This window comes from Asterias rubens, chromosome 13 (genome assembly GCF_902459465.1).
Source record: "Asterias rubens chromosome 13, eAstRub1.3, whole genome shotgun sequence".
Lineage (NCBI taxonomy): Eukaryota > Metazoa > Echinodermata > Asteroidea > Forcipulatida > Asteriidae > Asterias > Asterias rubens.
The window spans coordinates 13,744,998-13,887,043 of NC_047074.1; the positions used below are offsets into that span (position 1 = coordinate 13,744,998).

Here is a 142,046-nt window from a genome sequence, read left to right on the forward strand (position 1 = left end):
GGTGAGAAGAAACAGAAAGTCTGGTTTCACGATCGAACACCCTAATAGGAGGAACTAGGGCAGACACATTGGTGGCACAGCACGTACTATAGCAGCATCGTGAATTAAGCGTACTTTTTTCTAGTAGGGTTTGAATAACAACAAACGAGGAATAATAAGACAACTGAAGTGTCGACAAGTTACTCAAACGGAAATCAAACAGACAAACAAACACAAAATGGCAAATAAAATATGGAAATCCCTACCTTGAGTTGTCCGTGTTTTTAAATATTTATTTTTTTTTTCAGATGAGGAGGAATGCGATAATGTCGTTGGTATAGACCTACTACTGGCGAAGCACTAGCTCATCTACTGACTAAGCACTAGACATTCTTGTATATGTTCTACTGGCGAATAACACCGATGAAGATAAGTCCTGAAGAAGAAACAGGTTGTAGGTACTATACTGTCGGAGCCCCTATTTGCCAATGTTGAATCTACTATGGCAAAACACATAGCCAATGTTTTAGGTGCTACTGCAAAGCACCTATGCAATGTTCCAGGTGCTACTGGCGAAACACATAACCAACGTTTCAGATGCTATAAGGCAAAGCACCAACCAGTATTAGTTGGTGCTACTGGCGAAGCATCTAGCCAATGTTTCAGGTGCTAACTGACCAAGGCGCCTATCGCCACTGCTTAAGCTGGCGTAGCACCTAGCCAATGTCAGGTGCTAGCGATTTAGATGAAAGGATCACAGATTCCAGTGATGAAACACCTAGCCAGTCTCGTAGGTTGGAGGTTTAAATCTCAGAGCTCGAGATCATTTGTGCTCGCAAAATAGCACCAAGTTATAAACACACCCTAAAACGAACCCTCAATCACGACATCTGATCAAACACCAAGTATGATAACTGGCTTGATCTAAAATATTTGACGTATTTTTTATCGGCTTTAGCCTTTCAAATCAACATATACATGACTAAGTAAATAACAAACATGTAGCTTATTCGAATCATACCAAGGTTGCGCTTGATAAGCCCAAAGTTGTACAACATTTTAAACAATACTTTTTGTAATCCCTTGCTAAATTTACTGCACCGATAAAAACATAATTCGCGGGTATAATTATATTTCGAGAGGCTGTTATCATCACTCCGGATTATTTATTTCTTTTCAATCGACGATTATTGAAGTGACAGTGGCGTTTATTATTTTTTGCTGAGTGGTTTCTACTTCAAACCTCTTGGACTTCGTACCTCGTTCAATCGACAATCCCTTGTGTATCTTAACAACGAATACAACGGTGGATTGTCGCAGTGTGACGCCACTGTCCCCGCATAAAGGTTTGGCCGCAATGTTTAAACATTTGAGGATACCAAGTGCCGTATTTATGATTGGGGTTAAAGGCACTTGACACTTTTGGTAATGGTCAAAGACCAGTATTCTCACTTGGTATAGCCCAACGCATGAAATACCAAATCTGTACAAGTTTGGACACATTGGTAATCGAAGTTGCAAGAGAATAGTGAAAGAAGAAAACACCCTTGTTGCACAAATTAATGTGCTTTCAGATGCCTAAAAAGGGCTTTAGGACTGAATTATTATAACATTTGAATGGGAAACTTACCCCTTCTTAAAAAAATACAAGGGAGCCGTTTCTCACAATGTTTTATCCCACCAACAGCTCTCCATTGCTCGTTACCAAGTTTTCTTGCTAACAATTATTTTGAGTAATATTATCAATAGTGTCCAGTGCCTTTAAGGTGTCCGCCATGTTCAAATACTGGACGATACCAAACCGTATTATATGATTGGGGTTAAAGGTCATCGAATTTTAAGACTAAACAATCAATATAGCAGGGATTGGTTATTTAATTGATTTAGTGCTGATTTATATCAGAGCAAAATACTCATATACGTCTTCGAAAAAAGTGTTTTCCAAATGAGGAAACCTTTACACTCTTTGGTATGAAGGGCTTTATTTGGTGTATCGTTATTATTCCAATGCGGGTAGTTAGCATGGTTGGGAGCAAACTCCGGTAAGCAAATTACAGACACTAAAGAGACTTCAAATTATGGGTGGAGCTTCGAATTGACAATATTATATTGCAATCTAATAAGCATCATACAACAGTACAAACACAGAACACACACATGGAATTGCAGCCCACCCTCTTGGACAGCAGCACTGCTTGTATAGGAGAGTCCACATATAGCGAAATGCAATTGTTAGGTTAAATGTAATATATGTATATCTTCATCCAGAAGAAAATGGCTATTAAGGGTACGTACCCTGATCAGGGTTTTTAAATCCTCATATGGGATAAGAGTATTCAAATCGGGATACAATAAACTCCGATCGGGCCAGTTTAACCAATGAAAATTGCAACCCCCTCCTCTCTAGGACAACATGCCAGCAATGCTTCAAGGAGAGTACAATATTCTTCATCAAGAAAAGCGGGTAGATACCCTGATCTGGGTAGTTAAATGTATCCTCATTGGGAGAAGAGGATTCTTATCAGGGTATACTATACTCCAATTTGGCTGAAAGTTGTATGGATAGGTGTGTAGAAGATCCCTTTTATTTTTGAGCATTCTGGCCCCACCAATCATTTGCTTATCGTCTTGTTTTCATCGCTCATAACAAAATGCACGATTCATCTTCCCCAAAACATAACGACTTATGCCATCTGCCAGAGCATTAAAGGCAGTGGACACTATTGGTAATTACTCAAAATAATTATTAGCATAAAACCTTACTTGGTAACGAGTAAATGGGGAGAGGTTGATAGTATAAAACATTGTGAGAAACGGATCCCTCTGAAGTAATGTAGTTTTCGAGAAAGAAGTAATTTTCCACGAATTTGATTTCGAAACCTCAGATTTAGAATTTGAGGTATCGAAATCAAGCACCTAAAAGCACACACACCTTGAAGGTTGTTCATTGACAACTACCAATAGTGTCCAGTGACTTTAACACACCAAACAAAAAAAACAGAATATTTCATCACGAAATCATACCACGACTGAGTGCGGTTAACATTAACTGTGCTTTTTGTAGCCGGAGCTCAATATTGAATTTACGTCGAGTCAATTAGAGTTAAAGGTAAGGTCATAGAGTGGTTGCAATGCTGATGCATTGGCACAATTATTAAGAAAGACACAATCAAAAGTCACATGTGAAAGTGTCAGCTGAGTACAGTGTTTGTAATTATTCTTGCAGGAAAAAATACTGAGCGCTTTGACACGCGTCTATATGGCCTAGGTTGTGATAAAGCTCTATTATGTCAGCGTATTATTTATATTATTTATTTAATTTAGCATTCGAGAAAGACTCTGCTAGAGTCTAAACGTCAGGCCATTAAGTGGTTGGTTGGCAAGTTGGTAAGTTGTTTGCAACAGCTAATTTTATTTCTCGGTCATTTTTTATTGATTAGAAATTAGTGGGGAGGGGAGAACCTGCCAGTTTCACGGAAGGGAGGTGGGGGGGGGGGGGGGGATCTGCCAGTTTCACGGTAGGGAGTGGGGGGGGGGGATCTGCCAGTTTCACGGTACACAAAGATGTCGAATTCATCCAGAGGTGACAGCGGGTACCAACCACATCTCCGGGCCGCAGCATTCGCGAACGGAGACCAACCCCGAGAAATCTGAGAGACGATTCATGCTTGAATCATTATTTTCTCGAATTCAAAAAAATGCTTTTGATGGGTGAACAAGTATCCAAACCATATTACTTTGAAGGGAATACTTTCTCGACAACGTTTTTTTGTCTCTCCAAAATTGTTATGCGCGTTATAGTTTTAGAAGTATTTACCAATCTAGTCACCTTACCTTTAACAGTGCAAATATTATATGAAGCTCAATATTGAATTTGGGTGAAGTCAATAAGTTGAACTAACAGCAGTAGGGAATGTGAATCCTTGATGCAAACTCTAATTTATTATTCAAAGGGTTTGGCTTGTTTCAAATTCAGTGAAACTAATTGCCGGTTTAAATTTTGTCAATGAATCCAATTTGTTCTTGTTTTGTTTGTCCTTGTATAATGCCTCGGCTTCTAGAAGATGCCTCAATACTTTCTGCTATCTTTCACACTTTCTACAAATTTGTTATTATTTATGTCAAAATCCCACATTTGAATTGTTCAAGATTCTTTTTCTTAAAAAAAGAAATTATAAAGGGAAATAAAATATGATTTTGAGTTCACAGGATTGAACTTAAAGGGATTGTATGCATTTGGTTGGAAACCACAGTTTATTTTGATCCTATACGTTGTTGATATATTCCTTAAAACTAACCTTTGAACCTATTATTGTCAATTTCCCGCAACAATTAACTTTCCCTAGCCAGACAAAAAAGAAAAAGAAAAAAAACTTTTTCATGAGATAACCTGGGCCAAGTTTTATAGAGCTGCTTAAGCACAAAAACTTGCTTAGCACAACCAACATTTTTTTACCAGAATAAGTTTACCAACCAAACTACCATTTCACATTAGCAATTTTTGACTTACATCCTGCTAATTTCTTGTTAGCAGACACTTTTTTAGCAACATATTCTATGAAATTGAGCCCTTGATGATTATTAATCAAGTAATTAGTCAATCATCAGATTATCAAATCAATCAATGGAAACATATTTCTTTATATCATCTTACATCAATGTTTATTTTGCACGTTAGTCTGACGTAATATATAACATGACACTAATAACATTAAAATACTAAACAAGTATGACTTATGGCAATATAGCATAAAAGGCCTAGGTCAAAGGTGAAGCTAAACTTTGTGTACCCATTAAGATTGGTTGAACAAAGAAACGATTGTTAAAGCGGGACGTCTTGAACCTCTGACCTCTGGATTAACGTGCCAGTGTATCATACCAACTTTAGCTAAAGCTCGCCCTGTGGCATTTCTATTTTTGTCAACATCTTTGTTCGAGGTGCCAGTCAGAAGCCATTCAACCAACCTGTAACTGGCGTAAAGCCAGGGATCACACCCAAGTTTATGGTACTACATGAAAATGCTTAAAAGCGCATAACACGTTTCAGTATGCACACATTAACCAAAACAGTGCCCGGTTGCGCCATTTTGTATTCCATTCCAACGTGGGCCTAAATTCGGTCACCTGTGACGGATACAATCACTATGAAAAAGAAAATGGCCGCATGTTTCCAAAAACTTGAAGGGCGTAAAACAAATGGTATAAATGTAGCCATATAAAGCTTTAAAGTGGTGTATAATGTTAACCGTTTTATGAGAAGTAAATCAATCGTTTTATAATAAACAACTTGGGCGTTTGATGCAAAATTTCAAACAAAGGGTCGAATTTAGAGGCTTTAAGGCGACGCTAACGCGGATAGTCCGGCATTTTGAGAGTAAAATTATTTCAGTCAAATATGGTGGGGGGGGGGGGGGCAGACAGTGGGCTGGTTGTGCGTAAGTACAAGGCGTCAAATGGGCCTGTTCTTCCCTGAAATAACGCCTTATTAGAACATTTTCCTCACAAGATAGATTCTGTATAAATAATTTCAAAATATAGGTCTACTTTTTCAAAAGCAAGTTCAGTATTTTCACCGTTTAGGTTTAATGGAACTCATATGACGTCATCCATATTCTGTTCACCTTCTTCCCCGATCAGCTGCCATCTTCTGACGGCCTCGATCTCAGAGAAGTCTCCATCTTGGGTCGACGATGGATGCAAGTGTTGACTGATGAGACTGGTATCCGCCTCCTCCTTGTTCTCATTGCTTAAACTTATACTGTTCCGCTTCAACTGTCGTAGATGTTTTCGTTGGTACTCTTTTCGTTTAAGACGTTTTCGGTCTTCAGCTGGGATGGCCGGAAGTGACGTATTCTCAGCTGGAGTTTGGGTCACGGAGGGGTCACTGTTCTTAAGGAGGATCTGTTCGTTTGAAAGATCATTGTGTTCATCGATGAATCCAGTGTCGAGATTAGGTAAACTACACTGACTGCAAGTCATCACTTCCCCGGTCTTCAGCTCCTCGGTGATGCTCACTGGACTCGTCGTGGGGGGAATGTAACAATCAGACGGTACAACTTGGTCCGGAGAAGCCTGGTGATACCCGTGGGCGTTGCGAGCCTTGGCCCTGGTAGAGGCATCCGGGACGGAACTGGTAGAGGGATAGTTACGTGAAGTGGATCTGGAGTTTTTAACTGTGGTTGTGTGAACGGTTACCGAGGGAAGAGATGTCACCATGGTGATATGAGTTGGGTCAAGAGGCGGTAGTTTAATTGACATGGACGTGGTGTCTTGGTACCCTCTGGGCTCATCACGTGATGTCTTTGCCATGTGACTTCCTCGTAGACTTCCCCCAGTAATATCATCACTCGATACAAGTGTATTGCTAGATTGTTGATAATCCACAAGCGGTACATCAGAACACTGTTTGTTGTCGTGATGACTTTCTGTTGCCAAGGTAACGGTCGATGGAGGCATCTTGGGCGTGGTCTTCTTACGTCTGGCATCCCGCCTCTTCTCAGCCTCCGCCCTGACAACCAACTCCTCAAAGCAGAAAGTCGGATACTGAGGAGAGGGCGTCTTCCTCTTCCTCCTCCTCCTCCTTGGTTGGATGACGTCATAGCACCTTCCTCTCCCATCGTCTGATATAGAGTGTCCTTGGTGGGGATTTAACGAGGGGAGCCTAGTGGGCAGCGATTTGGTCGTCAAAGGGTGCGATTTAGTGGGTTGGTCCCTCGGTAGGTTCTCCCCAACCAGCGGCCGTACCGTGTGCTTCCCGGCTAGAACAAAATCCCTGACACGGTTGGAGGCTTGGTCGAGGTACCTCTGCTCCTCAGAGATGAGTCGATGCCGTAGATCCTGCACTCTCTCCCGGCACCTTAATTGGTTGTTGAAGGCCAGCAGGTACCTCGCGTACCATGACGGGTACATGTTCAGACTGTGTTGTTGTTGGGCGGACATGATGTTGTACGTTGCCGCTACCTGATGTTGTTCTACACCTCGCAGTGCCATTCTTGTTCATATTATACACTAGGAGTTCTCACGTTTCAAGTGCTATTAAAACCGGGGTGTTGACGACAATCGGTGCCTTTTGTTCGCTCCACACGGTGTGTAATGTTTAACATTGTCTTAATGGGGTCGTGTTGCTTGAAGTGGTAAACGTACGCTGTGTTGTGGGCTGCCATGGTTATACCGCGTACATACCCGAATACCACTTTATTTTGGCATGGGGTCAAATCGTAGACGTTACCACCAGTCGTTAGAAGATTATCACCACAACACTGCGTGTGTAACACAGGTTAAAGAACTCTCGAAAAGAGAGGGTTCGCCCCGGTGTTCTTGTTGATCGGCTGCATATTGCGACACAGCCCCCTTTTAAAACCATTTTGGTGCTATGTAAAATGTAGGTCTCATATTTCAAATAGTCCCACACGCCGTGCGGAAAATACTGAACGTTAAAGCGCCTTGATGAGTGCTATAAGAAGCCACTATTATGATTATTATCTCACCAAAGTTACACATTGACTAAAATTCAACGGCTGGTAGTTGAGACTATACTTCTATATTCAAATTGTACGAGTACGAGCAAGCATGATTTGGGGCATGTCGGGTCCAAAGTTCGCTGTAAGTCGCATGTAACATAAACCAATCCAGAGAAAGGTTATCAGTTAATGAAACAATGTGTATTCATTGTCCCTATTGGATACTGTGTCATACGATTCGTTATAGTTGCCGGGGGGGGGGGTGTATAATGGTGAATTATTTACACAGTTTCATCAGAGCTGTGGGCATGATCCAGTTTCAACCTCGTTCACCAAAAACGCAGCTACGGGAAGAGAACTTCATCTGCAACACCTTTCAGAAATTTATGTATTTTATCGGATATTAATTTGAAAGTATTATAGAAGTCATGAAAAGTACAGCTGACAACAAACTGTTCGTGTTTTGTGCGATCAACCATACATAAAATAACGAACCGTGTGACAATTTGGACTTTAAGGCACTGGACACTATTGGTAATTGTCAAAAGCCAGTCTTCTCACTTGGTGTATCTCAACATATGCATAAATAATATGCATAAATAACCCCTTATTTATGTAGGTTTTCAGTTTACAGTTTACTTTAATATGACTTCAGAAAATGGTTCGTATAAACTTCAAAATCAAGACCAGTTTTAGACAAAAAAAATATTTTTTTAAATCAAAATCATACCATATAATTAAAAGACGCTCAATATTTCATTCAAGTTTCAGCAAAGTAGAAAAAAAGTAAAAATCACAGAGCAATGTTTTCATGAGAGAGTCGCGTAAAAAATACGTTAGGCCTGTACATGCTAACATTATTTTCGTGACATAGTTTTACTCATATCTCAAAAACTACAATACCTCAGCAAGTACTATTTTAAGGGAAGCTTTCTACCATCATTATCTTCAAAAAGTTGATTGAAAATCTGTTGACACTGTGTTTTGTATCGAACAAAAACTACCTAGCTGATTTATTTGAGTAGCGTTTTTTCTATCATCCCAAAATATATTGAACCTTATGCTACACAGATATCACTAGATATTTGCTGCATTGTAAGTAGCACTTTCCCTTTTTGTTACTATGGTGACGCAGTTGTTGAAACTCCATTATCATCATAATGGTCAACAAAGTAATTAACTCGGCAGTGAGGTAGCCTGGGGCGCGGTCCAATTGCGCAAACAGATTATATCAACAGATAATTATTGAGAGTTGTTTGCGTCACTGCACGTTTATCCAACGAAATCATTGTATTCAATGACATCATTGAGCAAGATCAGTAGTAGTGTCCCTGGGGGGGGGGGCGGGAGATTGACCGAGTATGCCGAAACGATTCGTCAGAACTCGTGCCCAAAGCTCGTTCCCAAAGTTGGGGGTCGCCTCTTATGCCATTGACCCTGGTTCGATTAATAGCTGGGTCATTTTTCCTCCTACACCATGAGTTTTGTTTCTCCGTGTTGTTCGGTTTGCTTCCCTCCAGGGGCCAATTTCATAGAGCTGCTTAGCACAAAAATTTGTTTAGCATGAAATTTCTACCTCGATAAAAACAGGATTACCAACCAAGTTTCAACATGATTTTCAGGATGAGCAAACAACAGCTGAATACCAGTAACAAGCAATATGCAACAAATGGAAATTTGGTTGGTAATCCTGTTTTTATAAAGGAAGAAATGTCATGCTAAGCATGTTTTTGTGCTTAGCAGGTTGATGAAATTTGGCCCAGGAACAAACACTCAAAGCTCAGGGCCCAATTTCATAGCGCTGCTTAGCGGCCGATTTTGTGCTTACTGTGCAATTTCTATTTCATAGCACTGCTAACCGTAAGCACACGAAAAAGGATGCTAACCTTCCGGTGCTTACCGCACGAAAATAAATGACGTCACAATGCAAATCCGCGGTAAACACGCAATATGGCCGTCCAATTTTTCTGCTAACCTGTGAAATACGCTAAGGCTTAAGCAAATTGTTCTGCTACAGTAAGCACGCAAATTTGCTTACCGTTAAGCAGCGCTATGAAATTGGGCCCTGGTTGTGCTTCGTGGTCAAGCACGGGTCGCTGTAGCCAGGGAGAGCTGCTGATAGTATACAACATTGTGAGAAACGGCTTCCTCTGAAGTAACCATATATTTTTTTTAGAAAGAGGTATTTTCTCACTCAAATATTGAAAGACTTCAGCTGAAGCCTCTTGTATAATTTGCAAGGGATCTGAAAGCACACAAATTTGGTTGTTTTTCCTTTCATTATTCTCTTGCAACTTCGATGACAATTCAGTCAAAATTTTTCACATAGTGGTATGCATAGTGTTGGGATACACCAAGTAAGAATACTGGTCTTTGACAACTATTAAAGGTGTTCAGTGCCTTTAATCAGCAGACTCTGTACGATCGTGTGTGCGTGTGTATGGACAACCTCCATTTACGCGTGACTTGCGCATAGAGAAACGACCAACATAACACAGCCAGACACAGAAGATGTGAGGACGAACTACGTGTGATATATCATAGAGAATTGAAGGAGATATCATGCTTTCCACAAACAGCAATCTGCTAATGAGCGTGGGTCATGTCTACTTGTAGCCCTTGCTCTTCGTTGTAGGTGAGTGTTATTTGATATTTTATGAATTATTTAAGTGGTGTTTTGGGATGTTACTTTGATTTCATCGTTTTGAATCTCTTCTCTCCAAAGTATTGATTTCTGAGAGATGTTATTCGTTTCACAAAGACCTGTTGTGATGAGTAGGCCCCTACATCATTAAGAAACCCATCAAGACTTAGTATAATACGGGTTATTTGTATGAAGAGTTTTGTAAATTTTGTACTTTTTACTCTATTGCCCTTTAGCACGTGGTTGTTTATATTGTATACATATATTCAGTGTAACAATAGTTAAGTGACCCTTTCAGCTACTGCTGCTGGTCATTTTATGTTTGTGTTTATTATATCCAATAAATACAAATAAATTATAAATATTATTTTCTCTGTTTCAAAAAGCAGTTTAAATTACACGGCTGGTCGGTATAAACCTTACTACTAAAGGTAAGGCTGCTCTATTGTGGTTTTTTTTTTTTGCAACATTTTTGTTTTGTTTAAACCATGAGGCATATGCTGTGTTAATACAAATTTGTGTATGAATAATTTACTCAAAACACGGCCGTGTGAACAAACAATACGAAGACCGTGCTTAAAAACGTGCGCGTGATCCGTGAAAATTCAGGGTGAGTTAAAAAACAGTTGTCGGTGCTAAATCCAGCCGTTAAGGTCGTTAAAATAAATCAAATGTTTACAATGCTGAAAATAATTGTGCAACATGTTTTTTTACCCACAATTTTTCTACTGACTTACACAACAGAATAAGCAAAAATTTGTAGGCCTCCAGGTTTTTGTTATTATCATAGGCTTAATCTGGTTGATCACACAATGTTGTTATGATAGAAAAAAAAACTGTCATCGTTTCTTTTTATTTAAAGACAGTGGACACTATTGGTAATTGTCAAAGACTAGCCTTCACAGTTGATGTATCTCAACATATGCATAAAATAACAAACCTGTGAAAATTTGAGCTCAATCGGTCATCGAAGTTGCGAGATAATAATGAAAGAAAAAAACACCATTGTCTTACGAAGTTGTGTGCTTTCAGATGGTTGATTTCGACACCTAAAGTTCTAAATCTGAGGTCTCGAAATCAAATTCGTGGAAAATTACTTCTTTCTCGAAAACTATGGCACTTCAGAGGAAGCCGTTTCTCACAATGTTTTATACCATCAACCTCTCCCCATTACTCGTCGCCAAGAAAGGTTTTATGCCAATATTTTTTACCAATAGCGTCCACTGCCTTTAAACAAAGATTGCGACTATTTTGTCAGCTCTTCCAATTGAATATAATACCTATAAATATACTGTTTTTGAATATTACAAGCAGATAATATGTACAAAACCAAAAAGGTTTGTTGTTATGATAGAGAAAAAAAACTGCCTACGTTTTTTGATATTGTTTTATTATAAAGATTGATTGATTTTGTTCAATCTTGCTCTTTTCATTCGATGCTTTTATCTGCTCGTCTTGTGAGCTCCTAGATTACATTAGAGCGTACAACCACTATCCATCATGATTAGGATATGACAATGGAGTACGTGCGGGCAGAGATTGCTAGCCAAAGCCGATGGCTTAAAGGAACACGTTGCCTTGGATCGGTCGAGTTGGTCTTTGAAAAGCGTTCTGTAACCGTTTGTTATAAAATGCATATGGTTAGAAAGATGTTTTAAAAGTAGAATACAATGATCCACACACATTTGCCTCAAAATTGCGTGGTTTTCCTTTTACTTTGCTAACTAACACGGTCGGCCATTAATGGGAGTCAAACATTTGACTCCCATAATGGCCGACCGTGTTTGTCGAAAAGGTAAAAGGAAAACCACGCAATTTTGAGTGATACTTGTGTGGATCATTATGTTCTAGTTTCAAAATATCTTTCTAATCATATGTATTTTATAACAAAAGCTTTTCAAAGACCAACTCGACTGATCCAAGGCAACGTGTTCCTTTAATTAACGGCTATGGATACGGCTAGGGGTTATTGAGCTCACAGCTAAGGCGTAATACCAGCCATCGATCAACGCAACGTGCTTTATATGATAGATGTTAAATTTGCACCGGGGATAAAGAATATTAATTTTGGTTTTTTACCCATACACCGATGTGTATATTATACTCGGTAGGTCTACTTTCCTGAGTCTTGTGGAAAAAAAAATCACAGGGATATTACTCGGGTGGGATTCGAACCCACAACCCTTGCTGTATCTGGGAATCAGCACAACATGTTTATCGGATGGAGTTTTCGTTTCTCTCAGTGTGTGCCACTTCAAGGTAGAGGTTTTTGTCAACGTAGTGCCGATTTATTTGCAAATTATAATACAAGTCCCATGTGAAAGTTTCAGCTAAATACAGTGTCCACTTGCTGAGAAGCAAGTGAGTAAATGGGTATATGGGGAACAGGGTATATTCATTTTGGTTTGTACCCATACACTGATGTGTGTTAGCACTGTATACTCAGTACTTCCCCCGAGTCAATATATCACAGGCATTACTCGGGTTGGATTCGAACCCACGACCCTTGCAATTCTAGAGCAGTGTCTTACCAACTAGACTACCGAGATTGCCCGGTATAGCTAGAGGCAGTTCGAATCCTATGTTTTGGCAGCGGGTACCGCAACGATATATAATAGATGTCAAATTTGCATCGGGGATAAAGAATATTAATTTTGGTTTTTACCCGAGCACCGACAGGATAATTTCACACGAAGGACATTCATCTGCGCTTTGCGACAGTTGATGGAACCGACCGCATCTGTGACCGCCTTTATAAATCGGAGAAAGGTCTCAGATTTAAATGGTCAGACTGCACGACTTGCAAGCACAAGGTTGTGGGTTGGAATCCTACCAAGCTAACCGTGGTCCAGTGGTTAGACTCTAGACTTGCAATCACAAGGTTGTGGGTTGGAATCCTACCGAGTTAACCGTGGTCTAGTGGTCAGACTGCAGGACTTGCAATCACAAAGTTGTGTGTTCAAATCCTAACAAACCACGTGCTGATTAATACAATCTGCCGAATGTTATTTAACCATCCAATTAGTTGCCATCTGCGGAAAGCCAGTATCAATGACGATTTTGCTGACATGACATTTGCAGAGTTTGATAGATTTTGAACAATCTAGCCGGATATTGGATTCTGCACTCATGTTGCCCTTGTAAAAAGCGCGGGCTAAATCATTAAGCGAACATCAGATGTAGCCGCAATTTTGAGCCGACTCGTGTATAACGTTTCAATAAGATCAGACACTTTCCCAGATGCTATCGGCTTCGGTGACTTGACTTTCATCTTCTTCTTCGAGTGGTGTCAGCTGTCAATGGTGACGTCAGAGTGGTCTCCAGATCTCCTAATCCATTTAACATGTAGATATTTCTCCCGGGCTCGATTTCACAAAGCCTTGATATTTACCGTATACGATGAGTGTCATTATAGTATTACCATAGTGATTTGTACATCAGATTTTTTAGAATATTACAGTTCCGATCAATCTGTGGGCTCTTTGTAAAATCAGCCACTGATGTCACAAGCTTAATATAGCTTCCCTGGGTCGACCCCGGTGTGTGGCGGTTTTTTCCCAGGACGAACGTTCGTCCTGGAAAAATAAAGTGACACTCACCGGGGTCGACCCGGGGAAGCTAAACGAACGCACACATAGTGTCCCTTCTTGTGTCTGGGTTGGGTGACTTTTCTTTGGTTCATCTTGACTCATCTTTGACTTGGTTTGGTTTATAGGCTCGAAGGCCTCTAGGTACCGGGCAACCTCGGTAGTCTAGTTGGTAAGACACATACTCTAGAATTGCAAGGGTCGTGGGTTTGAATCCCACCCGAGTAACATGCCTGTGATATTTTTTTTTACAAGACTCGGGAAAGTACTGAGTATACAGTGCAAACACACATCGGTGTATGATGGGTAAAACCCAAACTTAATAAGGCTCGAACGTGTTGGACACTTTCATTTTACCATCTCATAACTCTGACTGTGAAACTATAGGATTCTAAACGTATTATAGCTAAGAACCCCACGGAGAGAAGACACGGAAAACCCACGCATTCAGGTACGTAGGGACTGACAACCCAATCCACATAGTGCCCCCACCCTAGCGGGATTCGAACCGGGCCCGAGCGGATGGCAAGGAGAAAGATACAACTTCTTCTATTTCGAGTGGTGTCCTCTGTCAATGATATTACTGCTGAGGTTTCTCCAGGTCTTCCTGTCCCCCATGCATGTGGACACTTCCCCAGCTGTCACAAACCCAGTGCCCTTTTTCAGCAGATCGACATAGGTCAGATGGCCTCGACCTCTTTGGGCTTGACCTTGCTTGGGTTCCCAGAGCACAAGCTTGCTGGCTGGAAGCTCAGGGTGGCGATAGCAGTGCCCTGCAAACCCCACTCTTCTAGCGCAGATTTCCTCCCACTTCTAAATTTCTTCATTGTCTTCTCATCTTGTCTACAATTATCATAGATGTAGTTGTAGATCACTTAAATCTGATAATATTTTATATCAGTCGGCAAAACATCCCATATGAGAGGAAATTTAACTTTAACCACGTAACCTTATCGGTTTGTGGGTAACTGCTTGTTCTATTACCTTTAGGGTCGCGATTGTTCCATTGTATAAAAGACCTCACAAGGGCACCACTACAATATGCGCACACAATATTGCTCCCTTGTAGTGGCAACTAGTTCAGCACCCCAGGATTATGCAAAATGGCTAAAAATATTCATGCGATGGCCTGTTCAAGTCAATCGCTGAATAATCCTGTTTCTTCTACTCGACCAAATTACACCCCCACAATCAGTATGTTGGCTCTGCGTCCTAGCCTGGGATCACTTCAGTTTCATTGCGTCTATTGAGCACTAGCATTGAAACACCCTCATTACCCAGGCTAGACAATCACATCCCTTTTTCGAAAGCAAGTATTACTTTATCATTGCAATAAATTAGTCAGTTGTGTTTTGCATGTGGCAAAGAGTGTTTGGCATAATTGTGTTTGTTGTGATATATCCATCTCTTTTAATTGGTGATCACCTTAGCAACGGGTGCACGGGGGATCTTTCTCACCACTTTGGTGGAATAATGAGGAAATCTCAGTCTATTATTAGACTCACATTACAATAGCTTCATCTTGAAACCTCGCATGATGCAAATTAAAATCTTGAGTTTTTCTATTATTAGCTCTTTAAGCCCTTCACAACCCCACAAGAGTATTTCCATATGTATAGTACCATACCATGGAGAATCTAGCTATAAATAAACACAAACTTCTGATCGTTTATATGCACTCAGTGTTACTTTGTTTGATCAGCTAGGCTGTCATTGATTGTTTGTGTTTTTTTGTTGGTTGCTTAAACTTGCTCGTGTTTTGAATAATAACACTCTAATAATTCCCGGGCAGAATTGACTCGGAACTGACCAATTTGTGGGTTAAATTGACCAAGAAATTGCTTAACAGAGATTCTGCGTCAATATGGCTTCTTTCTGGGCATATTTGACATTAATTCCAGGTCGTACTGAGTCAGGCCCCACGGGGCACGGGATAAGTCTGAAACATTGTGAAATATTGTTTCCTCAATATTCTGTCCTATCTTGCAGCAGCTTCTTGGGGCAGTTCAAAACCTTTAAGAACTCTTTATAGCTTGATGTAAGAACCATGGGCTACGGATCAAGCAGGACTCGAACCCACACTTTATGCTGATCAGAAACACCAGAACTTGAGTCCGGTTTCGAACAACTCCAGTCAAAACTCTTTCATGTAGAACCAAGAACCAGGAACTCTTTCTAAAATTTTGTGGTATATTTTCTCCTTTTTCGATAGTCTTTTGCAGCTTCTTGAGGCAGTTCACAACCTTCAAGAACTCTGTCTAGCTTGATGTAAGAGCCATGGGCTGCGGATCCAGCAGAGTCGAGAACTCCAGGTTCTGCCAGACGTACGGGGAACCGAGTGAATTCGACACGTGCTCTTCGGTGGTGTCGACGGCACGGGACAATAGAGGTGAACCAGACGGCAGGGAAGTCGTCAACTCGCCCGGTCAGTTGTTACTTTCAATTAGTTCGGTCCAGTGGCGTGACCAGTCATTTTCATCTGGGGGAGTGGGCAAAGACATCAAATGGAGAGGGGGTATTTAAATAAAACCAAGTTCATCTTACAACATTTTGTTTCCAATCTTTTTAGTAATTGGGGTGAGGGTATGGGCAAGGGTTGTTGGCGGGGGGGGGAGGCTCCCTACCCCCTCTGGTTATGCCACTGGCTCCTTCAAATGTAAAAAAATTATTTAAACCATCTCTTACATCACAAGTACCCATTTACCACTGGATGAAGAGAACCATTTAAAGACAAGTGTATCGTTCAAGAACACAAGTGTCAAGAACCGGATTTGAACCCACACCGACTCAGCCACGTGTCCTAAACCATTCGGCAACAACACGTCAAGTTTGGACTACAAAATGCCTAAGTAAACTAACAATTTATTGTGTTGTTTCCTCTACAGTTCCAAAGGAAGTTCTAAACGACTACAGTAATCGCATCTCAAACTTCGCTCCCAAGGATAGATCGGGTTCCTTCTCAAGTCGTAGATCAGCTCCTCGAACCGCAGGCTCAACGCTTAAAATGTTAAAGCCAAACTCACGAGTCAAATCGGACTTTAACGAACTCACCGAGCCCGTGCAAGATGAAGACGCCGGGTCCAACGTAAGATCACGCGGCCCGGGGAGTCGTACGGGACGCGCTGAATCGCCTGTTGGCGAGACGGGGGATTTTCTGACTGCGAGATAGCTGCGTGTGGAGGAACCACAGCTCTGTGTGGAACCAAGCGGCAGCGACCTCTCAAGAAAAGCCTGGCTCAACCTCAACCGTATCAGAACTAGAGTTGGCCGTACACAATATTTCCTGCATAACAATTTGAGTTGATCTATCGCCAAACTGTGCCTGTGTAAAAATGCAAACTACATGTATGTGTCTACCATCGATGCTTGCCCTATCTACAAATCCACTCACGTTGCTTCAGGACATGTTGAGTTCAATGATGAGACAATCAGTTTGATTAACGAGGATCTTCCTGTTTAATACACATGTAGATGATGTAGGCGTGTTCCCTTAATATTCTGAATACGAACGAACGGGCCGTTTTTTTCTCATTTTTAGGGACTAAAAATTCTCCAGTGACGGAAAACTGAGCTACCTGCTTTATGAATAGCAGAGAACAATCTCAGCCGTATTTGTAAGAAACAATGTAAATAAACAATATTTCACTTAAACGAAGCCGCACCACCAATTTTGGAGTATTTAATTTTAACAATTTGGGGCAAATGTGAATAAAGGCACACAAATGTAAAACAAATAAATAGTATTTTGTTATTTGTTCACGAAAAAATATATATGTAACAATTTGTAAACGTGCTATGTCTGTATTAAAGTATATTTTTATTATTTATCTACCAGTTTGAAATCATATTACTGAGGATATTTTAAATTAAAAAAAATATAATTTTAGTTCTTTGTGAACGAGTAATTTTTTTTTTAAAGGAAATTCATACTATAGAGAATTTGGAATCCAGTGAGTTTGCTTTTCACCCAATTAAAATTTTAATTTTTTTATTTCGTGGGTCAAAGGTATCATACATCAGGAATGGTAAGGATACAAAACATCATTGTTAATTTAAGTCTGAAAGCTTACTGATAATGAAGTTCATACTAGAACCAATTTTGACTGTGAAATATTTCCCTCGGAATTGAAGTTGCATTCAAGAACGCTGTAACTGAACACCCAATACAGATGCAACAACTGATTACGGTCAGGGTACAGAAAAAAAGAAAACATATAAGACGAAAACAACTCAGGTATTCCTCTAAAATGTATTGTACAGGATAAAAACCAACTCATATAAGTGACAATTCCAGCAAAACAGAAGCTAAATTATTATTATTATTATTATTATTATTATTATTATTTTTTTTTATTTTTTATAATTGAGTGTTTTAAAGGCAGTGGATACTATTGGTAATTACTAAAAAATAATTATCAGCATAAAACCTTACATGGTAAAGAGTAATCAGGAGATGTTGATAGTATAAAACATTGTGAGAAACGGCTCCCTCTGAAAATACATAGTTTTCGAGAAAGAAGTAAATTTCCACGAATTTGATTTCGAGACCTCAGATTTAGAATTTTGAGGTCTCGATATCAAGCATCTGAAAGCGCTCAACTCCGTGTGGCAAGGGTGTGTTTTCTTTCATAGTTATCTCGCAACTTCGACGACCAATTGAGCTCAAATGTTCACAGGTTTGTTATTTTATGCATTTGTTGAGAAAGTGGGAAGACTGGTCTTTGACAATTACCATTAGTGTCCAGTGTCTTTAAGTGAAGCCATACTGACAGGTACATTTCCTAATGAGTGTTTATCATGCATTATGACGAGTAACTGCCTCAGGATATTACCTTGGTAATGGGCCACTGAAAGAAAGTGGTTGCCATGTGAATAAAGATGTATGTAACGTATTCCTTGAATATGACTTCATTTCAGAGGGAAACATTTCACAGAAAAAAATGCTTCTAGAAGGTACACGTTTGGTAGTTACTCAAAACAAATATTAACTTAAAAACTGACTTGGTAACGAGCATTGGAGAGCTGATGATAGTATAAAACATTGTGTGAAACAACTCCCTCTGAAGCAACGTAGTTTTTGAGAAAGAGTTAATTTCTCACTAAAATAATAAAAGACTTCCAGCTAGAAGTCTTTTATTCCTATCTGAAACACAAAATTCGTCCAACAAGGGTGTTTTTTCTTTCATCATTTTCTCGCAACTTCGATGACCGATTGAGCCCAAATTTTCACAGGCATGTTATTTTATGCTTATGATGGGATACACCAAGTGAGAAGACTGGTTTTTGACAATTACCAAACGTGTACCTTCCCTTTAACTTCATACTTGAAAGCTTTCCGGCTAATATTAATAAAACAATGTTTTATATTTTTACCAATCCTGTTAAATACCTTCAATCAAAGAAACTTTTATTACACAATGAGTAGACGCTGAAGCTTTCATTTAGCATGTTTTAAAGATCTGAAGCTAGTTAATTATAAACGATAGTTTTCTTTATTATCGTGCATCATCACCATGGCAACAGAGTACCTCGCGATGATGGAAATACAATCTGTTCTTCTAATTAAACTCATCCATCGTTGGTTATTTCCAAATTAATTCGATTTTTTTTTATACACAATGCATTTCATGAAACCTGATGGAAACTGATTGTTCGATATCACATCGCAGGCTGGTGTAGTTTATCTACACTTCAAAATTAGTGAATAATATTGTTATTAGTATTTATTCGGCAGATTAACAGTCAGACAATAGGAGGGTTGGCCGGCCGTTTGTAGATGCATTCACCGCATGCAGGCTGGCACAGTTTAATATTATATTTTAAGAGTACTGGATGATATTAAATGGTCAGACAGTGGGAGGGTTGACCGTCTACTGTATAGATGTATTTACCACATGATATCATACTGCAGCCTGGAATAGTCGATCTATCATTCAAAACACAGCGGATTGTATTGGAAGGTCAGACAGTGGTAGGATTGACTGTGTTCTGTGTGGCGCATCTACCACATGACAAACTGCAAGCTGGTGTAGTTAATCAGTGGATATTGTTAAACGGTCAGTCAGTAGGAGGGTTAACTGTGTACTGTGTAGATGCGTTCACCACATGATATCATATTACAGGCTAGCATAGTTTATCTATCATTCAAAACCATAGTGGATAACAGTGAAGTCAGACAGTATGAGGGTAAGGCTTACAGTTCCAGGGAACATTATTCAACTAGATGATGTCATGATGACGTCATCAGTCGTTATCTTCCATCTCAACCTCAATGTCGAGACTTGAGGAGGTGTCATCCTTTGTCATCATCATCTCTTCTTTAGGAGCAGTTGGTGTGACCAGTTCAGACATGTCAATACTGCCTCCTGCAAGAGAAACAAAGCGTCTTACTTCAAGATGTGATGCATGCATCTTGGATTAGGGAAGGGTGCATTTATTTCAACCCACTAAGGGACCTTGTCAGAACGGTAGGAACAATCTTAGGGACCTTGTCAAAATTAGTCCAGGACGCCCAGCAGGACAAGGTTTTTACCCGTCATAAATTAACCTTTAAAAGTGGGTGTTGGAGAATACTTGGCCTACATTACAAACCGCAGAGACTACTGGAAAACAGGAGTCTCTACATGACACTAAAAAAAAAACTACACATACTTACCATCACTTGGTGATGTTTCTAAGATGTATTGTTCAATAGCTCTGGCCAGCATTGTTTCTGAGAAGACGTACCGTCTACCGACGCCCAAAGCCTGCACAGAAACAAAGTGATTTCGAAATTTAAAAAGAGGGTCAGAATTTTAAAATGAATAATTTTGTTTTACATATTTTGAAGTATTCTTTCAGACATCTGCACTGAGATGGTAACATAAAAATTATTTCAAGAATAAAATTTAAAACAAGAAAACAAATTGTTTGCTAATTTCGTTTTTTACCCAAACACAGATGTACGTTAGCACTGTATACTTAGTACTTGCCCGAGTTCTGCGAAGAAAAAAATCACGAGCATATTACTCGGGTGGGATTCTTTATCGCCAATGCAAATTTAACATCTATTATATCGTTGCGGTACCCCCTGCCAAAACAAAGGATCCGAACTGCCTCTAGCTACCAGGCAATCTCGTTAGTCTAGATGGTAAGACACTGCTCTAGAATTGCAAGGGTCGTGGGTTCGAATCCCACCCAAGTAATAATGCCTGTGATATTTTTTCACAGGACTTGGGAAAGTACTGAGTATACAGTGCTAACACACATCGGTGTATGGGTAAAAACCAAAATTAATATTCTTCATCCCCGATGCAAACTTAACATCTGTTAAATTATTTGTTGGTGTTGTAAACACACGTTTGTGATGTGTGTGCGAAACAGCCTTGTGACGTCAAAATTAGCTTTGATTTGATTCGCAGGAAGTATACACTAGGCTTTACTGTTCTTATTTAGGGTTCATTCATCTGTCCTTACCTTGTGGAAGTAATCAATGGCCGTACTAAAGTCTCCCATTAGAGTATGAACATAACCAATAGCAGAGAATGACGATGGACTGTGAGGGCAGAGAACCAAAGCCTGCCGATGGTAATCCAACGATTGATCGTACTTTCTGTTATCAAATCAAATCAAATTCAATCAAATATAATCAATAAGAACCTAATAAAATCAAGTGTATTGAAATAAATGATCTACAAAACTAGACTAATCATAACAAAGTAGCTCTAAATATAATTTAATTTAATTTAAATTAATCAAATCCCAGTAAAATTTATAAAAGAAATAATTTGTTTTAAATGTAATCCCTCCAAGAATCAGAATTAGGTACTTCAGTTATATTAAATACTTCAGGAAGATCATGAGTTCCCATAGTCTGAACGATACTCAAAGCTTTCATGAAATACTCAAAAGTTTCAAATCCTACTAAACTCAGACAGACTGAACTTACTTGAGTTTCCTGCTGACGTGTCCGAGGTTATTGAGTAAAGGTTCCCACTTCTCAGGAAGATCATGAGTTCCCATAGTCTGAACGATACTCAAAGCTTTCATGAAGTACTTCTCCGCTTCATCCCAACTGCAAAGGAAAAAAAAAAAAATAATCCTTAGGTTCACAGAACTTTCAAATTCCTTTTAAAGGATTTGGGTACACAAAACGCAATGTCCACAGATTTACATTAAACTTATACCATTTGAAGATAATGATAGAAGAAAGCGTACCTTAAAATATTAGTTGCTGAGGAGCTGTAGTTTTTGAGAAATGAGTTCAACGATGTCATGAAAATAAGTTTTTACATGCTAAAATAATTTTCGTCTCATGATAACTGAGACGAAAATTATTTTCATGACATGGTTTTACTCATTTCTCAAAAACTACAGCCCCTCAGCAAGTAATATTTTTCAGGGAAGCTTTCTACTATCATTTCCTTCAAACTGTGTAAGTTTAGTGTAAATCTGTGGACAGTGTTTTTTGTCCTACAAAAAGAACCTAGACCCTTTAAATGTTTTCACACTCACACACAATGGGCAACCTACACAATAACTCTGGCCCTCTAACCACGGTTCTACTTTCAGAGGAACCAGTCAGAGCAGTGCTAACTCAACACTGAAATCTCTGAATCTTTATCAAATAGACCCAGCATCTAAATACTCTTCGGTCTCCTGATTCTTGATGATGACTAGAGCAGGCTAGTCGAAACATTGAGAGCAATAAAGAACTCGCTCTGCAGCAGTACAGTTAACAATGGGAAGACCCCTCGATCCAATAAAGCAAAAGTAGTAGTCCCAGCTATCTTCCACAAAATAGAGACACCGCCAATATAGGGCAAGATAGCTCAGTTGGTAGAGCGCCGGCACGTTAATCCGGAGGTCGTTGGTTCGAATCCCACTCTAGTCAATTCTTTGTTCAACCCCAAAAATCATTTACAAATTTACCCAGTCAGTTTCCCTTGTGGTTTATATTGATATCTTCCACTTCAACAGACTTTCCCTAGGAAAACTTGAAAACCTACGTCTTATGTTTGTTTCGTTATAATTGATGAACTTACTCTCCGTTGTGGAATTCAACAACCCCCATCTCATGAAGGACAAACGGATCGCTTGGAGCAATCGCCAACGCCTGATCAAAAAACTTCTCCGCCAGTTTGAAGTTTTTGGTCAGTCCGTACTCCAGACCCACAAACAGGAGCGGAAGATGACATCTGAGTTTCAAGCAGAGGAAAAACAAAATCAATGATAAGAAGCAAACATGAAGTTTTAGAAAGCTTGAATGTAGAAGAAACAACCACAAGACCACAGCACCACAAACCTGTCTAATCCCCAGGGAGCTGAGAAAGATTAAAGAATCGTTATTGGCCCAATGACCAGGATAATTAAAGCGCATTGAGACGTTATTGTGAAATGCGGTATATAAGAACCAGCTACTATTATTAAAATTAGGAGATTTTTTGCAACCGCAACTTACCCTTTCATGAGCTGTGATGCAGTGAAGTAAGCTGCCATAGCCTGGTCATGCTCTCCCTCTGCGGCAAATGAGTGACCAAAGGCTAGCCAGGCGGGGCCATACAACCTGTCTAGTGTTGTTGCTTTACTACAGAGAAAGACACGGTTCAAGAAATGTTAAATTTGCATCGGGGATAACGAATATTCATTTTTGGTTTACCCATTTACATCGATGTGTGTTAACACTGTATACTCAGTACTTTCCTGAGCTCTGAGAAAAATATGCCTGTGATTTTTTTCACAGAACTCGAAACCAAAATGAATAAACACAGTTTAGTTTAACAAACAACCTGTAGTTGTGAACTTTCAGAAGTAAAACGTTCCACATTTTGTTCTTGACACACAGGTCTGAAGAACCATATGTAGAAAAAGAAAGTCATAAAAACAACGAGCGTGAGTGAACTAGGCTGCTTGGCCTCGATATGCCACACCATAAGAAAAGAAAAAAGAAAAAAACATTTAAAAAATATTTGTAAAAATATGCATGCAAAGAAAATAACTTCCAAACACTAAAATGATAGAATATAAAATATAAAACAATAAAAAATCAATAAAAATTACTATCTATTAAATAATAATAATGGTTACCTGAAGAATCTTCGTGCTGAGTCATTCTTGCCGACTAAGTAATAATAACAGCCGACGGCAAACCATGAGATTGGCTTACTTGGGTATAAATCAACCAATTTGTGGGCCAGATAAAATAAATCTATCAAGAAAAGGGAGACATAAAGGGGGAAAATATTTACAAAAATTCACAGAGCATAATGGTTTAGGAATAATCTTATTAATTGCTTCTTATATAGCGCTTAAAGGAACACGTTGCCTTGGATCTGTCGAGTTGGTCTATAAAAAGCGTTTGTAACAGTTTGTTATAAAATGCATATGGTTAGAAAGATGTTAAAGTAGAACACAATGATCCACACAAACATGCCTCGAAATTTACCTCGTCGACTAGCACAGTCGGCCATTTATGGGAGTCAAATTTTTTACTCCCATAAATGGCCGACCGTGTTAGTTCGCAAAGTAAAAGGAAAGTAAAACCATGCAATTTTCGAGGCAAATTTGTGTAGATCATTGCATTCTTCTTTTAAAACATCTTTCTAACCATTTTATAACAAACGGTTACAAACGCTTTTTATAGACCAACTCGTCCGATCCAAGGCAACGTGTTCCTTTAAATCAGTCACTCAAACACACTCATTGCGCTTCAGCATTCAGTATTATCCGACAAGGTATGCCGCCCTACGTTTTGAAGTATAAGACCTAATCCTTTACAAGGTGCTGTTGCACAATTTGCAGCCAATCAAACCACTTCTCTTAACAATAAGTGCACTGTTTTATTTAACGTGCATTAAACAACATATGGGACAATGGCTTTATCTCCCATTATGAGGAACGCAGCAATAGTAGTCAAGTGTCATGACTGGGACTCAAAACCCACACTCTGCTGATCAGAAACACCAGAGCTTGAGTCCAGTGCTCTTATCCGCAAGGCCACCGATCGGACTGTTCAGTTGGACCGCCCGTATAGGCGTAAGTTTGGGTTTCATTATGTTTTGTTTATTCTTCATTTTCTATTGTATAATGTTTTCATTTTGTGTAGGCGCCTTGATCGGTTTTCTGAAAAAGTGCGCATTATAAATCCATATTATTATTATTATTATTATTAAGTGCCATTGGAACTTTCAAATTACTAAATACTTTACGCACAAACCACCCGTGCTAACTTACCGTTAGATTTCCGGAGCTCTACTAGTGTAGCGATGTGCAGGGGTAGACACGACCCATGATAGGGGTCTTTACTTAAAACTCTGCAAGAAAGAAAACAAACAATATCATTACGAGAATGTTCCATTTAAGAAAGAAGCTAAAAAGACACATCCTTTTCATCTAACAACTCACACCTGTTATCTTCATGTAATTCCTTTTCCAAATAGTGGACTTAACAGGATCATGCACAAACCAGTAGGGCTACTGACTGTCCTTGTAGACAGGTTTCCTCAGGCTTGTGAGCTACTGTTATTAAAGACACTGGACACCTTTGGCAATTGTCCAAGACCAGTCTTCTCACTTGGCGTATCTCAACATATGCACAAAATAGCAAACCTGTGAAAATTTGAGCTCAATCAGTCGTTGAAGTTGCGAGATAATAATGGAAGAAAAAATACCCTTGTCACACGAAGTTGTGTGCTTTCAGATGCTTGATTTTGAGTCCTCAAAATCAAATTCTGAGGTCTCAAAATCAAATTCAAATATATTAGTGGAAAATTACTTCTTTCTCGAAAACTACATTACTTCAGAGGGAGCCGCTTCTCACAATGTTTAATACTATCAACAGCTCTCCATTCATCGTAACAAGTACGTTTTTATGCTAACAGTGATTACCGCCAGTGTCCAGTGCCTTTAAGTTTACTAACGAGGCATCCTTGGTTCCATTACCAGTTATATGTAATAATTAATAAAAGATAGGTAGCTAGCACTCATTGCAGTTAAACTCCTGCCTCGGCCAATTAGGCACCACTGAAAACCTTTTAAAATAAATTAGCAACATTTTTAAAACTAACTGAGCTCTTACTCTGATGTGATCTTGTGTGACGTCCTAAAGTCACAATTGTAGTAATGCCTCTCTGCTAGCGCTGTAACTACCTCCATGTTGTCCTTTAAAGGCTCAAGACAAACGGGTAACGTGGACTCTGATGGCTTGTCATACTGAGTAGAAAAAAACCAAGTTGACATAGATGAAGAGTAGAAGCTATTAGTATTTTTATAAACGATTGATCACACTATGAACATGAACTCTGTTGGTGACTATTTTGTCAGCTCTACCAATACTGTGTAATACATAAAACTCCACAAACCTTCTTCAGGATAGTCTCATATACACTTTTCACCACCTCCATTTCCGCAAGTCGGCAATTCTTGGTCAGCGGAAGTGAATCTAACAAAGATCTTTCTGTAATGACAAAAAGAAAAAAAAGAAATAATTTGCAGCCAATCTTGAACTAAATGAGTCCCTTAAAAGGCCCATTATTCTACAGATGACCTCAATGAAACAATATCCTCCTCTTTTATAATAATAGTAAATAATAATAAGCGATTTTTACAAAGCACTTTATCACAGCCCGAAGATTCTTCAAAAGGCTTCCAACATTACTACCTCTGGTCACTGGGCCCTAATTCATTCCTTTCTCAGCTCCCTGGGGAACATACAGTCAGTATTGCGAGTTACCGCGCTCCAAGCTAATCAATCATATAAACCATCTCTGCCCTCAAAGGTACCCATTTTACCCCTGGGTGGAGAGAAGCAATGGTTAAGTGTCTTTCTGCAAGACATAAGTGTCACGACCGGGATTCGAACCCACATCCAAGACACCAGGCCTCAAAATAACCCACGGCACCCCAAGCAATTGCAATTGAAATTGTTTGGCCAGGACATGCCCAGTCTCTGAAAGGCCCCTTGAGGCATAGAAAAGATTAGTCTTGGTTTCAAGACACTCCAGTGACGTAGTCATGAAAACCTAACCGCTATCTAAACCACTTGTCACTAGAGGGCGCTATCATGCCTGTAATTGCTATCATGCCACGAACCGCTAACCCAAGACGCTCCTGTGCTGATAGCGGTTACAGGAATGATAGCTCCCTGTAGTGGCAAGTGGCTCATTGGGTGATAGTGGTTTAGATAACGGGTAGGTTCTCGAGACGACATCACTGGAGCGTCTTTGAAACAAGACTAAGAAAAGATATTTGCACTGACCTTCACTAGCCGTCAACATCTGATGTTTGACCAACAACTCAAACGCTTCGAAGCAGTACGGGTCTTTCTGTAACGCCCTACGGTAGTTTTCAGCAGCCAGGACTCTGTTCTCCATGGCTTCGTAAATCTGACCTCGTAGTAAACAGATTGAGCTCTCGACCTATGAAATGAAAACAATGATTTGAGACCAACCAAAAATGTTAACTCCTTTGCAACAAAATTGCCTGGACACAAACAACCGCTGTTGACTGCATTGTTTGATCACCCAAGTTTGAAGCACACATTCTTACACAACAGGAAGTTTTCATTCAAAGGCCAACTTTACCAACTAGCATATCGGGACGCTATGAAAGAATTGCGTGCTGATAACGTGTCAATTTCAGCCAATAAAACAAACTTCTTCTTTTTTTCTTTTTGTAGAATTTCACAAAAATCATCGAAAGAAAACCATACTTTGAAGCTGTATTACATTTTGGAGTGGGATTCCTTCCGTGTCGCTGCTATCTGTGAATATGTCCTCATCTTTGTTTTTCCCTGGCGTCTTGACTGAGCTGTCAGACATCTCCAAGATGTTCAAAGCATCTTCCCATTCCTTGACGGCTGCCTACGAAGATAAAAGAAACAACCTCTTGAATCTTTCTCTTTCCTGATGTCTCTGACATAGTAATAAGTGTTTGGGTGTCTTTTTTTTATCAAAAAATGTTCATGCACCACCCATGCAGCTCAGATCATCTGACACCAAACTTCTTAACAATACACGGACACGTCACTCATGGGGAACCCTGGCCTTCTTACACTCTGGCCATCACTATGGAATGAACTTCCTCCCAATCTCAGACAAGTCACTATATACCAGCTTCAAAACTCTTTTGAAAACATATTTTGGTGCATGAAATTTTCATCTATGTAACTTATTGCACTGTAGGTCCACTTACTTCTGCATCTCTCCTGCACCAGAAGTGTCCTTTAGACGACACGGTGCATTAAAAATGAACACTATTGTTATTATTGAATCACTAAAAAAAACTGCAATTTAAACTTACATGACATTTTGCCGTCAGGAACTGACACGCCTTGCTGGCCTGCAAAATATTAAGAACAAAATTGCAAACACTTTGTTATTAAGTCAGCTATAGAGTGAACAATCTCTTAGAGATATTTGCCTGATAAGTACCAAAGAATTCACAAGGAAACCAGGGGCCGATTTCACAAAGATCTAAGATTGGTTCTAATCAATCGTAGTTGCTAAGTTAAACATGATATATTACAATACAAATCACTATGGTAATTGCCATTTTTGCTCCTGGTCATTGCCTTGGTGCCCCTAGAACTATTCCAATAGAAACGTTACAATTTCCTCACAGACGTAAGTTTTACTTAGGAGAAAGTGCATTGGTGCCTCTGCCCTCTCAAGCCCTAAGCATCAGGCCTGGTCTTGGTCTCAACCAGTAAATTTTGTAACTAAACATTTTTTAACCTTTCTCTCTAAAACAACTTTCCTTAAAAGGAAGCATTTATCAAATTGTTTTACACTGTCAACAGCTGCAGTGCCTCTTACCATGTATGTTTTATGGTCATTAATTTTATGGAATGATTACCAAAAGGTACATATAAGCTCCCTTCAAGTTCAGTATCAAGACCAGAGCTTGAGTCAAGTGCACTTGAACGCTCAGCCATGACACCGAAATGCTGAAAATTACTGTTCTTCATATACATATATTGCCAAATATTGATTTAGAAGCTGCTTTAATCTCAATTCTTAAAAAAGCTACTGAACAAGATTTCACTAACCTTGTCTAGTTTCTTACTCTGAAGTAGATGAGCTGCCCGATGATATTGTCCCGTCAGATAAAGAGTCTGCGCTAACCAATAAACATCAACTACGTCCGCTACGAGTCCATGAGTGGAAATAGAAATTCATACAATTGTATTGGGTTGAAACAAACAAAAAACATGCTGTCAACAGCCACTTTTTCACTTAAATATAAACAATAAAATAACTATTTGAGTAATTTTTTTATATAAAAAACCGAGCCTGTTGTCCAAATTTTAGCAGTTCAAATACAAAGTAAAAAAAATAGTTATTGTCCTGACGCTTTGAAGCTAGCAGTAGAGTCTTTCTTTTTAGCCATCAAGAAAAATTCTGCTGGGGTCGAAACGTCACACAATTTAATAATTTTTTATTAAATGTAATCCTTTTGGTTGGTTTACAAGCAGATTGAAAAATCAGATTCTGTTTTCTAAAATAAAAGTTAAAAAGGTAAGGGCACCAAATGCATTTTGTTCTTCTATATTTCAAGGGACAAGAGGGCACCAAGGCAAGTGCATGGGGCAATGTAGGCAATTGTATCTGTTGCCTCAGACTTTGTTGGAAAAAGAAATGTTTAACTTTTAACTTATATGAAGTAAACACCTACCGTCTGATAACGACACAAGTTTGTCCGCCCAGAAATGTGCACTTTCATATTGATGCTGAAGAAAGGGATTTTAAAAATGACAAATATAATTCAGTTTAATTATTTCATTTACTTTCTTTATCTTTTTTGTTGTTTTATTAAATTTCATTTTAAAAAGTATGTTTTGGATAACTTTCCGTATGGCGGCACCACTTTTTCACTCATTACAGAAAGGGATATCTCATTGATTGAGGTATACTACTACTATATTAATATTATTTCATATCGAATGAAAAAGTGGTGGCGCCATACATACGGAAATTTTTCCGTTAAATTAGTATAACAAGATTTTCACAGTGTCACAACTATTTTTTTTTTTTTGTCTTAAAAAAATACACCACTTTGCGACTCCCCCCCCCCCCCCCCCCCCCAATATTAAACAAATTGTTGCATTCTGGAAAAAAAAAGACTGGTGCCACCAAGTGGGTTTACTTATTAATGGCACTGCCGTGCACGAAAGTGGGAACCATACTCTACAGAAAACTGCGATCAAAAAAGTAACTCACGATCGACTTTGGTGTTAGATTACTCAACTATTCAAGCAACTTTATGAACCAATATTCTCCAGATATTATCAGTATATTCTTAATATTAATTTATACTTACTTTATCGATGTAGGACTTGACTAAAGTCCGTAACTTGCAAACATCAAGTCCTTCCGTACCTTTTCTGTCATTCATTTTGATTATTCTTGCCCGCCATTGCAATATGAACTATGACCTTTATAACAGCCAATCAGAATACACGTATTATATATGTGGGTAGGGTAGTTTGTTACAAGTATTTTCAGTGGCTGTTCATCTAGAGGCCAATATTTTTCTGACATGCGCAAAGTTGTCAACAGCAACCATCAACAATATTCAGTGCATGCACATGCAGTGCGAGCGAGATGAAATTTTGACCGGTAAGTTTTCTTTATTAATTTTCGTGATAGAATTAAATCTGTAATGATGCTTTATATGGTATCGACGATAAGAGCTCTACGAACTAATGATATAACAATTTAACGAAGCATAAATGAGAAAAAACAAGGGATTAAAAACACGAGCATGAGGCCGGAATTTGTTTTGGACTGTGTGTCAGCTGACTGTTGTTGTGATGAGCCGTGAGGACGGGGAGGACTCATTGTTGACTCATTGACTCATTGTTCTCATTGTTGAATAACTCAGAATGTACTGTCGGATAACTTTCCGTATAGCGCCACCACTTTTTCATTCGATATGAAATATAAATAGTATTTTAATGTAGGCATCTAGTTCTACTTCTAATTTAAATTTACCTCAATGAGATATCCCTTTTTGTAAAAACGATTGAAAAAGTAGTGGCGCCATTATTTAATGTCTTTCGGTTCAGTGCTTTGCCTTTAAATGTTTAATAAAGTTGAGGATTAAGTCGCTAGCCTTTGCATTTACACTAAATTAGTGCAAATGCAGATGCTAGCGTGCCATGTGTAGTATCAAAACCTTATAGACCTTACGCATTGACGTCATCCAGCCACCATCTTTGAGGTCAAATGGTGACGAAACAATTGAAACGCACATAGATTGGCCAATGAACAACCTCCTTTTGACCTCAAGGCGAGGGCGCCGTACTGAAATGACGTCATGTGCATAAGGTCTATTATAATTATAAATTTTACAAGAACATGCAAAGTCAGCTCTACTCTATACACTACAGTCATGACACTGACACTGACAGTCAGACAGAAAAACAAAGTCAAATTACTTTCTCAAAAAATTATGTTACTTCGGAGGGAGTCGTTTCTCACAACGTTTTGTAATATCAGCTCTCCACCAAGTTTGTTATGCTAACACAATTATTTTGAGTAATAATACCAATAGTGTCCAGTGCCTTTAATTAAATGTGAATTCTAATGTTAATTTTGTTTTTTGGGGGTTTGACAGTGACCAGAGTCCAGACAGCAGAGGCAACATGTCGGGCGTTGAAGAATTAGAACAACAAGCTCATCATCTTGTTGACCGTGTCATTGACAACTCCATCAAGAGAGTTATATCAGAGTTGCACAGCGGGGATGAGTCGGACTTAGGACGTCCAGTGTCTGCTGTTAGAGACTACGATAGTTTATTATTTAGAGAGACGGAGGATCATGATATTCAAGACATTCATTGGATGACGATTGATCAATTTACGATCGAGAAAGGAGAGGCTAAGATTAATGAGTTTGTCAAGGTGAGTTGGTTATTATTGGAATAAATAATGTGTAATTTTAGAAGATTTGTAATAATTACCATGACTTTTTACCTTCAGCAAAGTAAAACTAAATAGGTTACCAACCAGAATACCATAGTTACCATTGCTACGTCTGGTACCCGGTCATTTCTTGCATAGGCAAGAAAATTGCCAAGCAAAATTGTCTGCTAAACAGCTTTAATGAAATCGGCCCTTATATTAAACCTACACTCCGCTGCTGGTTAACTAGACTGCTATGCCATGACACGCCACAAATTTTACTGATATACTATCATCCAGGCCTAATACTTCACGAAGGCAACTTCGTCTCGGTGCCCTTGAAATGCTCAAATAGAAATTTACAATTTCCTCAGGAGAAAATGCTTTGGTGCCCTTGCTCTTTCAAATAGAAGCATAAAGACCTCATCATCTGATAACTTTTTCTTTCTTCCAACAGACGTGGGAATACCAAAACAGCTGGCTTTACTGCATCGATTTCCTAAGAGAAGAAGACGATAAATACAGCAAGAAGTATCGATATCAAGTGCGATGGAGTTTACCAACTAGAAGGAAACCCATTCCTAGAGCTGCTGCCTGTGTCTATTTTACCATTGAGGTCTCCAAGATTAAACCAGGGGTGAGAGAAATAATTTCAATAGCCACGATATTTTTCCTACTTTAGTCTGATTTCTGATTTATCTGGAAAAATTGTGATTAGATAGCCTGAAACATAAGGTTGTGTCTGAAACGACGACTTCGGTAACAGCTAGATCAGCATGTCTACCAATGTTAAAACTAAAGCTGAAGTTGCCTGGAGGCAGAGGTCGCCCTCAGCTGTGCTGGATAGACAATGTCACAAAGTGGATTGTTAGGATAGTTGAGAAGAGCAGCGATTGAAATAGAACAGGGCCCAATTTCATGGCTCTGCTTACCGTAAGCACAGAATTGGCGCTTACGGAAGCAGGGAATTTTGTGCTTACGGCAAGCGTGTTTCACGGGTTAGCGCAAATTTTGACTTCTGCGCGTGCGTACTCCATGTTACTAGGCATTCTACGCTTACAAGCCTAGCGCAGAAATTCGGCGCTTGCACGCAATTGGGGAATCGTGATCGTAAGCGCAGAATTCGGCGGTACGCAGAGCCATGAAATTGGGCCCAGGTGATTGCAGTGACTCCAGTGACTCCAATACAATCAGGATGAGACGGCCATGGACGCGTGTCTTTACGAATGATAATGATATCCAGTTCAACTTAAACTAATGAAATGTTTTATTTTGTTTACTTTTTAGCACTATCCGATCGAAGTTTACTACGTGTTTGAGACCAATCAGTTGGTCCACAAGCCAGGTCTGTCTCGCTTCAGAGAGCGTTGGCTCAAAGATGTCATCGAGAGCAAGATCATGATGATGGAAACCGTGGACTTCTGAGATGTTTTGAAAATGAGACAGATAGCCTAGACCCTTTGTATACACCGCTGATTCTGCAGAAAGTTCCCTGAAAATGATCCAGTCTTTCCAAGTTTTGATAAACAATTTGAAAAATCTCCATGTGGTCGATTTCACTAAGATAGTCTTAACTTAGGACTAGTCCTAAGACTTATTAAAAACTTAAGGCTAGTCCTAACTCAAGATAAGGCTAGTCTTAACTCTTTGTGAAATCCACCTCCAAGCTCGATTAGTAATTTTTATTGTAACGTCACACTTTACTTAGCATCTAAGAGTGATTTGCACTTAAGATCAACCTTAGCTCTTGCAAAATGGAGCCCCAGTTATGGAAACTTTGTCCCTATTTTGTTGAATGTTTCTCAACTCTAATTGTATGAATCTATACCAACATTCAGAAGCATTTGTCTTTTTAAAGTTAGGGTCGGTAATAACTCCAAACATTTATGACCATAAAAACACCCAGCTATTTTCCTTCGTCCCAACCAGGTAGTACTTAATAAGCAGGCCGCTGCTTTTCAAAACTAAGTAGTCTACCGGATTCTGAAAAATTATTTTGCAGCAGTAGAATAAGTAGAAAGACAAGTTCTCAAAGACCAACTCTACACAGCAAAGTAGGTATATTCATGCAAAGTAGATAGTTTTCAGTAAGTCACTGATAACTAAATACATCAATGTCTCACCCCGGTCTCACCATGCAATGCCTCAAATCCCACAACACATATAAAAGTGTACTCTGTTAAAAGGCACAGTCGTTTTCTCAGCAAGTAGACACTGTTCAGCTGAAAATGCATTATGTTGACAACAAATCTTTGAGCCTACATTTAATGCCATTTGTTGAAAATAATGACAAACGGTAACACCACTATTCTTTGTTTGTCTGTTATTAAATTAACCTCTGGCGGCTCCAATAGACTTTAAATTCATTTTTACTAGATTTATGGTAGACTTTTAGACAATAAATCTTTTTGAAGGAATTTTGTATAATTTATTGAATACAAAGTTGTTAGAATTGTACATTTGTAAATATTACAATGCAATATTGGATTTTATCAATAAAAAAGGTTGCAAGAAAAAATAAATTTCAATTTGTCCAATAATTGACTTGACTCGGGAGGGTGTTTTTGTGATTAAATTCGAAGAACTGACAATAAAACAGTTTTTGATCAAAATAATGTTATCACATAATATTATCCCAAAATACAATTTGAACTATATTGAAGATTTAAAGTGAAAGATGCCAATGAGAGACACACAATTATTTTAATGATAAAGGGAAGAACTCTGTTTAAAAATGACTAATGCAATTAAAACATTGCATTGATTAGCAACTATTGATTAGTTATATTATTTTATTGAATAAATTGGCAGTGATAGATTAATAAGTACAAAATAGTTATAAACATTCTTTAAAAGTGCTTCTTTGGCATCGTTATCAATCCACTTTTACAAAGAAAATGGCCTTTGGTTAAATTATTGAATTTCGCTAACACTTTTGTTTCACACGTCAAAAAAATAAACCACAAAGGAAACCGACTGGGTAAATGTTTAAATAGTTTTGGGCTCAACAAAGACAAATTTACCAATGCAGGACTTGAACCTGGTACCTCCGGATTAAGCGCTCTACCAATTGAGCTATCTAGAAGTGTGTTGGTGGTCTCCCTATTTTGTCAATATCTTGAAAGCCATTGGACACTTTCGGTAAACAGTATTGTCCAAGGCCCACACTTCGTGTATCACAACTTCTATATAAATAAACCTGTGAAAATTTAGGCTCAATTGGTCATCCGAGTCTGGAGAAAATAACGGGAAAAACCACCCTTGTTTCAGCACGTTTCGCCGTGTCATGACATGTGTTTAAAATAAATCTGTAATTCTCGATATCGAGAATTGATATTGTTTTAATGTTTCCTCAAAAAGTAAAGCATTTCATGGAATAATAGTTCAAGGGAAGTCTTTCACCATTACCTTCTGTAAACCCTGTAAGTTATTTGTAAATCTGTGAATAAAAAAAAAAGTATGGCTTTCAGCAGATCGAGCCACGCGGCCCTTCCATAAAAAACAGCCTGCCTAACTCAAAAAATTACAGCTTTAGAAATCAGGTAGAGAAATATGCTGTTTTGGCATAATTGGGACGAAAGTATAAAAAGAGGCAGAGACAGGACATGTTATATTAAAAAAAGCATACATAGTAAGCCTTTGAAACTTATAAAGTGCCCTCAACTTACCCTGAAATTATCTAATACAAAAAACTTTCAAGTGTGCTGTTTCGGGCCCATATGAACCAAGTAGTTTGTTAAAAACCACACAGACAACTTATTCGCGTATCTCTTTCCATACTTTGCATTAGATTATATATACAAGTTTTATCTTGAAGTATTCTTTAATATTCACAAGAATTATTTTACGATGTTTAATGTTAAGATTAATATTTGCTTACAAATCCAAGTCATACTCTGGGTAAAATAGTCCAAGTTAGTTTAAAAAGCATGTTAGACATGGCTATATTTGTAGAATATTAATAAGTTAATAAATATATATTTTCTTGGGTGTTCAGTTACAAATATTGCAAAATTACAATATAAAAGTTAGAATTTTCTATACTAAAAAAGGTTAAAATGTCCATGCTAAGGTTTCTGTGAAAATATTTTACAGGTTTTTTTAAAAGTGTCTAAAACACCCCAGTCTCACTTAATTCTGATCAAGACATATCTTAGACTTGTGCACAAGCCGTTATATTGTTGCCGCAGTAATTACTCAAAAGTGACTGCTCTTGCAAGACTGCTGGGTCCCGACAGTATAATCCCACAAGAGATGGTACGCCATCACCTTGACATACGTTTAACGACTTCTCAACACGTCTACTCATATCTAGAAATTCATCAAAATATTGTTTCCTTGTTATTTTGTCCAGTTAAAGAACAGTTTAGGTGTTTGTCAGATAAGTTATAAGCGTCACCAAGAAACATATCGCCAAATTTGTATTTCATGGTTTTTGCATAAACACTGGGTACTCAAAAACCTTTTTTTTAGCACAAGGGCTTGACCTAAATGTTATTAATCACAGTTTTTCAGATTTTGTTTCAAAGGTAAAAAAACAACTGGAAATCAGCCTTAAGTAGGAAGAACATCATGCCTGTGAAAATCTTTTCACGGCACAACCCTATTTGGGTCCAGTTTGTGTTTGTGTCTTGCTTTGCCTCGTCATAGTTTGTTGTAATTTCTTGAGGTTTTCTTTAGCATTGTGAGACTTTGGATCCAGCTCTAAGGCTGCTTGGTAATGCTGCTGTGCTTTGCTGTATTTCCCCCATCTATGATACAACACTCCAAGGTTGCCATGGTAATTCGCCAATCTAGGATTCAGTTGAATGGCCTTCAGAAACATGGCCTCTGCTTCCTGAATTTGAAAAAAAAAAAAAAAAAATTAACTTTAAACTACACACAGAAACAAAACAACTGCCAAAATTACAAACTAAAAAAAATGAACCACCATTATAGGGTTCGATAGTAAAGTTGATAAATCTTAAAAAAAAAAAATGTCAACCACAATTTAATTACAATTTGTATTGTCAGTTTCCCTTGTGTTTTAATACTAGATGTTTCTTTGTTCAATCCAATATCATATGTACAAATCTTCTTAACCAAAGAAATTCTGACTTTCCTAACATATCCTCGAAAAATAAACCCTTTTGTATTTTTTTTTAACTTTAACTATAAAGTAAACATACATTGCAAAATATTTTCTTAAATAAAACTGTTCGTCTTTATTTACTGGTTAATTAATTTTTCCACTAAAGTTTTTTAGTTGCATTTGGACTCCTAATTAGACTTCTAATTATATTTTCTAAAAAAAATTTCAACCAAAATAACCTCATAGCGTCCTTCCTTGCCGAGTACGTTTCCCAGTCCGTAATAGATTGATGGTTCGTCAGGTACATGTTTCATTGCCTCCTTAGCAACCAAGATGGCGGTCTCATGCTGGCCTACATACGACGACATCAAAACAAAACATTTAAACACAATGAACCAACTGCAGACACAAATTCACTACAACTTCAAAGGCTTCAATTCTATGACATCCAAAACAACCAAAAAAAACAAGACCATAATGAAAAGATTGTTAAGTACAGGGTCATAGAATGGTTTTAGCCACAATTTGGCAATAAAAATATAGTTTAAAGGCACTGGGGTCGATTTCACAACGACTTAGGACTAGTCCTACCTAGGAGATAATTAAAACGCATGGCTAGTCCTAAGTTAGGACAAGTAACTCTTCCTAACGCGAGATAAGACTAGCCTTAACTCTCTGTGAAATCCACCCCAGGACACCTTTGGTAATTGTGAAAGACCAGTATTCTCACTTGGTGTATCCCAACACTTGCATAAAATATCAAACCTGTGGAAATTACTTGGAGCAATTATTTTGAGTAACTACCAATAGTGTCCAGCGCCTTTCATATTTCTGGTTTGATTCTTCACAAAACTGAGCTCAAGATTGGTGGAGAGGAAAGTGTGATTATTTAGCCCAGGAACCTTTCTAAGATGACTGGAATAAAGGGTAGGTAACCATGATTGCTCGTTTGTTAGCGTGTGGCTCTGAACAGAGGGGCTTAAATTTGTTTTGCTTCTTGATTTCAATAAATTGGAAAAGTAACTTTTCAAAACTTCAAACTGCAAAACAAAACCACCAGTCACAAAATGGTTTTAAAAGAAAAATGTGTGGTTAAAAGAGTTGCAACAGTGAGTGCAGAAGGAAATAGCTTTGTGGTGGAAGGGAGCTTTGGAATATGAAACTTTTCACAGGATAATTGCCTTTTTCCACCGGACATTTTTAATATAGTCAGGTTCACAGTGTTAAGATTTTAAATTTAGTTTTCAGAATCTGTTTAAAATACTAAAATCACAAAATCAATATTTCCATTTTCCATAAGGTTTGCATGGCAGCCACTTTGATTTTTTCAAAGTAGCCACAAAAATTTAAATATTTGGAAATATCATAGCATACAGATGACAATAGGATCCTGATTTCAATCACAAAATCTACATTTTCTGCGGGCAATTAAAAACCTTCTTGTAACAGTAAAATTTACCCAAATAATGGCCATCTTGGATTTTTGCAAAATGGAGCCCAAAATTTGAACCCAATGGTAAAAGTCACAACTGTCCAAACATACACTATTCAAACAAACTTCACTTCAAAGGAGTTTGGGACTTAAAGCAGATTACTTTTCGTCAAAAACTTGCTCTTTAGTGTTATTGCAGTCAAGACATTTGATAGAGAAAGAAGCACCATGATAAAATTTTAATATAGACCATCATCACAGAGCAGCCATCTTGCCTGACCTCCACCCAGGTCCCATTTTCATTTTAGCAGAAAATCCTACAAGTGATCTGGCGTCCCTCTCGAAACGAGGGAGTGGGTTCCGCACAGAGCACCCGACCACAATAACAAAGTTCTTCACTTGGCAAAAAACTGAGTAAAGCAACAGTCACAGAAACTTATACTTTATGGCATTTTGACTGCAAACAAGTGTCTGCTTAGTATGATTTTACTTTGCTTAGCAAGTTTTTGAGCATACAAGCTTTACTATGAAAGTGAGCTCAGGTCAGAGTAGCCAAACTGAGGCTCGAGGAAGAATCAGTCGGGCACCTATGGGATATATAAATGTAATTGCCATAGTGGACACAGGGAACCAAACAAAGGTGGCTGCAGTTTGATGAAAGGTCTATGGCTGTGTCTGAATTCAAGACTTCGGCTGTGGCTAATGGCTGAATCACTGAGGCCTTTGTGCTGCAACAATGGTCAAGTTCGCACAAGGACTGTTTGTTGACATTGGTTCGACTAAGTTTGCCCAAACTCTGTCTAGTCGACTAATTGGAACCAACCTACTGGGCATGGTTGTATTGTTGTTATCAAGAGGCGCTTTCATAGCACAGTGCAGAGTGGACCATCAGAAAATGATAGCGTACATTGAGCCGTCAGTCAAATTAGAGGATCAGATTTAGACTATTGAGTCACACTAATTGCAAAAGTTTGTTTTATTGCTGATTAATGTTTATTGGGTGGTTATTGATGACATATCCAAAATCGGACAAGAGTTTCAAGCTAGAAGTGCCCTAATTTGCATATTTAAATTAGGTGGTAATTAGCAATCTTTAAAGTCAATTATCTTTAAAACTACTCATTTTTTTGGACAAGGTTTGTGTTAGAGGTGAATAGAAACCTGACCCTGGGAATCTAAAAAACATATTTGCATACTCGATCGATTGACCCTTTCCAAATAACTAGGTCAAAGGTCAAAGGGTTAAACACGCATTTAATTGGTTTTCTCCACTCAAATGCATTGTACATGGTACCATGACAGTGTAATAAATAATTAATGAATTCTTTGGGTTGAATGATTCCACCCTGTCCCATATGACCTATATAGTCATCATCTAAATCAAAGGTCAAAGGTACCACTGTAAAAAGACCACTTACTTGCGATATGCCTAAACACCACAGCTTGTTTCAACGCGGTTTAGCATCCGCATGTGCAGACTGGAGTGTATCAGAAAATTTGCCAAAGTACTTGCATTTTATGTTTGGTTTGTCATGGAATTCAGCAAGTTGTAAGAGAAAAGTCTTTGTCTGCCCTATAATGAAGCTCAGCTACTTATGGATGTCAAGCAAACACCGGGGCGATAGTTATCTAATAACCTCCAAGGTAGTTTCTAAGTATAGCAAAATAACCATTGACGGCAGAGAGGACCTATGCTGGTAAATACGGCCACCTATCATGCTCAGTGGGAAAGTGTATGGTGGATGGTGCTCTACATGATACAATTCTTGTGAAGAAGATGGCCACACAACATCAGTATAGTTAACAGTGCTCTAAGGAAGTTAAATGAGACATCAAAAAGGGAGGCACAAGTTGGGAGGAATGGGGGGGGGGCAACACCTAAAAAGGTACCAGCTGGAGAGGCAACAATGAGGAGGCAACATAAGTGCCGGCAACAACAACATGGAGGCAACAACAGGCGGGCACAGGTTGGGAGGTAACAACGGAAGGCAACAGAGGGGGAGGCAACACCTGAGGAGGTATCTACTGGGAAGGCAACATGGGGGAGGACAGGTCGGAAGGCAACATCAGGGGAGGCAACAACAAGGGGGCAAAGCAGGGGAGGCAAAAATAGGGGAGGCATCAACAGGGTGTTAGGCAACGGGAAGCAACAACAGGGGAGACAATTAGAGGAGGCAACAACAGGGGAAACAATTAGAGGAGGCAAAAATAGGGGAGGCAACAACAGGGGAGACAATTAGGGGAGGCAACATCAGGGGAGTCAACAACTGGGGAGGCACTAGGTGAAAGGCAAACATTGGGGAGGCAACAACTTAGGACCAAACAACTTGGGAGGCAACAACCGGGTAGGCAACACCGAGTTATTTGGAAAGGGTCAATCGAGTATACAAATATGTTTTTCAGATTGTCAAGGTCAGGTTTCTATTCACCTCTAACACAAACCTTGTCCATAAAATGAATAGTTTGAGAGATAATTTACCTTAAAGATTGCTAATTACCACCTAATTTAAATATGCAAATTAGGGCACTTCTGGCTTGAAACTCTTATCCGATTTTGGATATGTCATCAATAACCACCCAATAAACAAGAATCAACAATAAAACAAACTTTTGCAATTTGTGTGACTCAACATGAAAAAAATGTCTAAATCTGGTCCTCTAAATTGACAAGACATGACTGGAGTTTGCACAATAACTTCTGTGCGCATGCCCAACATACATCAATACACAAACACTATAGTTTATAACCATTGGACCTTCCGCGAACTAAGCGATAGCCGCTGCTGCCAACAGCTATAGCCAGAACCAAAGTTGCTTGTTTATTGAGGCCCTGTCCGAAACGACGACTTTGGCTACAGCTACGGCTAGATTTCGCGCATCTGCCTATTCTTCAACACTGGCAGACGGGCTCTAGCCGTAGATGAAGCCGAAGTTGCCGTTTTGGATACACGGCCTAAGGTTAGTTCTTACCAGCGCGGTCATGTAATGTGGCAATGTTTGCCCAGGAGCTGGTGTGATCTGGCTGCAGTGCAGTGGCGTTATACCAAGCCACGAGGGCGTCATCGTGGCGACCCAATTCAACATACTGCACAGCAAGTACAAAGTATGCGTTTGTTTGCAAGGTTGTGTGCAATGGTGGCCAAATAAAGTGAATATTGTTAGAGTTATTACACGGTTAATAAAAGGTTTTGTTATCACGGTTAGTTAGGAGAAAAATCACCATTTCGAGAACAAAACAAAACTGTAAATGTATGAGGTACAAGTTGAAGAGATTTTAATCAATATGCAGGTGTAGTTTTTTAGTAAAACAGTTTAGTAAGAGATGATTTTATAATGGATGAATGAAAAATGTCTTATAATAGAGCCTACTACATATTGATTGTAGTTTGCCTTTTTAGCTTTTGTTATGAGATGATTTGGGAAGATTTGTAATCAGTACAAAATATATTATGCACAGCACTCCTTGAAACACACTCATTTTAGGATTTTTCTTTTTTGACAGGGAAAAGTAGAAACTGATGTCATGAAGATATGAAACCATATTGCTATGGAAACTCTGTTTGGATGATTTGAACTAAATGAGACCATTGCGCCATTGCTGTGGTTTAAAAGGTAGTACACCATGGCTCAAAGTTGTATGTCACAAACTCATAAGCATATTTTGACTGTGTTGGCCTCAGCAATAAAGACTGATCTGTGAGAATGTTGACCCTAAAACGCTTTTTATTATTAATTAAGCAAAATTAAACTTTGTTTTCTATGCTATCATTTCATGCACAGTAGCTCTGCTTTCTAAGCTAGTATTTTCTAAAATTTAATTGATGATCTAAAACATAGACATGCCAATTAGTCTACTTATCTAAATAAAAATGGACTCCTTGGGCTTTTTCAGCTTAGGCTTTGTCTCCAGGCTCCATTTGATGTTAGAAACGTGGTGAAATGTTCACTGCTCAATGTTCAATGTCAATGTTCACAAGGCCATGGGTAACAGAGGCAAAGACCTCCATGGTGAAAGCACAGGCAAAGCACTAGTACTGCGTTCAATAAGTTTCTATGACTCTCGAGTATAATTGAACTTTGACCTTCGGCATGACCTATCACACTTTGACCTTTGATCTTTGACATGACCTATCCCCAATGAGTGTGTTTTTAAATTTCCGACACACCAAAGTCTCACCCAATGATTCTAAGTGGACCACGGCATTACTCCAGGCCCTAGCATGGTCACTTTGGAATGATGTTGCATTCAGCCATGCCCTTAAAGCCTCGCTATCACGCTGGAGATCCAAGTACTACCAGGGCGCCATCATGCGTACGGCGAAGAGGAAGGAATATGAGAGAAAAATGAATATGACAGACAAGGACCAAAACACAGACGATGAAAACTTGGCCACTCTGTTATCAATTTCTGTGTCGAGTGTCACATAATAAAGATCATTCAATAGCTACACTGTGGTTTTGAATGAGAGATGCACTGTGGGGCATGCAACCATGTTGTGATTGCATCTACACTATACACTGACAACCCTCCTACTGCTTGCCCATTCAATATTATCCACTGTGGTTTTGAATAACGGGTAAACTCTCCCAGTCTGCAATAGATCTTAAGAATGCACCTATACACAACAGTACACACATGTTAGTTCTGCACACAGTTGCTGCACCATACAAAACCCTTGCAGTTGAATGGTTGCGTATGGTCAACTCACAGGAAAATTGAACCAAAAGAGTAGGGCAGCTGAACCATAGTCAAACAGAGTTCCCAAATTTCCATGTACACAAAACAAGCACGCACTCACGCAAACAAAACAAACAAACAAACAAACAAACAAACAAACAACAACAAAATCAGTCAACAAAATGGAACAAACCTAACATCTTTTTTCATGCACTTCATTTCAATTGATCTCAAACAAAAGTTTTTTGTTTCTTCTGGAATTTCATCTTTGAGAAGGCATGGCCATTTGAAAATCTCAAAAGTGTATGGGAAGCTTTTTGAAGGGGCACCAGGTCAAAGACCAGGGCAACCATCGTCTTTGTGTAATTCTAGAGTTTGCCAACAAATATCTCATGAAAGAAAAATTGTAAAAATCATTCTTTAAAGCAGGATTGTCAAATCAATTTTCTTTGGCTTAAAATTTAAAGGCATTGGGCAAAAGACTGTTTTTTGCTCTGCATCCCAAAAGTCTCCGTCCTGCTTGAAATGAATCAAAGGATTTTTCCCCAAATGTGTTTATATCTCAAATTTTGATGGAAAAAAACATCAATTGAGGGTAAGAAATAAAAAAAGTGCTACCAGTGAAGTATTTGAAGCATGCTAGCAAAACTAAAAACTCATGCAAACTGTATCATGCTACACTATAGTACGGCCATGCTACTTTTAATCTTTATACTAAGAGGGAACTTGATTGGCTGTGTGTGCATTATGACATCAGTTTTAAAGAGTTTCAACCAATAACAAGACTCGAAATATAATGGTGAAAATGATGAGTGGAACACAGAAGGTGAAGTCTCTTAAAAACAAAATGGCGGAAAAAGAAGATTAGAATGAAAACACAAATTATCAATTCAAAATTATCACAAGTGTTAACCAATTCACGTTGGATTTCTGAGAAATTGTTTGTGCCCAAAGACAATTTCTTAACTTTTTGTAGCTTCTTTAAAAATTGTTTTCCTTTCAGAATATCATTGCCATAATGAACACTGACTTGACAAAAGCAAGACAACAAAGGTTATCAAATTTAGCTAAGCACGGTCATTACAATCACGCTACACAAGGTAAATTCTGGCTGCCCTTTTGCTGTCCCTTGTGCCTGTTTTCTGCTCGTTTTTGCTGCAGCAAAAAGTTGTGGGCGCTCTGAAGTTGCTCAAGTCGTGACAAAACCGTCTGCCGTAATAAGTCAGTCCAGAACAATTTAGCTCTTATACACGTCATCCAACGTGAAGTGATTAAGAAGCATTGAGATTAACCGGTTCCACATTGAGTTCAAACAAATAGGAAAATTAAACTTGATAATTGAATATATGAATGATAATTTTTCAGTCACTGAAGTGGTTAAAAACGTTGAGACTTACTTGTTTCACATTGAGGCAAAATTAAACTTGAAAGATGGGTCTAAACGGATAGTTTTCCCCGAGAACCGTTTTAATAAAATAAAAGTAGTAAATCAACTAAAGTCAATATTCTGCCAATGCATCTTTCGAGGTTCCCAAATACAACTGTGGAGCCTCCCCTTTTCCTTTATACTAGGCCACTCCCACATTATTTGTCCCTCATTCCATGATTTCTCATTAACCCGGAGGTCATTGGTTCAAATACCGCTCCTGTCAACTTGTCTTTGTTCAACACCAAATCACTTATATTTCAATCAACTCCTTTCTGCATTTGTCCTGTCTGTTCTTATTTTTCACTGTCATCAAATGGACACCACTGAGTTTCCGTCTCGACAATTATTCAAACAGAACTGATATTTTGGCCACTTACCATGTTACCCAAATTAAAGTAACAATCTGCGTATCTATGGCGATGGTATAGCGCCGTCTGATAACTCTGCTCAGCTTGGGAGAACTTCTTGGTGGCCGCTTGAACGATGCCAAGATTCATCCACGCCGCAGCAAACTGGGGCCTGATTGAGAAATCATTACAAACGCTAAACAACCCTCCTACTGTCTGAACATTGAATATCATCTACTGTGGTTTTGAATTATTGATAAATAGACCGAACTATAAGCCTGCAACATGATATCAAGTGGTTAATAAATCTATACATAATACAGTCAACCCTGACCAAACAATATCATCCACTGTGGGGGTTAAAACTTAAATAAAATGTGCAAATGGATTTTCATTAAATACCCCTCCTTTTCAGTTTTATTCTCTCACATTTCTTGGTGTTTCTACTTTCCAAACTTTGGAACCAACAGTGGAATCAACAACATGGTTTTTATTAGTATTACAGCATAGATTATGCTATTTAAAAATGTATAAAAGAATAAACAACATTTATGGGTCAAAAAACAGCTCATTTTGCTTGACCACATCACAAATGTTACGATCAATCTATTGATTGATTGAATGATTAATCATTTAATTGATTGACTGATTGATTGATCGATATCATGTGGTGACTGCATCTACACAGCGCATAAATCTTTGTGTTTCTGACCTGATTCTCACAGCATGTTGTAGCAATTCCTCTGCCTCCTCGAGATGTCCTTGATCCTTCAGTAAATTGGCAAGATTATTCATGGATTGGTCGTACACTGGATTCAAACTGGATTCAAAACACAATCAACGTTCAAAAAAATTTACTCACAGCTACTAAATTAACAAAGGCCTGGAGTTTCATCTTTGAAAGGGCAAGGCCATTTTTACTTTGTAAAGGGCACTTCCATTGGGAAAATCTTGAAGTAAATGGGAAACTTTTGAAGGGGGCACCAAGGCCAATACCAGGGCAATGGAGCCAATGGTCTTCGTGTAATTGCAGGCCTGCAAAGGGTTGTTGTACTGTTTGTTTGTTTGATTGTAGGATGGAGGGAAACATGCACCAGGCAAGGAGTTCCAAAGAGATGCAGTACGTGGAATAAAGCTATTGGAATGGCTCCTTGTTCTCTACATATCAGCAAACCAAGTGATAACCAATTCAACACATTCAGATAGAAAAATAAGAAATTCAAAGTTGTTTTATCCAAAAGGGTTTTCGATTTTGCTAGATATTAAGAGAGTAATAGGAACTACCTTAGGGCTTGTCTGTAGTATGTTATTGCCTCGTCTATGCTGCCTCTGTCTGCTGCGTTCTTTCCAATGTTATAATGGACCTGAGAAGAATGACAAATCACAAACACGTGTTTATTATATTGGACCTACATACACGTGTTTATTATATTGGACCTACATTTTACATATCTTACACACTTGTGTGATGTTTGGTTCAAAAGTTAGGACCTTTTGAAAAATGGATTTTGTCATAATCTGAAAAATAACCCATACTGGGGAAACAGCCCGTTTAATAAAAACATCAACTATTGATGTCTAAGGGATGAACAAATAGAAAATGTTTTATTCAACTTTATTTAAGAAAATGTGAAAATAAATAATAATAATACTAATAAGACATTTGTAAAGCGCCTAATGCAAAAGCCTCTAAGCGCATTAAAGAAACAATAAAATAAACAATTAGAGAAAAATACAAGATACAAATAGGCAAATTACAAAAAAGAAGCTTTAAACAAATGAGTTTAAAGACCCTCGCATGCATAAAACCACTTAAACAAAATATTTAAAATCGTTTTTTTTACCCTCCCATCACTCAACAGCCCTGTACTGGAAAGTGGGTTGTGCGACAAGCGACTCATTTTTGTTGAGCCTGTCACATTTTACAACAGACCAGAACATACTGACCAGTCTATTCAATGAGTTTAATGACCAACCTACCTTAGCATTTAGTGGGCAGACGTCTAACCCAGCCTTGTAGAGTCTTTCCTCTGTACTCCAGTCTTTGTTACGGCCAATACATCGACTCGCATAGTACACCAGAACACCAACCACGACACACTTCATAACCTTGCAGAAGAAGCAAAAACAAAAACAGAATAACTGGAGAGAAAATATCCGGCCTGAGCAATGACTACTGCAACAGAACGGTGAAACAACTAATTTGCCAGGGTCGCCATTTTTTGTTGTTCATTCGGGGGAGCCCCAAGAAAAAGCTAAATAATCACCACATTTAATCCTTGCATTCAAAATCATCCTTGCATTCAAAATTGAAAATGCTAACAAGGTAGCTTTGTTGGGGTGAAAATGTGTGTCACACTTACTAAGTGTCTTGCTGAATAACTAAAAAATGGCAGCCACAGGGAAAGTTCTCTGTCATAAACCAGAGTCAGACGCAAGTAAACCCGCTCCAAAAAAAAGTTAAGCCTGCTTTATACTTCCTGCAAATACAAATGCAGTACAAATTTTGGCGTTACATGGCTGTTTTCGCAGCATAAGTCAACTGTTGTGAATTATTCGTTGCAAATTTTTGTTGTCAAAATTCCTATCACATTCACAAGTATGAATGGGGCTTTACCCGGGTGAGCAACGACAATGCCATCATCGCTACCTGAGCGCACTGCGGTCACCTGAGCGCACTGCGGTCACCTGAGCGCACTGCGGTCACCTGAGCGCACCGCGGTCACCTGAGCGCACAGCGGTCACCTGAGCGCACTGCGGTCACCTGAGCGCACTGCGGTCACCTGTGCGCACTGCGGTCACCTGAGCGCACTGCGGTCACCTGAGCGCACTGCGGTCACCTGAGCGCACTGCGGTCACCTGAGCGCACTGCGGTCACCTGAGCGCACTGCGGTCACCTGAGCGCACTGCGGTCACCTGAGCGCACTGCGGTCTCGTCTCGATCCAGAGAGGCTAGTTGGCAACATACAGAAATTTGAAATTCAACCACTGGCGACAACAACAAATACGCAAACATATTTACCGTTCTACCACCAGGCAGATGAGATGATAGTCTGTTGACCATTAGAGTCAGTAACATACAGAAGCCTAGACTAGGTAGGTACAAGACTCGTTCAGCGATGACAAAACCAACTCTGAAGAAGAGATTAGAGGCTGGCAAGAAAGGAATTATCAGTAGAGCCACGGCCATTGTCAAAACCCTGGAGAATGAGAGCGGGAAAAACAGAGGATGTCAAACAAATTTTTTGAAGATTTAGAGGGAACCAGACACAAGCAACTGACCTTACATTGCACCATGTACTAGGATTGGTAGTGCACCTTAAACACAGAACACCGATCATGAAAGAGTCGTGGTTAACCCCAGTGTTTCTGGTTCACATAGCAGTACCCTTGTTAACAGATTTCCTCCACGCTTGCGAGCTACAGTGAAAGAGTAGGGGTTAACCCTTGTGTTTCTGGTTCACATAGCAGTACCCTTGTTAACAGGTTTCCTCAGGCTTGCGAGCTACAGTGATTGAGCTCACTTATGAGGCATCCTTGGTTTTATTACAAAAAGTAATAACAACAGTAAACTAGAGTGTCTGACTAAAAACTAACTTTTTTGCAAAGCAATCGCAAGCAAAATAATGTCAGAAATTGAAAATATTAGTTGTCTTTGCTGTGTTGGATTTTTGGAGGTGCTTGACTGCAAATTGAATTTTTTTAAATAAAGTATGGTCATGCTCAGAATTATATAAAATAATATTATTGTCTGACAAAGGGCATGATGCCTAAGATTTACTGTTTGAAGGTAATGTGCCAGAGAGTCAAATTGTCAGTAAGAAAACATACCTCCTCCTCTGGCTTGGCGGATCCATAAAGCACTTGAAGATCAGACAACCCAAGAATACCCACAATGCAGTAGGGACCAATACTCTCACATCATTGGTGGATTCTATCAAAGACACACAGCCCATTGACCAATCAAAACAGAGCCAGTGAGGCACCATCAGGAGCCAGACATTGATGGAATAAATGAAGTTGTAGTTCACCATCTGTGATTAAGAATACACAATATGTAGGAAACTAAATTAAATAAATGACAATAAACACAAGTATAATTATTTTCAATCAACAATTTTTGGTTACAGATTAGTTCATTCCTTCCAATCATTAAGTTTCCAAGAATCATTTACTATTAGAAATATTGATAAAATATTAAGAACTAATTTGTGCAAAGAATCAATCTTCTTTATCAAAATCTTTTTGTTTGCAATGTAAAACTTTGAAATGCAAAAGGTAATAGTAAATTGGCAGGTACAACCCTGTGTAAAATCTCCTTGTATGTGGGACTGTGGTTCTGAAAGAGCTGGATTGGTTTTAACGTTTCAAAGAGTATACAATTAACTCACCCTTGTTATAGCTCCTTCTGCAAACGAAGCTGGGTTGTCAAAATGCTGAAACGGTGGAGGACCACCCCCCATAATAAACAACCTTCCGATAAGAAGCCCAACTCCACAAAACGCCATTATACACAGTCTGGTTAATAAGGAAGGCAGCCATCTTGGATCTACAGAATAGTCTTCTTTGGTCTGGTTTCTATGACGACTAAGATAGTACTGGAAGATTTGGAGGATGTCTAATTTACAGTTGCTGATGACATCGTAAATTATACAGACACCCTTTACAAGAAGACAGGAAACATAAAATCCGAAAAGAATATTAGACGTAAATTAATTATGTGATTTTAATACATCTTAATTATTATTATTTTAAATAAGTATACCATATTGCCGCCTGGTAAATCAAAACCACAGTGGCATGTCATGGCCGAGCATGTCATGGTCTAGTTCCCTGGATCAAAGCTCTGGTGTTGTCAGCAGAAGAGTGTGGGTTTGAATCCAGTTCATGCCTCTTGAGCCTTTGATCAAGGCACTAAACCTTTCCCTCTCACGTGTCATGGCTGAGTGGTCTAGTTCACCGGATCAAAGCTCTGGTGTTGTCAGCAGAAGAGTGTGGGTTTGAATCCAGTTCATGCCTCTTGAGCCTTTGATCAAGGCACTAAACCTTTCCCTCTCACGTGTCGTGGCTGAGTGGTCTAGTTCACCGGATCAAAGCTCTGGTGTTGTCAGCAGCAGAGTGTGGGTTTGAATCCAGTTCATGCCTCTTGAGCCTTTGATCAAGGCACTAAACCTTTCCCTCTCACGTGTCGTGGCTGAGTGGTCTAGTTCACCGGATCAAAGCTCTGGTGTTGTCAGCAGCAGAGTGTGGGTTTGAATCCAGTTCATGCCTCTTGAGCCTTTGATCAAGGCACTAAACCTTTCCCTCTCACGTGTCGTGGCTGAGTGGTCTAGTTCACCGGATCAAAGCTCTGGTGTTGTCAGCAGCAGAGTGTGGGTTTGAATCCAGTTCATGCCTCTTGAGCCTTTGATCAAGGCACTAAACCTTTCCCTCTCACGTGTCGTGGCTGAGTGGTCTAGTTCACCGGATCAAAGCTCTGGTGTTGTCAGCAGCAGAGTGTGGGTTTGAATCCAGTTCATGCCTCTTGAGCCTTTGATCAAGGCACTAAACCTTTCCCTCTCACGTGTCGTGGCTGAGTGGTCTAGTTCCCAGATCAAAGCTCTGGTGTTGTCAGCAGCAGAGTGTGGGTTTGAATCCAGTTCATGCCTCTTGAGCCTTTGATCAAGGCACTAAACCTTTCCCTCTCACGTGTCGTGGCTGAGTGGTCTAGTTCCCAGATCAAAGCTCTGGTGTTGTCAGCAGAAGAGTGTGGGTTTGAATCCCTGTCATGACACTACTTATCGACCGCCCTTTACAAGGCTCTTGTAATTTCTCTACCTGCCTGTCTCATAGTGGATGATACCCATGCCATGCCTACATGTACATCCTTACGCCTTATGGACTGTGAAGGGGGTAACCCTGTTTCAGCCCCAGGAGTAGGAGGCAAAGTGCCCCTGGTGACAGTTTCACATGTGATACTTATTGTAGCTTTCTCGAAAATTGTGACTATAAATCTGCATTTTGTTGACATAAACAATCTTTGACCCCAACATTGGTCAAAAGGTTGCAAAAGCTAAATCTTTTAATTTTTTTATTTATTACTTACAATAACAGTGATTCCTTGTTCTTTACAAAGCATTGAGGCCATACAGCACAGTAAACAATAAAACAATCTCAGCAAAGAATGGCCACATCCTCCTGAAATCCAAATTACAAAAGGGACGTCAGCGGATACATTCAGCAATTGTCAAAACATAATATAATAATAACAATAATTTATTGATTTCTATTGCGCCTTTTCCATTCAATTTTCAAGCGCAAAACAATAAGGATTGCTACAAACATTGGTAAATTAAAAATTAATCTGTGAAAAACTTCAAAGTTAAACAATAAATGATTGCTTTATGCCATGTACATGTATCTCTTTTGAACTCGTTGCCTGGTGCTTTTTTCCCCTCATCTTACAATCGAGACGAAAGAGGAATATCCATTCTCCAGCTCTTATCTAAAGTGTTTACTTCTAAGACCTTTATACCAAGACTGGCTTTTAGCCTTGTCTTGGGCTAACTTGCATAACTTTTTTTCATAATTAAAAACGACACAAACAGTCAGATCACAATCAGAAGACAATTTAATCGGTAAAAGGCGTCTTGAAAAGCATCCCTCACAGCACAGTTAAGCCCGGTTCATAATTTCAGCGAATGTTAATGTGAAACAAATTGTTGACGGACGACACAGGGCTGTTTTACAGCGCATGTTTTGCAGGAGTTGAGCACAAGTCAACTGAAGCGAACTATTTGTAGCAAATTTGTGGCGTAAAAATTTGTATCACATTCGCAGGAAGTATGAACCGGGCTTCATATCCAGAGAATACTTATATTGAACTTACCTTTTGCCAAAGCAGAAACGTAAAAATAAAAAGACTGGAAAAAGAATAATGCACATAAAAGATCAGCTCTTCCAACAACACCTGCCACCTATTGAGAAATAAATGAAAAACACAATTGTCATTATTGTATCTCTCTTAGAATGAAAACCAAGGGACCCTAAAAAGCGTCTAGCGCTGTGACTCCTAGGCCTGAAGATACCTGTGGTGAGGATGATGAAAAAATGTTGCGTTTTTCAATGTGGGAGGAAAACCACAACTAGGAGAAAACCCACGCAGACAGGTAGGGACTGAAAACCCAATCCACCATGTCCTAAAGCAAGGCTTCGGTCCAGTTCACAACCGTAGTCCATAAAGGAAAGGCTGCAATTTTTCTGTATCAGTGAAATCAAGTTCATATTCAACCTTAAATTCCATGGCAGACCTAATACTTCAAGGAGGCAATGAAGGCAATTGGTTTCATGCTCCTGTTCATTGCCTTGGTGCCCTTGAAAAGATCCAGTGGAAACTTACAATTCCTCATAGGGTGCCCTTTGCCAAGGAGAAAATGCCTTGGTGCCCTTAAGTGCCCTTTCAAAAACAAAGTATACGTATGCCTGCCAAGGCCTGCATTTTGTAGGTTCCATTTTGTAAGTTCTTAGACAAATAGTTTTGAATTCCAACTACCTGCCTCAAAATACTTCGTTCTAAGGAAGGCAAATCAGTTTAAAGAAAGTGCGCCTTACAAATGCTGTGTTTTATTATTATTATTAAAGGTCACTTACACTCTCAGTGTGAATGGGGTGAGCTGTGAAGAACAGAGCACACAGGAGACTAGCTCTAGGAGAGGAGAACCCAAGCTGCCATCGGACATCATCCTCATCGTCAATGTCATCTTGAGACGGCTGATCAGCAAAGAGGATGGAGAAGATGACTAAGGACAAGACACTAATGACGGAGTGTAGGATGATGTTTGTCAAATGGAAACCGAGCGGATGAAAACCACCACTGAGGAAATAGTTGAACCTGTATCGGAAAGAAGAAATTGTTCTTTTAACCTGTTATTTGTTACTTTTACAGACTAACATTTTGTAGATCAGCTGACGAAGGCTGCAACACAACAAGAAAAAGCTGAGCTTAGGACGCTGATGCTGGACCGGGACGATGGAAGACGACCATCAGAATTTTCCCGAGAAGGCGTCGACTTTAAGACAACCTCTCAAACAACTACTACTTTACAAGAGAAATATAAACTAATAAACCATGAGTGGAAACTGACTGGGTAAATTTCAAATAATGTTGGGTTGAACCAAATTTTTTTAAATAATAACCCAGTCAGTCTGTTTCCCTTTTGGGTTAGTACTTGAAATTAAAAAAATACCGTGCGAAAATACTGCATTGCAACCTTCCTCTGCTTAGCAAATAATGAGTTGCAAAGCAGTAGCAACAATGTAAACACGATGAAATTTAAGCAGAGAACCTGTTTCAGTTACCCAAGATTTTTTAGTGCTTGCAAATATCAATGCTGAAATACAGGCTTCATGAAAATTGGGCCCAGTTTTGAAAAGAACAATTTTACGCTTAGCAGCAAAAGTGAAAATTATAGTTCAAGTAAAGCCTTCCTACAAAAATTGGACAAAGAAAATAAAAGAATTACCTAAAGGTGAGAACGGTGATAGGTCTGTAAGATTTATGACTATGATTCTTAGTTAGTCTCTCTCCCCAGAAGTCGTCGTAAAACAGTTCCGCAATCGGCGTTTCCGGTTTCACGTCTTTGTTGCTAAGCACCGCTTCCATATCATCAAAGACAAAGTCACCATAGAGACTGTTGCCATAGCAAAGTAGAGACAAGATGGCTACCACACACGCCGCTTGTCTCAGCGATAGCTTAGGAACAGGAATGTTCAGGTCCCAGTCATCTAAACTTGCTTCTTGAGACTTCTTCAAGATGTTATTCTGAGAGTCCACTCTTTCCGGAGGGTTGTGCCGGTGGACGCCATTTTTCCGAGATCTCAACCCTTGGGGACTTGGCTTTGACCGGTTGTGGTTCGTGGGTCTTTGATGAGAAGTGGCTGGGTTTGGCATGGCTCCGGGGATGCTCCGTGACTTCAGCCGTGGAGTTTGGTCAGGGTGCTGGCATAAACGCATCATCCTTAATGATTACACCATTGTGCTCTGTCATCCTGTAGGAAAAAAACCACAATTATGAATCTTGTGAATTTACGGAGCTAAACAAGATATTTAAAAAAACAAAAGATTCTTAGTCTCTGGTTATGAAACCAATGATGCCTCATAAGTGACCTTCGTACAATGCAAGTAGCTCCCAGCCTGAGGAAACCTGTAAATAAGGATGCTTGCTAATGCTATGTGAACCAGAAACACCGGGGTTAACTCCTACTTTTCCATGATGAGTGATCAGGGCCCAATTTCATAGCGCTGCTTAACAGTAAGCAAATTTGCATGCTTACTGTAGCAGAAAAAATTTGCTTCAGCCATAGCGTATTTCACAGGTTAGCAGAAAAATTGGGCGGCCATATTGCGTTTACCGTGGATTTGCATTGTGACGTCATTTTTTTGGGTGCGGTAAGCACCGGAAGGTTAGCATGTCTTTTCGTGTGCTTACAGTTAGCAGCGCTATGAAATAAAAATCGCACAGTAAGCAAAAAATCGGCTGCTAAGCAGTGCTATGAATTGGGCCCAGGACTCAAAGCCAGACTGTGCTGATCAAAAACACCAAAGCCTGAGTGCGATGCTCTTAACCGCTCTGCAACGACACGCCAACTCAAAACTTCCAACTCTACAAAATCCATTTAGATCTTTCACCAAAATTGTCTTGCAAGGTTTAAAAAGAATTTACAGCATTTTAGGAAGTTCTATTTACATACCAAAGTGTCCTTCACCACAAAACAGATTATCATCAGCCAACCACAAATTCTTATCAGATAGTTTTTTTAGACAGTAGCCAAGATCAATCCACAAGCACCTATCTCTGCCAAGTTCTTTGTAATCAACAGTCAACAGCAAAATGATCTGGGACTCTCAACTGGTGTAAGCTTAAGTACCGTTTACCTGCCCACTGCTTCAAGGTTGTACGAACAATAGGACAGCCACCATTTAAAGAACTACCGGTAAAGAAAACAACTTGAAATGCCCGTCTGCTTTGCTTAGGTAAACATAGACAGCGTCAGCAGGGCGGATATTTTCTCCTCCGACAGCTATCACACACAACTCCTTGTCTTTGTGGTAAACCACATATCCAATATGAGGTCCTCAAAAAAATAGAAAATGGGTCTAAAGGTGGTGGTAAACAACATCAAAGTGTTTGACACGTAGCGTAGCGTACAACTGGTTTACATTGAAGGGGGGGGGCTTGTCAATTAGCCTCAGCATAACAGGGGTTCTTTGCTTTAGTGCTGAGCACGATTTTGAAAGACATAATAATGGCTGTTTGTTAGAGTGTACTTTGTGTAGCCTTGGACAGTGTTAAACAGATCTGCTGACTTATACAAAGGGATATGAATGCATCTCACTGCGGGGGGGGGGGGGGGGGGGGGGGGGGGTCGGGTTATCAACATCTCTCAGTAGACTCTCCTTTCATTCAAGATTAAAGGGGTGGTATTACTCTGACCGAAACCTGAGATTCTATTCTTCAATCTTAGTGTGAAGCTATAGTCCAGATTCCTTCAAAGTTCTACATCTTATCCAACCATGGGGATTACCTCCATGATCCAACTGCTAGTGCCAGAGTAATGGGTTCGTAAGGGTTAGCGCCAGTACTCATAGCAGACAATAAAATTGCTCATCATATATGTCACATATAAATATGTTAAGTCCAAACAATTTGGTAGTAGTGATTTAGGAGATGTGGGAAATGTAGGGTTACGGCCACACTCGATGCAAACTGTCAAGTTTGTAAGGATTAATAAAAAATTAGTTTCAATTGATTGACTGATATAGACCTAACCATTTTATGATTTTTATGGGTACATTTTTTGTTAAGTTTAAACTGGTACAAATGTTGTTTTTGGTTTGATTGGACAAAGAAAAGTTTTCTAAAGCAGCATTTGAACCAATAGGCCTAACCTCCAAATAAACAGCAATTCAAATTTGTCAACATCCATTTCTTGATTCTATCTTCAGAAGAAATAATTTAAAAGGATGTTTATTACTAACCTTACCTTTTTTGTTAAAAAGTAAACTTTCTGATAAAAACTACAGAATTTATTTTTGGGGTCATTTCCAAAGTACCTTTAAGGGACTCCTTAAACAACCTGACAGTTTAAGCGCGTGCTGTGATCAACAAAAACCTTAACCACAGGAACTCTGCAAATAATAATACACAATACAAACATTTTGTGGTGCTTTTTCTGTGGTTGTTATTGTGGCGGGGTTTGTTTATTCTTCAGCACTCTACATTGATTGGATTTCTAATTGAATGGCTATTGAATAATTTTTTAAGACCAAATGAAAGGTTATTTTCCTTACAGCTGCAGGCCCAACTTCATCATAGCTGCTTAAGCACAAAATACAGCTAAGCACAACAAAATTATGCTTACCAGAGTAAGGTTATAAGCTAAAGTACCAATTGAAAGGTAATTTTCCAAACAGCAGGCCCAATTTCATAGCTGTTTGAGCACAAAATGCAGCTAAGCACAATAAAATTATGCTAACCGGAATAAGGTTGGTTACCAGCCAAAATACCATGTCACTTTACTAAAGTGTTCTAGACAACATGATCGGCCATTTTCTGGAGTAAAAAATACAATAGCTCGTGCCGTGGGAACGACTTAATAAAAGGAAAACCGGACCGGAAAACCATGCAATTTCAAGACATATTTGAAAGAACCATCTTTCTAACCAATATATGTTTATGAATTTTATAATAAACGGTTTGAATAACTCTCCATATGGTGCCACCACCTTCATCAGTTCATAACCTTGTCACTCATTTTTACAAAAAGGGATTTATCTCATTGAGGTAAATTAGAGACTATATTATTTCATATCGAATGAAAAGGTGGTGGCGCTATACGAAAACTTTTCCTCCAATTATATAAGCCTAGACGGTTTTTTTCCAACCAACATGCCAAAACCCCCTGTTCCAACCCCTTCCCCTGTCTGTAACCAAAATGGCCCACCATTCTTTGTTGTCTAGCGAGCTCACTGGAAATTCAGCTCACTCTCTGCTGTGCACAATTCTTACCTCATCATCCACCACACATTTCAAACACCAAACAAATGTCTCCCTTTCACTTTCAGCATTGGTTTTTTTTCCGCCAGGTATCCACGTCTAAAAACGTACCTTGACGAAAGATTATCAAGTACCAAGGTCGGTGGAGCAATGAACCGATCAAGAAATACCAAAAGCAAGAGATTGTTCAGGCTCACTAACTGCACAAGAGCAAACAAAAAACTGCTTTCAAAATGAATGCTTTGATGGTGTGTATGTACTGTAGCGCTTGCAAAGCACATGGAGCCCTTTCTGTGTGCGTTTGTGTAATACATTGTTTACATTCCGATATTGCTGTGCGCACCGCGATATCAGTGTGTATGGTGGCCATGAAATGACATTAAGAAATTCATAATGTCTGCGCTCGAAAATACGGAAGGCACTAAATACTAAACTCCACAGCGGTTCGGCCCATCGGAGAATACCCGAGCGATAATGACCTTATGACGTCATTTTGCATATGCTTGCATCTTTTAGACATGAAAATATTAACAACCAGGTCCTAGTGGTCAGTCCACTCTTATGTAACAACTCCCCAAGCCTGCTGCTACAAATGTACTTGAATAAAGAGGTCTGAAGCAGTGCTTGCATCTTTTAAACATGAAAATATAAACAACCAGGTCCCAATGGTTAGTCCACTCTTATGTAACAACTCCCCAAACCTGCTGCTACAAATGTACTTTAATATAGAGGTCTGAAGCAGTACTGATCTTTTAGACATGAAAATATTAACAACCAGGTCCTAGTGGTTAGTCCACTCTTATGTAACAGATCCCCAAGCCTGCTGCTACAAATGTACTTGAATAAAGAGGTCTGAAGCAGTGCTTGCATCTTTTAAACAAAAATATAAACAACCAGGTCCCAGTGGTTAGTCCACTCTTATGTAACAACTCCCCAAACCTGCTGCTACAAATGTACTTGAATAAAGAGGTCTGAAGCAGTACTTGAATCTTTTAGACATTAAATCATTAACAACCAGGTCCTAGTGGTTAGTACACTCTTATGTAACAACTCCCCAAACCTGCTGCGTGGGGGATCGTCGCGAACCGTGCCGGAATGTTCCGAGAGCACACGAAAAGTTCCGAACCGCTGTAGAGGTTAGTTTTTAGTGCCTTCCTCGAAATACATGGGCCTGCATGCATGGCGCGCATGTACACGGACGGGTAGCTAACTTCGCTCCACTGCTACTCGCTGCAAAAAATAGCACAGCGGGACGGGAAGGGGAGGGGCAGAATGACTGAGCTTATTTAGAGCTTATTTAGTGGGGAGGTAAGAAAATAAAAAAAATAAAGAAATAAACAATCAGTGAAGCGGGCAAACATAAACAAGAGTAAAATATTGTGAAATGATCCACCTAATATACCATCAATTCAATTCAATCAACATTTGTTTTCATATTTGGGAAAGAGAGAATAGTCAACAAATGAAGTACAATTATATAAATTAAAAACAGTCAAGAGCTGGTCAAGAAAAAAAAATTAATGGAAATGAAATAAAAATAATAACTATATTTGGATACGGAGAAACCAACATGGGGGCTTTATGAGAGGCTTGTTTATCAGTGACAAAACAAAATAATTTACAGCAAAAACAGAAGCAACAAACAAACAAAACATTTAAAATTTAACTCAAACTATCAATAATACTCACATTTAAAATCAAGGGCAATAAAATTTGAACTTTGGTCAGCGAAGTTGCAATAGAAAAATGAAAGAACAACCACCCTTGTTGCACTTTGTGTGCTTTCAGATGCCTAATAAAAAGGCTTCAGGCCTGAAGTCTTTTAATATTTGAGTGAGAAACGACTTCTCTCAAAAACTATACGTTACTTCACAGGTTTCTCATGAATGTTTGTTTTACTATCCAACAGCCTCCATTGCTCGATAACATGCCAACAATGGGAGACTTTTGAACGCTAGGTGGCAGCAGACTTACCAGGTAAATTTCCATTGTTAACGTAGTTCTGAGCCTGCGCACATGACAGAGAACAATGGATTTTACCCGGTAAGTCTGCTGCCACCAAGCGTCCCAAAAGTCTCCCATTATTTTGAGTAATTAGTGCCAGTCTAGCTATTATACTACTTACTCTACTCATGGAGGCTCTACCTATGCTCTACTACTACTACTAGACATCGTCCGTAAGGTTTCAAAATAATTTTAACAGTAACACCTCATTGTGTAATATTTTTCTGGAAAATGTTGACAATGAATTATGATATATTTTAAAGAATTATGTTGAGTATCGCAAAGTATACAACATGACTACATAATAGATAAGACCTTCCCCGGTGTGCTTGTTCAACTCGTTTTTAGCGTGGTCTTTGAAAGGAGTTTGCAATGGGTAGAAAGACGTTGTAAAATAGAATACAGTGATCCTCAAAAAAAGAAAACACGCCTCGAAATTGCACGGTTTTCATTTTACCTCTTCGACTAACACGGTCGGCCATTTATGGAAGTCAAATTTGTGACTCCCATAAAATGGCCGACCGTGTTAGTTCGCAAAGTAAAAGAAAATCACGCAATTTCGAGGCAAATTTGTGTGGATCATATTGTATTCTACTTTTATAACATCTTTCCAACAATTGCATTTTATAACAAACGGTTATAAACGCTTTTTATAAACCAACTCGTGGGAACTTCAACATAGCCATAGGCCAATTTGAGCCTAAATGCACTTATACGTGACTGTGTCTATAATATCAAATTTGAACATTGATAAGGTCTAGCTACGGGCTTTTACTCTACTAGACTGAGATAATTTCTACATCTTCCTTTTGGTTTCAAAGTGACTTGATCTAAGATGCCATATCCCTGTCCAGGTACAAGGTCAAAGGTGAACTTGTGGAGCAGTCTAGCGAGCAGTACACGAGCCTCAATCTATAAAAAGTAAAAAATTAAAAAATTAAATAAAATAAAAATTAAATTCTCATTATTGAGATGTGTAGTTGAACCCATTATGAACATATGTGATTTTGAACACAAAGGACACAATAATATGTGGGTGTTAAGAGCAACAGACTAAAACTATGATGTTTCTGTAGAGTGTGGGTCAGAGTCCCAGACGTGACACATGTGTCCTTAAATACACTTAACTATGATGCTGCGTCCTTCGGATAGGACGTAAAGCCGTTGGTCCCGTGTGTTGTTTAACGCACGTAAATGACCTATACATTGCACTTGTCATAAAGAGAAGGGGTTTGCCCGGTGTTCCTGGTTTGATTGACAGCATATTGTGCCCCAGTTGTAAACCATTACAAGGTGCTAGAGGTAGGTCTCATAATTCAAACGCAAGTCCCACGTTGCATGAAAATACTTACTATTATTCCTAGAGCGTCACTGAGTGGTGGATATGAGCGCTTTATTTTGAAGCCACTATTATTAATATTATACCATATTATTGTAAATTATGACCATATAGTTTACAGAATCAGTTTCTCACCAATGCAAACTGTTTACCGATACAGGAACGCGTTCCAGACGAAAAAGGAAAATACGTGTACTCCATTCTGAAAACAAAAAGATAAATTACATCACATATACTTCTTGCTCAATTAGTCATCAAAATTGCAAGAAGATAATGAAAAAAGAAAAGAAAAAACCTTGTTGCACAAATTCCCGTACTTTCAGATGCATAATAAAAGGCTTTTGGCCCACAGTTAATTAATATTTCCTCTTTCTCAAAAACTACGTTCTTCGGCGGGAGCCGTTATACTCGCAATGTTGTATACATGATTAACAGCCCGTTGCTTGTTACAAAGCAAGTTCCCCATTGCTCGTTACCAAGTGCTTTATTTAAAACAGGTAATCCAAAACCGTCTTTTAAACAAAATATACTCCTCTTACATGTTTGCACCAGCCATGAAGCGATCGGGATCAAACTTCATCGGGTCAGGAAAATACTCTTCCATTTTCGCCATATGCGAGGTCACCTTTAAGACCAAAGACAAAAAACAGCAGCTTTAGTAAATCAAATAGTGCCGCCCTCCTCCCAAAGGTGCCTTCTTCCCGAGTTGCCCTGTTCCCGAGGTGCCCTCTTCCCCGTTGTTCCATCTTCCCATCAGGGCATGCCCTCTTCCAGATGCGCCCTCTTCCCAGGGCATGCCCTCTTCCCAAAGGAGCCCTCTTCCAAACGGTGCCCTCTTCCCAAGGTGCCCTCTTCCCAAGGTGCCCTCTTCCCAAGGTGCCCTCTTCCCAAGATGATGCCCTCTTCCCGATGTGCCCTCTTCCCAAAGGTTCCCTGCTCCTGAAATGCCCTGTGCCCGAGGTTCCCGAGGTGCCCTGTTCATGAAGTGCCCTATTTCCGATGTGCCCTCTCCCGGAAATGCCCTCTTATGTCCTCTCTTCCTAAGAAGTGGCCCTCATCCCAGCCTGAATAGTATTAAATAAACCAAAATAAAATTCTTTCGGTCTCTTTAAAGATACAAGCCACCAATTATCGACTACTAATTACCCCTACTACAGCTCCTTTTGGTATCTTGTAACCTTTGACCTCTATATCATGAGCGAGCTCACGTAAGGTGCCGCTGACTGGAGACCACAACCTCAGAGTTTCTTTCAAAACCTAAAAATATAAACAACAATCTCTATAAATAACGTCATGATACTTTAATCAAAGCCATTGGATGACCCAGAAGAACTGGTAGTTGGGGGCAAATCTTTTTAACAAGAAGTCCCCTCGACCCACTAAAGTTAATAAAGTCCCTGCCGATGTTTTGTCTTCCTTTCCCAGTAATTAAAAGCAGGACATTTCAGAACTGAGAAGTCTCTCGAATTCCGAAAATCTAATCCACGGTAGAATCACAAGATGCCTACAGGAAGAAAGTTCTCAAAAGAACAATAATCTGCCTGCAGCAGATACACATAAATGCATGGTGTTACCGCAAACCAATATCATCAATCCCTTACATTGAACTAATCAAGGGAATTACCGTAAAAAATTCTCAAATTAGTTGAACGAACCTGCATCATGTACCCGAGTTTGCCAACATCAGAAGACTTAAGCTGATCATTATCTCCCATTACGGCATCTACTTCAGTTCTCACTCTGAGAGATTAATCATAATCATAAAACCAAGAGACTGTTCCTTTGAGTAAGGAGAAACTGTGGATAAGGCGACTTCAGATCAGGGCCCAATTTCATAGAGCTGCTAAGCACACAAATTTGCTTAGCATGAAATTTCTTCCTTGATAAAAACAGGATTACCAACCAAATTTCCATGTGTTGCATATTGCTTGTTGCTGGTACTCAGCTGTTGTTTGCTTATCCTGAAAATCACGTGGAAATTTGGTTGCTTAATCCTGTTTTATCAAGGAAGAAATTTCATGCTAAGCAAATTTTTATGCTAAGCAGCTCTATGAAATCGGGCCCAGACCATTCAACCCCGTGGTCTGAACATCCAGGAAGGGACTCAACCCTTTGTCTTTGCACAGATATCCGCTCCTCTTTAATCTGCCTCATTAACTAATTAATCACTTTTTCTCCCTCTTTCCACCCTTCATAAAAGTTATTGTCGTTTGTGTTTTCATCTCCTTGTGATCAAACCAGCCTCAAGCTTTCAATCCACCCCCTTTGACTCCCTATTCATTGTTTACCTCTTGGGGGCGTCTGTGTGCTTTCTGACTATTTTTCAGCCTTTGAGAAAGACTCTGCTAACGTGTCGAAACATCAGACCATTAACTATTTTTTTTTTAATTAATACCATAAGTCCTCTTAGTTGTTAAGACGTTTGCAACAGCTAATTTTCTCAAAAAGATAAGCGGCAAGATTTGTGGAAATCACAAAATCACGTCTCGCCCCTCTTTTAATGAAACCTATTCCTTAATAATATTGCTTTATACCTGTGCATAACTTCCGGATGGTTACCAAGTTCAAGCAAGCAGAAGCCGAGGAGATTGGAGGTAGTTTCCTGACCTAAAACATTAAATACCAAAATATTATATTCATAAATGATTCAATCAATCCATTAAATAAATAAATCAATCAATCAACAAAAAATCAATTCCAATATAGACCATAACTCATTTAATACATCAATTGGGGACTTTAAGACGCTTGGTGGCAGCATACTTACCAAGTAAAATCCATTGTTCTCGTTAATGTTTGCATGCTCATAAAACTAGGGCCCTTTCGAAACCATGGCTTCGGCTTTGGATTCGGCTTGAGGCTCCGTCCTCTTGCCTGAAGCTTTGATCGCGTACGCAAAGCACGGGCATTGTCAAAAACAACCGAGGGGCCGAGCTATGCCTAAGGCGAATCTAGAGCCAAAGCCGTGGTTTCGAAAAGGGCCTTGTTAAGTTTGCTGCCACCTTGCGTTCCGAAGTCCCCCCCCCCCCCCCATTGATCAACATAATGAAGACTCACCGGCAAAGAACAAAGTGACAAACTCATCCACAAGGTCCTCCATTTCGATTTCTTCAGCTCCATTTTGATAAGTTTCTCTCAAGATGTGAGTGAAGATATCATCATGTAACTCCTCATTGTTTCGTAGTTTCTGTAGTTTACCTTCGATGCACCTCCTCCCCGTCTCCCTGAGGAAGTTGATGGCATCTCGAACCTCTTGATGACTCTTACGGGCAGCTGGTAACATATTGTACTTGGTAAGGTAAACAAAAAAAACATAAATGTAAATGCATAACTATATACACAAAACAATTCCCAATTTTTATAACTTTTTAAGCAAGTCGCCGGACACACAAGGCCTGTGTGGGCTACAATCAACTTCTTGTCTAGGGGCCGTTGTCACCTACCCCGAGGGCTACAACAGGGTTACCTTTTAACCCCTTTAAAATAAAATGTAAGTAACATCTACATTGTTTAGGGATTTTGGAAACGAACCTCTTAATTCATAATTATCAACAATCCAGATGAACTTATAAATGATTTTTTTCTAGTCATACTTTATGGAAACTGATATATTGCCCACCTTCTCTAGCGGCGAGTACAAATTTTCGGACAAACCGTCCAAACTCCGTCCTACTGCTTTGTTGAACGGTGCATTCTCGTCTAAAGTCGAGTTCAGATCCATCCCAAAAGCCACCTGTTGGCAAATGTTGAAATAAATACTATTATCATGTTAAGTCATAAGCTTTATGAGTTCAACCTTGAGAGATACGAGCTCACACCCTTTGTGAAGAAAGTTTGAGTATCATATTTACAAAAGCTGACAACAAAATTACGATACAAACGAACAATGCAATGACTCAGATACACAAGTAAATAACATCATGGCCTGATTAAACAAATAAATGGATTTCGAGTCTATTTTTGAACAGCTGAAGTGTGTAAGCTTCCTGGATGTTACAGGAAAGAAAATTCCAGAGCCGGGGATCGGCGGCTTAAAAGGCACGATCTCCGGTACGCGACTTAGTTTGGGGTGTGTAGACTAGTTGTGTCAAATGATGAGCGGGTGCCATAGAAAGAAATGTTGAAAGAAATTAAATATTGAAGATATGAAGAGGCCATAGAGTTGACACAAAGGTAGACAATGACAAGAAGTTTGAAATTTACGTGGGCTCCAAATGGTAGCCAATGAAGGCGACGTATCAACGGTGCGCTCGGACGGTCACGAGCAACGAGACAAGTCAGTCTCTGGCAGCCCTGTTTTGTAGCCTTTGCAGGCGAGTTAGGTCACCTCCATTGGCACAATAAACACTGTATTTTCAACTATTACAATGTAAAACTAATTAACAAAGCATCATTAAGTTAACACCATCGTTTTTACATAACAAAATATGCGATTCTTATTTTGAGTGTGTTACAAAATCTTACTTTGCCAATTACGTCGAGTGTTGTTCGGTCTAGTTCATCCAACATGGCGATCTCTGTCTTCCCATCAGCTTTATGGCTGAGTTTCTCAATAAGAAGATCTGCACTGGCATTAAACTGATCAACCAAAGTCACCAAATATCTGCAATTATTGTAATTTGATTCTCGTTATAGTCTACTGTAAGCTCATTACATCTTCAAGCTGATGCTCATTGTCTACCAAGCTCTCCATCTACTGTATCTCATAACTACTTCATTTCTACGCTCCGATCCATCAAGGAATCTTTGATCAAGTTCCATGCTTCTCCTCATGAACCCAAGTCTCGAAACACCTTGGGTGACATGTCTTTTTCTTCAGCCGCGCCACGCATCTGGAACTCTCCGTTTACCACAAAATTCAAATCTCTTCTCGAGACTTATCTTATGTCACAGGTTTTCAAGGACTAATTTAGTTGTGTCCGTTTCCCTTCGGGTTTGGTGTTTTTTTTTAATTTTTTTTTTACTGCGGCATATGGGAAGGGACTGGTGGCAAGTCTATACTTACTTTTGTTTGAACATTGGCGTGAACATAGCTCTTCTCTTCCCATGTTTAATTGGATCTCTTTGTGATATTAAACCACCACCAAGAAATCGAGCCCCGAATACTTCCTTGAATGCACTGTAAGTCCTTGAAGGTTTCCTATGTGGGCTGTCGAAAGAGAGAAGCTCCTAGTGAAAACAAAGGAACAAGAATTTGACTAAGCCCCTTGCATACGCCTCTCTTAATACTTATGCATGACGTCATAATTCTTACTCAAAATGAGGCTATGGGCGCACTTCCCCCATCACTTGCAGTGGCTGTGCCCATCGCCTCGTTTTGAGTTTAGCATGACGTACCTCATGCATACATATTAAGAGAGGCGTATTGGCCACCATCTTTGATGAAACTTGCACGCGTAAAAGGCTGTCATTGGCTGAGAGTTGTGCGCAGCGCGTACACGCGTGTAAATTTTCCATTGTTTTACATCAAAGATGGTGGTCGATGACGTAAAGTAATACCATGTGGGTCGATTTCACAAAGCAATAAAACTCATCGCAAGACAAATTTTAGGTATCACCATTGTGATTTGTATTGTGACATCACACTTTTCTTAGCAACTACGATTGATTTGCAGTTACGATCAATCTTAAATGTTTGTGAAATCGGCCCGTACTCTTGGCAGGAGCGTGTTTTGGCGACCATGACCAGAAACAAGTTTCTGACGTCAAATTCACTGACCGAAACAATTTCAGAGAGCTTCGCGAAAACAGTTCATGACGTAAGTACATCTCTTGAAAATGTATGTATAGCCGTCATTTTATTATCAAGGAATGGAACTTAGTCTTTGTAATTTTATCAACATTATTTAATTGTTATGCTTTAAAGTATTTCATTTTAAAAGAATTCCAGTACGTTTTCCGATAGTTTTTAGAGTCCGCCATCTTAAAACCAAGCCTAACCGAGCCAACAAGTCGGTTACGGTTTGGTCGGAACAGCGGTTCAACCGAACACGGGAAAACGCTCGACCAATGACCAAAGCTCAAACATGTTTCTGGTTAGGGTCGCCAAAACGCGCTCCTGGTGTCGTTTAGCATTGTCATTGTCTTCGTCGTCATCGCTAACGCCGTCGTTGGTACCATGTCGCAACTTGGGCTAGTTCCGATTTACACCCTTTTCAGACAATCGCTCTCGAGTCGCGCCGAACTAAATTCTGACCTATTAACATGAAAAGATCGACGTCTAAAACAGACGGAGCTAAGCAGGGCCCAAATTCATAGAGCTGCTAAGCACAAAAATTTGTTTAGCATGAAATTTCTTCCTTGATAAAAACAAGATTACAAACCAAATTTTCACGTGATTTTCAGGATAAGCAAACAACAGCTGAATACCAGTAACAAGAAATATGAAACAAATGCAAATTTTGTTGGTAATCCTGTTTTTATCAAGGAATAAATTTCATGCTAAGCAAATTTTTGTGCTTAGCAGCTCTATGAAATTGGGCCCTGAATCCCAACCTAAGAGTTTGGGTTTCGGTTTACATGTTTTTATTTATAACTAAGATTTTTTATGGTTGATGTTTTACCTTGACTCCATCAGGATGAAGTACCGTCACACTATGCAACCAAAAGATGAACATCACGTACACCGGCCCGCATTCATTCGCCCTAAAAATTAAATGATTTCAATTGTTGTTTATTAAAGTCCCATAATATCTCCCACCACTCTTCAGTCTCCTGAAGATGACTAGAGCAAGCTAGTCGAAACGTTGAGACAAATTAAGAACTCACTCCGCGGTAGGGAAGTTTGTAGCGAGAAGTCACCCTCGATCAAATAAAGCTAAAAGATAGTCCCGGCCGATTTTCTACCTTCCGCCAAGTTTCAGAACTGAGAGGTCTCCCAAATTCCGAAAATCTACTCTGCGGATAGAATTTAGCGCCAAACAAGTTCCCTACCTGGCAAGTAGGTATCCACACATGGTGTTAGTGCAACCCAAATTGATACCTTGCCATGCAATGCCTCAAATTCTTCAATCCCATAATGATAAACTACAGATATATCAGAGTTGTAAATACAATATTGATTATTATTTTATTATACTCACATGTCAAGAAGCACTTCCACAATGGGTTGATCACGTTTCTTGTATTCTTGGAATCTTACCGCATGTCCAACAAAAAACCTGAACCAAAAAATTCCACAATTAAAAAATATTCATACAAAGTGTACATAAATGTATACGTGTTATGCCTCTGAAGAAGCTCCGGTTTGGATCGAAAGCTAAAGGCCATCAATTTACATAAATAGTTGCTATCGGTGGAACAATTATTATTGTGCCGAAACGGTTATATAAGGCACTGGACACTATTGGTTATGGGATGTATTTAAAGAAGCACGTTGACTTGGATCGGTCGAGTTGGTCATTAAAAAGTGTTTGTAACTGCTCGTTATAAAATGCTGCGGTTAGAAAGTTTATTTAAAAGTAGAATACGAAATTGCGTGGTTTTCCTTTTACTTTACGAACTAACACGGTTGGCCATTTATGGGAGTCCAAAATTTGACTCTCGTATATACATGGTTAACCGTGTTAGTCGACGAGGTAAAGGAAAACCACGCAATTTCGAGTGATACTTGTGTGGATCATTGTATTTCACTTTTAAATCATCTTTCTAATCATATGCATTTTTTAACAAACAGTTACAAACACTTTTCAAAGACCAACTCGACCGATCCAAGGCAACGTGTTCCTTTAACGGACATTGTGTGTCTCGTCTCAGTCCCAATGCAGATTGCATTCCGTACCGATGGAAATGCATGTACATAACTATTTATTATTGATAAATATTGAGCTAAAATCAGATGAACATTGATGAACAGATTGGGGAATGTTTCTGTTACTTACCCGTCCATCTTTGGTGATGGAATATGAGCAAATCTACGATGCTGATAATGAATATACATCACCGCCACAAGAAATAAACATCCAAGAAGTGAGACCAGTAACAGACAACTGTAAACCAGCAAACATGCAACAGGTGTATTGCAAAGCTCGGTCGCCATTTTGCTTTTACAGGGCCCAAGTGGTCACAACAGCAATGTTTTAGTTCTGCGAACTGTTCTTATATGCTCATGAATTGCACACGTTCTGATAGATGCATTCAATGCATAAAATATGATTAGATAAGAGTCAGTTCTGCGAACTTCAGCTTCTACATGTATTTATTGGTAATAATTGAACACGTGGAGACTCGTTCGTTGCACAAAATGACAAAGCTGTTTTCAGTGTCAGTGTTCACCTGTCACGGGTTTGTCACGGGTTTAACCCGTCATTCTAGTTATGTTGTCTGGTATTCAAGGCCAACACCGTGAAACCCCAACGTAGTGGTGTAGTGTAGGTTTTAATGTGCCGTTTTTACCTGTAGAGCCCAGACTATCGCCCTTTGTAGCATGGGCTTTGTTTGACCATTCCACATAACTAACGGGGGGGGGGGTGGGATATGGTGGCCCCGAAGGGACATCGCACATCGCATACGTGTGCGCACACGTATGCAATGTCGTGAAACAATTCGCGAATGTGTGCGCACACGTATGCAATGTCGTGAAAGGGCCACCATATTAAAGCCATTAGACCCTTTCGGTAAGCAGTGTTGTCCAAGGCCCACACTTTGTGTACCACAACTTCTATATCAAATAACAAACCTGTGAAAATTTAGGCTCAATCGGTCATCGGAGTCGGGAGAAAACAACGGAAAAACCCACCCTTGTTTCCGCGCGTTTCGCCGTGTCATGACATGTGTTTAAAATAAATCCGTAATTCTCGTTAACGAGAATTTATATTGTTTTGCTGTTTTCTCAAAAAGTAAAGCATTTCATGGAATAATATTTCAATAGAAGTCTTTCACCATTGCCTTCTGTAAACCCTGTAAGTTATTTGTAAATCTGAGAACTGAGAAATCTGAGATTTTTTTTCTGAACCGAAAGGGTCCAATGGCTTTAATTGAGCTAGAAATTACCTCTTTCACAAGAGCTACTTCAGAGGGAGCCTAACTATATATCGGATCAAACTCAACTAGCCTAATATTTTTCAAAATTGGTGCTATAAAGCGTTTACTTCGGACAGAAAATGAAACCGAAAATTGAAATTGAAATCGAAAATGAAACTTTTCGTGAGAAGACGCCCTCCATAAAAATACACAAATTAAATCCTTTGAGCTTTGACTTCGTTTTTTGTAGGTTGGGCCTTCCGAGAAGCTATAATTAATTTCTGCATGGCCTTTTTTGACCTTTAGACCTTGGTATAAATTCGATTCAGGTATGAGCTTCGCGTTATATATTTTGTTTTTAAGCAACAAGCAAAAAACATAATTTCTGACTTCATTTCAAAAGAATAGAATGAGCGGATATTTCAAACTGCTGCCAAACCAACACTACATGCATGTAGTATACAACTGTATAATTATTGTAAAGATTGTTATACTGGCTCAAAGTTTTGACCCTATAGCTACATGAGACAAACTTTACTATGGTCTAACCATACTTGGGATAACAAATCAGGCTTTCAGTTCATAAGGATGACAGTTTGTGCCGTCGCCACAACCATGGAGTTCTTCCTCCATACCCTTATATTCAGCGAACCATGAATGCACAATAACCTATTCAAAAGAAAATCTATGTTTTGTGGAAGGTATCAGACAGTACAAAAATTGAACCAATTTCATTTTTTTTTATGTAACAGGCAAACTTTATTCATTTCTGACATCATCTATAAAAAGATGTAAGAAAACTATGTTTTGTGGAAGGTATCAGAAAGCATAAATGGAACCAAGTTCATTTTTTATGTAACAGGCAAACTTTATTCATTTCTGACTTCCACTACAAAGACGAAAGAAAACTTCATGGAAATATTTTATTTTTTTTATATTTTTTTTTCATGTACTAAGCAAACTAGGCCATTTCTGACTTCATTTCAAAAGATGATAGAAAATCTATGTTTGGAGTGTTAAGACAGCACAACAATGGAAACAAAATTAGTGCCAATACCAACAAATGAAACAATCACCACACTTGCATTACTGTGTAGACTACGAATTTGTATTAAAGGCAGTGGACACTATTGGTAATTACTCAAAATAATTATTAGCATAAAACCTTTCTTGGTGACAAGTAATGGGGAGAGGTTGGTGGTATTAAACATTGTGAGAAACAGCTCCCTTTGAAGTGCCATAGTTTTGGAGAAAGAAGTAATTTTCCATGAATTTGATTTCGAGACCTCAAGTTTAGAACTTGAGGTCTCGAAATCAACCATCTAAACGCACACAACTTCGTGTGACAAGGGTGTTTTCTTCTTTCATTATTATCTCGCAACTTTGATGACCGATTGAGCTCAAATTTTCACCGGTTTGTTATTTTATGCATATGTTGAGATACACCAACTGTGAAGGCTAGTCTTTGACAATTACCAATAGTGTCCACTGCTTTTAAGTGTACTTTGTGTAATGAACCATTGCAAGTATTTATGCCTCACCGCAACATGGCCTTTTTTATTTCCTGAAACAGAATATTTGTTTATATGATACAATATTTATGGAATAAAGTTGTCCACGTGTATGTCTTAAAACGATAACCCCGAAGAGAGTTCATAATCATCGGCACAGGTGCCGATATCACCAAACTCTACCAAACTTGAGATTAATCTTATGACTTCGGGGTGGATTTCACAAAGAGTTAAGACTATGGTCTTTATATATATATTTGTTTCGAGTTAGGGCGAGTTATCGTCCTAACTTAGGACTAGTCAAACGCTTTTCATATCTCCTAGGAGTAAAGTCCTATTAAGTAAGGGCTAGTATACATAACTATTTGTAACAACGTTAGGACGCATTGAACCCACTATTAGTTAGGACGAGTTAAGTTAGGACGAGTTACTCGAGATAGGATTAATCCTGTCGTTTCGTGAAATCGGCTACTTGACACGTTTGATAATTGTCAGAGACTTTCCCACAACATAATGCATAAAATACGAAAACTGTGAACATTTATTTCAATAGGTGATCGAAGTTGCAAGAGAATAATAGTAACAATAAACACCATTGTTGCAAATATTTGTGTGCTTTCGGATGCCTAAAAAGGCCTTCAGACCTGATGTCTTTAATTATTTACCTGAGAAAATACATCTTTCTCAAAATCCACATTACTTCAGAGGGAGCCATTTCTCACAATATGTTGCTACTATCAACAGCTCTCCAATGCTCGTTACCAAGTTAGCTTTCATGCTAACAATTATTTTGAGTAATTACCAATGAGTGTTCAGTGACCGTTAAGCAAAAGTGTAAAAGGTAAACAGACAACATCAAATGGTGGAAACTTCTGTTTCTTTAATGAACCAGATTTCGTTTCGTCTTCCAAAAAGAGTGACGGGACTGTCGTATCCACAATAATAACAAAATTTCTCTTTGTATTTGCAGTTTTCTTTCTCCAGAGCAGACCGAAGCTTGGCGATCTCCGCGAGAGCATCTTCTTCGTTAGAAAAACCACCATATTTGCTGGGGAGAAAAGTATCCAAACAGATGTGTTTAGTTGTAATTTGTTCAGAGAGAAAGGCAAATGTGATTACAATTTTGAGTAAGCCCCTATGAGTTGCCGACAGTTCGTTATTGTTATTCATACATTTACTGTTTTATATACGAGCATTTGGGTGGAACCAATGATGCAAGACTCTTAGGAAAGCCAGTATATTCAAACAATAATTATTTGCCCGCCAACAATCTCCAGTTTTGGTTTAGGGCCGACTGAAAACTTGCTAACAAAAATCGTCCAATGATATTGGGTAAAACTAGCGGAATCAACTTCCAAAGTGGCTATTGACTAATAGCAAATATAACAATCAACCAATCACGTTGGCTTTAGACTAATGACTTACATGACGTAAACATGGCCAACGACAGTCAACCAATCACGTTGGCTTTAGACTGATGACGTATAATATGACGCGTACATTGCCAACAACAATAAGCCAATCACGAGGGCTTATAAGACTGACGTACCTGACGTAAGCACGGCTCTTATGTGTATTCCTCATGGTTATAGTGTCGTCCGTGGGCGTGGGGACTTTTTCTCTGACCTCTTCTGGGATCATAAAACCGACTTTGATATCTTTCTTGAGAGATGTCCAGTTTCCCTCCTCGTCGCCAGGTTCATGAAATACCATCACAGGAGCAGTCATGGCTACTGTTACACCTTCAGGAATAAAATGACAACATAAAAGAGGAGATTTTACTTTACAGTTTCAGAGCCAGCAATCCTTGTGACGTAAGCGAACTGTAGCATAGCCCCTTTTCAAGGTATTCGTGGCGTGAGCCGCGATCCCCACAACTGAAACGGAGACAACGCCACTCGATTGAAACTCTAACACGTGCGCGTGGTCTCCCGTTTTAGTCGCTTGGCGGGTAAAACAAATTTAACCTGTTTCTGTTGAGCAATACTTTTCACAGTGTTTAGCAAAGTTATTGTTCAATACCGGCTTTAGTATGAGCCCTGGAGAGTTGGAGACACGGGGCAAGTCTCCGAACTCATAGGTCCTTTACGAAACCACGCTTTGGGTTTTGGATTCGGCTTCAGGCTCCGTCCTCTCGTCTGAAGCCCTGAGCGCGTACGAGAAGCCAGCGCAATATTGTCAAAACAACCGTGGGGCCAAGCTAACCTGAGCCGAATCCGGAGCCGAGGCGGTAGATTCGAAAAGAGCCATGGGATTTCATACCTTCTTTATTTGCTCCTGTGATGTACTTAAAGAGCTTCCGGAATCCCACTGAGGTAGCTGCCTTGATTGTTTCTCCAGTAGCCTCAGTTACTGCCCAGAGCGACTCATCATATTCTCGCTCCTCAAACCCCTAATAATTTGTTTTTTTTTTAAACAAGCATAAATTGATGTATTGTAAGTCAACTGAATCGGACATCGCCATCACAATTTGTTTTTGTTAACCATTATTTGATGCGTGACGCAGTAGTCATGTGACCAAGTTTCAAAATGTTAAGATGGGGATACCACTAATAGACCTTTTCGCAAATACCGGGGCGCGCGCGTAAAGCTTGGAATTAGGTGCATTGTGGTCTAGCTGGTATCCAAATTTGATCCATATATATCCCACAATGCACCTCATTCAACAGTCTGCGCTTGCGCATTGGTATTTGCGAAAAGGTCTATAGGGCTGATAGCTCAGTTGGTAGAGCGCCGCGCACGTTAATCGTGAGGTTGCTTTAGATATAAAGCCGTTTCTCACACCGTTGTATACTATCAACAGCTCCCCATTGCTCACAAGGAAGTTTTTATGCTAACAATTATTTTGGGTAATAATAACCAATAGTGTATAGTGCCTTTAAGATGAGTAAGTGCTTTTTGAAGTTGTCACATTTAGTATAGGCCTAGTCAGGTTTTTTCCACTTACCTCTTTGGTTGCAATAACCGTGTACTTCGGCGCTGGTGGGGTTGTGAATAACAGAGTTGCAAATGTTTTAAACATCTTGCCGCTATGTCGTCTGTGGGTATACGTCTGTTATCTATTGGTAAACAAATCAAAGGTTTTTATTGCTGTTCGTTCTGGATCTTGTGTAAACTCATTGTGGAACATGAAGTGAATTGGAACAGGGAGGTAGAAATATTGGAACAACCAATTTATTGAAACCCCACAATGTGTGTCGTGTTCCGTGCTGTCAATTTGGTTTGCGGAACACCAAGGATGTATGTATCTATTGCCATGTAGATTTTGTTCTTTGGAGAACTGTCTTGCTATATATATTCTATACTACCGCTCGGTATAGATTTCGGAATTCGGGAGACTTTTAAGTACTGAAAAGATACACCACACATGGTCATACCGTCAACCAAATCATACATTGGTACCTCACCATGCAATGCCTCAAATCCCATACAATTAGTAACTGATATTGTAAAAACATAAATCAGATTATTGCTTCCATTCTCAAATGTGGCACACTATAGTTGCACAGTCCGATTCTTGCCGAAGTTTGTTTGTTTTTTCGTAATTTTTTGTTTTCTCTCTGAATTTTGATAGCTGTTGCTGGTTTGAACGAAACGCACACACAATCGCTGCATATTCATAAACTAATGCACAAAATACATACAGGCCTAAACCTGCTAAATATTGTTTGTTCATGGCTTTAGACATGCGATAATGTTTGGACCCCGATAGTAATGCACTGGTCTTTAAAAACTACCACTTTATAGACGCCATTGTTTCCATGCAATAGGCCTACCTCAAATGAAAGCATGTAAACTTCTATATACCGATAAAAGGCCTATTTAAAATGGGTAAAATCTGCCTGAATTCGGACACAGCATCCTTGTTGTAAATATAAGGAATTTCGTAAATGCAAAAGAGGAAAGTCAATAACCGACGATTTACTCTTTATCAATGATGTCATACAAAACGGTAAACAGAAACAAATGTTTTACTCAGAAACAATTTGCCCAGCTCACATTTTGGACAAGCAACCGTTCTTTGTATTGGATATTTCTCTGCAAATGACATTATTTTTAGTTCTATATTTAAAAGCAATGGACACATGGTAATTGTCAAAGACCAGTCTTCTCAATTTGAACTCAATTTGTCGTCGAAGTTGAGAGAGAATAATGTAAGAAAAACACCCTTGTCGCACAAGTTGTGTGCTTTCAGATGCCTTGAATTTAGTGGTCTCGAATTCAATTCAATTATTTGAGTGAATTACTTCTTTCTCAAAAACTGCGTCACCTCAGAGGGAGCCGTTTCACACATCGTTGTTTCAATTATCAACAACTTTCCCTGCTCGATAACAAGTAGGTTTTTTATGATAACAATTATTTTGAGTAATTACCAGTAGTGTCCACTGCCTTTAGTTGTTATGAATTGAAAATCAGATATTGTTTTTGTTTTTATTACTTGTACTAAACAGCCGGAGTTGTTTTTCGTCTCAGCAAAACAAGTTGTACATCTAATCTAATCTAATCTAATCTAGACTAATGTATTTCATAAACTCACATCACATTATTGCATGCTTACCTTCTGCTTGTGAGACTCACAACCGGCTCGGGCTGCCTGTTAATGATGTTACGTCAAGTTTTGGGTACAGATAACATTTTGCAATTCCAGTTACGCAAATCGCGAACTTCAGACGACTTTTTGTCACGTGACTCGGTCATGATCCATCGAGATAAGCCCCAGTCGATTATCATCGGATGATAAGAATGGTGACTTTAATCTGTACATTGTTAAAGCAGGGCACAGTTGTGTAGTGCTACAAAAAAAGTAGGAGTCTATACAGCAATATTATGTATAGGATTTGAGGCATTGTAAAAGATATTGGTTTGCGGTATTACACCATGTAGATTATGTTCACTTTTGAGAGCTTCTTGCTTGCATAGAACTACAACACACAAAGTAGAACAGCAAATAATTATGTTTATGGGATTTGAATCATTGCATATGGCGAGTTGGTTTGAGGAAATTAACACCATGTGTGTATATCCAAGCATGCATATCGCTTCGTTTTTGAAAGGGCTAGGGCACCAAGGCATGCTCTCCTTGGTATAAAGGGTATAACCCTGTGAAAACAAGACACTGGGTCATGGGGGCAATCGTCTTCGTTGCCTAAGCCTCAGTGAAGTTTCAGGTCTGTTATCTCTTGCCCGGTTCTTTTGACTGTGAACTACTTGCTTGTATTCTACTACTTCGGAGTAGTTTTTCGGCATTCGGGAGACTTCCTCATCCGTTCTGAAAAGCTGCTTATATTACTTACTACCTGAGCGGAAGGTAGAAAATCGAGGGGACTCAAGCTCGAGACTTCAGTTGACGCAATAAGAACTCCTCCACCATTTGATTAATTCAGTTTTGCTTACTAGAACTGAGGGCCCATCAAAATACATATGGGCATGTGTCATTATTACCTTTCGCAATATGTAGTTTCCTGCTACTTTTGCTTAGCAGAATGTAAGCGCTACAGACCTTTATCTTGCTGCCACCATCTTGTCCTGTTCCCCGAATCCGTTAAGCAGTTTGTTCTGCACACTAAAATTATCACTGTCGATTATGCTTTTCAATGGGAATTCGTTTTCTTTTTTTCGAAATCGATTCAAAAAGGGGAATCCTTAAAACAAATATCAGGACATTCTTTGATGTACAGAAAAAAACATATGAATGCTAGTACTCATTGTGCAAAATTGTACCAGGCTATGTTTCCTTCCAGCCTCGGTTTGATTACATTTTAGTGCAGTGGGAGAAATTGTACAAGCGATTTTATCAAACGATTTATTTTCAAGAGAGGGCGCACTGTACATAATGCGACGACAAGGATCAGTGGATGAGGGTCATTGACACCAAAGATTATCAATAGAGCGCGCTAGTGATTGACACACGACGTGACCGCTTGACATCAACACTTTACCGACCACTGCTGCTCTGAGAAAAATATGCAGTTCACACAATTGTCTATACTATGTTTCAGTGTCATAGAGGATTAGAGGGAAAATGATAACTTAGTAACTGTGCAGGAAGTAGTGTGTCTGTGTACGTTCGAGTCACTTTGGCCTTCCTTGCCAATGGCGGTATAAACATCGTGGTAGTGGACTTCGTTCAAATGAATGACGCACTAGTGGTAAAAAGGGCAAGGTTACACAGAGAATGGCAATGCCATCACATCGTACACGTTTAATGGACATTGGCAATATCTGACCGTAGCTGTTGTCGTTGGCTCGCCGGTGAAACTGAGAGTTTCGTCGGGTAACTGTCATCCCTCGCTTGCTGCTGCTGTTAAAAATCAAAGATGAAAAGCGAAAGGTAAGGTTAGGTAGCCAACTGGGCAATTGACTCTCTTTCGACATGTTCGACACTCGGCACGTGTTCGACACTGAAAAGAGAGCCATGTTGGCTCAATCTGGGGTGTTTTTTTTTTTTTTGGGGGGGGGGGGCTAAAGGTAGGGTGTCAGACAATGGAGCTTTAATTAGACTAAGTATTGACTTGTGTTTGAGTGTTGTCATATCTCTCTAATTTGAATGAGAATTCCTTTGCATAAGTGTTTCACCCGTAGAATTGAAAACAAATTATTTAGCCCTAACATTGTCATTTCTCTGAACTCCCTCTGAACTGTACTAAGTGACTCGTCCTTAAACAACAGGACTTGAATTTCATGGCGGCTTCATCCTCTATTGCCCCTGATCTTGGCCTTTGGGGCCCTTTAGTTTCTCATAGATTTTCCAATGGAAGGTGCCTAGGAAATGAAAATGGCCAATTGCCCCTTTGAAATATGAGATTCCAAGCCTATTTAGAGTATATTTATTAAGGCTGTTTAAATCAAAGTTGCCTTTTTTTTCTTCTTTCATTTTATAGCGAGGAAAGTCACAGGAAGTTAATGGGGATGGAGTTGGCTCCTCTTCACATTCCGTTCCATCGTCGTCTGGAGACCTTAGCCGTCATTCAATGGTGGTTCTGCTTCATCTTAATGGGAGTCTTGGTCGCCTTCTTATCCATATACTTCCTCTTCTCCAAGTACTACCCCTTAGTTCTCTTGGCATACCTCTGGGTCTACTACGACCGTGATACACCTAGGAGAGGAGGGCGCCGGGTGCCGTGGATGAGACGTTGGAAGATTTGGACTCACATGAGGAACTTCTTCCCCGTGCATCTCGTCAAGACAGCAGACTTGGACCCGGCGAAGAACCATCTTCTTGGGTTTCATCCGCATGGTATAATGAGCATGGGAGCTTTTGTTAACTTTGGGACGGAAGCGACCGGATTCAGTTTGAAGTATCCGGGGATTACTCCATACATCTTGACACTAGCGGGCTGGTTCAAACTGCCGCTTGCACGAGACTACATTATGATGGCAGGTAACTAAAAACCAAAGATGTACTTTGCTATTAATAAGTAATTGTAACAGGTTCCTTAGTCTGCTAAGCATTTATATTGAAGAAGGGACCTCTCTGCTTTGATGTCGGGGCCCAATTGCATGGCTCTGCTTACCACAGAGTTGTACGCTTACGACATCCTATAAAGTATGTGATTCTACAGCCGTAAGCACAGATTTAAGCTGAACCATGAAATTGGGCCCAGTTCTGTGAAGTTTTGCATTGCTCTTGTATACTTAAAAAATATATTTTCAAAAATTCCTATTAAAAAGGAAATTCTAATAATGAATCAACATTTTTTTATCACTACCCCCCATCCAAACCACTCCCCCAACTTTCATACAGGTGCATGTGATGTGAGCAAGGAGAGTGTTGATTGGTTGCTAGGGAAATCCAGTCCTGGCAACGCCGTTGTCATAGTAGTCGGCGGGGCAACGGAATCTCTCGAGGCCCAGCCTCATGAGTATGTTGTTTATTTAAGCAAGAGGAAGGGATTCGTGAGAAAAGCTCTGCAACATGGGTAGGTACTGCCTTTAGCCTAACTATTCAGTAATTTTGGTTTGAGACCATCCCTGCAATAAACTTAAGGTTATTTCTATTTAGTTATTAACTGCATTGTATTAACAGTGTTTAGAATTTTAACACAAGTCTAAGCGAGAGCTTTGTACCCATTTTTTCAGATGTATAACCTAAATTACATTAAGATTCTTGTGAGTGTGTGAATGCCACAAACCATTTCAGCTGGTGTGAAAGTGATAAACATGCTTATCATTGGCAAGTTAGGCCAAGACACCCCACCACAAGGCTTGATGTCTTGACCGAGCGATCGAGGGCGTTGGACTTAAGCTTTGTAATTTACAGAATGTGGGTTCAAATCCTGGCCTGGTCAGTTGCAGCACTTGTGTCCTTGAGCAAGGCACTTTATCATAACTTCTCTCCACCTAGGAGTACAAAGATCTAGGTAAAGTACTGAATGTACAGTGCTAACACACACCAATGTAAGGATAAACTCAAGCTCTGAAACTTACAGAATGTGGTTTCAAACCTGGCCTGGTCAGTCGCGACACTTGTGCTCTTGAGCAAGGCACTTTATCATAACTGCTTCTCTTCACCCGGAAGAACAATGAGCTAGGGAAAATACTGAATATACAGTGCTACCACACACCAAAGTAAGGGTAAACCAAACATTAATATTCAGAAATATCTAACAATAATGTCTTATTTTCCTTCTACACATTTCAGAGCAAGTCTTGTTCCAGTCTACTCCTTTGGTGAAACGGATGTCTATGAGCAAGTTCCGAACCCTGACGGGTCCTCCTTAAGACGTCTTCAGAACTGGCTGACTAAGATGATTGGCTTTGCTCCTCCGGTTTTCCATGGCCGAGGCATCTTTAATTACTCAGTTGGATTGTTACCTTACAGGAAACCAATATACGCAGTTGGTGAGTTTGAATCAAAAGTTGCATCCTCTTAAAGGCACTGCACACTGTTGGTAATTACTCAAAATAATTGTGAGCATATAAAACTTACTTGGTAACGAATAATGGAGAGCTGTTGATAGTATAAAACATTGTGAGAAACGGCTCCCTCTGAATTTGAGAAGAGGTAATATCTCACTCAAATAAAAAAAGACCTAGGCCTAAAGCCCTCTTTAGGCATCTGCAAGCACACAAGATTGTGCAACAAGTGGTGCTTTTTCTTTAATTACTCTCTCGTAACTTCGATGACCAATTGTAATTTGTATAAAGTCTCAGGTTTATCACCTTACCAAAATGTTTTTATATCCTACGACCTTCCCCTTTGTACTATCTGTCAATAATTTATCAGCTGCACTTGTTAAAATCTGAGACAACACGCACACAAATCTGACTGTTGATCTTTGAATTCTAAAAGCAAGTTCATGGGCCTTAGATCCATGGAACATATAAAGTAAACTTATAGAGATACTGCCTGTCTGCGAATGACTGATAAGCCAGAGTTTGTACGTACATACCACAAGTTCAAATTCGTCTACATACAGTGGCTTTTGAACTTGTGTTTGCTTTTGAACATTTGTTTGCTTTAGGTATACAAGACTGGTATGGATAAAAAACATCATTGTTTAATTTAAGTCTGATCTGAAAGCTTACTGATTATGAAGTTCAATACTATAACCAAAAAAATCTATGAAATTTGTTTCTTTAAGGCCGTTTCTCCTACTGATCATGGAGTCTGATCATGGAGTCTGATATATATAAGCTACAATATATACAATATTGTATTTGAATTTTACTCTAACTTCTCTTGCCTTGTCTGAAAACTTGTGTTTCTCTCTTCTCATTGTTCCAGTTGGGAAACCAATTCCTCTGGACAAGACGACAAACCCGACCCAAGAAGAGATTGACGAAGCCCACAAGACTTACATCGCATCCTTGGTGGCACTGTTTGACGAACACAAAGCAAAGTATGGGATCGAAGACAATGAGACGCTAAAGGTCATATAAAGAGGGAGTGTTGTATAAGGTCAGTTCGGAATTGGTGTTCCTACGGCTACATCTGTTGCTAAGTGTGTTGTTAAAGACGTCCTATACGTCCTATACCTCAACACATAGTAATGCAGAAATCTAGCTGTAGCCGCAAATTCGGACCAGCCTTAGAGTGAATTTAACCGTTATGTGTGGGAGTAACCCACGAAATTACAACAATGGAGAAAGGTGACCTACAGGAACCCAGTAAGCCAAGAATTTTGATCGGCAGGGGGAAGGGGGTGTTGGAAATCTCAGAACCTAGCACAGTCTGTAAGCAAGACTCATGGAAGCATATGGCTCCACTATATCTGTACATAAATAGACCTTTATCAAAGTGTAGCTATCTTGATCTGGTTTCGTGTATAGCACAGTGCAATTGACAGCACCTTTTTCTGTGATGAGAAGGTACCAGACTATTGCCGTCTCAGTCTCGTTTTGGTTACATTGGGTTGGGTGTTAAGGCCTTGTCACACGAGGCAACTTTTGCAGTCAACTTTAGAGGCAACCAACTGCAGTGCATGCTATAAGACCTTGGTTGCCCACAAGTAATTTTTTAACAGTGTCGTGCGATCCACAAGAAAGAATGGGTGAAAATTGAAAGGTTTTTTTTCTTGGAGATTGCCTTGAACTAGTTGCTTGTAAATTGCCCTGTGTTACACGAGACAACTTTTGCAGGTAACTTAGTGGCAACCAACTTCTAGTGCATGCTACCGAACCACTATGGTAACACATGGGTAATTTTTCAAACAGCTTTTCTGAAGATCCCCAAGAAAATAGTTGAACAGTGAAAGGTGAATATATGGCTTTTCTTCTTGGAGATTTCCTGGAACCGGAAGCCTATAAAATTACTTGTGTGACATGGCCCTTTAGAATGCCTAGATCAGTATAATTTTATATGAAAAATCATCTAGCATACAATGAAATCAGGCACATTTAAAGAGAAAATCCTTCCTGTTGTTGATTTCATAAAATTGGTAATTCAAGACAATATTTTTGGTAGTAAAAAAATCAACTGATAGCCAACGAAATACTTCATTAGAGAGAACAATTTATTAATGTTATTACAGAATCATGAAATATATATTTTGTATCTGTAAATTGCAATAAAAAAGTCAATACTCTTTTTGTTATAAATGAAGAAAAGTCTACTGAGAAATTTATGAAGAAACGGATATTATTTGTTAAAGTCCACATTGTATTTAAAACTTGTTTTGCTTTTGACTGACTGTAACTCCAGTGTTTGTAAATAATTGTTTTCTTATTATTTTTTAATCAAACATTTATTTAAAAAAAACAGCCTAGCCTGTTGTTCTCTGTGAGTATTTTTTTTAAATGTGTGGAGTAAAACAAAATCTTTCAATGCAAAGTTTTGTTTATATCTTAAATATTGCAAACCACCTGGTTACAGGTAGATATTTTGGGTTGCAAAAGAGAATTTAAAATAATTATAAAATATTTATTAATATTGAGAATAATATACATAATTTGTGATTATGTTAGGTGAGTTTGAAAAGTTTATTTTTGCTAGTATGTTGTGTCTAAAAATTTGTCTAGTTTCTTTGTTAATTTTCTGAAATTAATGCTAATTTGAATTTTTATATTTTGCAATTAACCAGTGATGTTTATGTGAAGTTTAAACAAATAGTACAATCCGTGATCAAGTTTGACAAACTAGTCAAATATGTATTTTGTTTGCGGTGCTACTATTAATTTGTAAGATTTAATAAACTTCTTTGTACAAAAGTTTTGCATAATGGGAGCATAATTGCGGTAGCAGTATGTAGAAATCTCTTTTGAGAAGTATTGATTCTGAAAAGAGCCGGTGGTTGTCAACCACATTCAGTTCCTCTCAGAGCCAAAAGACATTGGTCAAGTGGTTAGACTGCAGGACTTGCAATCACAGGGTTGTGGGTTCGAATCCCGCAGCTATAACTACTGATTTAACAATAATTAGAATATTGTCGTCTAGTTACTGAATCACAATTTTTTGATTTTGTCAGCTCGGTGTTCTGGCCCTTGTGGGAGTTTACCAAGTTCCCTCGATGGGGAGATTTACACATCATTCACCGGATGTTCTAAGATACTTCGTGTATGTCTGTCATTTTGTTCGTTCGTCCTTAATCTGGGGAACAAAAGCTGTTGCTTCACCCCAGACCAAGATATTGCCAAATTGTTTCAAGTTCGGGTATTAACCGTAGAGATTTTACCAACTCAACAAGAACTTCTTGTACCAAGACTAGCGGGTTACCTGAACTGCTCGGGTCAGTGGTTGACCTGTGACCTTGTACTAACAATAGATAAACACGCACGATGTAACAACATTATCAGCTGATGTATTGTGGTCTATATACTCTGTTTCTAGTAGTAGTAGTAGTAGACCTGTTGGTCGAGTACATACTGAATGTTATGCCCGCTAGCCTGCAGAGGTAGGAGGCCAGGGAAGTCGCCCCAGTATTTTCAATTTTCTTTACACAACTGTTAGAAGCAGTTGGAGCTTTGTTGTCTGCATCGGCCAAGTCGTTCACCGAGCTCACATTCTGCGGGAACAATTTTAGCTCGTCTGCGCCAATCCATGCACTTGCCAGGTACGTTTACAACCTCTCGCTGCACGTACACGCACACCCGCACACACTCAGTCTATGGGATAGTAGTCAATTATCAAGGCCTATAAATGCATGTATTATGAAATGATTACGCTGTTATGCGCAACACTAACATCATGAAAGTATACATAGACCTGCTGAATTTCATGCCAAATTAAGCAGCTTTAAATGGCAGAGACTCGTTTAAAAAAAATCAACAAACATTATTTGCTGATTTGTTAGGATCCCGTTTCCATGTCATTTCCATCATCGTCTGCAAATTGGCCATTTGTGTAGGCCTTTTTATTCTTGCCATTCGTTACATAAATTCATTGTTTTTGTTGATTTTGTTTATTATTTCACTGAAAGACCTATTAATCTTAGTATCAGGCTGGCGCTTTCTTTCCCTGTCTTTCACCTCTGTGTACCCCAGTTCGAATCCCACCTCAGACTCCCCAGGCTAGGTCTTTGCATGATGATTGGGTTTTCAATCCAAACCTTGATTGGGTTCCCCCGGTTGGGGTTTTACTCCCACATCTTTAAACCTACACTTCCTGCTCATCCTTTGATTGACACTGATTGTGCTGTTGGATGTGTAATTAAATAAATTACAGGTAAACATTGATGTAGGACGTCGAAAAGCATACCAGAGGCCTTTATTAAGACCATGTTATCGTTTTCAGTTCTAGATTATCATTACGCAAATCAAGATTGGCCTTTGCATTATTCATTATTCTGCTGTGTTTTTATTCACTGTTATCTTGTGTGAAAACGTATACCAGGCCTCTCTATGGGCAATATATAGAACAATGTAATCCACATGGACCTCTCCAGACTGGGCAATGGGTGGTCTGTAGAGGAAGCAGAAGTGGCTGCTCAAGATCGCTCTATCAACAAATAAATAATATAAAAAAAAAACTGATTTCGGTTGTTACATAAAAGCATAAAAACCAAGGACATGGTGTGTACATTACTTAAAACTGTGCAAAACTGGGCGGTTTTGAAGGTTTTCACTGTTTTCTCCCGACAAAACTACAGTATACTGTATATGCTTAATTTTTCACAGGTTTGAAATCTCAGTTATGTTGATCACACAAACATGAGTCTGCGAATATTATTTCAGCTCTACCAATCCTGTATCAAAAATCTACTTCAAATTGACCTTTATCAGTCTGTAACCATACTGTTTACATTTGCAGTTGACATTGGCATTACCCTAAAAGTGCGGTCGGGGTAAAAACATTTAGTTTGGCTCCTTTTCTATTTGAAATGCAAACGAGCGCAATTAGTGTACTATGGGACAGGGAATCAGATATCGACGCGATGTTTACAAGAATAATATTTATCATCACCAGCTAGATAGCATCATGCATTTCTGCACGATGTGCTGCATGGATGATGGATTGGCGCAATTTCTTAAAGGTGTTAAAGGCAGTGGGCACTATTGGTAATTGTCAAAGACTATAGTCTTCACAGTTGGTGTATCTCAACATATGCATAAAGGAACAAACCTGTGAAAATTTGAGCTCAATCGGTCATCGAACTTGCGAGATAATAATGAAAGAAAAAATACCCTTGTCACACTAAGTTGTGTGCGTTTAGATAGTTGATGTGAGGTCTTGAAATCAAATTCGTGGAAAATTACTTCTTTCTCGAAAACTACTCCACGAATTTTTATGCTGACGAAGAGGAACAGTTGCCATCAACACACATCAATTATTTCTATTTCGCGCGAAATTTAATAACACGTTACAATAAATTGCCGCGCCTTTTTTCGAAAATGACCGAAAAGCAATTTTTTGCGCAAAGGAAATAACGAAAAAGGCAAGAACTTGAAAACTATTTTGTCATTAAAATACCTTCGTCTTCTTTAGCCTATCCAGCCATCCACCATGAAGCTAGCACCTCTCCGAGTGCCCCTTCACAGGCGTCTTGAGACCCTTGCCGTCATGCAATGGTGGTTCACCTTTCTCTTCATCGGTCTCTCCTCCACCCTCATCTTCACCTATATCTTCTTCTTCACATCCTACTACTGGATCTCCCTCCTTATGCTGACTTGGATCATCTACGACCGGAAGACACCACGCCGTGGCGGACGGCGCAGCGACTGGCTCCGAAGATGGCGGGTCTGGGTCTACATGAAGAATTTCTTCCCCATCGAGTTGGTCAAGACGGAAGACTTAGACCCCAAGAGGAACTATTTACTGGGGTACCATCCGCATGGCATCATGGCGGTCGGGGCTTTCGTTAGTTTCGGGACGGAGGCGACGGGTTTTACCGAGAAGTTCCCTGGGATGACGTCATACCTCTTGACGCTGAGCGGATGGTTTAACTTTCCTGTGGTTCGAGACTACTTTATGATGGCAGGTACGTTGAATAAATGGAGGCTTTGGAACGCTAGGTAAAAGCAGACTTGCCATGTAAATATCAATTGTTTGCAGAGTTCTGGGCGTGCGCACAATTCCGAGAACGATGAATTTACCTGGTCACGTCTGCTGCCACCTAGTGTAAAATGCCACTGTGTTTGATACCCTTCAAAATGCAATTTTCGAAAAACAAAACAATACAAAAACGCTCGATGGCGTCACATTTCACTCGTATTCGGTTCTAGAAAGATACTATTATAGTTCATTCCTGAATTTTGATGATATTCATTTTTATTGGCATACGTAAAATTCGTCTTGAAAAGTTCGATGATGTACCGCGTTTCAAAGTTTGCTACAAAAACCATCAAATATACCTCGCATTTAACACCATTTTAACGTGAGGTCATAATGAAAGTGACTTGTAATGTTTTTCACCACTTGCCTTGGAGCCCCTCTGTTCTTTATTTTAATTCTGTTAAAGGCAGTGGACACTATTGGTAAATACTCAAAATAATTATGAGCATAAAACCTTAATCGGTAACGAGTAATGGAGAGAGGTTGATAGTATAAAACAGTGTGAGAAACGGCTCCTTCTGAAGTGATGTAGTTTTCGAGAAAGAAGTAATTTTCCACGAATTTAATTTCAAGACCTCAGATTTAGAATTTGAGGTCTCGAAATCAAGCATCTGAAAGCACACAACTTCGTTTGACAAGGGTGTTTTTTCTTTCAATATCTCGCAACTTCGATGACCGATTGAGCTCAAATTTTCACAGGCTTGTTATTTTATGGTTATGATGGGATACACCAAGTGAGAAGACTGGTCTTTGACAATTACCATTAGTGTCCACTGTCTTTAATCGAAACAAAGTATATAATATAAACATAGCATGATGTTTGCAAATAATGATTTCGCTGTTTTCAACTCAAAGGAACCCGGTGGTGAAGTTGTGATTTATTCGTTTTATCTTTATCTGTCAGGACTTTGTGACGTCAGTAAGGACAGCGTTGATTGGCTGTTAGGTCAGTCTGGCCCTGGCAGCACCGTGACGATCATTGTGGGCGGGGCCACTGAGTCTCTAGAGGCGCATCCCCACAACTACGCCGTGTTTCTTAAACGCCGGAAGGGCTTCATTAAAAAGGCTATGCAACACGGGTAAGATAGCAAGTGTTTTATTTCTCGCGCATGCCTCTTAAAGACACTGGATACGTTTGGTAAATGTCGAACTTTTTAGTAAAACAAAATCAGGTAGGCCTACTCGAATATGACTTCATAAAGAGGAAAATATCGGTTGAAGACTTTTATATAATACTTGAGTGAGAAATTACCTCTAAATTTCTCAAAAACTACGTTACTTCGAATAGTTTTGACGTCATTCCAGGGGCTCACCTGGGTCAGCCCCAGTGCCCTGCTTGTGGAGTGGGTCACACTTGGGGCATGTCACTACGAGAGCGGTGAGTGATCGTACGTTTAGCTCTTGTCAAGGGCTCACCCAAGTGAGCACCACAGGGTAGACCCAGGGAAGCTTATCGAACGCACCCAATGCTTTATACAATGCTCGTTTCGTTATACCAAGTAAGTTTTTATGCCAACAATTGTTTTAATTCGCTTGCACTCCTCAGAGCATACTTAGTACCAGTCTACTCCTTTGGTGAGACAGATATCTTCGAGCAAGTCTCAAATCCTGAAGGTTCTGTCTTAAGAACACTTCAGACCAAACTGACGAAGTGGGTTGGCTTCGCGCCTCCAATATTCCATGGGCGTGGCATCTTCAACTACAGCGTGGGTTTCTTACCGTATAGGAAACCGATATCAACGGTTGGTAAGTGATATCCACACAACTGCATGGTGAAAACCTATACAATAATGGAACCCTTTGGGGGTTGGGGGTTGATTAATTTGTTGTGTGTTAATGTCTGGACTCACTGTTAAATAGGGGAACTATAGCTCGCACACTCTATACATGAATCCACACTTTCTTAATGCCCATTCTCCTTAACTTAACTAACTTTTAGTTATTGTGCTGGACGCTCTGTTATGGCGACAAACAGCTTTATAGTGTTATTTTTTGCCAAGTTTGCTTTTCTGTTCTGTGGAAAGTGCATTAGTTTGAGAGTTTTCACTTTGAGTTAACATCTATTACACTTTGAAGAAAATCAATTGTAAACAGATTAATATTTCCGATTGTTTTTGTTTACTTTTTTGCACAGTTGGGAAGCCCATCCCAGTTGAAAAATCGCCAAATCCAACGCAGGAAGAGATCGACAAAGTTCACCTGACCTACACTGAGTCGTTGGTGGCGTTATTTGAGGATCATAAGACCAAGTATGGCATCAATGAGGATGAAAAGCTTGCAATCCTTTGAACAAAATTTGAAAACTTTTTGGAATATAATTAGAGAAACATGGTTTAAGGGAAGGTATAATTATATACGTTAGGTAATGACTCTAACAATATGTGGCAATAACAAGGTATTGGTAAGATGAACAGCTGCTCTGGATAGTGAGAACACTGGTCGTTGACAATTACCAAACGTGTACAGTGCCTTTAAGCAGCTCTATGAAATTGGGTCCAGCTGATTCATTGTTAATATTGTTACGATTGCTTTGCTGAGAAATGTGTTATAAAAAACATATAATAATATTATTTCAAATCATGTGTCACTTTGTGTTAATTGTAATGTCCTCGCTCTTATGATTTACAAATTTTACTATTATATTACAAATAAATAAAAGATATGTTATCATTTAAAATGAATAATACCTATCATCTAGAACAACATAATCAGGACGAAACGGGACGCATCAATGATATTTATTATCTATGGATTGTGATTTAATTTTGAGCTATTTAAACGTCAACCTTTTATCAAATTAAATCCACGATCTCTTTAACAGAGTTACACAACACCTACCATAGCTTGTAGGACCTTGTGATTTATAGATTCTGTATCTATTATCAGAACCCAAAGCTATGTCACAGCTTACTCAAAAATATATTACAAAACAAGATCAGAACGCAAACATTATTAGCGAGATAATGTGAACGATTTTCTAACAGTTATCTGTGACAATGTTCTGGTGATGTTCTGACTGATGAGACCCACGCCGTGTACAGTCACTCAGACCAGGCGCAATGACGAGTGAAATTTGTCTGTGAGGTTTTGGTGTTTTACCGGTCGGAGTTGCAACAACTTCTGCAATGAATAGGTGAGTAACATTTTTTGAATCACCTTACAGCTCTTAGTAGCCTAAGATAAATACAACTTAATGTTTTAGTGACTATTCTTTGATCTATTAACAAGGGACACTGGGATTGTGACAGCTCTGGATGCATGAGCGACAGGGAGATCTGGGAACAATTTGCAGTTATTGACCGAGGACACCACTCGAAATAAGAATGATGCATAATTCTAGCATTGTATTGCAGTTTCTCAGTTTAACCATTCCAAATACAAGTCATTGATTTTCGCTAAAGTGTGGACATTCGGGTAAATGCTGCTAAAAACACAAAGCTGTGTTAAGAATTTGGTGTCAAACACAAAGCTGTGTGGAGACTTTGATGGCCTTCACTTAACAATACCACTATGCAGAAACATCAATTATTAGAAGGTGCTTTCAACAGTTCCACGGTACACCACTCGCACCACAAAATATTGAATCGCAGAGGTGCACCGTGAGCGCATAAAGACACCGGACAACTTTGGTAATATCAAAGACCACTATTCTCACTTGGTGTATCTCATTATATGCAACTAACAACAAGTCTGTGAACATTATTGCTCAATTGGTCATCGAAGTTGCAAGAGAATAATGAAAGAGACAAACACCCGTGTTGCATTACTTTGTGTGCTTTCAAATGCATAATAAAAGGCTTCAGCTGAAGTCTTTCAATATTTGAGTGAGAAATTTCCTCTTTCTCAAAAACTACGTTACTTCAGAGCTGCTTCAGAAGGAGCCGTTTCTCACAATGTGTGTAGCTATCAACAGCTCTCCGATGCTCGTTACCAAGTAAGTTTTCATTCTATTACAAATAGTGTGCAGTGCCGTTAACATTAAATTAAGTTGGAAGGATTGCGCAATGTTTGAATGACTCTATAGTTTGTTTAAGGTCAAAGGAGAACGGTCTGCGACGCCATCTTGATAATCTGTCTTTTTGTATGAAGATAAAACATGTCTATAGTTTAATTTGGTTAAAGTTTGTTAGCACATACATTAAAGTACAACGTGGTGCACAAAGGAAACTCGGACAGGCACGCAGGACCACTTTATGGGTACCCTTGATCACTCTGAGATACCCAACCTTCCAAACATGATGAGGGATAAACACCTCTGGAATGACGTTGTAAATGGAATCTCGGTTGCGAACGCTAAAATAATATAATGATAATGATGATCACTCATCAGAATTGATCAGGAAAAAAAACAAGAAATAAACACAACAAAAACAACATACACGTCAGAAAACATAGATAAGTTTTAAAAGTTTTAAAAGACATAAATCACAAAATTCTGAATAATGTCTAAAACTCAAGAAACAGAATTGGCACGGAGTGTTGGTCCAAGGGCCTGACCCTTTTCCTAAACATGCTGAACTGAATTTTTTTTTTTTTATTTGATTCAACTTGGACTCTGCGTCAGTTTGACCCACCTGGATCATTTTGACCCAGAATTCTAGAATAGTAGAAGTGGGTTATAGGACCCACGAGAACCAGATCCGGGTCAAATCTGACCCTGGAGGTTTTAGAGTGTTTAAGACAGATATTTCATTTATTGTTTATTTTTATTTTTGTGAGTGATCGCCTATAAAAGCATCACAATACAAAGGGTGGCCACTTGATGTGAAGGCCTATCGACCCAAATCAACTGCCACATAGGGGCACGTTGCCCCCCTGGGCCCAATTTCATATTTGCTTAAGCAAAAAAATCCTTGCTTAGTAAAACCAGATTACTGGCCAAGACTCCACTCAATTGTTATGCTATTTAAATTAAACAACAGCTAAATACCAGTCACAAGCAATGCATATGGCATGACATTTGGCCATTAACATGTGTAAAATAAGCAAGCTATTTTCATGCTTAAGCAAACTTTTTGCTTAAGCAGCTCTATGAAATTGGCCCCTGCTCATGTAATGATTTGTGCCTACAGTAAGTCAGTTTTATATGTATTTATTGCAGTGATACAGGTCTACAATTTAAGGGGCTAGGGCTTCAGTTCGCCCCCCTCAACGTCCCGCTAGAGAGACGTCTTCAGACCCTAGCCGTCATCTACTTCTGGACTTCCTTCATCTTCATGGGTATGTTACCATCCATCATGGGCATCTACCTCCTCTTCACCGACTACTACTGGGTGACACTCCTAGCAGCGTCTTGGGTATACTACGACCGCAAGACGCCTCATCAAGGGGGTAGACGCATGTCTTGGTTAGGTGTCCGCTCCATGATACAGTGGAGTTACATCAAGGACTTCTTCCCGATCACTCTTGTGAAGACGGTTGATTTGGACCCAAAGCATAACTACCTCCTCGCTGTACATCCACACGGAATCATGAGCTTCGGAGCGGTGATAAACTTCGGCAGTGAGGCGACGGGGTTCAGCGAGCTTTTCCCGGGCATCACACCGTCGCTCCTCACACTGAGCGGCTGGTTTAATATCCCATTGGTGAGGGAGTACTTGATGATGGGAGGTAGGCAATATTTATCATCTTTAGTGGCCATTTTTGTTTTATTCTTGGTATCGTTAAAAAGTAGTTCTTACTCCTATCATAAATCTTGTCCACTAATCTAACCGTTAGTTGTACTGGCCCCTCACTTTAAAGTGTAAAGTCAAAAGTTTAGGTTAACGAGTGTAGAAAGTACCTTCTTTGGTGTCTGAAGTCACACTTCGAGGCTAGTGAATTACGCCAGAGAGTGGCCTCGGTCCCCGTCCACCTTCCCCTTTCACCTACATTCATAATGCAGACGACCGAAACGTCACCTCAGACAAATCAAGACACATATCCAATGAACTCATTGCATTATGTATCCAATGAAATAACGGGGTCTAAAAAGCAAGCGCATGTCTTTATATATTTACGGATAAAGACAGGGTACCAGTCTAGCAACACAACTCGACGCCCGAAAAAGTGTTGCAAAACAAATAACTATGTAATCGTCTTGTAAATATTGAGCCATTTTGACTTTACGGTAAAAACAAAAATATTTTATTTTATCCAGGTCTGTGTGCTGTTAGCAAGGACAGCGGTGATTGGCTGCTGGGTGGTCAGGCGGGTCAGGGCAGAGCTGCCGTCATCGTTGTGGGCGGCGCTTCTGAATCATTGGAGGCGCATCCAAATAACCACGTGGTCTATTTACATCGACGTAAGGGATTCGTCAAGAGAGCTATTGAGAGCGGGTAAGTAATATGCAAATTTATTCAAATGTAAAGTCATCAGCGTATCGTACATGAAAACGTTAGTAAATAGTTTGGGATGAATTAAAGGGGCACATCAAATCGCTCAGTATTTTTTTCCTGCAAGGAATGTGGCACTAAAGTTGAATTAAGAGATCTACTTCTTATCCATGAATTTAATGAGTGATGCGGCGCAATATGCTCCCAATCAAACCAGGAACGCCGGGGCAAACCCCTTCTCTTTTCGTTAAAATGCACTTGGGTTTTTTACGTGCGTAACACAAACCCACGGGACCCACGGCTATACGTCCCTTCCAAAGGACGAAGCATCATGCTTAAGTGACATGTGTCACGACTGGGACTCGAAGCTACACTCTGCTGGTCATCAGAAACACCAGCTTGAGTTCATTGCCACGACATGCCACACTGAGCATTGTTTGACTGAGCAAATTCCAATTTTTTTGGACAATAAACATTCCATTTACTTTGATATTTCTGTCTTGTCTTAAAGGGCTTATCTCGTTCCATGTTATTCCTTCGGCGAAGCGGAAATCTTCAAGCAGATGCCTAATCCTCAGGGTTCCAGACTGAGGGATCTTCAAGTCCGCTTGACTCGACTGGTGGGATTTGCTCCGCCCATCTTCCACGGTAGAGGAGTCTTTAACTATAACTTTGGTTTGCTTCCCTTCCGAAGGGCCATCTCAACCGTCAGTAAGTTCTTATAAATAATTTCCATGACCAAATGTTGTTAAAGAATTATCTGATAAGCAGAGTAAACGAACCACCAGTCACATTAATGTACATTTGACATGGTAGTTTGGCTGGTAATCTTATTCTGGTAAATGTTATTTTGTTTTGCTTAGTTACCTCTATTAAAATTGGGCGCAGGACCAAATTTCACAGAGTTGATTTTAAGCAGGAATATCGGTTGACAAATTTCTGCTAAAAAGGAATTGTAAATATGTGACATGGTATAGTTTGGCTGATAAGCGTACTCTTGGAAGCATTATTGTTTGCGCTTGTATAGCTGTTTTGTGCGAAAGGTCACTGGGCACTTTTGGTCATTACCCAAAATAATTGTTAGCATAAAAACTTGCTTGGTAACGAGCAACGTAGAGCTGATGATAGTATTAAAAAAAACCTAGTGATAAACGGCTGCCTCTGAAGTAAAGTATAGTTTTTGAAAAAGAGGTAATTTCTCACTCAAATGTTAAAAGACTTTAGGCCTGAAGCCCAGTTTAGGCATCTGAAAGCACATATTTTGTGCGAGGGTGTGTTTTCTTTCATCTTTGAAAGAGGGGTGTGTTTTCTTTCATCATTAAATGGAGAGAGTTAATTGGACGATAACTGGGGGTGCGTAAGAAGCGTGCGTTTTGTGCAAGGGATCTAAATTTGAATACAAAATAAATTAAACAAAATGCAATTAGTTGGAATTTTTACATTAATTCATTAAATGATATTTCATTCTTACAAAGATTGTTATTTACAGTTCTGTATTAATAATTTTCTTTTTAGTTGGAAAGCCAATGTACGTCAAAAAGATCACAAACCCGTCATCGGAGCAAGTGGAAAAGGTTCACCAGGAATACATGGGACACCTGAGGGCGCTGTTTGACGCGAACAAGACCAAGTATGGGGTTGCAGGAGATCAGAATTTGAACTTTATTTAAAGGCTTAAAAGGGGCCGATAAGTTGTGTAAATAAACCAATTATATGTTTAAAGATTAGACTTTTGTAAATATATATTTTGAGATATTTTTCATAGTTGTCATCTGCAAACTTTTACATTTGAAAAGGGTTTATTTACTTGAATTGTCTTAATATTCTCCAAACCAATTTATTATTTGATCGTTTTTAAACGAAAAATTTAGATGTGTTCTTTTTAGAACTTGTCTTGCTGATATTCTACTACCGCTATTTCGGACTTGGGGAGACTTCTCTATTGCTGCGGAACATTTGCCACTTCAGCGTTTTCAGTATCAATTGTGTTTTTAAAATGCATATATTCAAAACTATATAATAAATTATGTGGATAAATAAAGACCTGTAATATGCCCAGTAGCGGTGTGTTTGGGAATAAATCAAGTTGAACAGAATATTCTGTTTATAGTTTCTGTTACCGCAAGATCCTCTTGCTAGCACAAAGGCCCTTTTCGAAACCACGGATTCGTCTTTGGATTCGGCTTCAGGCCGGCTCCGTCCTCTCGTCTGAAGCCCTGAGCGCGTATACGCAAAGCACGCGCAATATTGTCAAAACAACCGCGGGGCCAATCTAGCCTGAACCGAATCCAAAGTCGTGGTTTCGAGAAGAGCCTCTGTGTCACTCTGCTACACGAACGAATGTCTCTACAAATAACGTTCCCGATATTGTGACGGAGGATGTCCCCCCCCCCCTAAAATCATCGAAGAATTCCTTAGATTCCCACAACACAATGAATGAAGACACAATAGAAGCGGGTAACCTTGCCTCATCGATCGCCAAATGTCTGGAAGATGTATATTATTTGCATATCAGTAAGTACCTTTCTCTTGCTGTCACAACAATTGCATCATCTCATGGAGCTATTTAAGAATGGAGCTCCATGGTCCCTCCTCTGTGTCACGTGACAATGTAGAAGAATACCATTTGCTTATATAAGGAGGGTGTCCCCCAAAACTCCTTTCCTCTTCTTTAGAACCCCCCCCCCCCCTAAAATCCTCAAAAGAATTTCTGGGATTCACAGAACCGAAATAAGACACAATAGGAGCAAGGTCAACTCTAAGCCACATCGATCGGCAAATGCATTTAAATGTCTGGAGGTTATAAAGTGCTGATCCCAAGGAAACCATTGAGAAAGGGTGGTACTTGGTCCATTAAAGGGTAAGGCACACGTTTGGTAATTACTCAAAATAAAATATTAACTTAAAAACTGACTTGGTAACGAGCATTGGAAAGCTGTTGATAGTATAAAACATTGTGAGAAACGGCTCCCTGTGAATAGCATCGATTTTGAGAAAGAGGTAATTTCTCACTAAAATACGCCAGAAGCCTTTTAGTCCTATCTGTAAGCACACAAATTCGTCCAACAAGGGTGTTTTTTCGATCATCATTTTCTCCCAAACCTGATGACAAATAGAGCTCAAATTTTCACAGGCTTGTTATTTTATGCTTATGTTGGGATACGACAAGTGAGAAGACTGGTCATTGACAGACAGCTACCAAACGTGTACCTTCCCTCTAATGGAGGACCTCCATGATCCTTTCTGTTTCTACTCTATGTCCAAACAACAACGTTATAAATTCCAGCCTGGACAGAATAAACCAACTGCGGAGACTAAACTTTTAAACTCCGATACAATGCGAAAAGTTTGTTACCACTTGCGTTGTTTACGACCTCTGGACTCGAACTCGCAAACATGTTGCAATATCTTCCTGGCTAGTTTCAGCCTGATTTCACAACGACTAGAATAATTGTTGTTTTCTAGTTACTGAATCAACATTCCTTGGTTTGTGAAATTAATTACAATATTTGTAATGAGAAAGATTTGCTGTTGCCAGCTTGGTGTTTATATCCCCATGTGGGAGTTTGATGGGTTCTCTTGACAGACTAGGAGGATCATAAACTTAGACAGACAGCCAGTTTGAAGTTATAGTTTCATGCAACAGCCGTCTGTAACCAAACGCTCCAAAACCCCTATGCGTTTGTATACAAATGAGCAACACATTGCGAGCTGACCTGGAACTTTGCTGTTGACTAACGAAATCCCCGGGCTTTACAATGGAAAACGGCCGTCGGGTTTAATCTTGATACGAAACTATTGAGCCCACACAATATATTGGTCAATAACATGTTTGCGCAATGGTTGAGTTATCTTTGTTTTTTTGATCGCAGTTCTACAGCTGGCGAAAGAACCAACCAATTGTTTTGATTTCACAATCCGGCAGTGGACTTCGGGTTTAAACGTTGTTTCTTGGTAGCTGGCGGGACCTATGTTAGAGCATAGAGCATGCAAGGACCAAGGTTAGAGGTTTCTATTGCTACAAATTTGAGCCAGCAATTTGACGTTCATTTGTAGCTTCTTCCCTTCAGCATTAACCTTCGGGCTCGAAACAAAGACCCTTTATTTATTGTTATCGGCTCATGGTGAAATTAAGCTGCCTTTTTGTGGACGAGTCTTCGATTTACCGAAGGTCAAAACGTCATCAATTCTTGCATTATCGTCTGGATCGGTAGAGAAGACGGAGGTGTAAGTTTTGGTGAGTTTGATTTTTAATTGATGTAAATGACTATGTATTTTTTTTAAACAACGAGGCTGACAAGTCGCCTATCATTTGAACGCAGACAGCCTGATTCTGTTTAACCATGGTTTAACTGATATTTAATTTTGCTGACAAGAAAACCTGCTATAAATAGCAGCCTCAATTGTTAAATTCGGTTTTGTGATGCACTCATATATTATTTCAGTGGTGATTGGAAAGTATCTATTGCAAAATGAGTTGTTAAAAAACCTGAAACTTGACATTATAGCCCCTCTCGTCAACTATTTGTGACTGACTTAATATGTCTGTGGAATAGCTCTTGTTAATATTCTTTATTCAGCTATTTTCTCATTTATTTGTCATTTGTCAAGTTGTTGTGATCCAACTTATTTGATTGTGTGACTTTATTCTTATTCTTATTGTTTATTTGGCCATTAAACAATAACAATATACAAGCAGACAGTATGTAAAATAAATAATATAAAAACAAAAGTAAATACAAAGCAAGACAAACAGTAAGGGCACAGGAAATTACAAAACAACCCTAATGTGATGGCCAGGATCAACAAAAGTATAATAAAACACTGTAGCTCGAAAACCTGTTAATCCAGTTACTTTACACTTTACGTTATTGATTGATTTGGTGTAACTTTGCCAAATATGCAATTTGTTTCCCCCGTGAAAATACATTCTTAAAAATGCATCATTGTGGAGTATTGTGTAGTTCTTCCCTTTGTCCCTGCACTGACCAGTTTCCCATATTAAAAAAAAAAACAAGTCTTGAGAATTTCCCCATTGGAGCCCCTTTGTTCTTCCATGTATTGTTTTGTTCTTTGGCCTATTACTAACAACCGGCACATTCCTTTTCCCAGTGGTTTCACTTTCTCTATGAAGGGATCAACCACTAAATGGTTCTCGTTAGTTCTCAAAGTATTCTATTCTAGAACGACCAGGGGTGGATTTCATAAAGGTAGTCCTAACTTAGGACTAGTCCTAGGCACTGCTAAGAGATAGGACCAGTCCTAAGGTAGGATGAGATACTGGTCCTAACATAGGACTGGTCCTATCTCTTAGCATTGCCTATAGGACTAGTCCTAAGTTAGGACTATCTTTGTGAAATCCACCCCTGAGAGCTTAAGAAAAGGAATACAGTGTAGAGAATGTTGCCCTGTGACATGAGAGTTGTGGACTCCCAACTTGTGGTATTTTTTGCTGACATTGATAGGCCCTGATATAAATGGTCCTTATTGCCGCTAAACACAGTAGCCAAGTGTGGTTTCCGAGTTCCGGAGTTATGGTAGGCCCCTATATATTCTGTGAACGGTGAATGGAATTAATTGATTGTATTGGTTTACAGTTTTATTGTTCAGTCGTTTTCGTTTTTTCAGATCAGTAACATTAGGCCTATATGTTCAGTTGTTCATTTCATTAAAGGCAGTGGACACTATTGGTAATTGTCAAAGACTAGCCTTCACAGTTGGTGCATCATAACATATGCATAAAATAACAAACCTGTGAAAATTTGAGCTCAATCGGTCATCGAAGTTGCGAGATAATAATGAAAGAAAAAACACCCTTGTCACACGAAGTTGTGTGCGTTTAGATCGTTGATTTCGAGACCTCAAGTTCTAAATCTGAGGTATCGAAATCAAATTCGTGGAAAATTACTTCTTTCTCGAACACTATGGCACTTCAGAGGGAGCCGTTTCTCACAATATTTTATACCATCAACCTCTCCCCGTTACTCGTTATCAAGTAAGGTTTTATGCTAATAATTATTTTGAGTAATTACCAATACTGCCTTTAATAAGTATACAGGATTGGTAGAGATAAAACCATTGTTTAAAGGCAGATGGACACTATTAATTGGTAATTTCTCAAAATAATTGTTAGCATAAAAACTTACTTGGTAACGAGCAATGGAGAGCTGTTTAGTATAATACATTGTGAGAAACAGCTTCCTCTGAAGTAACGTCGTTTTCGAGAAAGAAGTATTTTTCCACGAATTTGATTTCGAGACCTCAGAATTAGATTTTGAGGTCCCGCAATCAAGCATCTGGAAGCACACAGCTTCGTGAGACAATTAAAAGGTGTTTTTCTCCATTATTATCTCGCAACTTCGACGACCAATTGAGTTAAAACTTTCACAGGTTTAATATTTTGTGCAAATGTTGAGATATACCAAGTGAGAAGCTGAGTCTTTGACAATTACCAATGTCCAGTGTCTTTTAACTTTGAACCATGTTTGTATGAGAGATGCCAGATTGGCGTGTATATCCTCCTCTTGTGAGAGTCTGTCAAGATCATCTAATTAACAAACAGACAATCAAACAACAAACATACCCTGAACTGTCGGCCTTGCCGAGGTCTAACAAATTCCAAATTACAATGCGTGTTCGCGCCAAGCACAACTCTCAACCAATGACAGGTCTTCCCTTGACTTCGGTGAGGGCGCTGTTTGCACGTGTGACGTCACATGCAAGTGCTCTTCTGTGTGACCTTGCCATTGCAGAAAATTATTCAAACAATCCTATATTAAAGATATGAATTAGAATTTGTACCTATGCAGTATCCAAATATTACACGCTCCGGGTTGTTTGTGTCATCTGTGTAAACTAAAGCTATCCATCTTATTTACATTTGGGTTTATTTCATCACCCTTGTCCCGTTGATTTCTTCAGGTGTAGCCCACTCCCTAACAAAGTTGACACGCAACAGCTTAAAAGTAATCCATTCAGAAACAGTAATCAACGTTCACGATATGAGATCAACGTGTCATACGAAACACGCGGCAGTCAATTTCTTCGTGAACTTCTAAGTTTGCTTAAGTTTTGATTGAACACAATTATGAACGATAACCAATCTCAACATAGTTACCTTATGAAGCAAAAATAGGGAAAATGAAGCCCACATTTTTGTCACAAGTTGTTGGAAAATGGAATTTTGGCTCAAAATTTGCTCGTAGAAATTGCACACAAACACCGAACTCGAGCGTTGGTGTTTCTGATCAGCAGAGCGTGGGTTCGAGTCCATAGCACTTGTTTCCTTATTAAGCAAAACACTTAACTATTACTACTTTGTCCTTCAAGGATTGCTAGTGCTCGAACCCACTACTCTTATAGTACAAGGGTAGGGGAAACCGTGTTCCTGGTCACCACATATAGAGCACACTTTTTAAAGGTTTCTTCAGGCTTGCGAGATAAGTGATTAAGTTCACTTTATATTACGAGGCATCCTTGGTTTTATTACCAGCAAATAAAACAACTATGAACTCTTAGCTTTTAACACAAGTAAAGATATAAGATTTGTATTCACTATCTCCCCACCGTTAATGAACGTTTTGTAATCGTTTTTGTTTTTGTTTTAAGTAAACGACCTTAGCTTACATTACAAGATGGGTAAGGTTTCTATTCACTTTCTCCCCACCGTGTAGGAACGTCTTGAAATCATCTTCTCCAATTAACCATCGTCATGGATGCTGCACTCATGGTCGAGTACTCCAAGGAGATGAAGAAGTTGAAATCTCGTGTGGACACCGCCTCAGTCTCATTCAGAGTCAACTTCTTAGAGTCCTGGACCCGTCTTCTCGAGGCCCTTTCTTGTCTCCACTACATCACTATCTTTATCTTCCTTGGTCACGTCAGTCTTGGCATCCTCATCCTGCTGCTCTTCACTGACTGGTACTGGGTGACTCTAGTCTACGTTGCTTGGCTAGCCTACGATTGGAACTCACCGTGCCGCGGGGCAAGGGGCAAAGCATGGTTAAAAAGCTTTGAGATATGGAAGAGGGGGCGAGATTACTTTCCGGTAAACCTGGTGAAGACGGCCGAGTTGGACCCGTCTAAGAACTACCTCATGGGGCATCATCCTCACGGTGTCTTGGTGTTTGGAGCTTTCTTTAATTTCGCTACTGACGCGACTGGATTGAGCACCGTGTTTCCTGGGATGAAAGTGTTCCTCATGACGCTGCATCAGATGTTTAAGATGCCTGTATTCAGAGAATATTTCATGTTATCAGGTAAGAAAGATTTTCATTGGGGATTTTTATATACAAGTTTTAATTGTCCAAGCACCTGTTTTGTATTCGAACGCAAAAAGGTATCCCATTCGCTTACCAAACACTACAACAATCAACAATCAGAATGACTGCCTCTAGAGTAACGTAGTTTTTGAGAAAGAGCAAATGTCTCACTAAATTTAAAAAGACTTCAAGTCTGAAGCATTTTATTAGGCATCTGAAAGCACACAACCTTTTGCAGCAAGGGTGTTTTTCTTTCATATTCTCTTGCAACTTCAATGACCAATAATTGAGTCCGATTTTTCACAGATTTGTTATTGTATGCATATGTTGGGATACACCAAGTGAGAATACTGGGGTTCAACAAAATTAAACAAAGGTCCAGTGCCTTTAAACAAAAACTGTCGATAACGAACTTAAACGTTTTTCATGGTGTATCTTCCCAGGTTCCGTTAGCGTACGGAAGGACAGTATAGAGTGGGTCATCAGTCAAAATGGCGTTGGTAATGTCGGTGTTATAGTCGTAGGTGGCGCCCCAGAAGCTCTTGACGCACATCCGGGAGTTCATCGACTAAGCATCAAGAACCGAAAGGGATTCGTTAAACTAGCCCTCGTTCATGGGTAAACAAACAAAACAGTTATTTATATTTGTGCATAAACTACTCCAGATTGAAGAAATTAATACATGTTCGTTTCAAGGCACCAGCCTGTGATGCTGCATTGACCTCCTTCAAACGCCCTCTATTGTTACACTCTAAAAACTTCCGGGTCGGAATTGACCAGGAATCTGGGTCTCCAAGGAGCCTAATCCATATATCTGGATCAGTATGACCCGGAATCTGTAGAAAACACTACACAGAAATAGATCAAACTGACCAAAAATCCTTGTCAAAATCTCTCTCTCTCTCGTTTCCCCTTTTTGTTTTTCTTTTACCGGGCGTGTATAACAAATTGCTTTTCATCCTCTTATGTCTTTCAAACTTGCAAAAATGAAACAAAAGATTGTATTGATCAAATAAATTTAACTTAACTCTATCTTTAAGGAAATCAGATATAACAATCCTAAACAATACTATTACAATATTGAAAACTTTTTTACAAACTTTTTTTTATTCTCCATTATTTCTTTCAACAGAGCTCACTTGGTGCCAGCGTACAGCTTCGGTGAGAACAATGCTTATGATCAGATCGACAATGCTCCAGGTACGAGGTTGAGACGTCTCCAGAACGTCATGACCAGAATATGTGGCTTCAGTCCACCTCTTTTCTATGGTCGAGGTTTCTCTATGTTACCGTATAGGACTCCTATCACCACAGTTGGTAAGAATGTGTTCACCTATTTTAACAAAAGCCATTATACACTTTCGGAACAGAAAAAAAATAAAAGTTAACAAATTTCCAAATAACTTGCAGGGTTTACAGAAGGTAAAGGTAAAAGACTTCTCTTGAAATATTATTCCATGAAATGCTTTACTTTTTGAGAAAACATTGAAACAATTCTCGACAACGAGAATTATACGGATTTATTTTAAACACATGTCATGACACGGCGACTCGTGCAAAAACAAGGGTGGGTTTTCCCGTTATTTTCTCCCGACTCCGATGACCCATTGAGCCTAAATTTTTACAGGTTTGTTATTTAATATATAAGTTGTGATACACGAAGTGTTGTGGGCCTTTGGACACTACTGTTTACCGAAAGTCCAATGGATTTAAGTGCGGGAGTAACCCCATCAATAAGCAATCAATCAATCAGACAAACATCATTTATATAGCGCTGTTATCCAATGTTCAAATGCGCTTTGATAATCTATGACATGATAGCAAATGCTCTTGAGTACAAGAGTTTTCGGTCTCTTCTTGAAAACTTTCACATTTGGTGAAGTTTGAATGTCCATAGGGAGATCGAAAATTATTGATTTACTCCCAAGTAGGCCAAAAAGTTTGACAGGCAGGGGGGAGGTGTTCTATACTAGGCAAGTATTTTTCCGGAACTGCATGTTTCTGTCGCCGGGAAGAAAATGGAAACAATGTGCAAGGCTCCTGATACTTTAATCTATGCCTATACATAATGATAGTTTATTCTTCTCCTTCTTTCCAATCAGTGGGCCGACCAATCGAAGTGGAGAAAACTCCAAACCCAACCCGCCAACAGGTTGAGGATATGCACGCCCTCTACGTCAAGGAACTGGTCGAGCTGTTTGAGACGCACAAGAGCAAGTATGGAGTGCCGCCAGAGAAACGCTTAGAAATCGTCTGAGGATGGAGAGCGATATTATTGGTTCCTGTCGTCCAGTTACCCGACCATACAAGGGTGACAATGACATGCTTGTCCTTGGGGAAAGCGCAACTTTATTTAGACTGGTCCCCGTCTTAAGATAAAGACAGGCATTGGTCTTACGGGTCCAATGATTTCATTTGATACAATGATTTCATTGGATAACCTTGCTGTGGTGATAGCTTTCCGTAATGTTAAGATTAGTCCGAGATGATAGTGTCCGCTGTCGACCGTCTGCATACAGCGTATAATTTACGTTTGCAGAATATTGTGTACATCATGTAGTATCGTTTTATTCACTATTTGAATGTATATGTACGTGTGAATTGACTGCGAATCTTTGTGTGAAATGATAACGAGGTCAAAGGTACAGTTACAAGGATCCGAACATCCGCTCAGGCTGGTATCTGGCGTAATTCACCAGCCTCGAGGTGTGACGTCAGATGTTCTGGTTGAACTTAATTATGCTGAACTGACTGCAGGACAAACTTCTGTAAAAGCTGGTCGTAGGTTCAGACCCAACCGTCGCCGATGAATAACCAGCGAAGTATTATGTACACAGAGCTTTAAACAGCCATTGGAGCAATGCTCGATGTGAAAGAGACATTCCTGAAGATGTTGTTTGTGAATTTTTGTTTGTCAAACGGTGTGGCACAAATAATAATAACCAGTTTTATATGAGCGCTTTTCACACCCGGAGCGCTTCCAACATTATTAACCCTGGTCACTGGGCCTTAAATAATTCCTTAAACCATCTCAGCTCCCTGGTGGGGAGTATGCAGTATTTAGTGTTGTTTGAAGCTTTGCATGGTGTGGATAAAGGAAGAAACTATACATAAATAGTAAACTTGTGGGTACAACCAATATTGTAATCTCTTGTGTTGGAGTGTTGGCTCTGCAGAAAAGAGCCTGTGTGGTCTCGACGTTTCGATCAGTACATTCTGCCCGTCTTTAGGAGAAACTTGTACGGCATATTAGCCTACGTTAGGCTCATGTCAACTTGGTCGACGGCCATGAAGGTTCTATCCCGTAAAGTGATATTACACAATTGACTTTCAACTGCTAAACAATTCAGGTCAAATTAATTACGGGAAAAAAAGAATGTTGTAAGCATAATGTCTGTTTATTTTATGGCTAGCACAACCTAGAACAACAATACTCGATCCTGTCATTGAGATTTGCTAATAACCTCCATTCCTGATGCCATGAACGAATTCATGTGGAACGTAAATTTGTAAATTTAGTAAATTAATTTGTCGGTGGAGAAGTTTTCGTTTTACCAAGCTTAAAGATTGAGAAAATTAGCTGCTGCAGAGTGCTTACTAACTCAAATGACGTTGGTAGCCTATAATGCAAAAATAGGAATGGTATGACATTCGATCCTATATAGCATACGGTCTTTTTCGGAATTTCGAGTATTCTGGTCAAATGCGTCTAGAACTACAGTAAACACAACCCACCATGCCCGAGCATTTAGTTTTAAAAACAACTTTTTACCCGCGTTCCAAACCTCGAAACAATATTCTGCATCTTGTGATGGAAGGAGTTTCTGTCCCTTTCCGCAAACAAACTTGTTTATATTTATACAACAACATTGTCACTGTCGTTATGCTTTTCAATGAGGAACCGTTCTTCTAAATCGATTCAAAATAGGGAATAAAAACTTCGGGAATTGTTTTTAGGATGATAATTTGATGAACAGGTGGTGGGGGGGGGGGGTTAAAAATGCCTCCCGCACCCTTTGAAAACTCCGTTTGATAGCGCCCTCTCTTATACGGGAAGGGTGGGCAGAAAACTGGGGTCAAAGTCTACTATGACACTGGCCGCTATATTTTGATGTTGGAGTATTATTTGCTTTCTGTTGGTCCAATACTTTCTGTTTTGTTTGAATTTTATTGCTTCTGTGGTGTTTGACTTTGAACTTGTTGATGTCAAACAATTAAATTTGTTTACGTACAAGAACACCCAGCGATGTTATAGTCTCAGTTATCAATTAATGAAGAAAAAAACTATTACAAAATTAGTTTATATTGATGCTGAGCTGTTGAATAACAGTAAACAAGACGTTTATGTAAAGTACAGAGATCACAAGTTCACATTTTTAATAGATAAGCTTGTCAAAGGTTTGCAAAGTTTTGTGGAAGTGTTTGTTTACTGAGTATTATGGGATATATCAGGCACGCTGGGAATAACTAGGCAAATATGTCTTTTTAATGTTTTTTGTTATGTTCAGCTGTGAGTCCTAATTTTATAAAGCTGTTAAAGGCAGTGGACACTATTGATAATTACTCGAAATAGTTTTTAGCATAAAACCTTACTTGATTATGAGTAATGGGGAGAGGTTGATAGTATAAAACATTGTGAGAAACGGCTCCCTCTGAAGTGAAGTAGTTTTCGAGAAAGAAGTAATTTTCAAAGGATTTGATTTCGAGACCTCAGATTTAGATTTTTTGAGGTCTCGAAATCAAGCATCTGCTGAACGCACAAAATTTCGTGTCCATTGTGTTTTTTCCCTTTCACTATTATCTCGCAACTTCGACGACCAATTGAGCTCAAATTTTCACATGGTTGTTATTTTATGCAAATGTTGAGATAAACCAAGTGAGAAGACTGGTCTTTGACAATTACCATTAGTGTCCAGTGTCTTTAAAGTATTTTTTGTTTTCGACTTTTTTGCAATTTGTTGTATATTGAAATAAAAAAGTTTGTCAGTGACAAACACAGTTAAATGGCACGATTGAGTTATTTAGCAAATTTTGGTTTTTAATATTTCAATGTTAATGAACTTGAATTTAAAGTGTTACCCCAAAAAAGAAACCGAAGTATAATCACCCTACATAAACATACTGCAACAATACAAATTCTGTTTTTAAATTATTATATATATTCCCAAGTCAAGAAACCGGTCTCGAAGACTAGTACATAATAACCTAGACCTGGTAATTGAAACAAAGCTCATGCATAATACACGTTCTGTTTTCAAATTCCTCTATCCATCCACATGTCAAGAAACGGGTCTCGGAGGTTAGTACATAATAAATATACTAACCTCTGAGACCTGGGCCCAATTTCATAGAGCTGCTAAGCACAAAAATTTGCTTAGCATGACATTTCTTCCTTGATAAAAACAGGACTCATTACCAACAAAATTTCCACTTGATTTTAAGGATAAGCAAACAGCAGCCGAGTAACAAGCAATATGCAACAAATGGCAATTTGGTTGGTAATCCTGTTTTTATCAGGTAAGAAATTTGATGCTAAGCAAATTTTTTCTGCTTAGCAGCTCTATGAAATTGGGCCCTGGTAATTAAAAAGAAAAGCTTTCATGCATAATACAAAAGGTTCAGTTTTCAGTTGCTTCCAAACTCTTGCCGAGTTTGTTCGTTAGTGCGCCCTCAGTAGTCCGGAGTTACTCAGTTAAAGTCTGGTTCATCTTTCTAGCTGATTATTTAAACAGTTCTTTGTTGTTGGGTTAAATTTGTCCCGATGAACCAGACCTTTGGCATTGGTCAGTACAAAACTACATGTGTGGATGTCAACAAAAGCGCTGGAAGAAGGGGAAACAACAATGGTGTTTGTCTGTAATTATGAATTAATTATCATGTTTATTGTCATGTTTGATTTGATATTGCATGACAAATAAGTCGGATAGTTATCTCTCAAACTGTATTGTAATTTGAATCTTTTTATGTTATTAATAGTATCGATATTAATTACTGTAACTGTGCGTACACTCTGCTTTTTTTTTTTTACCAACTGAGCTCTAATTATGGCGGGGTTCCAGGCAAATATTTAGCCCAAGTAAATTTCACACAAGACACATCGAGACAGAATCTCGAGCATGCCCAGCATTGGCAATATGTCCAGGGGACAGATTTCCATACTACAGACATGAACTGAGCTGAGCTACCTATCTTGCCCGGAAAGAGGGCGCTGATCCAAAAGAGGGCGCTAATAATATACACAGTTCACTGCATGGCGTGGGGGGGGGGGGGACACAATTACTCCTAGAACTATGAGGTTCGTTCCGCTATCGTCTCCACTAAGACGAGGCGATAGCGGAACGAACCTCATAGTTCTAGGAGTCGGACACAATCTCCTGCTATTTTTTAGGATGAGTATTGATATCAATAATAAAAAGATCCTTTTTATATTTGCTCAAACAGGAAACTATTCATTTATAACTGTATAAATGAAAGGCATAATGGGAAGATGCCACATTTAAAGGAGCTGTATTTCTGTCTCCTTGGCAACCAGTTGTTAAAGTGATCACCAGGATCGAATGTAGCAGAAAGTTTGCTGATTGTGAGCGAAACTAGTCCTTCAACCATGGCTACACCAACTTTATCACATGATGCAAAACATGAAGATGTCATAAACAAGCAAGAAATAACACTCGGTGAAGACGAGGTTGTGCCCGTCGAACAAATTCAAACGGACTCTCCGTTGAGGACAATTAGCGACGCAGACATCATGCAGAATGTCTCTTTAAGTATTGATTTGGTCAAGGTTGAAGGAGAGGACATCGAAGAAAGAACTTCCAACGACACGATGAGAATTTTAAATGCTGAGAAACTATCTCCTGAAGTCGATCTCGGACAGCAAAGTCAAGACTTAAATAAAGAAGAGACTCAGGGTGATGTCATTATTGATGTTCCGTCAACCGACACATCTCAGATTGGGTCTCATGTTGACAATGTTACCACGGAAACAGTCACTCAGGATAACAGAACACAAGATGATGAGCGGTCAGCTTTCACATCTCAGATGGGGCCTAAAGTTGATAGTGTTACCATGGAAACATTCGTTCAGGATAACAGAACACAAGATGATGAGCCGTCAACTGACACATCTCAGATGGGGCCTCAAGTCGATAGTGTTACCATGGAAGCAGTCGTTCAGGATAACAGAACACAAGATGATGAGCCGTCAACTGACACATCTCAGACGGGGCCTCAAGTTGATAGTGTTACCATGGAAACAGTGATTCAAGACGGTGGTCAAGAAGAGATGAATGTTGCTGAAGAACAGTTCGTATTGAAATCTTTATTCTCGTAGATAGTGTATTATTTGGGAATGAGGACTTTTGGGATACTAGGTGGCAGCAGACGTACCAGGTTAACCCACTGTTCTCAAGGGAATGTGAGCATGCTCAGTACTTCATAAACAATGGAAATTTACCTGGTAAGTCTACATGTACTGCCACCTAGCGATCCAAAGTCTCCCAATAGGAGTGGAGACATGATGGAGGGATAGGGTGGCTAGTGGGACCTTGACTGATTGACTTAAGTTAAAGGCTGTGTCCGAAACAGAGACTTCGGCTACAGCTACGGCTAGATCAGCCCGTCTGCCAGTGTTGAAGAATAGGTAGCAAGCCATCTAGCCGTAGCTGTAGCCGAAGTCGCCTTTTTGGACACGGCCCAAGTCTACTGCAGACCAGCATTAATGCAGACCGCCCGGCCACATATCAAATAATGTGACCGGGCAAACTGACCAGGTAAATTTTTAACAATTTACTCGGTCAGTTTGCCTGGCTTATTACTTATTAGGATATTGAATAATCTCCCCAAATCACAAAACTTATGCACACATTCTGACAGAAATCCAGTTGTCTTTTAAATTGTCTTCATGTTTTTTTCCAACATAAGGACTTGATACGTGTAGCTCAGTTGGTATTGCGTCGGCGCATTAATCCGGAGGTTGTTGGTTCAATCCCGGTGCAAAGTCAATTTGTTCAAACCCCCTAATAATTTTTTTTTCTTTTTGCACAATACTTGATAGGTATTTAGTAAGTCTGGATTTTAAGCAAGTTCCGTATCAGCTTACAGGTGCTTGGCAGGAATTCCAGCATTCTGCTTCAAACTTCCTCAAAGGATGCAAATGGTAAGTACATGTACATTCCAGGGCTCAAATTTTTGGGAAACATCCACAAGACTGCCGAACTTGCAGCTCAGAATCTTTGTTACAGTTTTATTTCATTTTTATCGTCAGGGCCCAACTTCATAGCATGAAATTTCTTTCTTGATAAAAACAGGTTTACCAACCAAATTTCCATTTGATTTTCAGGATGAGCAAACAAAAGCTGAATACCAGTAAAAAGCAATATGTAACAAATGGAAATTTGGTTGGTAATCCTGTTTTTATCGGGGAAGAAATTTCATGCTAAGCAAATTTTTGTGCTTACCAGCTCTATGAAGTTGGGCCCTGGTTGGAAGCCAAGTACTCTCAGTTAAGAGGACTGTAATCACTGTATTAGCCAAATACCCAAATGGAGACTGGAGAGAATACAAGAAATTCCACTTTAAAAACATCTCTCCAACCATATTCATTTCATAACAAATTCTTTTTATAATGCCCGATCTGGAGGCAACATGTCGTATTAAGGGATGCGATTTATCTGTTTTTAAGCTTTTATGCTTTGCACTCACACTTCAGGTTTTTTCAACAGTCTATCACATTTCTGCCTTTTAACCCTTCCAGGTCACCAGATGGGTCCTGCTTAGTAACCAATAGCGACGACAACATCCTTCGCCTCTTCAATCTACCACCAGAAGTTTACTCCTCAACCTGGCAAGATGGTAATATACCCGAGATGACCTCGGTGTTGAATATTCATGAAGGGGAACTCATCTATGATTACGCATGGTTCCCAGGGATGAGGTCTTATGAACCAGAGACATGCAGGTAGGTCATGGTAATTAGCATATCATGTTTATTCATGATGGTCAGGTTGGCATAGTGGTATCTTGCCTCGCCTTCCACCTCTTGAATCCCGCCGGGGCACTATGTCGATGGGGTTTTCTGTCCCTACCTGACTGCCTGGGTTTTCCATGGAATAATTCTCTGGGGTTTTCTTCCCACATCTAAAGCTGAAATTTCTTCATTGTCTTCTCTCTTCTCATTTGGCTCTAATTACAGCGCTGAGAATATACTTCCAAATCCAAATCCAAATGAAGTTTGCTGGGAAGCTATTTGAATATTCATTTCAAGATGAACAGTTATGAGTGTGCAAGTACACAAACTTCCATGTATACAGTTTTCTTTCATATATATTTACTACAAAATAGTTAATGGCTTGACGTTGCGACCCTAGCAGAGCCTTTCTTATAAGCCTTTTTGAAAGATTCTGCTAGGGGCAAAATACCTGCTACCGCAAGCTTCTCGTTACTCCCAACATGCAAATTTTCAAATCCTACGTATTCTACAATACTCAACAGACTAGAGAGATTTTATCTTATCTTCAACATTAGAACAAAAACTCAAGACCACCAGACTTTTGGTTTTGCTGGCCCGACGTTCAAACCGCTGGCCTTTTAGCTTGCGCTTTACTGTAAAATTTTAGCCCTGAGTATGCACAGAAATATCCAGGAATACACAGAAACACTTGAGAATTGGAAATTGCATTTTTTTTTACTGAAATATTCCAATATTACTTTTGTTTTAGTTTAGCAAGTTGCTGTCGTGATCACCCAGTTCATTTATGGGATGCATTCACTGGTGAACTCCGCTCTACCTACAAGCCACATAACCATTTGGTAAGTTTAATTGGTAGTGTAGCCCCTAGTGAAATGTTGACGAACTAGTTTGAATGCTTGCCTCTGACATAGGCTAAGGCATTAGGCTGTTCTTATAAGCTATGTAACCATCTGGTGAGTATGGTTGGTAGTGTAGCCACTCAAAATGTTGACTAGAAACCTAAATATCAAATGCTTGCAATGACTTAGGCTTAGGCTAAGGCTTAGGCTTAGGCTAAGGCTTAGCCTGTACTTATAACCCACATAACCATCTGGTAAGTTTGGTAGTGAAGCAACTTATAAAATGTTTACTAGAAACCCTAAGATCGCATGCTAACCTCTGACACTGGCTCTGGCCATGGTTTAGGCTCTGACTAAGGATTAGGCCCTACATACAAGCCACTTAACCATCTGGACTTCCTGTAAATGCGAATGCTATACGAATTTTGACATCACAAATTTGCAACGAAATTTAGCATCAGTTAGAATGTGAAAACAGGGCTGTGACATCAACATTCATATTGCATTTGCATTTGCAGGAAGTATGAACCGGGCTTAATAAAATGTTTACTAGAAACCTAATGATGGAATGCTTGCCTCTGACTTAGGCTAAGGCTTAGGCTTAGACTTACGCTTGTAAGCCACATAGCCAATGTAGATGTATACAATAAAACTAACATGTGAAATTTTCATTTCAAAGGGTGGTAGCGTTTTTGAGATATCGCCAAAAATTTGTATTGACATTCATTGTAGTAGTGATTACCAAACAGATACAGGCCCTTAAACTCCCTTTCACAATATCGAGCGTCTCTTTCTAGGATGTTCACTTTGAAAATGTCTATGTGATTGCCAGGAGCTTGTATAAAGATGCGTTGAGAAACCTCTTAGGGGGAGGAACAACATTTCCAGTGTTGGGATCAAAAGTGAACAATTTATTTGTATTATTGTTATTATTTGTCACTTTCAGGATGAGCTGACCACACCTTACTCCTTGGCGTTCTCCTTGGATGGAAGTAAACTCTATTGTGGCTTCAATAAGATGATCAGGATATTCTATACAGACAGACCGGGACAGACATGTGAGGAGAGACCAACGCGAGGTATTTCACTCAAACTATCTTTGAAGTTCATTCTCAAATAACTAAGAGAGGTTTGCGGTAACACCATGTGAATATCTCGTTTGAGTAGTGTTAGGCCTGATAAGAACTGGTGGTTAACGACTCTTAACCAGTCGTTAGCAACAGGTTCTTTTCAGAACCAACACTTACTCAAAAGAGATATTCACATGGTGTTACCGCAAACTTCTCTTATAAGTGATGTTAAATTTGCATTGGGGATAAAGAATATTAATTTTGGGTTTTACCAATACACTGCTCTAGAATTGTAAGGGTCGTGGGTTCGGATCCCACCCGAGTAACATGCCTGTGATATTTGTTTCACAGGACTGGGGAAAGTACTGAGTATACAGTGCTAAACACATCGGTGTATGGGTAAAAAACTAAATTAATAAACCTCTCTTAGTTATGCTCAGACATGCAAAGTTTGAAATCCTACTTAATATCTCAAGTGACTGAATCGTTTGCAGACTGGGGTGCAGATAGAAGATCTGCCGTCGATCTAACTCTTCCTAACTTAAGACTAATCTTAGGACTTAGGACGAGTCCCAACCCTGCACTGTAGCATGCAGACCTTAAGATTAATCCTAAGTAACTCGAGATAAGACGAGTCCTAACTCTTCGTGAAATCGACCCCTGGACTCGATTACCCAGCTGGCTGGGATCGTTGCTTTGATTCCAGATTAAATTACAAAGTTGTTTGTTAAAGCCAGGAAAAGCCACTGAAAACTACTGATGTTGGAGACCTTTGATCTAAAATAGCTGGTTTATCTGACGCATTACTTTGTTCTTCAGTGTATAGATTATATTATGAAGCTATTCAATATTATAAATCAAAATTTGGGGTAGGTAAGTGGGTCAAAGCAATGTCAAAAAATAATTTCAAAACTATTTAAAAAAGAAATAAAAAAAAAAGAAGTTAGCTAGACAGACACAAATTTGATATGGAAGTCTGACTGGTAACCTTATTGTAGTAGGCAAAACAAATTTGTGCTTGTCTAACTCTTAAGCTTCAGTAGCTGTATGAAATCGGGCCCAAGTCATGAAGTGTCTTTATATATCAGCGGTTATAGCGATGACTAATGAAAAGTGTCATTTCAAATTTTCTTTGTGAAGTTTTATTTATTTTTTCAAATTTATGTTATAGTTAAGCACGCCGGTGGTCAGACTGGGATTATCTCTTGTTTTGCGATGAGCCCTGATGGATGTTACGCTGCTGGCTCCTACACTAAATCAAGTAAGTTAGTTTACTTAAACAGTTTTAAGAAGCCTGGCGTCTACAAAACTCTAAATCAAGTAAGTTGTTTGATTTTAAAGGCACTGGACACTAATGGTTATTACTGAAAACAATCGTTAGAATAAAATCTTACTTGATAATGACCAATTGGGAGCTGTTTATAGTATAAACCATTGTGAGAAACGGCTGCCTCTGAAGTAACATAGTTTTTGAGAAAGAGTTAATTTCTCACTCAAATATTAAAAGACTTCAGGCCTGATGCCTCTCAGGCACAAGTTTGTGCCACAAGGGTGTTTTTATTTCTTTTTTCTCTGGCAACTTTGATGACCAATTGAGTCCAAAATTTGACAGGTTTGTTATTTTATGCATATGTTGGGATACACCAAGTGCAGTGAAGGAAGAATACTGGTCTTTGGAAATAACAAACGACCTGGTTAGAAGTGACACTCTGTTGTATTTTGGTTGCGCCTTGATCGGTTTTCTGAAGATGTGCGCATTATAAGTCCATATTTTGTCATGTGTCATTTGCAGATCGCTCACTCTCCTGTTTTGGACCAAAAGAATTGAACACTCTCCCGAACCACATCAAGGATGCTATAGAACACTATTCACATCTTCAAGAAACTCCTCAATTTTTTTCTTTTCCAACAAGTGTATCAACATTAACTTCATCCAACTGTCTTGAGCGCCTTTGAACAACTTTGGTTGATTTTGGCGCTATATAAATTTCCTCTGATTGATTGATTGATATTGCAATTATTATTTTAGTTATAAATAATCATTATCCTTAACCAATCCTAGTCATTACCTATGCTATGATTTTCATTGTAGTTGGTCTTTACGATGAGCGGAACGGTTCCCTGCTCTGTATGGTAGAAGGACAAGTAGGAGGAGTAACACATCTCATATTCTCACCAGATGGCACCAGACTATACAGTGGAGGGAGGAAGGTAGGGCCCTGTCCAAATTAGCGGCTACAGCTACGGCTACGGCTGGATCGCTGCATCATAATGCGTTGAAGTATAGGACGTCCTTAGCAATATCCTTAGCAACAGTCGTAGCCATAGCCCTAGCCACAAACTCTTATCATTATTCGTCCGTAAACGCCTCATCCTCAAATTGTAATGGGGATGCATTCCTGGAGTCGCCGCCATCACCTGTTCTCTTTCAGTCGCCACTTATCTCAGCTCAATCCAAAACTAGATTAGAAACAACTATTTTCTTAATCAGAATTACTGTTGTGTCCTTAAGCAAGATACTTTTAAGTAAAACCATTGCTCGTCCTTCATATGGGACGTAAAGCCGTTGGTCCCATGTGTTGTGTAAAAAGGCATGTAAAAGAACCCAGTTCGCTTATCGAAAAGAGAAGGGGGTTCGCCCCGGTGTTCCTGGCTGTGGCTGCTTAATGCGCCGTAGCACCTTCTGAACCCTTACAAGGTGCTACATAATTGGGTCTCAGAATTCATCACTGCAAAAATCTATCTTTCTGAAAGTTTGTATATACTCAGCGCCTTGAGTACCTTGTTTGTTAGATACATGCGCTATATAAGACTTCAATATTATTATTAAAGGCAGTGGACACTATTGGTATTTGCTCAAAATAATTATTAGCGTAAAATCTCACTTGGCAATGAGTAATGGGGAGAGGTTGATGGTATAAAACATTGTGAGAAATGGCTCCCTCTGAAGTGTCATAGTTTTTGAGAAAGAAGTAATTTTCCACGAATTTTATTTCGAGACCTCAAGTTTAGAACTTGAGGTCTGGAAATCAACTATCTAAACGCACACAACTTCGTGTGACAAGGGTGTTTTTTTCTTTCATTATTATCCTGCAACTTCGATGACCGATTGAGCTCAAATTTTCACAGGTTTGTGATTTTATGCATATATTGAGATACACCAACTGTGAAGGCTAGTCTTTTACAATTACCAATAGTGTCCACTGTCTTTAATTTATTATTATTACTATTATTATTGTTATTTATCTTTCCCAGGACCATGAGATTCTTTGTTGGGACATCCGTAATCCTGGTAAAGTTTTATTCGCTATAAACCGTGACATCACAACCAATCAGAGGATGTACTTTGATCTAGACAGGTAAGAGGTGTCTCCGAAACCCAGGGTATTTTTTGGCTGAGCAAATGGTATTTGGGCAGGGGTCGATTTCACAAATGGTTAGGACTAGTCCTAACTTAGGACTAGTCCTAGGAGATATACAAAACGTATGGCTAGTCCTAAAGACCAGTCTTAACTCTTTGTGAAATCCACCGCTGGTAACCTATTTCTACCGAGCAAGATGTTTGTTTACAAGTTTTTTTTTTTGTTTTTTTTTTGTTTTTTTTTTTTTAAATGCAAGTCGCCAGACACAAAAGTCCTGAAGGCAACTTCACGGTGCGGGCTACAATCAACTCTTTTTCCAGGGGCTGTTGCCACCTACTCATGGGGCTGAAACAGGGTCAGTCCATATGGATGTTGGCTTGGTATCATCCATCAGAAGCCTGGCTGGTAGAGGAGCAATCACTACCTCCCCAACTTTTACGAAGCAATCATGGTTAAGTGTCTTGCTTTAGGAAACAGTTGCACGACCTTGACTCGAACCCACACTCTTCTGATCAAACACCAGAGCTTGAATCTGGTGCTCTTAACCGCTAGGCCATGACACACCACAAACCATATTGTGAAATTAGGCTTTTATGAGCAGTCGATACTGTTTGGGCTGGCGGGTTGGCATACATTGTCCCCCCCCCCCTCTCTAAAACTGAAACTTCCTTCCTTGTCTTCTCTCCATGGTTCACTGCAAGCACCATTGTTTAAGGGTTGCCTCAGACTTGCGGCAGTAGAATAAAGCAAGACAGTTCTCTAAGAACAACTCTACCTGGCAAGTAGATACACACATGGTGTCACCGCAAACCAAATATACATTGATACCTCACCATGCAATGCCTCAAATCCTATATAAAGTTATTAACTTCATTTATGAGGCATCCTTGGTTTCATTACCAGAAATTAATATAATAATGATAATAAACAGCCGCAATTTTGTTGTTTTTGGGGGTTTCTTTTCAGCTCCGGCCAGTACTTAGTATCCGGTAACCAGGATGGAACGGTCACCATATGGGACACATCCCAACCGCCGTCCTCTGAGGGGTCATCTGAGGACAGTATTCTTGACCCTATACTACGCTTCACTGCCCACAGTGATACCGTTAATGGAGTGAGGTGAGTTACAAGGCGTTTGAGAAAACATGGTTATACCCCCTGATCTGCCACAGGTTCAAACCATCGCGTTGAAGCCTCAGAAGATAAAATCACTCATCAGCCCCAATACCGAGGCAGTTCTAATTTTGTTGATGTAGTTGGGTGAATTAGTCTTGCAGTCTCTGAGCTAAAAGAAGCGCAGAGTTGAAATTGAAAAACTATTAACGCAATTCGCAGAAGTGGGCACCTACCGGCCAAACAATGGCTGTTGGCATAATAATCATGAGTTTAGTATGGAATTGTGTATGTGATTTGTAATGAACTGTCTTTTAGTCAGTGTTGAATTTAAAATTTTACATTTTTCACCCTTTTCCTTGTAAAGTGTGATGACAAAACTGAATTGAAATGAAATGAAACAACAGGCCGTAGACTATGTTTAACCGTGTTTATACCATAGGTCCTTTTGGTTGGTTAGCAGTTTGCAACAGCTCATTCTATTTTCTCTTTTAAATATCTATCTGAACCCAAAATCTGTAAAATTTCTTCTCACTTTGTTAACTTCCGCAGTTTAAATCCAGCTTTACCGATTATGGCCACAGCATCTGGTCAGAGAAAGTTTCCCGTTCCCATGGCAACTAGTGATAGTGATGATGAGGAGAATGAAACAGTCGCTGATGACGAGAAAGAAGACAACTCCTTGAGACTTTGGTATCTTATGTCGTCAAGTTGATCAGTTACTAAGTAAACAACAACTGACAATAACCAAAGGTGTACAGTGCCTTTAAGATGGTGCTCATGCATATGGCCTATTCTATTTTAGTCCTGCGATGGGTTCGAATTTTAATAATAAAAATTAATAATAAAAATTAATAATAAAAGACTTCTAGCTAGAAGTCTTTTATTCCTATCTGAAAGCACACAAAATCGTCCAACAAGGGTGTTTTTTTCTTTCAACAATTTCTCGCAACTTCTATGACCAATTGAGCCCAAATTTTCACAGGCTTGTTATTTTATGCTTATGTTGGGTTACACCAAGTGAGAAGACTGGTCTTTGACAACTACCAACCGTGTACAATGTCTGTAAAAAGACAGTTACAGAACATTACTTGCACTGCTTTTGTAAATACTTTTTTTTTACCATAAAATGTGAGGACTCTGTAAGTCAAATCCACAAATAAAATACTTGTATTAATGACAAAACAAAATACTGTGTTGTTTATCTAGTTTGTTTGTTTTTTTGTTTATTTCATTTTTTTTTTATAATAAATAAGATTGTGACATCAAGCCATATTAGCAAATCAACACATTTGAATTTTTAAAGACAAAGATGTGACCAATTGGGAAACGCTTGCAAATTCGATATATTCATGTTTGTCTGAATATGCAAATATTTGATTTAATATAATATAACTTAAAAGTTATAAATAAAATTTTTGAATCTTGTATTTTTAATTTATTGACAGTTCTACGAAAACATAGCAGTACAGAAACTCTTTGGTTAAAGGGGCAGAGGTGTTGCTTTTCCAAAAATTTCACACAGATATAACACACATAGTGTTATCTTACATCCCTGTGGAGACATATTTTCTCCTTTCCTTTGTCCCTGTACTTAAAATACTCCAATCCTTTGCACACAAAATTCCTTTTAGGGCACACCTTCTTTTGCACACAGTTGTTGGGACTTGATAATATTCTATTATTCCCTGTTTTGAAGAATTTCATTATAGGGGCAAGCTTAACAAATACAAATTTTGTGGGGACCTTTGTTCCACTGTAAAAATCACCACATCTCTTTTTGGAAACCACATAAATTCAGAATATGAAAACCTATTCAATAGTATTGTTCCCCCCCCCCCCCCCCACGATCTCCATAAAGGTAATACTAAAACATAAGTACCATTTTCTAGTACTAGTTCAAACTATTTTGTGCTTTTTCCGTCCAATTTTTTTTTCGTTTTGCTGCGTGAATTGTCCCCACTCTTTGCCCGGATTTAGGAGGGGGGCACTTACCCCCCTCCCCGACTTTGAGTAATTATCAATTGTGTCCAGGGCCTTTAAAAAGACAATTACAAAACATTACTTGCACTGCTATTATAATTACGTTTTGTTTACCAGAATTGGATTCTGTGTCGCATTGCTCCCAACCTCCCCCTGAAAATAAAAATAAATGTATATATCTGAGCAGCTTAATTCTGTATTGGTGTCAAGCAAACAACCACTCGCTCATAAACTCAATGTTCATCATCATTATAAGCGATGTGGTATAAGTCCCAAGCCCTTAGCATTGAAGTACGAACACTGACATTTACCACGTGTGTGACGTTTAATATTGTTGTTAATATTGTTGTTAATAACGATACACACACCCACTTCACATTAGCTTCATACCCACTTCAGTTTGGGTTCACACCCACTTCACGTTGGGTGCACACCACTCCAGCTTGGGTTCACGCACTTAACTGGGTGGTGCTGGAGTATCTGATGACGTGAATGGAAAAACCTTAGCAGTATTGCAATTTTAATAAACTACACAAAATACCCCGTTGTTAAAGTGTATTGAGTTTTACACAAAAAACAAACTGAATTTAGGTCAAAATATCTTTCTAGGCTAATGAAGTGAAATTCTGTATTAACGTCATTTAAGACATTCCATAAGATCAAAACAGTGATTATGATGGTATCATTTGAGAGATTAGTTTATTCATCAGTCCGTGAAGAAAAATGCTCAAATAAGGACACAAATTAGCTGTTTTCTCCATGGTTTATAAGAAAATACTTTGTTAGAGCTAAAATTAAATCAGAAGTGAATTGTCATATTACGTAGTGGCTCACGCACGCTATTAAAGAATACCTGTGCGTAGGTGTGCTAGAAATCAAAGGACCTTTTTTTTAAATAAAAGAGACAAAAATGAATGAGAGGGGCCGAACTGCAAATAATGACAGCCCGTAAACAGGACTCAGGATGACACTGTAAAAGGTTTACATGAAATTGTTGGTCGGATCATTTTGGTTTTTCAGTAGTTTGTTGGGAGGCGGGGGCGGGCCGGGGTTTAGTGATGAGGAGGGGTGGTCAAATCATATAATCAGAAGTTGTATCCAAACCAGAGGGTCGTTTTGTGAGTCTAGAAAAATATCAGGATGGTACCGTAAAAGGTTTATGAAATGGTTGGTCTGATCATTTTTTGTATCATCATTTTTGTTAACACCAGAAGTTGTTTGCAAACCAAAGGGGCTGACACGTGTGTATACATTTGTTGTTTTACCCATATACACCGAATCGGTGTGTTAGCATTGTATACTCAGTAGGCCTACTTTCCCGAGTACTATGACAATAATCACCTTCATAACTCAGATGGGAGGCGAATCCTAGACCTTTGCAATTCTAGGATCAGTGTCTTTCCAACTAGACGTTGCTTGCAAACCAAAGGGGGCTGACATTTGTCTGAGGTGGACCAATGTTTTGCTGTCACTAAGAAAGGCGCCATGTTGACACGGTGGATTCGGTTAAGAAGTTGATATCCTCAAATTTAAAATGAGAAAACATTAGGGTGGTATTTAGGCCTATATTCCGATCTCAAGGAAAACTAAGGAACATTGGCACCCCTCCCATTGGGTGATGTGAATAAATTCCTATATCAAACTCAGGACTCAGCACATTGGGGTCATTTGTAGACAGTAAATTGAGCGTAGGTGGGAGAAGGTGGGGGGGGGGGGGGGTGTACAATTTTAAACCCCCATCACGTGGGCCGTGTCGATTGGCCGATAATAAGTTCTTGTTTTAGCAATAAAACTAGGGAAATCCCTTAGGCCTATTGTTTCCCAGAATGTCTGCACCAATTAGTAATTGAATTATGGCGGGGAAAAAAAATATAATTGACATATGACTCCCCCTCAAAAACAGTTCTAGAATGAAAAAATCAGCATGGAACTATAACACACTAACCGTCCATACAAAGATTTCTACACACACCATCCAAAGTTGAATACATTCTTATGATATAGAAGTTGTCAAAAAAATTAAATATTCAGAAAGAGTAAAAGAGTTATGAATTCCAGCATTTTAAACCTGAAGTGGACAATTAAAACTTCGCTTTGGGAACTTTAAAGGACACCATGATGTTTTGCTATCTAGTAGATAGCATGGTTCCTACAATTACCTTATGGTTAAACACTCCCTCTATCTACATCATGGAGGAAAGAAGCATACCAATACCCGTCCCAGTATTAAAAACATTATAAAATTGTTATCTTTCTGCACGTAATAATTCCGAAGTACATTTTGTCGACCTTTTCTGCCCTGCACTGACTGTCATTGGTACTTATTATGTTGCTCAGTCTGCCTGCCCGCCCGCAGCGAAAGAACTACGTTATGCATGATGCATGCGGCGAAAGTCGTCAATTAATTTTATCTGGCGCATGCGCATGGCATTTGGTATGTCTGATATGTACCACCAATATGGCGGCCGTGTAGCAAAGAGCTTAGAACACCCTGCAACTTCACATCATGTTCACGGCGATAAGAACCGTCTTTTCTGGTAGATTTTGCTTGGATATTAATCATCAATAACCGGTGGATGTACTGGGAGAGCCAACAACAGCATTCATGTGGTATTTTGACCATCATATAACGGCTAAATATAGCGAGGCGGTCGCCTAAATAGATATGTTGTGTGAATTCGAGACGTGTGTTGTTTTCTGCAGCGCACATATCGACTACATGGGCACCCCATGTACAGGGGTTCTGGATGTAAGAAAGTCATTATTTGTTGTTACCAAGCTATCTGTATCTTGGGGAGGCGTAGCCGGTAGGGGTACAGATCACCCTCCTATCACCCACTCACCTCTTCTTTTACACCGAAGCTTGCCAATGGTTTCTTCGCCCCTAGCCCTGCAAGAAGAGCGGTGAGAGAGAAGTACAGCGTGGTTTCGAAGCATTGCCAAGTCCCTCCTGCCTTTATGTCTGAAATATGACTTTGAGGTTTAACAATGGGGGTTTTACGATCGTGGAGAAGCTGTTTCAAGCACTGCGAGAGATTCTACAACACTGGCGACTTTCTCTGGCCTCCCTTCTTTTCTATATACTTTTGTCATTGCTCACAAATGTTTGTAGGGAGAACTTACTGGTGTTAGCGTCGACCAGCAACACGTGTTCGACGCAGTCATCATATCATACATTGACAGAACAAAACTGTCCGGAAGCATCCCAGTGTCATACATTAGGGAATCTATCACATGCGGAGTCAATTTGTAACCTTTCTGTACGTTGTAGGACGCAAACAAACTTGGAATTTAATCTTGGTGGTGTCTGTTCGTGGAGGAAACGTTCAAATTTAGTGCAATTAGGAAATAGCGAATCGGATTGCCTATCCATGCCGGACGCGGGAGATTGTACGAAATGTTTGGAGGATTTTATAATCGGTTCTAGAGAAGTTGAAGACAATTTTGAAGAATACTCTTCCATATTAAGACGCTATGATTGTGATAGGAACTATTCAATGTGGGGCTGTGATCAGTGTAAGGTATGTGAACTCCAAACAACTCATCAAGTATAATCTGGTTTGTATATGAGGTTAATGACCCTGGAGTTGTGATGAGGTCAACGATTATGGGTAAGGGTATAGCCCCGCGCCACCTACAGTGGCTATTAGTATTGGCTATAATCGCGTTTCATTTCTGAGCTAGAGATGCTTGACAAAAAAACTGAACCGTCAGTAGTACACGCAAACATACACACAAAACATACTGGAAAAGTTTCCGTATGGCGCCACCACTTTTTCATTGGAAATAAAATAATATAGTATCTAATTTACGTGATTGATATATCCCTTTTTGTAAAAATGAGTGAAAAAGTGGTGGCGCCATACGGAAAGTTATCCAACATACTACAAAATACTTTGTGCACTACGCATGTGTTTGAATCGTACCTACTTCTGTATACTCAAATAATAATAATAACAAATTCTTATATAGCGCATTTCACAATAAACCGTATCAATGCGCTTTACATTAGTCCCCTGGTCATTGGGCCAATAAACATCCCTTTAATCTTTCTCAGCTCCCATTAGGGAGTATACAGCCCCGAGCTGCCGTGGCGCTCCGAAAGCTTTTCATTCACAATATCAACCCCTACCCTCGCAGGTACCCATTTATACCCCTGGGTGAAGAGAAGCAATTATAGTAAAGTATCTTGCTCAAGGACACAAGTGTCACGACTGGGATTCGAACCCACACTCCGGTGAATTAGCACCAGAACTTGAATTCGATGCTCTTAACCACTCGGCCGTGACACTCTACTAATCAGATACACAGTGACGCCCTCCAATACCTTCCAAAAGAAGAATATACACTCAGGTGTCAAAATATGTTACTTGGTGCACTCACAAATGCCATCAATTAATTAGTCTCATAAATGTGGACTTTTGAAGTACCAGAGGTCAATATTTGATAGGGTGGACATTTAAAGATAGGGGAAGTCAAATTTACATGCATTGAACAGTTGACATTGACATAAGTCTTGTGTGGGTTTGAAGGACATGTAAAAACTGTCTCGCACAAATTTCATGAAGTGATGAAGTTCACTGATTCCAACCCAATTCATGGGCAACATGCACAAAATTCACCAAAAAAGTAGATTTAAAAACACATGACGATCGTTGATGAATTGGTTTTAAAAAGGGGTATGGTGATCTTAAGTCACAGACAACATTTCTCAGTTTCATCTTTGGTATTTTCAGCGACCTTCAAAACACACCATTCAAACATTAAAAAGTGGGGGAGGTGGGTAACCAAAAACAAAATTCAAAATTGTACACAAGAAATTGTTCTCTCAAATCAAAGCGAGATATCTGCCCAAAATATGCTAATTTCTAAATTGCTCAAAAAGTTTCGTTAAGTTATGAAATGTGGTCACAGTCAGGGGTAAAAATACCCCAAGAAAATGATGCGTCAAAGGGCCAGTTTTACACTCCAGGGTTGGCTAGCTCATGTTTGTTTTTGATGTACATGTATTACATTTCAGGTTGCAGCAGAGTTTGACCCTACTATCACTATCAGGGTCAGGGGTCACCTTGGGATAGTCCAAGGGTGACCTTGTGGGGTCAACCAGGAAGGAACACCAGAGGTCAACATGCATCAGTCTGTTTTACATCTTATGTCATATAATAACAAAAATACCTTTTGTAGATTTGCAGACACAGGTGTGCTGAGTGATGTTTTGGCATAGGCCTACCACAGTGTTAGCCAGAGGAGTGTCTGTGTCACTGGGTGTCTGGGTTACTGGGTGTCTTTTGGACACCCTGTTTTCAATTTGGACACCCTGTTTTATATGTCATTTACTTTGAAAGTTAACAATTGGGACACCCAGTTTTTAAGTTTCCAGCAAATTCGAACGCCCTTTTACCAAATCCTGACTAAAACCTTGTTGCCTCTATATGAACTGGGTCATTGCCCTGGTGCCCCTTGAAATGTTCTGATACAAGTTTATACTTCCTTCAATGAAGGAAACTCATGTAGACTTGTGTTAGAGATGGCCTTTTTACCCAAACCCTCCAAAATCCTTAGAGCAAAAACTTGTAGAAGTCCAATTAGTTAATCACTTGGCCAGACATGGCAATCTTCAAAGCATACAGGCATAAATGAACTGGGCCTATGGAAAAACTGTCATAAGTACATGTACCATTACATACAAGAACAAAGTATCGGGCCTGAAATTACAGTGAGGCAGTGACCTCTGTTAGTTGCCCCTGCTTTTGGCCTTGGTGCCCTTACAGATGTTTCCCATAGACTTTAACATTTCCAAATGGAAGTGCTACTTTTTCAAAATAAATGAACTGTCAACCTACTGTAATGTGGTCAAAAGATGCAGCTAGTGTAGAAGTTGCACATGTACATTTATTAGTGTTAGCCAGAGGGTGTCTTGGTGTCCTTTCGCCACCCTAGTTTAATGTTGGACACCCTTTTTTTTAGCTGTCATTATGTTATTTATAAATAACATTTGGACACCTTCTTTTAAATGTGGACACCCTGTTTTATCTGTCAATCACATTGAACAATTTGGACACCCAGTTTTTGAATTTCCAGCAAATTTGAACATCCTTTTACAAAATCCTGGCTGAAACCTTGTCGGCACATGTACACAATTAGACAGGCCTGATACTTCACGGAGGCAACGAAGGCGATTGAGGCGATTGCCTCCATGCATGCCCCCTGGTCATTGCCTTGGTGCCCTTGAAATGCTCCAGTAGATGTTTACCATTTCCTCATAGGGTGCCCTTTACCAAGGAGAAAATGCCTTGGTGCCCATGCCCTTTCAAAGGCGATGCTTGATTGAAGCATACATGCACAGGCCTGATTACTCCTGCTGACAAACTGAGCACACTAGAGTGCCAAATCTATCTCAACCGTCTCTATTCAGAGCCGACACTTCTTCTTAGACAAGATTGAGCTATAACAGAAATAATTTATGGGAAAGCCTAAAATTCCGGGTTATGGAAGTGGAATGTTAATATCTTTCCGCAATGCTCATTAGTCGTTGAATGAAATGTCCAGTGTCCACTGTTCAGATGAACCAATTAACATTTTGATTTGAAATGGTTTATTAAAAATAAGACCATCGCAGCCAAAGGCTGAATTGCAGTAAAATCACAAAGAGATAAAAAGTGTACAAATTTCAAAGAGTTAAAAATACAAGAAATCAATCAAATATAATACACCAATATTAAAAAACAAGATTTACAAAGATTATTTAAAATACTGGCGTGGTCAAAGAAGTTTCATATTGAAACCGCCTCCAAATTGGGACTACATGTATCAAAGTCTACATATAAGACATAGTAGCAATTGCTAAGAAGAAGCTTATTTAATCTCAGGTGTAAAGAAAAATAATAGACTCATGTTTACTAAAAAAAAAATTAAAACAAATTATTAAAAAAATATATATAAAATAAATCAACTCTACATGTTTACCTTCTGTTTCAATCACTTTCATCCATTTCATGATTATGATTTACTGACTGGTTTATTGTAAACAAATAAAAAGGCCATAATGTTATTCTTCCAAAGAAATTGTCTTCTCAAACTATAATTGTGCCTATTTCTAAGATATTGACATTAGCATACTACCGAGCTCCTGGCTTGATGTTATTTTAATGCAAGACTTCTAGTGATTTTGGGGTAAGCCAGAGGCATGTGTAGTGTAGGTTTCCATAACAGACTGCTTAGAATTTGAAAGCCCTCTACTTTGCATCTGAGGATTACATTTTAAAGGTAATACCTGGGGTGCGTTCCACTCGCGCAAACGACTCGCAACTGTTCGGGCAAACGTTTTTTTATCGTTTGAACGATTGGTGCGTATTCGCGATGTCAATATGGCGGCGCCCTGAAATGAAGATGGCGCGCACCATACGTAGGTTTTTTTTTAACTTCGTTTTTGCTGCAATAGTCCTCTTTTTGACATCATTACATCAACTAATTAACTTTGTTATTCCAAATCTGCATTATCATCCACCAAAAATACAATGTAATTATGTTTGTGACAAAGAAATAATACCGTATGCTTGTCCGCCATTTTAAAAATCACTCGCCAACACCTCCGAAGTATGTTCGCCTAAAGTTGCCAACGTTCGCCAACGGTGGCGGCGAACAACTCGTTCCACTTGAAATTGTTGGCGAACGTGCGCAACTGTTGGCAACGTTTGCGCGAGTGGAACGCACCCCAGGTTGGTTGTTTTTCACTTAAACAGCCAATATTCACTCCCTGGGCCCACCTGCCTGGGCCCAATGTCGTAAAGCAGCTTTTAAAATGCTTTCTGCTAAGTAAAAATAAACAGGAATATCCAGTGGTAAACGGGGTATGGTATTTTGGATGGTATTTTTCTTTCTTTCTGGGTAGCAAAAATATTTTTGTGAAAAATTTGCTACTTTTTGTGCCTTTAAACAGTTCCTGTAAAATTAAACCCAGATTGTTGAAAGGGCCATCTACATGTATATGTATATGAAATTTTTTACAAGAAAATACAAAATACAAACGAAACCATGGAATGGATATATTCTTTCAACCGTGGTAATCAAAATTAGAAACCCTTTAAACAAAATAAACATATCGTAAATTCTGTCACATTTTTAGGATATGTACAAACGAAGAACTTATGAGGGTCGTTTCCAACAGCAATACTCTACAACTATTGGAATGTTTTAATGTGACCTTGATCACGTTAATATCTGAGCTAAGGTTGCTATTCACTGCTTTCCTGATTATGATCCTCTCGTCGTAATTAATCACAATCTAGTTTGGATTAAAACCATTTCCTTTTATCTGATCCATGTACCCTCATCAATGGTGTCTCAGAGACTTCAGGGACAAATTGATTTAACGTTGATACTAATTGTCATAGAACACCCCTACAAAATGCTTTTATAAATGCTTGCGCATAATCCACCATGCCATTCATTAATTTAATTTATTGCAAACCTGACGTGAACAGTCCATTGACACAAACCCTTTTGTTGTCGCACGCTGAAATTTATGAATGAAATCCAAACAATAGATAAATCAATATATTTACTGAATGAAAATACTTATTAAACAGTTCTAGGCAGCAAAACCGTTGTTAAATATCAAGTGATAAATTGTAATGTAAAAAAAGGAAATCTAAATTCTAAGGTTTCTTAGGGGTGTCGTGTGTTAAGTTATTAAAGGCAGTGGACACTATTGGTAATTACTCAAAATAATTATTAGCATAAAACCTTTCTTGGTGACAAGTAATGGGGAGAGGTTGATGGTATTAAACATTGTGAGAAACGGCTCCCTCTGCAGTACCATAGTTTTTGAGAAAGAAGTAATTTTCCACGAATTTGATTTCGAGACCTCAAGTTTAGAATTTGAGGTCTCGAAATCAACCATCTAAACGCACACAACTTCGTGTGACAAGGGTGTTTTTTTCTTTCATTATTATCTCGCAACTTCGATGACCGATTGAGCTCAAATTTTCACAGGTTTGTTATTTTATGCATATGTTGAGATACACCAACTGTGAAGGCTAGTCTTTGACAATTACCAATAGTGTCCACTGCCTTTAAAAGTTGTGGTAATTGTGTAAAAATTGAGAATGATTGATTTTGAAGATCACACTGGTGAGATGATCATGATCATGTTTGTTGTTTTCCGAATAATCAGTGACTCTGAGGTCTATCCAGAGTGTGGTGTGAACATCTTTCAACTGAGTGTCAGGACAAGAAAGAAATGCCCTTATTCCTCACACAAATCTTAGGAACCTCTTCGTGTGTGCCCCCCCCCCCCCCCTCCCTCCAAGACGGCCCTCCCCCATTCCAGTATCCCAGTCCATCCAAAGAACTCATGTTTTTTTCAAGTCTAACTCAACAAGCTTTGCCTATTTTAAGTCTGAATATCACCCATCCCCTGAGAGCCAGTTTTTCATTTGGAGACAAAAACACCAAACAGGATAGTGCCATTATAACCCAGCCTGTGAACTAAATCCATTTTTTTTGTACGTCAATGACGTCAACTACGTATATCTGATGTGCTTTTATACATGCGTATCGCTGGACTTCTCAATGACATCACTCACTTTATTAGACTAGCTATTTATAGATCTTCGTTGGTCGTTGGTCGGGAGGATTTGGCCTTTATGCTTTACAAGGTTAATTCCCCACACTGTCTGTCCACAGGAAAAATATTCACCTCTCCCTGACACATTAGCAAATAAAATACACAAATAAATCAGGCATTTTTGCGCTAATTTTATTTGGTGGTCTGGAGTGAATGTTGCATGGTAGACTATTGAGTGTTGGTATTCTGAACACAGTGAGACTGTAACATAAGATGTGTGTGTTAGTGCTGTACTGCATACCACTGCATAATAATGCTCTCCACTGGACTTGTTATTGTGAATTTACTTAAAATTGACCTTTGGGATGATAAATGGAAATTTTAGTGGGGAAAACAACAATTTTTACCTGGAAAAATACTGGAGTGTGTTTGTAAATTAGGGATTGGTGGGACTGATTTAAGAAGGATACTATGTTTGTAAACAGGTTTTGTTTGTGGTTGTATTTGATTTATCAAAACATATTCTGACTTAGTTACGGGTTGATGTTGGAGACTAGAAGTTTGATTTTTATGAGTGTATGCAGCGTATTGGCTTATAAATCATGAAATATGAAACCGTAGTATTCATTATTTCTTTTCTTTTATTGTCATACTCGCTCACTTGACAATTTATGTCTTGTGTCAATCAATCATACAAATCTTGGATTGCAATCAAAGCAATCACCAAGGATATCAGCGGAGAATTCAACATTCATTTAATGGAAGTTAAAACATTGATAACCAGCTATTAGTTAAAGGCAGTGGACACTATTGGTAATTGCTCAAAATAATCATTAGCATAAAACCTTTCTTAGTGACAAGTAATGGGGAGAGGTTGATGGTATAAAACATTGTGAGAAACGGCTCCCTCTGAAGTGCCATAGTTTTCGAGAAAGAGGTAATTGACCACAAATTTGATTTCAAGACCTCAAATTTAGAACTTGAGGTCTCGAAATCAACCATCTAAACGCACACAACTGCGTGTGACAAGGCGTTTTTTTCTTTCATTATTATCTGACTCGCAAGTTCGATGACCGATTGAGCTCAAATTTTCACAGGTTTGTTATTTTATGAATGTTGAGATACACCAAGTGAGAAGACTAGTCTTTGACAATCCAATAGTGTCCACTGCCTTATAAAACATTGATAACCAGCTAAGTTTACTGTTTGCTGGAAGTCAATTTGGCTTTGCTAGCAAGCAAAAAGTAAAATTATGTTTGTTTCCATTTGAAATTATTACAATTTAAAAAAAATTCCTGAATAAAAAAACTTTTTTTTTATTACCCATACACTGATGATTATTATACTTGGTACTTCCCCGTGTTCTGTGAAAAAAATCCACTTGCGAATCACTCTGAATGGATTCGAACCCACAACCTTTTGCTATAGAGCAGATGTCCTATCACTAGACCGTAAGACCACTGAGCTACATGTAGCCCGGTGGCTAGAGGGAGGTCAAATCCCATAAACATTGTATTCTGAAATTTGCCAAACACATCTTGTGGATAGAATGCATACGTAGCTGATGAACAGGTTAGCTAAATTGTTGACAAAAACTTCAATATTGAAACTTCCATGAAATTCTGTAACAACTATTCCCAGGGTCTTGATTAGTGATGATTCATAATTTGTCATGATATCTAATGTGATATGACGTACATGTAGGTGTACAACGACACTGTGTGCACTGACTCATTTGCATATTTGGTACACTTACTCATTTACATAATTTGCATATTTGTTATCATTCTTATTTGTGGACATTACCCACAAATTTATCCTTAAGTGAGTTTCAATGAGTAATGTTAGTATCTGTTGTGAGATATAAAAACTTGTGATTTTGGTTGTTCAAAGATACATAAACACTCTCGGTCTTGCCCTACGTGTACATGTAAGTTATTTTAGCTTGAATGATTACATTATACGGGCCCAATTTCATGGCTCTGCTTACTGCCGAATTCTGCACTTACATGTACTTTTAAAAGCAAGACACTTATCCATTGCTTCGTCCTTCGGATGGGATGTAAAGCCGTTGGTCCCATGTGTTGTGTAAAAAGGCATGTAAAAGAACACAGTGCGCTCATTGAAAAGAGAAGGGGTTCGCCCCGATGTTCCTGGCTGTGACTGCTGTATGCGCCATAGCACCTTGCAAACCCTTATACGGTGAGCGCATTGGGTCTCATAATTCGTCACTTCAATAACATCTTTCTGAAAGTTTGTATTATACTCAGCACCTTGAGTACCTTGTTTTACGTGCGCTATATAAGACTTTGATATTATTATATTAATATTATGTACGATAACCATTCTCCACTTACGTGTTGTGCCAAATTTCTGCGCTACATGTAGCTGTGTAAGCGTAGAATGCCTAGCAGCGTGGAGTAGGCACGTGCACAAGACAAATTCCCGCTAACCCATGAAATACGCTTGCTGTAAGCACAGAATTCCCTGCTTCCACAAGCACCGATTCTTTGCTTACGGTAAGCAGAGCCATGAAATAAGGCCCCGATTTATATTTATTAAGCCCGTTTAGAAGTTTCTTCTTACAGTTATAATCCATACACTTTAAACAACTACCCCCAATGGTACCTTAAATTAATTAGCGCAGACTCCACGTTTTAAATCCAGGCAGGATTTCTACGAAGCTGTATTTTTGTAGATTGCTTATCATTTGTCATTGCCAATCATTGTCACGCCACCTCAGAGACTAATGGACAATCACATAACTAATTGAGACACTTGCAGACACCCACTGATTTAACAGTCTATTTTATAGTAATCACTGAGAGCAATACGTACGTCCAACACACTGTGTTTTCGTTCCAACCTCGCTCATTAAATTGATTGCCACACGTCAAAAGTGTTTCATTAATTATTTATTTATAGTTATTCTTTTATTTAGTTATCAGGCCTGATACTTCACGGAGGCAATGGAGGCGATTGCCTCCATGCCCCCTGGTCATTGCCTTGGTGCTCTTTAAATGCTCTCAGTAAAAAGTTTCAATTTCCTCATAGGATGCCCTTTACTGAAGGAGAAAATGCCTTGGTGCCCATGCCCTTATTTATGTGAGTTATTGATGTGGCTTTAAATTGAAATGTTTTTTTTAAGTGATGCATTCACAATCAAAGAACTCTGATCCCTGAAGCTTGATATGCAAACCATATATCCGAATTGGTGGCTACAGCTATGGCTACGGCTGTTGCTAAGAGAGTTGCTAATGGTGTCCTGTACTTCAACACATGATGACCCGGAAATTTATTCCTAGCTGTGGCCACCGTTTTGGACACTGCCTTAAAGCTGACCTTTAGGCTTTACTACATGGTACAATGTACATAACAAAACCGAGAGAATAGTCTATGTATAAAGCATGCAGGAAAGTGATCATCAGTCTGTTTGTGTGTGCAATTTATTGAAGGTAGATCTGCTGTTGTTTTCCGGTTCAAGAGGGCAGATTGTTGTTTTATCGAGATAATGGCAGTGTTCAACAACAATAACGTGATGTGTGTGCGTTCAGAACTTGTATTTGATAAATTTTAGAAATCATCACAAACAATATCTAAAATTGTGTTTTTGTTGTTTTTACCGCGATAATGACAACAACAACATTGTGATGACGTACTTGCATTCAGAACTTGTATTTGATAAATTTCAGAGATCATCCCAAACAATCTAACATACTCCAAATTGCAACAAACGTCTAAAGTTACAAATGTTAAAGTTTCAAGATACAGTGCATGGAGGTGGAGCAAAATTTTCATTGATTTTTGTTTAATTTCTTTCTGAAGGCTCAGGGCGTACATGTACATGTACTTGTTAAAAAGATAGTTATGGTACTGGTACATTGTAGTAACCAGGGCCCAACTTCATGGCTCTGCTTACCGCCAAATTCTGTGCTTACGATCACGATTCGCCGCTTACGTGCAAGCGTCAAATTTCTGCGCTAGCCTTGTAAGCGTAGATTGCATAGTTACTTACAGTACGCATGTGCAGAAGCCAAAATTCGCCGCTAACCTGTGAAATACGCTTGCCGTAAGCACAGAATTCCCTGCCTCTACGGTAAGCAGAGCCATGAAATTGGGCCCAGATCCTTTGGAACTATTTTGTCTGAAATGCCCCAATGATTATGAAACAATCAAAGCACATGTTGAAAAACTTGATTAAGGCGAGTTTTGGAGATTCAAATTTACCTGGTGTCCGTTAAGCTTAGTGTTTGTTTTTGAATGATGCAGCCGAAGATGCGGTTGGTACCCGCTGTCACCTCGCTAATTGTGTGGATTCTTGATGTACTGTGACAGTTTTTTGCTGTTTTCCCAACTAGGAAGAAAAGCTGTAGGCTATTCAGCTGAAACTTTCACAGATGACTTTATATTGTATCTTTATTGATAAACTGGCCATTACATTGATACAAAAACACAATTGTGTGACCCTAACTTTAATGTTCCAATGAACTGACCACTTTTTAGCCTTCACATCCCTTAAGGTTTGGAATTATATGATGGCGGAATACAGGCCTGTATGCTTTGTTTTTGAAAGGGCAATGGCACCACGGCACTTTTTCTTTTGTAAAGGTCACCATATATACATGTATGAGGAAATTGTAAATTTCTACTCGAGCATTTTAAGGGCACCAGCCGTCGATTTCACCAAACTTTTCCTAACTTAGGATTAATCTTAGGACTTAGGACGGGTTCAGTTCCGTATCAAAATACGTAGGACGCATTGAACTCATCCTAAGTTAGGACGGGTTACTCGTCCTAACTCGAGATAGGATTGATCCTAGCGTTTCGTGAAATCGGCTGCAGGGGGCATGGAGGCAATCACCTTCGTTGCCTCCACGAAGTATCCTGGGAATAAAACCTGAGGTTCTATCCCTTTAAGTTGAGTGAGTTTGATTGTTGGAGAAAATGATGAAATGCCAAGCATTACCATACATGACATGACAGGAGAACATTGATTTCCTGTTTAAAATCAAACATGGACTGCCAAGATTAAAGGGGCACTCTGTCACTCCTGTATTTCACATCTCGACCTGCCACCACACAATATTAAAAAAATTATGCAAAATAATTTATGGTCTGAGATATCTGTATGGTTGAAATGTGTGACTTTCAAAATCTTTATATTTTATTGATGAAAATCAATATTTTAGTATTGGATTTTACACTGGACTGCAGGCCCTGGGCCTTGATGCCCCTTCAAAAGTTTCACTTAGACTTTTAGATTTTACAATGGAAGTGCCCTTTGCAAGCTGAAAATGGCCTTGCCCTCTCAAAGATGAAATTCATGGCCTGTTTGAATCTGTATGATTAGACTTCTCGTCAGTTTACTCAGTACCTGAAATAGTGAGAAAAATTTTAAGAAATAAAACATATTAATTTTATTCTTACGTTAAATCTTACAAATGTATGTGGTGAACTAAAAGCTAAACTAAGCAAGAGGCCTGGTCCCAAATTCAAGGAGCTGCTTAAAGGGAAGGTACATGTGTACACGTTTGGTTATTACTCAAAACAAATATTTACTTAAAAACTGACTTGGTAACGAGCATTGGGGAGCTGTTGGTAAGTATAAAACATTGTTGGAAACGACTCCCTCTGAAGTAACCTAGTTTTTGAGAAAGAGGTAATTTCTCATTAAAATAATAAAAGACTTCTAGCTAGAAGTCTTTTATTCTTATCTGAAAGCACACAAATTTGTCCAACAAGTTTGTTTTTTTCTTTCATCATTTTCTCGCAACTCCGATGGCCAATTGGGCCCTAATTTTCACAGGCTTGTTATTTTATGCTTTTGATGGGATACACCAAGTGAGGACACTGGTCTTTGACAATTACCAAAACGTGTACCTTCCCTTTTAAAGCACAGAATTTTGCTTTTTATAAGCAATAAAATCCTTGTTTGGTAACATTAGATTATCAGACCAAGACTATACTCAATTGTTATGCTAAGTAATAAGCAAGCTATTTTCGTGCTTTTAAAAGCAATTTATTTTTGCCTAAGCAGCTCCATGATATCAGCCCAGCCCTCAAGCTAGTCCACTGATAACCTCACCATTGCTATGGGGTCAAAATTATAAAATTACAAGCCTAAAAGTCTGCTGTACTCGGTTCTCCGCAAGGACCGTCACATTATGTGGAGCATTGTGAGGAATTCCAACCCCATATTTTCTATCACTAGCACATGCTTGGTTGTAATGTTAACGCATCCAGCAACGATACCATGGCCAGATGAGATTTTCATTTTGTTGGTCATTTGCAGAGATCATGGTTTTTTGGGGTAGGCACATCGTGCAACGATACCATAGCCAGATGAGATTTTTATTTTGTTTGTCATTTTCTGTGATCTTGTTTTTATGCCAGATGGTAATTTTATTTTGTAGGTCAATTACAGTGATGTTATATTTTTGGTAGGCACCATTGGCCAGATGAGATTTTGTATACTGTCTTTTGTCATCAAATTTTTGTACATGTTAGCCACAAAATATTATCAACTTGCCGGAATTGACTTCAGCCATGCAAGTCCAATCTTTTCAGTCATTCCTGTTTTATCCCCATCCCCTCCTTCTACAATTGATTCAAATTCACTTAAAACACTAAGCATTGTTTTCTTATACAAATATACATAACAATTCTTTTAGTTGATGTGGCCTATATTTAGATAGCAGGAGGCCAATTGATTGAGGAATACATGCACACAGATAATAGAGGGAATATGTTCATGTGTGGAGCTGATGGGTTATTACAATGTCTCTATTTTGTGTCCCTTCCCAGGTTGCACTAGACTTGGAGGCCAATTCCTATAATCAGGGAAATTTGTGTTATTATTTCCGTCAAGTGTGTCACCTTAATATTGGTTCAAATGACACATCAGACGACCATCTTGGATAATATAAAAAAAATCAGATTTTAAAATTTTATTCATTTGAATAATGTTAGTGTCCATGAATTTATATCAGATTAAATTTCAGATGTGTATGCTCTAGGTTCTCTCTAGGTTTTCTTCAAAACTGGAAGGGGATATTTTAGACAAAATATTTTGGATGTTTGGCGGAAGCACGCTGAATTGAAACCAGGGTCTCGGAATGTTTTTTCTACTTGGTGTTTTTCTTGGTATTGAAAAGCCCTAAACTGTGTAATATGAAGCTTTTTCTTTGTGGTGCTTTTGATGTTTTTGTAAAATTTAAATAATTTAAATTAAATAATTATAAAAGTAATAATAAATTAAGATCTTTTCTTCTTTTTAATTCTGGCCGAAATTTGCCTGAATGCCAAAAACGTGTACCGGCCCGAAACCCGTGCTTGTGCAAGAGGATAACCCTGAATACTAGTTCGAGAACAACACTCACAAAATGTTGTTTATTGAATTATCTGTACTCAGAAAGAATTTATAAAAATAAAAAAATTAAAACGATTAAAACAATGGAATAGTTCACGTAAACCTTAACAAAAACCACAAGCTTAAATACTGTGTTATAGACAAATTTAAAACTATCAGTCACATTATTTCACAATTTCCCAAAGTTGGGAGCTGCAGTTTTTAGGTTGAGTCATACAATGTAGATTATTTTTTCACTGTAAATGCTGTAATACAGATAGGCCAAATGGGCAACTGCAATATTTTAAGTCACCTGAAGTTTCAGTTAATTTTGTTTTCAACTGATGACCCCCCCCCCCTCCATAAACAATAGCACCCTTAAGAGTCCTCTTTTCCATTCTCAAAACTGTGTGGCCGTGCCATTTTGTTGGTAGGTAAATATAGTCAATGAAATGTGGTTTATCATTGAATTGCCCATAGGCTCTTTCCACTACTTATTAGATCAATGCTACTCGTAAATTTTAACAAAATCAACATTTTAAATGTGAAACGTAAACAATATAAACTCTCCTCCCTCCTGTAATATGGGAGTTATAACCAGAGATGTCACCCAGACATTGTTAAGTATTGTCGTACCTAGAGAAACGACAAATACATTTGACATTTTGTAAATGAACTGAAACAAAAATCTGCATCTAGTGTAAAATCTGAATGTCAATTGAGCCCCGTGCAGAGTGTGTAACAGTGAGCTCTGAGATCACTCACAGGTTTGCAACCAGGCAAAGATTCCTTTCCCCGTTAATTTTGCTACATCATCGACGGAGAATTTTGCTTGAGTGTGTTCAGTTTAATACCCTTACACAAAAGATTCGATGAAGCTTCGTTAATGTATTTGACAGAGCTGGGACTTGCCTCGGCTCGAGGAGTCGTCATCATCGTGGACAGTCTCTACCCTTGGTGTACGCGTATTTGTAATCTCATTAAAAAATATTGATATATGAATGTTCAGAACGTTAATTTACTTAGTCCAGGAGTAATTTGTTGGACTCGGATTAAACTGCTCAGGTTTATGACGGTTTATGGCATTTGGTTTTCTATGAAGGTATACTTTAACAAGTGGGTACTGAAGATTTTGTATAAAAAGTGAAGGGCTGTGGAGTACCTACTGCGTATCAAGATTTTGCATAATGATACAAGAGCAGGCCTGATTTGCTTCGTAGTTGGTGTTTTTATTATCATTTAATATTTCTGGTAATGATACCAAGGATGGCTCGAACGTGAGCTTTATGACTGTAGCTTGCAAGCCTGAGGAATCTTAAAAATCAAGGGTGCTTGCTGTGAACCAGAAACACTGGGGTTAAAGGCAGTGGACGCTTGGTAATTACTCAAAATAATTTTCATCATAAAACCTTTCTTGATTACCAGTAATGGGGAGAGGTTGATAGTATAAAACATTGTGCGAAACGGCTCCCTCTGAAAGAAGTGAATTTCCACAAATTTGATTTCGAGCCAGAAGTCTTTTATTCCTTTCTGAAAGCACACAAATTCGTCCAACCATAAACACCAAGTGAGGATACTGGTCTTTGACAATTACCAAAAGCCTTGCCTTTAAGCTAGTGGTAGGTTTCCATATGTTTTACACTCGGAAAATAATAAATTCACAGAATATTCCTGGTCTCTCACACACAATATTAATTATAGTACATGTAATACACATCTTATGAGAAATAATACCTTGCACCAGGAATATAAGGTGGCTTCATGCTTCATAAAGCTTGCTTTTCCATGACACATTCCAAATGATTTTACCATCTGTACCAATAAACAACTACAGTCATCAGTCTCCCTTTTAACAGTGGTGTACTGGCCAATATGCTGCCAGTTAAAATGCCAGAGGACACTGTTGAAAATTAACCCTATTTTTGTTTGAATTATGAACCAGTGAGAAAGGTGATGGACTAGTGAAATGACAACCCAACTGGTCCTGCAGACCAGCCACTAAAAAAACTATTGCTAACCCCAACAGTATAGTTGTTACCTGTGTCATGCAGCTGTCAGTAATGCTTCTCAGATTCAAATTTGTGGGATTATAAATGAGGATTTTTTTTTTTTTATAAACGCAGTACTACAAAGTGAAAGTTTCTTTGAATGCATTACCCTATCTGAAGCTACGGTACTTTAGTACCATGAAGTGTCAGAATCATTACCAAATGTATACAGACCCTTTTCAAAGCCTTTCAAACCAAATTTTAAATTAATATTTATAAGCTCAAATTGTTGTACCAAAATGTACAAAAGTCACGAAAAACTAAAGCTTAGTATAAAGCGACTTTTGGGTGATCATGTTGATTTATGTTCACCACTTCCCAAAGGTCTGTCAAATTTCCCTTACTGTGTCAACCATCCAACGCTTTAGCTTCAAGATCCCTGTAATGGACCAATGTGGCCTGATTAGTATTGCACACACATTATGCGCCTTCAGTAGTGGACTGGTGGCCTGGAGCAATTTGATCTATTTGAATATAAATGTAGCCAGGGGACCATTTCCCCATGCATTGATTTTTCGCTATATTTTATGAAGACGGTGTCCTTGGTTTATGATTTGACATTAATACACGTTCGTCACACACATACACAGTGCACGGCAAATGACTGGAGTTATGTACATTTTATGTACAGTTGTAGTCCACATTCTGCTTACAAGGTTGTCATCACCAAAAATATCACAATTCTTCTTCTATTTCTTCTTTCATTTAAGTGCAGCCTTCATGATTGAAGATAAACGCACTACCAGACACACACAGGGACGAACCCCTTCTCTTTGCGATAAGTGTGTACTGGGGTATTTTATGGGCGATGGTACAGTTTATCTAACAACACACAAGACCTACCGCTTTACCTCCCTTCCAAGGACAAAGCTGTGGTTAAGTGTCTTGCTGAAGGACACAAGTGTGACGACTGGGACTCGAACCCACTCTTGGCCGATCAGAAACACCAGAGCTTGAGTTCGGTGCTCTTATCTGCTCCGCCACGTCATGCCTTAGTATTTGATACAGTATTTCATCATGATGACAGTCCTTTGTATGGTTGAACGCTGAATCTCACAAGTTGGCCCAGATCTTGCTGATGTGACTTAAAAAGCGTAAACATATCGGCTTAGGAAGCCGTGTCCGATCCCATCTCATAGAAGAGGCACACCTTGTGAAAGAAAGCTCAGACACGCAGGGATAATCTGTATTTCCTTAAACTGTTCTGTTTCTTATTTTGTAATATGTCTATACAATTGTACCTGCTAAGTTTTTTACTAGTGCCACGTTCAGCACCCTAGAGCATGTCAATATGATTAAGGCACTAAGTGTTGGTATTATGATTATTACTATTAGACAGAGTTTTAACTGGTCATTCCATGTTTTAACTGGCATTTGGCCCGCAGACCACTGGTAATGCAGAATACTTTTACGGCCTACATGTACAAAATGCAGTTAAATGCATGTAATGATCCTAAATTGTGATTTTGTTACAAACTGGACACTCCGAGTGGGCGTCATGGATGAGGTAGTCAACTAAAAAGGACATCAACAAATCACTTATTCAAAATTTGTTATCAATTTGGGATGTTTATAATATTGAAAATTTATAAATTTGGTAAACCGAACATTTCACAGAATTAGAATGTGGTTATGATGCCTCCATTTATTAGTCATTCATAGAAACACATTGCACAAGACCAAAATGAGACTGAAAATTTAAACAGTCTGGCCACTTTTACATTCTAATGAGAAACATTGCCACACTGCTATTGGAACCTGACTAAAAGATAACAAACCATCTGTGTCTAGCTTATGAATTATAGACTTTGAAGTTCAAATTAATTTAGTAGAACCCACTCTGTCTGAGGTCACCATGCGCACAGTTCACATAAATTCAGTACATTGTTATCACCGATATCCCCACGGTGTATGTGATTAACACTCTGTATTGCATTGCACTACGTGTCTATCCTCTCACACTAGCCATCCCTTAACACAACCCCAAGTTAAAAGTCCAGTGTTTATGCAGAAATGTATTTTTGGCCAGCCGAGCATTCCTGGCATACCCATATATATTTATGGATATAAGAAAGAGACTGTCAGATTGTCAGTCAGATGGAATTATGCTTTATCCATCAGGGTTTGTGCAATGTAGACATGCAGAGATCGTCAGTGGGTTGGCTCTACAGACCATCCTGTCCGTTTACCTACTCTAGCATCAGTTGATAAGACACAAATTGATATTGTTCATTTTTAAGATGAGATGAATAACATACAAAAATATGTTGATAAATAAAAAAAATATAAGGCACAGAACACTTTTGGCAAGTGTCAAAGACCAGTATTCTCACTTGGTGTTTCCCAACACATAAAATAATAACTCAGTGAGTATTTGGACTCAACTTGTCATCAAAAATAATGAAATAAAAAACACCCTTTTTGCACAAATTTGTGTGCTTTCAGAAGCCTAATAAAATACTTAAGACTTGGAGTCCCTGGTTATTTGAATGTGAAATTACCTCTTTCTCAAAACTATGTTACCTCTCAGAAGGGAGCCATTTCTCACATTGTTTTATGTCAGCAGCTCTCCATTGCTTGTTACCAAGTAAGTTTTTGTGCTAAACATTATTTTGAGTAACGACCAATAGTGTCCAGTGCCTTTAAAATTGCACATTATCATTGCATCTGAAATGAAACATAAATATTCAAGGTTCTCCTTGCGCACAAAAAATGTATTACTATACAAAAATCATCAATATATAAAGGTTTGCGGTAACACCATGTTATGTCTATCTCTAAATGAGCTGGGGTAGTTCTGAAAAGAACCGTTGGTTTCAACTCGACGTTTCGATCAGTATGCTAGCATGTACTTATCTGATCGAAACATCGAGTGGAAACCAACAGTTCTTTTCAGAACCACCCCAACTCATTTCAAGATAGTCATTACATGGTGTTACCGCAAACCTTTCCATATCGTATTTCCACCATGCAAAGTTTCAAATCCTACTTAAAAATCATCAAGATAAAACGATTAATGCTCCAGGATGCACTGTGGGACATTATGCTCCAGGATTAGGCCGAGTAAAAAAAGAAACTTGTTTAGCGCCCCCTCCGTTTTTCCCCTTTTTTTTTTAATTGAAAAAAAAATTAATGAAAAAAGGGTTAATTTAAACGATCTCAGCTAAAACAATCTGGATGTCTTGTCAGAATGTCTTGACCTCAAATAAAACCCTGAAGTAATTGTTCACGGACACAAATAAATATTTATTTTTAACTGGAAAAAAAAAATGGAACGGATGTCAGTTATTAGCCCAAACATAATTAAGTAGGCCTACATGCAATAAGTCCAATATTGTAGCTAAGTTGAATCTATCTTCAACAACATGTGAAGTACTCCACTGCAATGGCATTATCAATAACTAATTGGTACATCGAACTACTTAAAAATACTGACAGCCCCAAGCCTTATAAATGTACATTAAACCTGAAAATAAATCATTTAAGGGCTCATGAATTACAAGTACATATGTCAAGCTTATACCCATGACTTGATCACTGTGTGAGAGAGCGTAAGTGCTACACGATAGGCCCATCTGCTAACAACTTTGAATTTGACAGAGTTTGCATGTTTAATGCTCTCAACGCTAGTACTACTCCTAGTGCTAGGCCTCGTACTTCACAGAGGCAACGTAGGCAAGGCAATAAGCATTTTTGAGTTATGGCGGACATGATACGCGCATCAAACGCTGCGACTGATGCCACGCTCACCATGTTGGTGGTCATTAGGTTTACGTGTAAATGCCGCGTCGCCTAAAATGCGCACTTCACTGAATAACATACGTTCTATTTCTATGGTCAATATGCACAAATTTACCACAACTTTACAATGTTGTAGCATTGTGTCCGCCATACCTCAAAAAAGCTTATTGCCTCCATGTCCCTTGTCATTGCCTTGGTGTCCTTTGAAGTCAGTGGTCAGACTGCAGGACTTACAATCACAAGGTTGTGGGTTCCAATCCTACCAAGCTAACCGTGGTCCAGTGGTTAGACTATAGGACTTGCAATCACAAGATTTTAGGTTCGAATCATAACAAGCTAACCAATGTCCAGTGGTTAGACTATAGGACTTGCAATCACAAGGTCTTAGATTCGAATCCTACCAAGCTAACCGTGGTTCAGTGGTCAGACTGCAGGACTTGCAATCACAAGGTTGTGGGTTCGAATCTTACCAAGCTAACTGCTCATTTCACAATTTAAATGTGGAAATGATCACCGTGTTTATCACCATGTTTATTGGTGACTATAAGCATACATACACTTTGGGTGTTACATAGATTTAGGGAGTTTTCTAAGGTTTTCAGAGAAAATTGCATTTTGGAACTCACCTATTTTCTTAGACCCCTATGTACATAGGTTCCGACACTATGTTCATAATCCCAATCCTAACCCCAACCCAGACCCAAAGCCCATTCTTGACCCTAACCCTAACCTCAACCTCTACCCTAACCCCAAACCCTAACCCTACCTCTACCGACCCTAACCCCAACCCCTAACTCTACCCAACCGTAACCCTAACCTTCACTCTAATCCCAACCACTACCCAACCCTAACCCTAATCCCAACCCCTACCCCTAATCCCAACCACTATCCAACCCTAATCCCAACCCCTAACCCTAATCCCAACCCCTACCCCTAATCCCAACCCCTACCCCTAATCCCAACCCCTACCCCTAATCCCAACCCCTAACCCTAATCCCAACCCCTACCCCTAATCCCAACCCCTACCCCTAATCCTAACCCTAATCCCAACCCCTACCCCTAATCCCAACCCCTACCCCTAATCCCAACCCCTACCCCTAATCCCAACCCCTACCCCTAATCCCAACCCCTACCCCTAATCCCAACCCCTACCCCTAATCCCAACCCCTACCCCTAATCCCAACCCCTAACCCTAATCCCAACCCCTACCCCTAATCCCAACCCCTAACCCTAATCCCAACCCCTACCTCTAATCCCAACCCCTACCCCTAATCCCTACCCCTAATCCTAACCCCTACCCTGTAAATCCTGCATGTCTGCCCCATCTCCCCCCCCCCCCCCCCATTATGAAATATGCACAATCACTCCAGCGTATCTAGTGAATATCGAAATGCCATTGCTCTATACACATTGCTGTACACACTTAGATTACGGGCAAAGATGGATGCACTGGGAAATTTATTTGTGTCTTGGTACGGCCGGCCATTTGTGTGATTGACTGTACATAGTTGAGCTTACTGTTCTTAATATTGTGTGTAGAGTAGACAGGAATCAGTCCTCTTTTAGTTTTGTTGATTAAAGGCATTGGACAGGAATAAAAGACGCCTAGCTAGAAGTCTTTTAATATTTTAGTGAGAAATTACCTCTTTTCTAAAAACTATGTTACTTCAGAGGGTGTCGTTTCCCACAATGTTTTATACTATGAACAGCTCTCCAATGCTCGTTACCAAGTCACTTTTTAAGTTAATATTTGTTTTGAGTAATTACCAAACGTGTAACTTTTAAGGAGCTGTGTGATACCTGTAAATTAAATACAGTGGTTTTTTTAATGGTCATTCTAGAGTGAGCTTTTGAATTGATGACCATAATACAGGATACTGTAAATTAGGATAAGTGGCTGCTAAAACCTGTTCCGTAGTGGCTGTTTAAATGGGAATTGTGAACTTCGTATAGTGGCTGGTGAAGCGGAAAATGGTATCAGTTATTTTCTGGGCGTTGTTTTAATTGTTTTTTTAATAAAGACTTCTTTTTTCTTTTCTTTTTTGTTGCGTGAATTAATCAACCTGATTTTTGTTTTTTTTGTAAAGATTAGATTTTGTAAAGATTTCTGCCAGTAATTGGAAGTGTGGTCGTGTAATTAA

General features: G+C 39.1%; 12 protein-coding genes across 17 annotated transcripts; 8 read left to right on the plus strand and 4 right to left on the minus strand.

Moving 5' to 3' along the window:
- Positions 1 to 9,975: 9,975 nt before the first annotated feature.
- Positions 9,976 to 17,714, plus strand: LOC117298559. Its single transcript, XM_033781879.1, has 3 exons — positions 9,976 to 10,074; positions 15,883 to 16,095; positions 16,556 to 17,714. The coding sequence occupies exons 2-3, from the start codon at positions 15,948 to 15,950 to the stop codon at positions 16,837 to 16,839; spliced, it is 432 nt and encodes a 143-aa protein (XP_033637770.1). The 5' UTR covers positions 9,976 to 10,074; positions 15,883 to 15,947; the 3' UTR covers positions 16,840 to 17,714.
- Positions 17,715 to 18,913: 1,199 nt separating this feature from the next.
- On the minus strand, positions 18,914 to 30,053 carry LOC117298479 (cell division cycle protein 16 homolog). The gene is made up of 16 exons (XM_033781757.1): positions 29,967 to 30,053; positions 29,322 to 29,376; positions 28,696 to 28,793; positions 27,948 to 27,986; positions 27,374 to 27,508; positions 26,905 to 27,064; positions 26,009 to 26,103; positions 25,726 to 25,859; positions 24,882 to 24,961; positions 23,736 to 23,856; positions 23,110 to 23,235; positions 22,694 to 22,846; positions 21,598 to 21,723; positions 21,126 to 21,261; positions 20,326 to 20,416; positions 18,914 to 20,035 (listed from the first exon to the last, which is right to left on the minus strand). Exons 1-16 carry the CDS (start codon positions 30,039 to 30,041, stop codon positions 19,914 to 19,916), a joined length of 1,746 nt encoding a protein of 581 aa, XP_033637648.1. The 5' UTR covers positions 30,042 to 30,053; the 3' UTR covers positions 18,914 to 19,913.
- A 152-nt stretch (positions 30,054 to 30,205) lies between these two features.
- LOC117298662 (A-kinase anchor protein 14-like) lies at positions 30,206 to 33,141 on the plus strand. Its single transcript, XM_033781981.1, has 4 exons — positions 30,206 to 30,265; positions 31,266 to 31,551; positions 32,009 to 32,188; positions 32,839 to 33,141. Exons 2-4 carry the CDS (start codon positions 31,294 to 31,296, stop codon positions 32,974 to 32,976), a joined length of 576 nt encoding a protein of 191 aa, XP_033637872.1. The 5' UTR covers positions 30,206 to 30,265; positions 31,266 to 31,293; the 3' UTR covers positions 32,977 to 33,141.
- Positions 33,142 to 34,938: 1,797 nt separating this feature from the next.
- LOC117298357 (protein O-mannosyl-transferase TMTC4-like) lies at positions 34,939 to 57,087 on the minus strand. Of its 4 annotated transcripts, none has more exons than XM_033781568.1 (15): positions 56,556 to 57,087; positions 53,010 to 53,535; positions 52,138 to 52,378; positions 51,377 to 51,464; positions 50,594 to 50,685; positions 48,900 to 49,169; positions 48,340 to 48,542; positions 47,531 to 47,708; positions 46,489 to 46,617; positions 45,793 to 45,872; positions 45,221 to 45,328; positions 44,539 to 44,680; positions 41,025 to 41,139; positions 36,862 to 36,974; positions 34,939 to 36,388 (listed from the first exon to the last, which is right to left on the minus strand). In XM_033781568.1, the coding sequence occupies exons 2-15, from the start codon at positions 53,501 to 53,503 to the stop codon at positions 36,155 to 36,157; spliced, it is 2,487 nt and encodes an 828-aa protein (XP_033637459.1). In that variant the 5' UTR covers positions 53,504 to 53,535; positions 56,556 to 57,087; the 3' UTR covers positions 34,939 to 36,154. The 4 variants fall into 4 exon arrangements, with proteins under 4 accessions (XP_033637459.1, XP_033637460.1, XP_033637461.1 ...); XM_033781569.1 differs by lacking the exon at positions 41,025 to 41,139 and adding an exon at positions 42,232 to 42,346; XM_033781571.1 differs by lacking the exons at positions 34,939 to 36,388; positions 36,862 to 36,974 and adding an exon at positions 42,232 to 42,346 and having other exon boundaries at positions 41,077 to 41,139.
- A 2,049-nt stretch (positions 57,088 to 59,136) lies between these two features.
- Positions 59,137 to 68,243, minus strand: LOC117298510 (cholesterol 24-hydroxylase-like). The gene is made up of 13 exons (XM_033781804.1): positions 67,767 to 68,243; positions 66,969 to 67,046; positions 66,450 to 66,531; positions 64,892 to 65,055; positions 64,351 to 64,489; positions 63,506 to 63,619; positions 62,944 to 63,175; positions 62,421 to 62,493; positions 61,542 to 61,626; positions 61,033 to 61,143; positions 60,426 to 60,511; positions 60,022 to 60,088; positions 59,137 to 59,459 (listed from the first exon to the last, which is right to left on the minus strand). The coding sequence occupies exons 1-13, from the start codon at positions 67,922 to 67,924 to the stop codon at positions 59,319 to 59,321; spliced, it is 1,530 nt and encodes a 509-aa protein (XP_033637695.1). The 5' UTR covers positions 67,925 to 68,243; the 3' UTR covers positions 59,137 to 59,318.
- A 2,677-nt stretch (positions 68,244 to 70,920) lies between these two features.
- LOC117298231 (heme-binding protein 1-like) lies at positions 70,921 to 73,384 on the minus strand. Its single transcript, XM_033781364.1, has 4 exons — positions 73,306 to 73,384; positions 72,621 to 72,750; positions 71,908 to 72,100; positions 70,921 to 71,406 (listed from the first exon to the last, which is right to left on the minus strand). Exons 1-4 carry the CDS (start codon positions 73,378 to 73,380, stop codon positions 71,214 to 71,216), a joined length of 591 nt encoding a protein of 196 aa, XP_033637255.1. The 5' UTR covers positions 73,381 to 73,384; the 3' UTR covers positions 70,921 to 71,213.
- Positions 73,385 to 76,263: 2,879 nt separating this feature from the next.
- Positions 76,264 to 81,511, plus strand: LOC117298538 (2-acylglycerol O-acyltransferase 2-A-like). Its single transcript, XM_033781844.1, has 5 exons — positions 76,264 to 76,689; positions 77,240 to 77,739; positions 78,103 to 78,277; positions 79,000 to 79,199; positions 80,086 to 81,511. Exons 1-5 carry the CDS (start codon positions 76,676 to 76,678, stop codon positions 80,238 to 80,240), a joined length of 1,044 nt encoding a protein of 347 aa, XP_033637735.1. The 5' UTR covers positions 76,264 to 76,675; the 3' UTR covers positions 80,241 to 81,511.
- A 36-nt stretch (positions 81,512 to 81,547) lies between these two features.
- On the plus strand, positions 81,548 to 87,819 carry LOC117298539 (2-acylglycerol O-acyltransferase 1-like). Its single transcript, XM_033781847.1, has 5 exons — positions 81,548 to 82,849; positions 84,721 to 85,213; positions 86,192 to 86,366; positions 86,834 to 87,033; positions 87,422 to 87,819. The coding sequence occupies exons 2-5, from the start codon at positions 84,739 to 84,741 to the stop codon at positions 87,574 to 87,576; spliced, it is 1,005 nt and encodes a 334-aa protein (XP_033637738.1). The 5' UTR covers positions 81,548 to 82,849; positions 84,721 to 84,738; the 3' UTR covers positions 87,577 to 87,819.
- Positions 87,820 to 88,412: 593 nt separating this feature from the next.
- LOC117298752 (2-acylglycerol O-acyltransferase 2-A-like) lies at positions 88,413 to 93,422 on the plus strand. The gene is made up of 5 exons (XM_033782070.1): positions 88,413 to 88,420; positions 90,389 to 90,897; positions 91,427 to 91,604; positions 92,113 to 92,312; positions 93,117 to 93,422. Exons 1-5 carry the CDS (start codon positions 88,413 to 88,415, stop codon positions 93,269 to 93,271), a joined length of 1,050 nt encoding a protein of 349 aa, XP_033637961.1. The 3' UTR covers positions 93,272 to 93,422.
- An 874-nt stretch (positions 93,423 to 94,296) lies between these two features.
- On the plus strand, positions 94,297 to 102,832 carry LOC117298262 (2-acylglycerol O-acyltransferase 2-like). The gene is made up of 6 exons (XM_033781406.1): positions 94,297 to 94,461; positions 95,474 to 95,838; positions 99,275 to 99,859; positions 100,306 to 100,480; positions 100,995 to 101,179; positions 101,965 to 102,832. The coding sequence occupies exons 3-6, from the start codon at positions 99,313 to 99,315 to the stop codon at positions 102,117 to 102,119; spliced, it is 1,062 nt and encodes a 353-aa protein (XP_033637297.1). The 5' UTR covers positions 94,297 to 94,461; positions 95,474 to 95,838; positions 99,275 to 99,312; the 3' UTR covers positions 102,120 to 102,832.
- A 2,814-nt stretch (positions 102,833 to 105,646) lies between these two features.
- LOC117298519 (telomerase Cajal body protein 1-like) lies at positions 105,647 to 116,107 on the plus strand. Of its 3 annotated transcripts, none has more exons than XM_033781812.1 (11): positions 105,647 to 105,718; positions 106,304 to 107,167; positions 107,919 to 108,020; positions 108,618 to 108,821; positions 109,582 to 109,672; positions 110,619 to 110,751; positions 111,914 to 112,003; positions 112,835 to 112,953; positions 113,998 to 114,101; positions 115,071 to 115,223; positions 115,770 to 116,107. In XM_033781812.1, exons 2-11 carry the CDS (start codon positions 106,467 to 106,469, stop codon positions 115,930 to 115,932), a joined length of 1,860 nt encoding a protein of 619 aa, XP_033637703.1. In that variant the 5' UTR covers positions 105,647 to 105,718; positions 106,304 to 106,466; the 3' UTR covers positions 115,933 to 116,107. The 3 variants fall into 3 exon arrangements, with proteins under 3 accessions (XP_033637703.1, XP_033637705.1, XP_033637704.1); XM_033781814.1 differs by having other exon boundaries at positions 105,647 to 105,714; XM_033781813.1 differs by having other exon boundaries at positions 105,653 to 105,708.
- A 3,560-nt stretch (positions 116,108 to 119,667) lies between these two features.
- Positions 119,668 to 122,289, plus strand: LOC117298754. The gene is made up of 2 exons (XM_033782071.1): positions 119,668 to 120,721; positions 122,221 to 122,289. Exons 1-2 carry the CDS (start codon positions 120,170 to 120,172, stop codon positions 122,287 to 122,289), a joined length of 621 nt encoding a protein of 206 aa, XP_033637962.1. The 5' UTR covers positions 119,668 to 120,169.
- Positions 122,290 to 142,046: the final 19,757 nt, after the last annotated feature.

Excerpts from the sequence above, each read along its gene's own strand:
- LOC117298752 (XM_033782070.1), top strand. Across the intron at positions 90,898-91,426 it reads GGAGTACTTGATGATGGGAG|GTCTGTGTGCTGTTAGCAAG; the intron begins GTAGGCAATATT and ends TATTTTATCCAG. Across the intron at positions 91,605-92,112 it reads AAGAGAGCTATTGAGAGCGG|GGCTTATCTCGTTCCATGTT; the intron begins GTAAGTAATATG and ends CTTGTCTTAAAG.
- LOC117298538 (XM_033781844.1), top strand. Across the intron at positions 78,278-78,999 it reads AGAAAAGCTCTGCAACATGG|AGCAAGTCTTGTTCCAGTCT; the intron begins GTAGGTACTGCC and ends TACACATTTCAG. Across the intron at positions 79,200-80,085 it reads GAAACCAATATACGCAGTTG|TTGGGAAACCAATTCCTCTG; the intron begins GTGAGTTTGAAT and ends TCATTGTTCCAG.
- LOC117298539 (XM_033781847.1), top strand. The coding sequence starts at position 84,739 with ATGAAGCTAGCACCTCTCCGAGTGCCCCTTCACAGGCGTCTTGAGACC. Across the intron at positions 86,367-86,833 it reads AAAAAGGCTATGCAACACGG|AGCATACTTAGTACCAGTCT; the intron begins GTAAGATAGCAA and ends TGCACTCCTCAG. Across the intron at positions 87,034-87,421 it reads GAAACCGATATCAACGGTTG|TTGGGAAGCCCATCCCAGTT; the intron begins GTAAGTGATATC and ends TTTTTTGCACAG.
- LOC117298357 (XM_033781568.1), bottom strand. The coding sequence starts at position 53,503 with ATGATGCGTTTATGCCAGCACCCTGACCAAACTCCACGGCTGAAGTCA. Across the intron at positions 49,170-50,593 it reads AACAAGGAATCACTGTTATT|GGTGTCTGTATAATTTACGA; the intron begins GTAAGTAATAAA and ends CTTCTTGTAAAG. Across the intron at positions 36,389-36,861 it reads GCAAGGAAGGACGCTATGAG|GAAGCAGAGGCCATGTTTCT; the intron begins GTTATTTTGGTT and ends TTTCAAATTCAG.
- LOC117298479 (XM_033781757.1), bottom strand. The coding sequence starts at position 30,041 with ATGAATGACAGAAAAGGTACGGAAGGACTTGATGTTTGCAAGTTACGG. Across the intron at positions 25,860-26,008 it reads ATGAGACTATCCTGAAGAAG|TATGACAAGCCATCAGAGTC; the intron begins GTTTGTGGAGTT and ends TTTTCTACTCAG. Across the intron at positions 21,724-22,693 it reads GTTGAATTCCACAACGGAGA|TTGGGATGAAGCGGAGAAGT; the intron begins GTAAGTTCATCA and ends TTTCCTTTGCAG.
- LOC117298754 (XM_033782071.1), top strand. The coding sequence starts at position 120,170 with ATGACTTTGAGGTTTAACAATGGGGGTTTTACGATCGTGGAGAAGCTG. Across the intron at positions 120,722-122,220 it reads GGGGCTGTGATCAGTGTAAG|GTTGCAGCAGAGTTTGACCC; the intron begins GTATGTGAACTC and ends ATTACATTTCAG.
- LOC117298262 (XM_033781406.1), top strand. The coding sequence starts at position 99,313 with ATGGATGCTGCACTCATGGTCGAGTACTCCAAGGAGATGAAGAAGTTG. Across the intron at positions 99,860-100,305 it reads AGAATATTTCATGTTATCAG|GTTCCGTTAGCGTACGGAAG; the intron begins GTAAGAAAGATT and ends GTATCTTCCCAG. Across the intron at positions 101,180-101,964 it reads GACTCCTATCACCACAGTTG|TGGGCCGACCAATCGAAGTG; the intron begins GTAAGAATGTGT and ends CTTTCCAATCAG.
- LOC117298662 (XM_033781981.1), top strand. The coding sequence starts at position 31,294 with ATGTCGGGCGTTGAAGAATTAGAACAACAAGCTCATCATCTTGTTGAC. Across the intron at positions 31,552-32,008 it reads AGATTAATGAGTTTGTCAAG|ACGTGGGAATACCAAAACAG; the intron begins GTGAGTTGGTTA and ends TTCTTCCAACAG. Across the intron at positions 32,189-32,838 it reads TCTCCAAGATTAAACCAGGG|CACTATCCGATCGAAGTTTA; the intron begins GTGAGAGAAATA and ends TTTACTTTTTAG.
- LOC117298519 (XM_033781812.1), top strand. The coding sequence starts at position 106,467 with ATGGCTACACCAACTTTATCACATGATGCAAAACATGAAGATGTCATA. Across the intron at positions 112,004-112,834 it reads TGGCTCCTACACTAAATCAA|TTGGTCTTTACGATGAGCGG; the intron begins GTAAGTTAGTTT and ends TTTTCATTGTAG. Across the intron at positions 112,954-113,997 it reads TATACAGTGGAGGGAGGAAG|GACCATGAGATTCTTTGTTG; the intron begins GTAGGGCCCTGT and ends TATCTTTCCCAG.
- LOC117298510 (XM_033781804.1), bottom strand. The coding sequence starts at position 67,924 with ATGGCGACCGAGCTTTGCAATACACCTGTTGCATGTTTGCTGGTTTAC. Across the intron at positions 65,056-66,449 it reads TTCATCCTGATGGAGTCAAG|GAGCTTCTCTCTTTCGACAG; the intron begins GTAAAACATCAA and ends TGTTTTCACTAG. Across the intron at positions 63,620-64,350 it reads CACTCGACGTAATTGGCAAA|GTGGCTTTTGGGATGGATCT; the intron begins GTAAGATTTTGT and ends ATTTGCCAACAG.
- LOC117298231 (XM_033781364.1), bottom strand. The coding sequence starts at position 73,380 with ATGTTTAAAACATTTGCAACTCTGTTATTCACAACCCCACCAGCGCCG. Across the intron at positions 72,101-72,620 it reads CACAGGAGCAAATAAAGAAG|GTGTAACAGTAGCCATGACT; the intron begins GTATGAAATCCC and ends TTATTCCTGAAG. Across the intron at positions 71,407-71,907 it reads AAGAGCCGTGCTTACGTCAG|CAAATATGGTGGTTTTTCTA; the intron begins GTACGTCAGTCT and ends TTTTCTCCCCAG.
- LOC117298559 (XM_033781879.1), top strand. The coding sequence starts at position 15,948 with ATGGGCTGCGGATCCAGCAGAGTCGAGAACTCCAGGTTCTGCCAGACG. Across the intron at positions 16,096-16,555 it reads GGAAGTCGTCAACTCGCCCG|TTCCAAAGGAAGTTCTAAAC; the intron begins GTCAGTTGTTAC and ends TTTCCTCTACAG.